General features: G+C 44.9%; 10 protein-coding genes across 18 annotated transcripts; 1 reads left to right on the forward strand and 9 right to left on the reverse strand.

The window, feature by feature from the left end:
- Positions 1-10408: 10408 nt before the first annotated feature.
- hyal1 (hyaluronidase 1) lies at positions 10409-13890 on the reverse strand. Its single transcript, XM_056274620.1, has 4 exons — positions 13849-13890; positions 12586-13493; positions 11288-11377; positions 10409-11169 (listed from the first exon to the last, which is right to left on the reverse strand). Exons 2-4 carry the CDS (start codon positions 13489-13491, stop codon positions 10843-10845), a joined length of 1323 nt encoding a protein of 440 aa, XP_056130595.1. The 5' UTR covers positions 13492-13493; positions 13849-13890; the 3' UTR covers positions 10409-10842.
- Positions 13891-15841: 1951 nt separating this feature from the next.
- hyal2a (hyaluronidase 2a) lies at positions 15842-23150 on the reverse strand. The gene is given in 5 exon segments (XM_056273578.1): positions 15842-17513; positions 19796-19846; positions 19849-19893; positions 21269-22244; positions 22746-23150. Coding segments are annotated over 4 exon segments (1422 nt in total). The 5' UTR covers positions 22199-22244; positions 22746-23150; the 3' UTR covers positions 15842-17117.
- A 3061-nt stretch (positions 23151-26211) lies between these two features.
- tusc2a (tumor suppressor 2, mitochondrial calcium regulator a) lies at positions 26212-31016 on the reverse strand. Of its 4 annotated transcripts, none has more exons than XR_008809780.1 (5): positions 29600-29735; positions 28710-28950; positions 28498-28618; positions 27290-28379; positions 26212-27176 (listed from the first exon to the last, which is right to left on the reverse strand). XR_008809780.1 is itself a non-coding variant. In XM_056273224.1 (5 exons), the coding sequence occupies exons 2-4, from the start codon at positions 28856-28858 to the stop codon at positions 28314-28316; spliced, it is 336 nt and encodes a 111-aa protein (XP_056129199.1). In that variant the 5' UTR covers positions 28859-28950; positions 29600-29735; the 3' UTR covers positions 26212-27632; positions 28275-28313. The 4 variants fall into 4 exon arrangements, 3 of the variants coding, with proteins under 3 accessions (XP_056129199.1, XP_056129200.1, XP_056129198.1); XM_056273224.1 differs by having other exon boundaries at positions 26212-27632; positions 28275-28379; XM_056273225.1 differs by lacking the exon at positions 29600-29735 and adding an exon at positions 30888-31016 and having other exon boundaries at positions 26212-28379.
- On the reverse strand, positions 29307-57500 carry LOC130106908 (ras association domain-containing protein 1-like). 3 transcript variants are annotated; one of them, XM_056273219.1, is made up of 7 exons: positions 57184-57500; positions 55110-55466; positions 41307-41431; positions 31998-32102; positions 31609-31900; positions 31366-31481; positions 31065-31218 (listed from the first exon to the last, which is right to left on the reverse strand). In XM_056273219.1, the coding sequence occupies exons 2-7, from the start codon at positions 55423-55425 to the stop codon at positions 31072-31074; spliced, it is 1101 nt and encodes a 366-aa protein (XP_056129194.1). In that variant the 5' UTR covers positions 55426-55466; positions 57184-57500; the 3' UTR covers positions 31065-31071. The 3 variants fall into 3 exon arrangements, with proteins under 3 accessions (XP_056129196.1, XP_056129195.1, XP_056129194.1); XM_056273221.1 differs by lacking the exons at positions 41307-41431; positions 55110-55466; positions 57184-57500 and adding an exon at positions 34734-34822 and having other exon boundaries at positions 29307-31218; XM_056273220.1 differs by lacking the exons at positions 41307-41431; positions 55110-55466; positions 57184-57500 and adding an exon at positions 34373-34867 and having other exon boundaries at positions 29886-31218.
- Positions 57501-58111: 611 nt separating this feature from the next.
- On the reverse strand, positions 58112-64338 carry zmynd10 (zinc finger, MYND-type containing 10). The gene is made up of 12 exons (XM_056274867.1): positions 64201-64338; positions 61431-61539; positions 61128-61244; positions 60985-61038; positions 60658-60810; positions 60454-60542; positions 60055-60149; positions 59746-59909; positions 59078-59203; positions 58861-58982; positions 58624-58749; positions 58112-58443 (listed from the first exon to the last, which is right to left on the reverse strand). The coding sequence occupies exons 1-12, from the start codon at positions 64287-64289 to the stop codon at positions 58323-58325; spliced, it is 1365 nt and encodes a 454-aa protein (XP_056130842.1). The 5' UTR covers positions 64290-64338; the 3' UTR covers positions 58112-58322.
- Positions 64339-64589: 251 nt separating this feature from the next.
- Positions 64590-84201, reverse strand: nprl2 (NPR2 like, GATOR1 complex subunit). 4 transcript variants are annotated; one of them, XM_056274304.1, is made up of 12 exons: positions 84145-84201; positions 83673-83796; positions 83486-83577; positions 83196-83364; positions 82972-83080; positions 66675-66811; positions 66004-66101; positions 65879-65915; positions 65678-65771; positions 65474-65591; positions 65191-65333; positions 64590-65023 (listed from the first exon to the last, which is right to left on the reverse strand). In XM_056274304.1, exons 2-12 carry the CDS (start codon positions 83757-83759, stop codon positions 64956-64958), a joined length of 1152 nt encoding a protein of 383 aa, XP_056130279.1. In that variant the 5' UTR covers positions 83760-83796; positions 84145-84201; the 3' UTR covers positions 64590-64955. The 4 variants fall into 4 exon arrangements, with proteins under 4 accessions (XP_056130279.1, XP_056130282.1, XP_056130280.1 ...); XM_056274307.1 differs by lacking the exon at positions 83486-83577; XM_056274305.1 differs by lacking the exon at positions 84145-84201 and having other exon boundaries at positions 83673-84135.
- A 728-nt stretch (positions 84202-84929) lies between these two features.
- Positions 84930-88047, forward strand: hemk1 (HemK methyltransferase family member 1). Its single transcript, XM_056300874.1, has 10 exons — positions 84930-85099; positions 85210-85301; positions 85476-85569; positions 85666-85803; positions 86487-86551; positions 86653-86702; positions 86805-86910; positions 87182-87277; positions 87542-87652; positions 88014-88047. Exons 1-10 carry the CDS (start codon positions 84947-84949, stop codon positions 88045-88047), a joined length of 939 nt encoding a protein of 312 aa, XP_056156849.1. The 5' UTR covers positions 84930-84946.
- Positions 88048-88675: 628 nt separating this feature from the next.
- cish (cytokine inducible SH2-containing protein) lies at positions 88676-91444 on the reverse strand. Its single transcript, XM_056273511.1, has 3 exons — positions 90757-91444; positions 90035-90198; positions 88676-89790 (listed from the first exon to the last, which is right to left on the reverse strand). Exons 1-3 carry the CDS (start codon positions 90876-90878, stop codon positions 89297-89299), a joined length of 780 nt encoding a protein of 259 aa, XP_056129486.1. The 5' UTR covers positions 90879-91444; the 3' UTR covers positions 88676-89296.
- Positions 91445-94191: 2747 nt separating this feature from the next.
- LOC130107551 (twinfilin-2) lies at positions 94192-100633 on the reverse strand. The gene is made up of 9 exons (XM_056274204.1): positions 100291-100633; positions 97784-97962; positions 97593-97688; positions 97280-97384; positions 97098-97112; positions 96724-96849; positions 96482-96632; positions 96057-96178; positions 94192-94937 (listed from the first exon to the last, which is right to left on the reverse strand). Exons 1-9 carry the CDS (start codon positions 100385-100387, stop codon positions 94779-94781), a joined length of 1050 nt encoding a protein of 349 aa, XP_056130179.1. The 5' UTR covers positions 100388-100633; the 3' UTR covers positions 94192-94778.
- An 807-nt stretch (positions 100634-101440) lies between these two features.
- On the reverse strand, positions 101441-106151 carry wdr82 (WD repeat domain 82). The gene is made up of 9 exons (XM_056273470.1): positions 105675-106151; positions 105089-105186; positions 104003-104069; positions 103528-103627; positions 102976-103092; positions 102686-102841; positions 102424-102493; positions 102019-102161; positions 101441-101935 (listed from the first exon to the last, which is right to left on the reverse strand). Exons 1-9 carry the CDS (start codon positions 105833-105835, stop codon positions 101906-101908), a joined length of 942 nt encoding a protein of 313 aa, XP_056129445.1. The 5' UTR covers positions 105836-106151; the 3' UTR covers positions 101441-101905.
- Positions 106152-124806: the final 18655 nt, after the last annotated feature.

Consider the following 124806-nt stretch of genomic DNA (forward strand, 5'->3'; position numbering starts at 1 on the left):
TTTACACCAAAGATGAAATGGCCGTTGCAAATTAAATGGAAACAGCACGCGTGAAAATCTGTCTTTTACGCGCACCGGGGGGTTTTGTAGAAGGATCCGGTCTCCCCCTTCTGTGTAGTGCCTCTTCACATCTCTGGACTCTGGTCCTTCCCTCTGTAAGACACTCGGCCGTTGATTAATTTGGGGGGGGGGGCGGGGAGATGCCGATACATTGGGAATGGTCAGATCTGTAAAACTCTGCTGTGCGGACGGCATGCTGCGGTGCTGGTGTTAGTGACTGAACTACGGAGGCGAGATAGCCCCCGGGCAGGCCTTGGACCACGGGGACCTTTCAAATCCAATCGCATCGCCTTGGTCTACCCCCCCACCACCACCACCACCTCCCACCCCCCGTCCCCCCTGTCCCAGCCCAGCCGCACTATCAGAGCAGATAACGTGCTCCAGTAAAGGTTGCGACTCACCGTGACATTTCTATTGAGACCCAAGCATTCCCTGATTTCTGGACTAATCAAGAATTCATATAGGTGTGTGTGTGGGGGGGGGGCGTGGGGGGTGCGTGTGCTAGTCAGCAGGAAGGTTTTCTATAGGCCTTAATGGTAATTCATGATAGAAACTTCTGAGGCGCGGAAAAGAGTGAGTCATTAAGCTGGGAGGAATTTTAGAATAATGGAACAGGGATAATGATAAATCCAATTATGGTACATTTTGCACTTTATCAATTTCAGGTTTAAGTAAGTGTGCTGGGTTTATAATGGACCAGAACCTGTTTTTTCCAGACAGTAAATAACTATTGCCCTTATTAATAAACGTACTTTATGGAGGTGGAATAGGCCATGAAACATCACAGCTGTGCTCCTTTCAATTACAGAGACCACTTCATTCATCGCACTTTAAACGAGAATTCTCCCCAGCAGTCACTTTTGGAGGGGCTAAGAGTCAATTGGAAATGCAAGGTGTAGTGAATCTTCGAGAATGAAGTCAGAAACATGATAAGAAAACAACAGTGCTCCATAGAATTAAAAAAAAACCCTCCTGCTAATATTACATATTTTTGATATTTTTTTCCCTCAGTTTCTAATTGAGTTCCTTAATCTTAAACCTTCTTCTCACTCACGTGAAGAGCAGAACATTTTTTATTCATCTGTATGCATGCATGCATATGTGTGTGCCTGCGTGCATGCATATGTGTGTGCCTGCGTGCAAGCATATGTGTGTGTCTGTGTGCATGCACGTGTGTGTATGAGGTGTTGTTTAGGCCATATATCAAGAAAGCTTGCACATACACCACTTTTTCCTCACACATACACGTAAAAAACTTGGACACAGACTATTTTTACCATGAGCTCACACACATACCATTGTTTCCTTGCATATACACAACTTTCTTCATTCACACGTCACATTAACAGCTTATGAGAAAAAGCAGTGTGTGTGCAAGCTTTTTATGTGCATGTGCAGGTAAAAGTAGTGTATGTGTGAACTTTATAATATGTCATGTGTGAGAAAATGTAGTTTATGTGCAAGGTATAGTGTATGGGTGAACTTTTTTTACATGTTATATGTGAGAAATGTAGTTTATGTGTGAGGTAAAAGTATTGTATATGAGAGCATTTTATGTGTATGTGCAAGGTAAAAATAACGTGTGCAAGTTTTTGTGTATGTGTGAGCAAAAGCAGTGTATGGGCAAGCTTTTTATGTGTATGTGTGAGGAAAGAGCAGCATATGTGCAAGCTGTCTTGATATAAGGCCTAAACGGCACCTCATATATGTGCACACACAGACACACCCACACACGTCCATGCATTCCTGTGGGACAAATAGGTGTCAGGATATTGTTCAGGCCACACACTCTAGTGGCAGCCCTCAAACATTTACAGTCATTTTCATTCTAAATGCTGGTGGCCAATTATCTGTTTGCTTGATATTAACACCCAAGGACTGTTTAACAAGGGCAAACGAACATTTGCGACAGTCATCTTTTGGTCGCCGGTTGGCCGTGACAGCTCTCACATAAACATACAGTACTATATGCAAACAGTGGAGCTGACACTATCAGAGATGGCATATATAATGACAAGGCCTCTACATGACCTGCCTGCATATTAACAGGCCTCTGCAGTACAAAGAGCATACGCCAGATAAAAGCCCCAGCCCTCCCAGCCCAATCTCTCTTCATCATGCTACAAATTCGAACTGTTGTAAAGCAAAATTGCATCTCATTATTCGTATTTTGCTTTAGATTACATACGCTGTGCAATCTGCACTCCCCCCGCCGAGGTGACCCGTGTCTCTCCTCTCTCCCTTTGTGCCGCCGCAGAGAGCCCCCTCGCTCGCAGCAAAAGCACTCCCCTTTTGAGATCCACTTCATTACCCAGACTAATATGGAGTAAAATGTTTATTCAAATGAGCTTTGATCAAATCCAGTAAAATTAACGCCACAAAACAAAAAAACTTGCAAAGGGAAAACTTGGATTATCATAAAACGAAGGGTCCATGATGTCCAAAAGAACGATTATTCTTATTCAATTTCCTTATTTTTGATCCGTTTGTTTATTACAACCTTCCATTACCTGCCGCGTGTCATCCATGCGTATCCATGGAAACAACGAATAATGATGACATTTAACCAGGATCTACATGATAATGAGAACCTTTGTGAGCAATTGATTGGCCGTTGCTTGGAGGGGATGGCACGCTGTGACCATTTAATTGGCCACGACGAGAGGAAAGACTTTCTATTACCAATTGATTGGGCAGTGTAATTTTCCACCTGAATGCGTGCTAGGCACACAACATTATCGTGTGACATTGTGGGGGGGGGGCGACGTTTTTTTCCGCAAGCGTGTGTAGGTGTGAGAAAGTGTGTTGCGCGAATGCGAGTGTGCGCCTGCGTTCCCAATGCTGCAGAAGAGTATCCTCTGCGGTCTAATGGGGTCTGGCGGGCTGGGGGGGGGGCGGAGATGGGGTTGAGAGTAGAGCTGCCCGTCGCAGGATAAGTCCCATGTGACAGTCTGTCAGGTCACCTCTCATCAGGATGCATACAGCGAAGGAAGCAAATCCTCAACAGAGATGGATGGACATAACCCCCACCCCACCCCCAACCCCCCCAATACACACACACACACACACACACACACACACACACACACACACACATTGCACTTGTAAGATTTTGCACAAGAAATTGAATATTGTCATATCGTCTGCATCCAGCCGCTGCATTGATATGACATGTAGTACTGCCAGATATGGTCTGTCGGCCATTCTCACGGTGACTCTGCCGGTTGAGAATCAACCCTTTGGTGAAGAGTTGCAATCACAGCTCCATCTCCGAGAAACAGGACGGCGCGACCCTCTCTCTCACACACGTACTCTTTTTTTCCTTTTCACTTCTCTCTCTCTCTCTCTCTCTCTCTCTCTCTCTCTCTCTCTCTCTCTCTCTCTCTCTCTCTCTCTCTGTCTCTCTCTGCCTCCGGCCATTGATTTCATTTACTTACATTTCATGGAGACATGATAAAAGCGCTGTCAGACACTTCGCATTGGTTTTTTTGTGTGCAAACACTTCGCTCGCCATTGGTTGTCATTTTAGGGGCATGTGTGTGTCTTGTCGACGCACGTAGAAACAGCGGCTGTTGAACGTTTGCCACATCCATATTGTAGCGAATTCGGGGGACAACGCAACAACAGGAACCTCCGCGGCCGGGAAGCGAACCCCCGTCGCCCGCACCGCAGGAGACATCGCTAACCGCTCGACTAAAGGATCAGATCCGCGAGCCAGCGGCCAGCGTGTCTTCTTATCCATGCACGTTACAATATGATCAAATAAAGCTTGAAAGTGTGCTAAACAATAATATAAATATCAGGAATCGGGAACAATGTATTTGTCCTTTCGTCTCATTTACCAGTACGTACACAAGAGAAAGGAAATTCCGTTGCCCCCAGCCCACAGCAGCGCAACACAAAAGACAAAAACACACACCCAAAAACCTCCGAAAACACAGAGAACAAAGCAAAAACAGCCAACAACACCGTCCACCCACCCGGTGTGGTCCAAAAACTCCACCGCCCAGAGAACGAACGCCGGCCAGGACGACTCGGAACTGCCGGTCTGCATAGGCTAGCAGTTAGCTTAGCCTGCCCCGCTCCCGCGTCCTGTCGGACCGCCCTCGGTGTTTCCTCTTCGGGCGCAGCTCCATGCAGGGCCGTGGTCCTTGGGCCCATCGGATGTAGCAGACCGGGCTCCCTCAGCCGATCTAATGCTAGCTCTCTAGCCAGACACCTTCGATACCCCCCCTCCCCCACACTCCAGTCGCCAGACCGCCACGGTGTTTCCTCTCGGGCAGGGCCGTGGGCCAGCACTTAGCTATGTATGCTAAATTTAGCTATGTTAGCTAAATATGTAATGAGGTTAAGCTTATACACTGCGCCATTGTTTCTGTGCATGAAAGGCACCTCACAGTAAATGGCCTAATCGATGAACGACGTCATAACTTTTAAAATGAGATGAAGGTTGTGAATCTTCGTAGCAAAATTGTGGGACTTGTAAAAAAAAAAACTGGCTGCAAATTTGGTAACATCCATCCATCCATTATCCGAACCGCTTATCCTGCTCTCAGGGTCACGGGGATGCTGGAGCCTATCCCAGTAGCAGTCATTGGGCAGCAGGCGGGGAGACACCCTGGACAGGCTGCCAGGCCGTCACACAAGGCCCACACACACACACACACACATGCAAACTCCACAGAGGACGACCCAGGATGACACCCCCCGAGGTTAGACTACCATGGGGCTCGAACCCAGGACCTTTTTGCTGTGAGGTGACCGCGCTAACCACTGCACCACCGTGTCAACCTTCAGAGGAATAAAAAGAAAAAAAGAAAAATGTTGTAACATATACACCTAAATCGTTTACACATGGATCACATCGCTTTGATACTCATTCAGAGGGCTTGACATTTTTTGAAGGACATGGACAGCGAGTGTGACAAACCATCTACTAAACCAACGGCGAGACCATCTCCAGTCTGGGCTGCAGGGGAGGAGGCGGCAGGGCCATGTACAGCTGACAGAGCAAGACACCAGAATGAAGAAATGTGAAGATGAGGGGACAGAGCAAGGGAGAGAGAGGCCGCGACACTTTACAGGGATTAAGAGAAAAGATGGGACCACTTTCTTTGGGGAGCAGTGTTTCAAAACACACACACACGTGTGTCAACAGATCAGAATGAACTCTTATCATCCTGTGAAGGTCAAAGTGTATGAACAAATGACCAACCGAGAGAATATACTTAACACAGCAACTTAACAGTTGTTAGACATTTGTCTTGAAGGGCGTCCGGGTACACAGTAAAATCCTGAGTGTTGATTTAACTTCCTGAGGGTTAATTTCACTCCGAGAGTGTACAAATGGATCCATTTGTACACTCTCAGAGTTAAATTAACACTCACTTTTTTACTGTATAGTGTAGCAGTCTATTCCATTTTCTAGCAATATGGAGATCGCCGGTTTGAATCCCTGAGATGGCGGCGCAAATTCACGTTTACAGCGGCCTAACCCAGTAGCAGTGTGGAAAGGTGGTGGTGCGAACTTACGTTTGTGGTGGCCTCCCCCAGTACCGTTCATGCAGTGTCTTTGTCCACGTCTAAGTTTTTGTCTCCATTTGATGGCTTGGTGAGCTGGCGCTGGATCGGCTGGGAGAGCTTGGTCTGCTGCATCCCGTGGGCCCAGGGACCATGGCCCTGCTTGGAGCTGCACCCGAAGAGGAAAACTGAGGGCGGTCTGACAGGATGCAGAAGCGGGGCAGGCTAAGCTAACTGCTAGCCCATGCAGACCAGCAGTTCCGATAACACCAAGGGCAGTCTGGCGGCAGCCTCACCTAGCATTGACTGCGTTTTTGGTGTCGTCGTGTGGAGTGCGGGGAGGTGTGTCGAAGATGTCTGGCTAGGAGAGCTGGCGTTGGATTGGCCAGGAGAGCGTGGTCTGCTGCGTCCGGTGAGCCCTGGGATCATGGCCCTGCCTGGAGCTGTGTCCAAGGAGGAAACACTGAGGGTAGTCTGACAGGATGTGGAAGCGGGGCAGGCTAAGCTAACTGCTAGCCCATGCAGACCGACAGTCATCCTGGCGTTCGCTCAGTGAATTTTTTTTATATGTTGGATATATGAGTTTTGTAGTTGTTGTAGGGTCTTTTTATAGTTTGGATATATGTATATCAGAGTTATTGTGAAACTGGTCCTACGAATAGAGGACCACTTTCACAATAACTCCGATCCCCTGCAAATGTGGCAAGGCATACCGTCTATCACAGACTACAAAAGCTCCAATAGCAGTCCTACTGTCCATGATGCCTCCCTGCCAGACGAGCTAAATAATTTCTACGCCCGCTTCAACAAGGACAATACTGACCACAAAAATCCACAGCCATCCAGAAAACCAGGTGCTCACTCTATCAATCACAGAGGTCAGAAAATCACTGCGCAGAGTGAACACATGGAAGGCCGCCGAACCAGACAGCATATGTGGTCGGGTCCTCCGAGAATGCTCCGACCAGCTGGCTGAGGTCTTAACTATTTTTAACCTCTCACTGCCCCAATCCATAGTCCCGGCATGCTTTAAGACCACCTCTATCATTCCTGTCCCCAAGAAATCAACACCCACATATCTGAATGACTATCGACCCATAACACACACACCCATTGCCATGAAGTGCTTTGAGAGAGACTGGTTCTGGCTCACATCAAAAACACTACCCCCCCCCCACATTCGACCCACATCAGTTCGCCTACCGTCCCAAAGGGTCTATGGCGGATGCCACTGCCGTGCACTTTGCTCTGATCCACCTTGAACCTAACAACACATACATCCGGATGTTGTTCATAGATTACAGCTCTGCCTTCAACACTATCATCCCCGCCAAACTAACCATCAAACTCCTCTTCCTTGGCCTCACCCCCTCTATCTGTAACTGGATCCTGGACTTCCTGACCAACAGACCTCAGTCTGTTAGGTTAGATGACCACACCTCCTCCACCTTGATCCTCAGCACAGGTGCCCCTCAAGGCTGTGTTCTGAGCCCCCTCCTTTTCGCCCTCTTTACCCACGACTGCCTGCCAACTCATCTTTCAAATGTAATCGTTAAGTTTGGGGATGACACCAGAGTCATTGGCCGTATCACCAACAATGACGAGATGGCCTACAGGGACAAGATTCAGCACCTCACATCATGGTGTACTACCAACAATCTTGTCCTCAATGTACAGAAGACGAAGGAGCTGATTGTGGACTTCAGGAGGTCTAGAAGATGCAGCCACTCCCCCATACACATCAATGGGGTGGAAGTGGAGCATGTCTCCAGCTTTAAATGCCTTGGAGTCCACATCAGCGAGAAACTCTCCTGGATATCAAACACCGAGGCCCTTGTGGAAAAGGCCCAACAACGTCTGCATTTCCTGAGGAGCACCCATCTACCCCCCAAAATTCTCACCAACTTCTACTACTGCACCATAGAGAGCATCCTGACCAGCTGCATTTCAGTGTGGTATGGCAACTGCACCTCAGTAGACCATAAAGCTCTGCAGCGGGTCGTCAAGGCAGCCCAGCATATCACCGGTACCCAGCTCCCAGCCATAAAAGACATTTATCACAAACGCTGCCTTTGAAGGGGTCTCAGCATCAGCAGAGATCCCACCCACCCCAACCATGGACTGTTCTCCCCACTGCGCTCTGAGAGGCGCTACAGGAGCCTCAGAGTCCGCACTACCAGGCACAAAAACAGCTTCTTTCCACAAGCTGTTGCCCACCTGAACCTGGCTACCCATTGAATGTCTGTGAATATTTTTGTACTCTTGCTCTTTTTTAACTTATTTTTAGCTTTTGGTCTTCATGTGTGTATATCTTATACTTTGTTTGCTGCGTTTGTCTATGTCTGTCTTGCACTGTTTGGCGAAGCCGCAGCCCTTATTTCATTTTTAGCATGTGCCTGCACATCGTTTTTGATGACAATAAATTGAACTGAATCGAATGTGTTCTTGTAGTTTGGATGTGTTTTTGTCTTTGTGTTGCACTGCTGTGGGCTGAGGGAAACGATATTTCATTTAATTTCATGTACACAAGTGCATGAAGAGAAATGACAAATAAATGTTCCTGATTCTGTGTTGCCTCCGGCTTGGTTGGGCGTCCCTACAGACACAATTGGCCGTGTTTGCGGGTGGGAAGCCAGATGTGGGTATGTGTTCTGGTCGCTACACTAGTGCCTCCTCTGGTCAGTTGGGACGCCTGTTCCGGGGGGGGGGGGAATAGCGTGATCCTCCCATGCGCTACGTCTTCCTGGCGAAACTCCTCACTGTCAGGTGAAAAGAAGCGGCTGGTGACTCCACATGTATCGGAGGAGGGATGTGGTAGTCTGCAGCCCTCCCCGGATCAGCAGAGGGGGTGGAGCATCCCAGCGACTGGGATGGCTAGGAAGAGTGGGGTAATTGGATGGGTACAAGTGGGGGGGGGGGAAAGGGAAGGGGTGAAAAAAATTGTCTTGAACTGTTGAGAAGTTGCCCTGTGATGGCCTGGCGACCTGTCCAGGGTGATTCCCCACTTGCCGCCCAATGACTGCTGGGATAGGCTCCCGCATCCCTGCAACCCTGAGAACAGGATAAGCGGTTTGGATAACGGATTGATGGATGTTGACATGTTTCTGGATTTGCTTTTGTTTTGAGTTCGTTTGGTATCCGATTGCCTGTACCGGCCACCTCACCAAAGGCCGTAAGACATGCAAAACAAGACATTAACCACAGTGAGATGAGAACCCTTCCTCAGTAGGATGAACGCACACAACAAAGATCAATATCGCACTACAACATTTACAGCTGTACCCGTGCAGTGCAGGGACCGTGTGTTACGGGGAGCTGCGGTGGAGTAGTGGAGTCTGGTGCATGCTTTTGAGGCCGGAAATTACCAAAATGAAAAGTGATGTGATGAAAAGTGAAAGTTCAGCATGTGCAGTTACGACAGGATATGTACTGCTGGTGAACCCTGACGTTCTGTACAGTGGGGCCAGTAAGCACAAACAGGGGTTAGGCTGTAAGGACGGAACAAAGGGCTGGGCATGTATGTATGTAGGACTGGAAAGGACAAATAATCACTGTGACAGTGGTATCGATAATCGACTTTGAATAGAGTAAAAAATCTTTTACGATGATATGGATTGGAAACACCAGCGTTACAAGAGCTATGTGGACGTTTCACAATCAGAAGCATAGAGCAGAGCACAAAAACAAAAACCACTTCGCCATCCAATCTATTCTAAGATGCAAAGGTTTACATTTCAGAACGTCGTCCAATCCTATTTCGTGCCCTTTAAAGGGACGACAGCATACATGCGTCCTGCTTTTACTTAGGGAGTAAAAGAATAGATGATTTTACGCTCCTGTGGGAAAGAAAATAGTCAGGCCGGCGTAAAAAGTGATGTTGAACGTCAAACAGTATGAGAGGCTGCTATTAGTCAGAATCTACTTCCTGACGATTAGACAAGCTAGTTTTGACCCTGCTGGGTTTTCTCCTTCTGTTCTTTGCTATTATCAAGTAATTACAAACATCTTGAACGCCGGCATTGACTCTGACAGTTTGTCTTGCAGAGTACCAACAGCCTACAGAGAACAAAATTACGTGAAGGCAACAGTCTTAAAATATCTTTGGGAAAGAGAAAAAAAAGCTCCTATCTGTTCTTCATTTCCTCTCAATCCAGCGAGTAATGATAAAGGAGGAAGTGAGAGGCAGCGAGCCCTCTGAGAGCCTCTGCTCTTGCACGCTCCTCATCCTCAGGAGAGAGAGAGACGAGTGAAATTACAATCACCTACACCCGTTTGGAGCAGCAGTGGCTATCAGATAAGGAAGTCTTGTACCTGCTGCTCAGAAATCAGTCAAGGTCACCTTACGCTCTTTTACCCCACTTGGCTGTGTTGTTAGACGGCCTATTTCACGACACCGAAGACAGTCTCGCGTCTGCCAAGTCACCGTGACATCAGCATAGCTGAATTATTCAGCCAGTCCGCCATAGTTTTCCTCCTTATTATGACTTACCTATCAGACCCGTCCTCTGACTCCAAACAACTACGGTCAAACCCTTCGAGGCGTTAACGCCCACTCCTTTGGGGAGTTGCTCCACAGCACCATCTGCTGGTCAGATTGTTGGGCCGTTTACCATTAAATAGTTTATATCAATATTTCAATGGCATTCTCTCGACAAATAACAGATTTTTTTTTTACCTCCCCGAGCATTAATCCAATACTTAATGGCCATTTGTCATTAAAAATGCACAATTTAATCTGTTATTCTGTCACCATAATTAACATTTCCCCCCACTCAAAACAACAGAGAGGTTAATATCAGGTTGGATTTTGAGTCACAGCGCACCGGGATTTAATTAATTTTGTTCATTAACTTTTTTTAATTAATTACAATAAATTGGAAGAGCACGTGAAAATTATGCAACACATTGACTTTATATTTCTATGTATGACCTATTAGAAGATTTCACAACACTGTCTCTGAACACCTGAGCTCACACGAAGAAACCATTTGCCACATCAAACAAGGCTTCATATTTATCTCCACATGCAGGAGATTACTATAATACAAATTAATTAGGAGCCGACTATAACATAATTAATCCAACCTTAATAACTCAGGCAGATAAGTAGCTCGACGCTCACCTAGCAATACATCGCAGATGTTAAATGGTATATTTTTACAACAAAGCGGAGTATTTTACACATCTTTGACCAACACTGTTCTTTTGGTTGAAAAACGATCATCTCATTTCTTTCACGTGTCCACATTGTAGAGAGGCGTTTCATTGGTGCATTGGTTTGTCACAGCTCTTACCCTCCCATCCAGGGTAGCACGCACATCGAAACTGGGACCTCAGGTCTGAAACCTGATGATGCGTTATCTGCCCTTTCACTCGGTAGTTTTGCCCTCCTTCTGCCCTCTTCTCAGACATCACGTCCCAGAAGGCAGGGTCGAGGTGGAGGTAGACCCGGGAGCTTGGATTTCCCCTCTGGCATCTCCCCCTTGAGGAACATATCGCCTGGCTGCAAAGACTGGCTGCCGATGTTACGTTCACCAGGTAACGACCCAGAGTCTCATCGATGTAGTTTTTGATGGCATAACAGGTAGCCTAAGGAGGAGTAGGCAGAGACATACAAGAGGGAAAAAAATCAATCAATCAATCAAAACTTAGGTTTTACACTGAAAAAATTACAAAGGACAGAGAGGTGATGAAAAACTAAACATACCTGAGATTTGGCAAAGGCGTGATCCCCCCAGAGTACAAACCCTGCTGATCCTAAAGCAGCACTCTCTCCTATCGTATAGACCAAGTGCTCCTATTAGCCACAAAAGAAGATAACAGATAATTCAGCCACTCATATAAGCGGTTTACATAATGGATGGATGGATAACAACACTTCATCTACACATGCATGGCACCAAAGCTCGAACTGCACCAAAATGACCCAAAAAAAAAAATGGACTGATACGAATACGCTGCATTTTTCCCCATTCATTTCTAAATTCATTCCGTTGTTTGGATTAAAGGCATTTCTCCTTGGATTTATGCTTTTGATGAAAATCCAGTTAGTTTGCTAGTAGGATGAAAGAAACCTTTACTGGCACCACTGATCATTTAGTCCTTTCCATGGGACATTAGTCCACAAAATGTCTTTGCATAAAAGACTGCTTTAAAAGACTGCAGCCACAGATGGGAGTTGGACGGTTGGTGGGGAGAGGTTTTAGGTGACACTGCCTTGCTGTACCTAGCATGCTGATCGAGGTGGCATGTTTGCAGGTGGTAAATTTGTAGTGGAGCAGTTCTTTGGCAAGGTACCCACACTTGATATTTCAGCAGAACCACTTTTACAAGCTGCTACTTTTCTGTCCTCATAGGAAAATGTGAAATACTCCATACTTGCTGGACTGTTCACTACCACTGGAAACTTCAACCAAACACTCATGCACACGGTCAGAGATGCATTGTGTGACCTACGCTAAGCAGGGCACAGAAAGAAAAAAGGAGAGTGGCAAATGTGTTCAACCAAATTGTGCAAAGAAAAAAAAGTTGCCCTCAGATTTATCAGCAAGAATATTGTCATCACACTATACGAGCACTTTCAGCTCATATTAGCCAAAATTTCGATTACGGATGCACCAACATCACTTTTTCACGGCTGAAACTTTAAATATCATCTGATACCGAGTATCAATCCCATCCATTACTTGTGCTGAACAGTGCAGACTCAGACTGTTAGTTTGGAATCCTTTGGTAAAATATTCGAGATTGAATCAGTTTTTGTTCCACCATTAAAGAGATACAGGCTTCCATGTGCCAAGAATGTAGTAAATAAAGCCGTTGTGCTTTGATTTATGACGTGTTACTCATAGCTTTCAGTATCGGATTTTAGTCTTTGGTAAAATCTTCGATACCGATTCTCAATTTTCGCCTGGCATCAGCCTGATCGCTGATACCAGTACCGATATCAGTGCATCCCTCATTTCGATTCACCTTCAACCAAAACTAAAAACAATGACCTCTTACCTGCGACAGGAACTCTAAAGAGTAGGTGTAGGCGATACGAGCATATGGGAACACCGGGGGAGCTGATGGAGTCACCTGGGCCCCGACTCTCATGGCCTCTAAGATACGGTGATGAGTGTACAAGAGGACTTGGTTGCCATGCCAGCGCTGGTCAAGGCTGAGGTAGATGTCGGGATAAAGTGCAGAGGAGACATTCCAAAGCCAGGACAACTCATCGTTCCTCCTTTTTTCTACAAGTGGACACTCCCCTGTGTAATTAATACTTTTATCACTGTAGTAATTGTAGCAGTTGGGAAAACCGTAGTATCCCCACAACCCCGCTGGTCTATCCCTCTTCCCCAGTCTTAGTGTCTCCTCCATGTATTTTCTCCCAGCTTCTTCAAATTCCTTATGGGCAACCACCTCTACTTGGGCAGGGGTCCAGTCTGGGTGTTTGTGCCTCACCAGTGCCCTGGACGCTTCCCAGTACACATTCTTTCTATCCCAGTTTCTCTCCCACACTGGCCTCCAGCTTTCCCAGTCCACCACGGCCAGTCCCTGGAAGTTCCTGTCAGGAATATTGGTACGGATGTCTTCAGCAGCAGCTTTGAGGTGCTTATCAAGGCTGCCGTTCTGTGGGACTCCGCCATTGATAGGCACTCCTTGGATGTAACTGGGATACAGCCCAAGTTTATCAGCGTAAAAGATGGTTATGTTTTCACCGATGAAGCTTTGCATCTGGTTCTGGACAATGTTGAACACCCCCAGGTCCAGGTCCACACCATACATAGAACGGCAATGGGCCGTAGGGGCATTCCACACTGTGAGGAAAGGCACTTGGGAAAAGGATGACGTTGCATGCTGCTGACTGAACACAAAAGAGTTCAAATTTAGGCACAGCAGCACTAAATGGTAAATAGTGCTCATACCTGCAACAAAGGAAGGAAATCATTAACGAGTGTCTGAAAGGGAAGTACACTTTTAAGGGGACCTTGCTCAACACCTTCAAAGACTGAGAACAAACTGGCATCCAGCACATAACTCCATAACACACAGGGATTAAGTGCCTGACCCAAAGTGTCGATTTCCTGGTGTGGTATTTTTGTCTGAACGCATTATGCTGCTTTATTTTATTTTATTTTATTTTTTGCTTGATAATCAGAGACATGGTTGTGATAGACTGGGATAAATCTGGTAGAATCTGAATCTGATAGATAAGGCAATTGCAAACTGCCGGCAAATATAGTACTCCAAAATACAACACAGTCAAGTCACATTACTTACCTATGGAACTGATGGACACGGGAGACCGCTTGGGTTCCTTCAGACCAGCTGAACGAACACACAACAATCTCGTGACCGGAATACGCAGAACCTCCGTAGACATTCTCTCGGAAACCACATGTACCAACGACACCGGTCGAGCCCTTATGTGGCTAGCCTCACTAAACACAACCTCACCACTACGTAACGTCACCTATAAGCCTAACCACTCAACCCCTAAACTTAACCACCGCTACTGCCGCTACTGCACGAAAGTCGACTTTTAGATTTGCTTTTCACGACATTTCTGAGCCGCTCGCCCGGCAGCCAGACTCGGCAGGCTTCGCCGATCACGTGGTTTCCGAGATAATGTCCGCAGCAAGGGAGCGATGGAAAAAGAAGGCGCGGTAGGTTTCCAACAAGCAGTCAAGGGAAGCAAGTCGGAGACTTCGTGGACTCGTCAGCACTTCAACTCTTCCGTGTTTTCGCGTCATCGTGGGACCGTCTCATCATCCCGTCCATACCAGCAACTTACTCCGAAACGGACCTTCCAATTAACCTGGAAAGTCTGTTCCTTATACAGTGAGGGGGGTCCGGGGTCTCTGTTATGCTGGGGGGGGGGGGGGGCATTTTCCTGGCATGGCTTGGGTCCCCTTGTCCCCTTGCAGGGGTGGGTAATCTTATCCAGAAAGGGCCGGTGTGGGTGCAGGTCTTTGTTTCAAGCAAGCAGTTACACACCTGTGTCTCCTAATCAAGTTCCTCAGCAAAGACTCTGCTGGTTGGTTAGTGGGATCAGGTGTGCAACTGCTTGGTTGGAACAAAAACCTGCACCCACACCGGCCCTTTCTGGATTAGATTGCCCACCCCTGCCTTAGAGGGAGGGGGTCACTGCAAATCAATACAAAGTCACTCTGAGTGATCACCTTCATCCTATGATGAAGCATTTCTATCCTGATGGGAGTGGTCTCTTCCGGGAGGACAATGCCCCCCATCCACAGGGCACGAGGGGTCACCGAATAGTTTGATGAGTATGAAAATGATGTAAATCATATGCTATGGCCTTCACAGTCACCCGATCTCAACCCAACTTAACACCTATGGGAGGTTTTGGACCGAGGTTTTGGACCAACGTGTTAGACAGCGCTCTCCACCTCCATCATCAAAACACCAAATGAGGGAATATCTTTTGGAAGAATGGTGTCCATCCCTCCAGTAGAGTTCAGAGACTTGTGGACTCTATGACAAGGAGCACTGAAGCGGTTCTGGAGGCTCGTAGTGGACCAACACCTTATGCTAAGACACTTTATGTTGGTTTACTTTCATTTGTCACCCGTCTGTAAAATACAATCAATAAACGTTACGAAACTAACAGTCTTAAAATTCAAACTCACCCAAAACTTACAAAAATGTATTTCATTAACGTCTGATAAACTGTCACTGGAAATTAGTTTTGAGAACCTTGTAAACTTGCTGAGTGAGGACCCCCAATGTCTCCCACCCCCAACATATTATTGAATACATTGCTATAGCATTGCTTCATATAGTGAATACAGTGCTACTTAAAATAATTGTCAAGAAAGCTATAATGAGTCTTCCTCCTTGAAATTCAAATTTATGTTGAGGTCAAGTCTTAAAAGCAGTCAAAAATAACTCATGGCTTAACGGTACCCTTCAATTACCGGGGGAGGGGGTATGAGGCCGACGCATGCAAAATGTGCCCTTCCTCGTGGACTAGCATGGCTTGCTTACCCACAGCGACATCAGTAACACACTTTTTCCGAAAGAGATTAAGAAGAAATTGTGGGTTTTTTTCTGCAGCAACAACACCTATTCTGTTTACGATTCTTCACCACTTGCTGTACAAAGTAAACCATGAAGTCCTGTAGTTCCTTTACAAATTCAACATTACAAAGGCGTACCGTCCTGACGGCTCAGCAGGGTAGGCTGGGGATAATGTATTTCCAAAGAGACTTTTTTGACAAAAAAAACAAAATAAAACAAAAACCGATGTTGTCATTTTTCATCCGGTACACCGCCTCATTTTTTTTTCTGTATAGTTCCTGTCCATTGCCAAGTTGTCAAGACAAAAGCAGATTTCAAAACAACTGAAAAGCAGAGGCTGAACAAATAAAATATCTATTTATTTTACCTAAAATCATGATGACACTTGATTATAGGATACCAAGAATAAAATGTCTATACATTTACAAAAAAAAAAAGTGCTGCCAAAATAGGTGACAGGTGTCTGTGGCATAAATGAAGCTGGGTATAAAAAGTAGTAGTAGTCATTGTCTGGAAACTTGTAGAAACAAAAGAAACTTTTGGAAAGAAAAATTAAAACATAAAAGTACATTCAAATAAATACTGACACTGCATATGTCTCTGATGTCAGAGAGAGGTCGTGGATGAGAGGTCAGGCACTGGAACTATACTTTGCAACTTCCAGAATTAGAAGAAGAAAGACAGCCACTTTATTTTGACATTGTAGGTTACAATGAAATTGTAGGTTACAATGAAATTCGTTCTCTGCATTTAAGCCATCCTATTGTATAGGAGCAGCGGGCAGCTGCGACACCCGGGGGACCAACTCCAGTTCTGCTTTCCATTGCCTTGCTCAGGGGCACAGACAGGAGTATTAACCCTAACGTGCATGTCTTTTTGATAGGGGAGGAAACCTGAGCACCCGGAGGAAACCCACGCAGACACGGGGAGAACATGCAAACTCCACACAGAAAGGGCCTGGGACAGCCTGGGGTTCGAACCCAGGGCCTTCTTGCTGCGAGGCAATAGTGCTAACCACTGGACCACTTCCAGAATTAAGTGCATCTTTTCCATTTCAACAGTTATTAAATAACTGGCTATGCATTTAATAACATAGTTAACAACATAGTTATTAGACGCACAACTGGTGTATGCCCAAAATCATCATAACATTCCCATCAAACTTTCCCCCGAGGCATATCATGGGAATATGACACTTTGAGAAACAGTGACTGATAGTGGGAGAGACAGGAAATAGAGAGCAAAATGTAAACAAAGTAATTTCCAGCAAGCCCTCCATTGTATGAAAAAAATAAAATGACATAAAAGCTCTGCAACATCAACAGTGTTCCTCCTGAAGAACAAAACAAAAAAAAACCATTTCTTGTCATCCTTAGACTCACCAACCTCTACAGCAATCAAAAGACAAAAAGGAAAGAAAAAAAAAAACCTCTCCCATTCCCAAAATGAAAATGCGGAGCCTTTTAACGGCTCTATGCCTGAATGCTGCTTTGTCTTCGTCTTGCACTTTAGCAGAGGAGGAGGGCGATGAGCAGCAAAATGGCACACTGCATGCCAGATGCCACGGCTCGCAGAGCCGCTGCCCCCTTCTGCTGTAGGGGGTCTCTCTTAGTGCAGCCCCCTCCCTGGTAGCCACTGTAACACTGGCACTGAAAGTCATGCTGGAAGGCCATCCTTTCCTCCTCACCAAGTTCACCGGTGACTCTCAGCTTGCCGTTCTGACTGATGATACTGTGAGCGGCGGGGTCCAGGTGCAAGTAAACGTCGCTGTCTGCATGTTTGCGCAGACAGCGACCGTGAGAACTACACAAGGTCTTGCTGCACAGCTCGGCTGCCGTGGAGACGTTGAGCAGGTATTTACCCAGCGGACCCCGTAAATACTCATCCAGGCTGGAGCAGCTAGCCTAGAGACAGAGAGAGAGAGAGAGAGAGAGAGAGAGAGAGAGAGAGAGAGAGAGAGAGAGAGAGAGAGAGAGAGAGAGAGAGAGAGAGAGAGAGAGAGAGAGAGAGCTAAACACACAGTCATTACACAACGAGGCCAGGATTCAGAATAAAGAAAGCTGAGCAGAGATTTAAAAGCAAAACTGCCCCTGACATTATTTGTGCTTGCTCGTGCTTGGTATTTGATCAGGTAGTGCAATGCACGAGGTAAGGGGTCGGGGTTTCTCTTTAACATGGCCATACCAACATGATGGGGATTCAGACTTGTGACTTCTTTGCTATCTTTCATGCGTGACATCTTTAGTTGGCATGGGTGTGACAAAAGCTAGCAGTATACTGATGAAACACACAATACCTGTGTGTTATTATGTTATAAGATGTTATAAGAGATGAAGTTTGTATTGGATTTACACCTGGACAAAGAGTTTTTCCAATTTGATGTCTCTATGTGACCGACATGAGAAACGAGGCCATCAGTGGGAAGATCAAATATTGCTATATAACAATCCCAAATGTTTGCCTCCGGGTCGGATTCCCAGAAAATCTGATGAAATGATTTACGGCACACAGACACAATACAATAAGAAATGCATTACTCCATCACTGCGTATCTTGCAAACAGCGGTTTCCCAAAACACTCCTCACTTCCCCCTCACTCTCACTCCTCTCCTCAAAACATATGCATGAGCTAACCAGAGGGGCAATGGAGACTTTTGCCCCAAGAGGTAATGTTTATGCAAAATGAAGTCATTATTCTGAGAAACACTACCACTCTGGTCCCCCGGGCCACGCAAAATCAACAAGCATTCAAAACCATCATGGCACCTTTAAAGTTCATTTCCAGTTAACCTTAATCTTTCGAAAGGAGCCAGTTGAGGTGGTTCGGGATTAGGATGCCTCCTGGACGCCTTCCTTTGGAGGTTTACCGGGCACAGCCAACTGGGGAGAGACCCCGGGGTAGACCCAGAACTCGCTAGAGGGGCTACATGTCCAATCTGGCCTGGGAACGCCTTGGGACCCCCCAGGAGGAGCTGGAGGGCATTGCTGGAGAGAGGGACGTCTGGAGTGCCCTACTTAGCTTGCTGCCACCGTGACCCCACCCCGGAGAAGCGGCTGATGATGAATGAATGAATGAAATATTTCAACTTACTGGCACCTATGGCAAATACATGGTAACTGTAGTGGTGTTTGAGCAATGAAATGTAAGAGTCACCAGCGGTACTACGGAAGCACCTTCCCAATCACCAAGCAAATGAAACATGCTTGAGCCTAGGCTTTATTTGCAGGTAAAGGCCTTTTACAAGCTTGATCTGACTTACTATCTGTTTGCTAGCCACAACAGGGCCGGGCTCCAGGTCTTCTGTCAGGGCTGTAGACCTGATTACTTCATTTAAGAAAAGCCTAAATCATTTTCCAGGCCTACATTAATCCAGATATGGCCAAAAGCACAACTGTGATGCTGACTGGTGGCATTGTCCTGCTAATGTGCTATTTCGAATCCGCTATAACTCATGTCACTGTCGATGATCTGGGCTACCCACTGCACACTTACTGTGGAGTCGCTGCACCTGACTTGACATGTGCTCTTACTATATGATACGATTGCTATTAAGTGATCAAAGATGGCTGTGGGTTGACACAAATGTATCTGCTAATTTGCCATCTCTCTTGTAAGTCTCTTTGGATAAAAGCGTCTGCTAAACGAGAAAATTTTAAATGTAGGCTGAATATCATCCTTCATAATTGCTTATAAAAGCTGTCATGTTACGAGGGGGCAATCAACCTGAAACTAATGTCTTGTCATTGAAATCAAGCAGCGTGTGAGGGGATGGACACGCTGCAAGGAAAACATCATCCCCCCCCCCCCCCCCGAAAAAAAACTTCTCAGATGAAATTAAAACATCTCCATGGGTCAGGTGATAGACAATTTTTGGAGTCTACTGCCCAAAGTAAGCGCTAAAAGAACCTCCATGCCAACTATCTTCTGACCCTTCAGGAGAATTAACATGCAAGACTGAAGGAAGTAAACCACACAGTGAATCAGAGCCCTAAGAAATAAACACTTCTACGAGTCAACTGAGGATCAAGTGATTTGCACCAAAACGTGAATCATCATCAACAACAACAGCGGGTCAGAAACTCACATGAGGTGAGAACGTTTGTGGTAACTTGACAAACGTTTCTGAGTTGAGACAGAAAGAATACTGTACATCACTTTCACAATTCAGTTGTTGCAGATACTTACAATGCTGCTTGCATAAGCTGCTTCTCCCCATAGGATAATTCCAGCTACACCCCTACACCCAAAGCAACACTCTCCCCGATGGTGGAAACCAAGTCCGTCTGTAAAGACATATAACAATACATCAATCTTTCACATTAGTGCAACAGGTCATTCATTCATACATACATACATACATACATAAATATACATAAAGAAGGGGAATATAATTGGAGAGGGAAATTAAACCAAGAAATTATGTGTTCGTGCAGCTTTGAAGGGCATGGGCATTTCCATCTATGGGGTGAAATTGTGGAACAGTCTGAGCACGGAACTCGAACAAAGTACAAATATTACGCAGTTCAAGAAGAAGTACAAAGGACTGATTATCAAGCAATATAGGGATGATGAAGAGTTAACTGTCCAAGTTTTATTTATCTCTAAAAATTTATTACTTTTTTTGTTTCTTTCCATGACAGCGAGTGGATGTCTGGATTGTATGTAGCACTGAGATCTGTATATTCTTGGCACATGACATTAGGATGCGTTTTTCTTTCTTTTCTCTCTCTTTCTCTTGTGTGTTTTTGATAGGGGTTTTTTTGTAAACTTTTTTCTCTTATTGTTCACAGTAGTCGAGTTTGTATTGTGCGTCACAACTTGCATTGGATTTGAGTTTGAAATGTACAGTAGCTGAAATAATTTAAGATAAGGTGAGAAAGGGTGGGGAAAAAAATAAGTGTATACTTCCTCCTACTCCCTTTCCAACATGTAACAAATAATCTTGATGCATACAGAGATCTGTTCGCTGAGTCTGATGTGTGGATTTGTTGATCACTTCAGATTATTGACAATGGCTTATCTGTATGGTATATCCTGCTTATTTACATGTTCGACATAAATCATCATACATACATACATAAGCTTAGGCTATGTAAAGGTCATTTAGAAGAGGTCAAAAAGTCAGAGGGACAAAGGCTACGTTAAGTTATCAGCTCTTGTATTCCATTCTTCTTTGAGGAAACCCTCTATAGGGTGTTAGCGAGGACTGAAACCTAACCAACACCCATCCTGCCCATCTACACACAAACGCGCATTGCTGGGGTGTCTCCCCTGCTCACAGAACAGGAAAGCACTGTGGCTGCAGATAAGGGAAAGAAGTGAGCCGTCATTCCAGACAGCCGGTATTAGACAAGGAGAGAGCAAGGCAGGGGGAAACAGAAAGAAAAACAGAGAGCTGTGATTATTTGACCAGGATGTCAAATAATCAAGCTGAGCTAAGTAAATCTCAACCCAAACAGAAAAAAAAGAAAAAAAGATTCGAGTTTGGGAAAAAAAAAATGTCTGATTTCGCTCCAGACACTATCATTACCATCAAGGCTTTATCAAATAACATTTTTGAAGCATAGTTTGATTTAAAATAATAGAGGGTTCAGAGGAGAGACGAAACAATGCCTAACAGGCTTGTTTGTCCACTGTAAAGTTGGAGGGACCCCTCACCTCAGTCAGCAGTTCCTGGGAGTTGGCGTAGGTGGGCCGGGTATACACAAAGACAGGACGTGCCAGCCCATCTCCTATAGACGTGAGGCGCATCCCCTCTTTGACACGGTTCCGGACAAACTGGCGTCCAGAAGTGGATGAACGCAGCACCGTGCCCATATAGATTGAAGGGAAGAGGGCCGTGCTCTCAGTCCACAGCCATTTTAGATGCTCATTGCGGGCCACCTCCACATCAGGGCAGCGGCCAGTATAACTCTCCAGAGTTCGCGTGTAGTCATGATTGTAGCAGTCTGGGAACAGGTAGAAACCCCACAACTGGTTGGGTCTCAGGTCTTTGGCGAGTTTCAGTGTCTCAAGCAGGAACTTTCGAGCAGACATCTCAAACTCCTGCTGAGCAACTTTTCCTACACGCTCCGGGGGCCAGGTTGGGTTCTTCTGGCTAACCAGCAGGCGTGACTGGCTGCGGTACACGTCCTTGGTGTCCCAATTGCGAATCCATAGTGGGCGCCACTCCTCCCAGTCAATAACAGCCAGACCCTTGGCCTCTGGTTCACGTATATACTTGTGCACACCATCTGGCATCTTCTCGAGGTGCTGTGCAAGACTGGCCAACTGCGGCAGCCCACCGTTCACTGCGGTGCCATCTTGTTCATAGTAAGGATACAGGCCTAAGCGGTCCTTATAAAAGATGGTGAGATTCTGTCTAACAAAGCCCTCATTGGGTGAGGCCACAATCTGGAACTGCTCCAACTGAAAATGAATACGATGACGTGGGGCACAGTCCTCGGTTGGGGCATTCCAGGCAAGGACCAGAGGCTTTTGGGAATAAAGTGGCCATCTCGTGGGCTTCAGTTCCAAAGCACACAGGCTATCCCACAGAAGTATAATCGGTAGCAACACTTTCCAATCAGACTGACCCCAATGCAACATGTCTTCGGGTATGAATTCACAGAAAGGACCGTCACTCTCTGCTCTCCTGACACAATGCAAAGGAGACATGGAAATTCAGTTTAGCACAAACAGTACAATAGTAACTTGTATTCCAAGCATTTCACAGGGTAACAACATCTTCGTAGAGATAACTACACACTCTGAAGATACTCACTCAGGGGTAACAGAATGGGACAAATATCAGATACGATCCATTAGGATGTAAGCTTGGTTTGGGAGAGCAGCAAATATTAGTATTACACCAAAATCAGGCTAATTGATTGACAGCTTCCATTTCATTTTTCCGAGCGTATCGATTTCCATCGTGGATAACCACCCCCCCAGTGACACCCCCCCTCCTCCCCTCAAGGAAACTGAACACCTAACCCCGACCGTGCCAGACCCATGCCCCTTTGGGTTAACATAGAATGAACACACCCTCACATGTCTTTCAATCGTAAATCCACATTTCAATTCAAACGTTAAGACCATAACACCAAGGGACGTCAAGTTTCCTCGCACCATCGTCTCTGTGGGGCAAACTTACCTTTACTGGCAGGCTGGAGAAGCATTCCCAAAAGTAGGATGATGGTTCTAGTCACTTTTTTTGAGTTTCCTCAAACCAGACGGGATGATTGACACAAAATGAACATGTCTGCGTGTGAAAATGAAGAAAAAGACGGGGGGGGGGGGGGGAGAGAGAGAGAGAGAGAGAGAGAGAGAGAGAGAGAGAGAGAGAGAGAGAGAGAGAGAGAGAGAGAGAGAGAGAGAGAGAGAGAGAGAGAGAGAGAGAGAGAGAGAGAGAGAGAGAGAGAGAGAGAGAGAGAGAGAGAGAGAGAGAGAGAGAGAGAGAGAGAGAGAGAGAGAGAGAGAGCTGGCAGTTAACTTAATCTCGCAACTTTCCAACTTGGGTCTCTTGTGCGCTCCGGAGCGTTACCCCCCGTGATGTTGTCACAGGGGGCGATTCGCCAATCACGACAGCCAACCCGGGCCGGGATGTTCCATTCCCACCGAGGAGGAGGGGGGGGAGAGAGGAGGAGCGGACGCATGAACCCAACCGCTAAACTCCGGAGGCGTGTCACGCTTCTTCCACTGATTTGCATACGCACCTCGAAACCTTGCGAAATTCGGGTGAACTTCTCGGGTCGCTTTGAGTTGCGCTTTCCGGACGGTTCCCTCGTCCTGTTCCGGCGGCGAATGAAGCGGTCAAAGAGGTTTTAGCCCCGGCCGTGAAAATAGACGCACACGGCGATGTCCAAATTGGTAGGAGGTCATTTACCGTTGAGCCACCGCCCTAAATAAGGTTGAGCAAACCCGGGAGGGATCATGAACTATTATGGTGACACTTCAAATACATTTTAATCCGGTATGTATGACGAACTGTGTGTAACACACAACGTCGTTCACAGTGAAGATAAAACACCACGCCTCCGTAATTGTGTCCCAAGACTCCCCCGGTGGACATGTGAGTAAATCTTTACTCAGGCCGCTGCTCAGAGGTGGGACACGCTGCCCAAGACAAACGGCGTGTAAGGAGCACACATAGCAGACACGCTATAAACAAGAGTCGGTAGCATTAATGAAAACCCAGCGTTAAAAGATGGGTATTTGAGATGACCTTTTAACACTTTCCCTTGTGTTGATGGCCGCGATGTGACGCTCAAAAGGAAAACATTTAACGGGGTGGGCGCCATAATGGGAAACTCACTATCCCGTTTACGACTTCGAGAAGCCAGTGATTTCAAGACCTGCGTGACCTTGTAGAAATGAGGGGTCAAGATGTCACGGATGGAGCTAGGAACGAGGCTTTATTGAGTGATCATAGTACATATCAATTATATCTCCCATGAAAAGCCTTGCACTATGTATTCTCTGGCACAGCAGCAGCAGACTTTTTGACATACTTGGTACATGGCACAGACATCTGGCATGCAGATGTCACTCCTTTGGGCATGTGATGATGGCAGTTGGCAATGGCTCAGTAAATTAAGCAAGTAGGTACATGCTGAAATGTTGCCAAGTAAAGAATTTAACACAGTGCAGATTGGGCTTTCAGCATGAGTAATGACAAGTGAGATGGTCATAGTGTGTGTAGAGGAAAGGTCATGCACATGTTTATGTGCATTTATGTTTATGTGCAAACTTTAAAATTTTGCAGTTTTTTTTTTAAACTTCACTGCTCAGAGAAAATGTGTTGAATAACTGAAACTGGACACCGGCTCTGAGCTTTCCACCAAGTCCACAGATGTGTTTTCTAAGGGAAAATGGTGTTATCGCCCCCAAAAAATAGACTTCGTCACTGAAGGATGTCCAAGCACGTGCTGGAGGGGTTATAGCTTGGGTATGGAAGTGAGAGGTTTTCCGGTGTCAGTGGCTGTTCCGTTGTTTAACAAACTATGCTGACTCACCTGCTCATGACATCCATTTCTCTCCCTCTCGCTCTGTGTAGTAGGAAAATTTAGGAGATAATTACCAGTGTGAATGAGAGGGCGGATAGAGAATAAAGGAATGGCCAGCTTCCCTCTGGCCTCCACTTCCCTTTGCCCTTTGACACTTGAACATTACATCAGCGGCAGTCAGGCAGTGTCGGGAAGTGAAAACAATGGCAGGGAAACTGGAGACACAACCTGCCACCTTTGCACAGAACCGCTCCAGTAGCTACGGCGCATTCATGTTATCGACCGGGACGCTGGGAATCTCACTAAGCTAAACGTTTCACCATGACACCTCCAAGGAAATGTCATCTAAACAACAGGGGGGGGGGCAAATAGACACACTTTTTACCTCATAAATGTAAGGTTCTTTACTATGCTGCACAATGACACGTAATTTTTACGAGGTCCCTAAACTCACATGGCTTTACTAGAAATTCTCTGCGCTTTTTACAACAGACGGGAATTGTGAATGAAACATCAAAGGCTTTTTGAGGAGGAAATACATCAAAGTGAACGACCTCTGGCCTCGAAACACACCCAACCACATTCCACAACATCACAGAGAGCCGGAGAATGCCTGCATACTGCGGCCCGACCAATTTCCTATGGAGCTAATGCTGTTTATACTTTAGCTGACTGTAGAGCCCTGGAGCACTGGTTACTACACTAACGTCAACATGTAATTTATAGCAGTGGTTCTTAACTGTTCCTTGGGACCCCCAGTGCTGTTGGTTTTCAAGTTTAATAGGGGAGTTAGTTTTGAGATTTGGGGGAGAAAAAAAACAAGTGAACATAATCAACTATGTTGAATGGAAAAATAGCAGCGTTGGGGTCCCAAAGAATTCCACTGTGATATTGGGCTATGCAAATAAAATTGACTTGACTTGACTCACCACTGCTTTACAAATTTTCACCACATAACATTTCTTTACAAGCATTGTGGCCTTGCCCTTTTAAAGCAATCTTATTTGTGTCGAGGATCAGTCATTTGAAGAAATGGTTTACATTTGTGATTAATACGCAAACAAACATTACTGAAGGGATAGGCCAGCTAACCTTTTCTCATGACCTCAGTACAAAGTACAGTTCACTGCTGCCACCTAGAGCAGAGGAGTTGCACCGCGGGGAGGTCATCCGGAGAAACGAGTCATGCGGATTTTCTGTTACGATTCCCCGAGTTCATTATCAAAGCCAGCAGGGGGGGGGGGGTGCTCAAGTTGTCCACCTCAACTTTAAAACTTAACGCTAAACTCAAAAAATCATCAGAAAGAACCTGGTAGTGGCTTATGATGTGATGATCCTAGGTTAACAGACTTGGAGTAGTCATGGAACTGCGGAAATTGCTGACTAAGTGACTTAATAACATTTTGATTCTGTCCAAAAGTTTTTGGTAACCTGGACTGGGGCACTTTTTATGCAAAAGATTGCAGTTAAAGCTTTTCCCTTACAAATTGGGAAAAGCTTGGGATAATAACAGTTGACGTGTCTCCTTGCCTGCCGCCCAATGACTGCTGGGATAGGCTCCAGCATCCCCACGACCCTGAGAGCAGGATAAGCAGTTTGAATAATGGATGGATATTGCCCTTTAATATCAGACAACATGACATTATTCCACATACTAGGTACAGTCCTGAACTGAGAATGTAACCGTCCAAATAACAACGGAGCCTCCTCTGGGGGTGTACAAGCATGATCCTAACATTATAATAAACCTTCTATGAACAAAGTAATAATTATTGATTTTATTTTTTAAGTAATGTTGACACAATATTTATCTCAGTAAAGCATTTATTTAAGTATTTTCAACTCATTGAAATTATTTACATCATATGTTCACTAGTGCAGGTCTGAGCTCTAATGAGACAGACAAACATGACGATACAATGATGAGCCAAAACATTATGACCACTCAGGTGAACCAAATAAACTTGATCATCTCCAAACAAGGGCACATGTCAAAGTCTGGGTAGATTAGATGGTAAGGGAACAATCAGTTCTCATAGTCCATGTGTTGGATGCAGGAGAAATGGGCAGGAGTAAAGACCTGAGCAATTTTGACAAGGGCCAAATTGTTATGGCCAGATGACTGGTTCAGAGCATCTCTGAAACGGCAAGGCTTGTGGGGTGCTCCCAGTCAGTAGTGGTACCTACTGACAGTGGTCCGAGGAGGGACAAACCGGCGACAGGGTGTTGGAACACCCAAGGCTCATCGATGCGCCTGGGCAACGAAGGCTATCCCATCTGGTCCGAACTGGCAGGTTCTACTGTGGCACAAGTCACAGAAAATTTTAAAGATGGTTACTGGAGGAATGTGTCACAACACACAATGCATCGCACCCTGCTGTGTAGCCAGACTGGTCAGAGTACCCATGTTAACCCGTCCACCACTGATAGCGCCTACAATAAGGTACACAAAAGTCGTAACTGGACCTTGGAGCAGTGGAAGGTCACCTGATCTGATGAGTCCCGTTTTCTTTTAGATCACATGGATGGCCATGTACATGTGCGCTGTTTACCCGGGGAAGTGATGGCAGCAGGATGCACTGTGGGAAGACGACAAGCCGGTGGAGAGAGTGTGATGTTCTGGGCAATGTTCTGCTGGGAAACCTTGGGTCCCAGCATTCATGTGGATGTTACTTTGACATGTGCCACCTACCTAAACATTGTTGCAGACCAGGTACACCCCTTCAAGGCAATGGTATTCCCTGATGACAGTGGCCTCTTTCAGCACGATAATGTGCCCTACCACACTGCACATTGTTCGGAAATGGTTTGAGAAACATGATGAAGTGTTCAAGGTGTTGCCCTAACCTCCAAATTCTCAGGATCTCAATCCGATTGAGCATCTGTGGAATGAACTGGACTGACAAGTTTGATCCCCCGGCGGCTCCACCTCGCAACTTACAGGACTTTTAAGGATCTGCTGCTAATATTTTGGTGCCAGATACCACAGGACACCATCAGGGGTCTTGTAGAGTCCATGCCTCGGCAGGTCGGTGCTGTTTTGGCGGCACACAGAGGACCAACAGCATATTAGGCAGGTGGTCATAATGTCTTGGCTCATCGGTGTATATTACAGAACATGAATGTATTTACACTGATTTCCACAATCCTTCATTATACTATAACTTCACCACCCTTCCATCTCCCACATGCACTCTCATACAAGTCAACATGCACACACACACACACACACACACACACACACACACACACACACACACACACACACACACACACACACACGTTAACACTCTGCTACATTTTACAAAAGGCAGAACTTTTAAAGCCTTCTCACATCAAGGATGTGTTTCCCTGTGAGAAGATTGTCATTAGATATCACTTAACTTGACATATGCTATTCTTGTCAAATATTGTAAAATGCCAAATACTGACTTAAGCGGCATCTTCTGATTAATGCCTTTTTCAGATACAGAAACATTGTTTTGTGATGCCTATGTATTTTTCTAATTCTTCTTCCAACTTTTCATTTTGACATTTCAATTTCCTCACTCTTCCTCGCCACATTAAAAACTTCAGCATTCGTCAAAATGCATGACCTTGACACAGGGAAATCGTTCTGTCCGTCTCCCCAGCAGAATGCAAGAATTCAGAGTGGAAACGTAAGATGACTGGCAGACCTGTGGCCATACATGGTTGACAAATACCGCTGCAACTCCTCACACCTCACAGAGGATGACAGGAAAGTCTACATGAATACAGGGGTGGTCCAGCTTCACAATTCCCTGAAAAAGAACAACAATTGCATTTGTTGGGTGACAACATTTTCTCAAAGCACCTTCAACTCACTGTCAAACACATCAGCAGAACATGGAGAAACTGTGCTGGAGTCCATCAGCTCACCTGAGGAATTAAATTTTTTTGGATCCTTTTCAGTTTGGACTTCTTCCTGCCATTTTTAGTGACAACCATCTCCTCATAGAATTCATGGGCAAGATCGCCATCCTCATCGTAGTACAAGGAACTACGGGCAAAACACTACAAATTAGTTTGAAATTGCATGAGTGGGGAGCGGCACCAGATCTTCACTAAGACAACAAGTATCTTCTCCTAACCTCCTTCGTGTGAAAACAAATGGTGTTGCGTTTCTGCCCCCTTTTAGTCGAGCCAAAGCCTGCTCGTTCCCCTCAGTGGCTGAATCTCCTCCTGATCCAGAACTGGAAAAAGGCCAGCCACCTTTGGCTTTTGATCCACTTCCTCCCATCTTTACAGATGAGTCATCTTCACTAATTGAATCTTTGGATTTCGGTGGTGAACTGGCCGGGTAGTGTCTAAATTCTTTGCAAAAGCCAGGACCTGGAACATATATGGAGTAGGTGCAGAAAAGGGAAAGAGGTTATCAAGCAGCCTCTCGGTGGCTGGCTAGAGCGCACGCACACACACATCTGTGATTTGGCGACACACAGGTGAGGCCACCCAAAGAAAGGCACAGCCATTTCCTATGTTAACTTCCCCCATACCCGTTAACCCTGCTCCATTCAACCGACCAACCAGACTTTATGGTAAATAAACTCGGTACGCCCACATAATTACATTTGGCAGTACACATCTGCAAATCAGGTGACGTTAATCTTGCGCATGTTTTATTAAATGGACACCGACGATCACTTTCACAAAGACGACGTTCCTCCTGCTTTCATACGAAGACGTTCACGTCACATTCACTAACGTTAGGCGATGATTAAATCGACCGGGCCGTACTCGATAAAACAAACTCGTCCTGGTTCGTCGGTGGAGGTTAACTAACGTTAGCTACCTAACGTTGCGAAAAAAAACAAAAAACCCAAAATAAATAACGACCACACTATAGATAGCAAGGTTATCTATTATCTCGCAGTCCCTCTTTATTGAGTTGCCATCACGCCAAGGTAGAACCAGATAATTATTCGTTAAGCTGATTCTCTCTAAATAGCAAAATCACCGCTAATGCTAGTTAGTTAGCTACCTAGCCGGTTAGCTTCTCATCCGAGGCTGGCCATGTTGACGCTGGGCTAGATGAGGCGCACTCGGCAGCGGGACGCGTCCAGAACCATGTCGATCTCCGCCTACGGAAATAGTGGGCTTATCTTGGAGCAGGTCGTCCGCTGAGATGTATCGTTTCCTCACACCATTACCACTTCGTGCCTTGGCTAGCCGGCTTCCAGATACATCACGTTATTACTCGAACACCTTGCAGCCACCTGGGGCGATGCTAAGAGGTCAGCTGACTAGACCGGGATGAGACGGCAGCTGGACAGTCAGGTGGCAGATGGAGCAACCAGGAGGTCTTGCCCAAATATGCAACATGTCACAGGATTACATTGAAACAGTGCTTGTTTATTACAAAATGTACAGTTTTCCAAAACGAGCAATATGGTCCATACTGTTATAAATCAAGAGACACTTAAAAAAGGAATTTCAGCACGGACTCGTCCTTTGAAGAACAGACAAGAGACAAGACAAACAGACACTAACCCTAATGGCTAGGAGTGAAGTAACAGCTTCCAGCTGGACATATTAATCAGGTTTTATGTAAGTTCCATAGTCAACCGAAGTGAACTCTACGTTCCTTTTCATCCTGACATTCATAACTGCATACAAATGTCCATTCATCAGTCATACTCACAAAGAGACACTATTTAAGTGACACCCATAAACGTGTGGGCGTATTGAAAGAAAGTGGCAGACTTCGGGCCTGGGTGAAACGAAAATCCAAATACCTTGCAGCTGGAAAAAATGCTTAACTTTCCACCATGACAGAACAGCGAAAGATTATTTTTGAGTTAGGGATTATAATTTGCACGATTAGTTGCTTTAAGATGATGGCTCGTCTTTTTCTGAAATTGCCAAAAAAAAAAGAAAAGAAAAAAAGACATGCCCAGATTCTTCCTGCAACTGCGTGGTTTGAATTTTAAGCATGTCAGCATTCTTGCAAATAACAATGCAGCTGACAGATTTAACCAATTTTTACACATTTTTTTAACACGGTGCTCGATAATGTTGCAACAAGTGTTAAATCAATAAAGGGATTGATTATCTAACCCTATCTGGCAAAAAAAAGACCGCTATCCTTTTGAAAGTTAAGACACAGCTGAGGTAAACAGGATAGTCAAATGACACCCAATGACAAAAGGCACAAGTTGATAAAAATCAATGTCCAAATCACCCAAAGTTTCACACACTATCAATTCTCAATTTCTCAGGCACATCAGACTCTCTCGGGGTGTAAGGCACTTCTCATTTCTCTCTCTCACCATCTCACACGCACGTTCGCGCTAGCTCTCTCTGTTTTGTGCCCTCTCATTCTCTCGTTCACTCTCCTCCATGGAGGGAGGTGCTGAGTTATTTACTCTGGGATCTTGGTTGCTGAGATGACCGGTTATCTTCAGAAGAGTTTCCAGTCATATGGTGCACGCTATCCCTTGGGGCAGAGTCGTCTCAGCCAGGGGTGGAGCCAGCCAAAGCCTCCTGCATCCTAGTGCGGGCTAAAGCATAGCGCTGAACTATCTGTTTGACATGCTCCTCCTCTTCACGCTGCAGGATACGCAGGAAGTTTTTCAACTCCGGCATGGAGAAAGCATGCCACTGCAGAGGGTGAGGAGAGAGATATTGTTTATTCATTTGTACAGAGTGAACAAAAGAAACATTTGTGCATCAGCCATAATGTGATTTGGATATTAGGATCTACCACAAATTCCATAAATTTAGTGCACATCATGGAAACATACTCACATTGACCTCTCCAGTTTCATTCTCTTTTAGCACAAAACTGAGGACTTTCTCATTGGGCCCAGCACACAGACGCAAGTTGAGTGGACGCTCATCATCAGGTAGCTTACGAAGGTAGACTGAGGGAGATCGAGGCAAGAAGAAACAGTTTTCAGAGCTATGAACAACTGGTGAAACAAGGAAAAAAGACAACTTTGACTAAAATACTGTTTTAACAAAAGACCATAACTTATCCGGTTGACTCACCCTGGTCATGACGCTCACTGCGCTCAAAGAGAGCAAACTTGCCGGGATTGTCTACCACAGTGAATTTCTTCAGCAACGCCACAATGACCTCATGAGCAGAAGTGCGGGAGCTTATGTGCAGGTGTTTGGAGGTGTCCTTGGGCAGGTAGAAGGAGGTGCGACGCTTCATTCCGCCAGCCCTTTTCACTCCAGTATCTTGTCCCACATTCGCTTTCTTTGGTGGGGGAACTGACACAGGGCGCACAAGCTTGAATTGAACCTTAATGAACCCAGTGTAGGACCCATCTTTGTTCTGTTGAAGAGGACAAAAACATTGCAAGGAGTGAAGATAAATCTCACATTGAAATGCTTTAGTTAAATGAGGGCAGCCCTGCATTATCAGTTCTCACCATGTTCATGAACAGATTGCTGTTGATTTGAGCATTGTACTCCTTCACCTTCTGCTGGATCTCTGAAACGGTTAACTCCTGCTTCCCCTTTTCAACTGGTTCATCCTGGTGAGGACAGTGACCGTATGTTAGTGGACACAAGAGAAAAAAAGCAACCCACCTTCAACCCCCCCCCTTTTTTTTGATACTTTAATCTTATTTTGTCAACTTGATCATCCTAACTTTGAATAAGAAGCTCTGGATAAACTGCTAAACTCAGACAATTGTAATAACACAACAACAACAACAATAATAATAATAATAGGGCCAATGACAAGAGTTCCAGCATTGTGCCACCAGGTGTCAGCCTGGTGCTTTTACCCAATTGCATATGGTACTTAAAATAGCCTTTATAGACTCATCGTTAGTTCATAGGAAACATGAATTTTCCATTTTGACGACTGAGTGGAAATGATTTACAGAATTGTGCATATGATGTAATATTGATCCCATTCTTAATAAGAAAAAATATCGTTGCAGATGGAAAGGTGACCCTCAAGTCACAGGGGCCAAATGAGATTTCATTACTGGTGTGTAATGGAGTTCAGAGGCCAGCAGGCTATCGTCAGAAAAAAGCCCTTTAGTGCATACCACTTGTGTTGCATAAAAACAATCACGTTCAAAACTAAGCTTTTAAACATTTTAGAAAACAATGTTTCCTATTCCAATGTTTTAAATGAAATTAGAGAATGTGGTTTAAATGGGTTGCACAGACCTGATGCAATTAATTTCATTATAAACAGACACACACACACACACACATGATACAAGGAGCTTTCATGGGCTCATAATATAGTTTAGAAAAAAATATTTATAGAATCTCTGTGTGACCCAATAGTAACACGTCACTAAGCTCCAATTGTTCTTACACAAAGTTAAAATGAGTTGCATCAGACACTGAACAATGATGTCAGCTCTACCCAATCCTGTTCTTCAACTCCTCCTATTTCACAATGGGAGGGAGTGCCATGTGGAACTTGCAGCTGTTTGCCATGTCTGTAGGCAGCGGCTTTGCATTGCATTCCTCAATTCTTCATTCATGTAAAAATAGCCCCCCTGCCCATCCCTGACTGCTCCTACCCCCTTTATTTCACGAGTGGGAGAGATAATGCCTTCTTCTGTTCAACAGGCATTTCCTGTGAAGTCAGCTGCCCCATCACCCATGTACTCCTAGTCATCTTTTAGTCACGCACTTTTGGCCTGTAGCATCTACAAGATGGTTACAGTTACAAACCATGAAAAAGCAACCCCAATTATGCTCTTCCTGTGTCATCCTGCCAATCGTTATTTTCTACGTGAAAGGAGTTCTAGAACTATGTGGCAGCACAAGTTACCTCTGTATCATGTGAATTATCCAGTTGGACAAACGATAACACTGGTAGATTTTCCTGATCTGTTGATTGATAGTCTAGAATCTGTCTGGATGCTGCTAACATCAGTACTTTATCTCCATTAGCATATACTGAACAAACAGTTCAAGTCATATTTCTACCAGTTACTATACAGTGCTATGATCATTATCAAAACTGGTTGAAAACCGACTGATCCCATAAAAGCACCATATGGTTCAGCAGCCTACATAAATCAATGCCAAGCTGTACAAGATCGATACTAGTAATCCTGCTGTTAACTGGTCCAGATGTCATGACATGTGGGGGGCCATGTCCTACTCCCCTAGACGGACGCGGTGTTTATATAGACACGCACGGGGCTGTGTGTTTTCTAAAGCCATCCCAAAATAAGTTGAGTTATTTAAATCACTGGTCATTCTACAGAGAAGTTCAGCAAAATGGCTCCAGCATAGAGGGGGTAGAGGGGGGGGACGAAGCACAACAGGAAATCACAGCTGTTGCTCGGGTGGGTAGCTGACTATACAGTAAAACATGTTTGTTTTTTTTTACGGAATATGATACCTTCTAGGCGGCGACCAAATTGAAAAACACTTTTCATGAGTAATTGGGCCCAGACCGACAAGTTTGAGGGGGAGAACTAAACATGAGCAAACGGCGCACGAACAGTGGGCGGGGAGAAACCCGAGCAGCCCGAGCGCGTCACCGCGGCTTCTCCCCGACCTGTCCTCCCACGCGCCTTCCTATTTCTATTACAGCAGCGCAGCGATACAATGAAACACGATTTCACTTGCCGATTGGTTTAAATTGTGTAAGTCTGGCAAGCACAACCCCACACTTCACCTTTCATTCGCGGGACGGTGTTTAACAACGCTTTAATAACAACTGACAGATGAACGAAACGTCTGTTTGTTCATTTGTTTTGTTACTTCCAAGTTACCACACAGCTCCATGTATTGTAAGCGACGTCTACACCTTTACCCCCACCTGTTTCTCTGTCCGCGGCTTGCGGATGAACGACGTCCGCGCCGTGAAGTACTGTTCAAACTCCGGGTCGGAGTCCTCCTCGCTGCAGTAGCCGCTGCTGGCCGAGCTGCCCCACGTCATCTCGAAGGACGGGGTCTTATCCGAGCTACTCGCCGCGTCTTTCATACTCGCTAAAAAGTTATGGGTTTTTTTTTATCACCAAAACAACTGGTAACGAAAGCAAAAAAGGGGGGGGAAGACCCCAAACTAATTTCTATCCCTTGACTGTGCGACAAGTTCAGCAAAGCTTTCCGCGAGTTTTGTTGTCGGTAATCGAAACTAAGGTTTAAAAGGAGGGGGGGGAGTCGCGGTAAAATCTCACTTTATCTCGGGCAGTGGACTCGGAGAAACGACCGTCTTCTGTATGCTCTGACCCAGCAGCGCTCTACTGCCGACCACGTTTCCGACCAGGGCTACAGTTTGTACCGAGGGACCGTGAGAACAGGATGCGATGGATGCCACGCCCGACACCCCCCCCCCCGCGCGTCAGCCCCACCCAGGCCGTTACAGCAGTTTGGAAAATACGCCGCCTCCGCTGCGAGCCGCGATTGGACGCCAACAGGAAATACCAAGTCCGTCGCCAAATCAGCGCCCCCCACCCCACCCCACCCCGCCATCTTTCCTGTAGGACAACGATACGCGTAACGTGTGTGTGTGGGGGGGGGGGCACAACGTTCAATAATAATTATGCCTAAAGACAGTATTACTAAATTTGAATTGTGAAAATAAATCTTAAAGTTACAGGACGGATCTCATCCTTGCATTTGGTAAATTTCACATGCAAGGTTCTCTATGTACATAGACACATACACATTGAACTCAACCTAAGCACATAGACAAATTGGCCCTTATGACGAATAAAAAAAGTGAACGCGCACTGTCATATTGTAAGGAACTACTTTCTGTAGCCCCACATTAAGTTTCGTTGACTTTATTTAATTGTTTGTTTATCATGTTTAGATACTGTAGCGAATTCGGGGGACAACGCGACCACGGGAACTGCCGCGGCCGGGAAGCGATCCCGTATCGCCCGCACCGTGTGGTGTATTGGATCGAGCACTCGGTGCTCGATTGTGTTGGACTGTCACCACTACTGAGTTCTGTAATACACTGGTCGAGCCTAGTAGTGTGTGATGTCTCCGTCAGTAAAGATCAGACTTGTGCCGCATCCTCGTCTCCGTGTACTTATATATAATAGTGATTAAGTTAGTAACCCACGAATAGTAACACTACAATAGTGTACACAAGAGAAGTCACAACATGGTGTCAGAAGACGGAGTTACGGTATAATTCGAGGGCGGTACTTCAACGATGTCAGCAGGAATATCGGTGGACAGATTCATCACAGAGCTGCGCCAGAAGAGCAAAGACTGTGAGTTTGGCAGACATGAAGATGACATGATAAGGGATAAATTAGTGTTCAGCATAAATGATGCCCGTTTGAAAGAAAGACTGTTACGTGATAATGAGCTTACTTTGCGTAGGGCCGTAGAGATATGTAGATCAGCCGAGCTCGCTAAGTCACAAATACAAGCGATGCAGACGTCACATGTTGTCCAAGACGCCTCACTGGATGCACTGAAGAAAGCAACAGGGCAAACGCGCACGGGCAGCTGGAACAAGAACAAAACGAGCAGCAAGAGGCATGTAGCAACAACTCTCTGCCACAAGTGTGGAAATAAACATGAGCCCCGTCAATGCCCAGCTTATGGTGCAGTGTGCCACAAATGTGGTAAGAACAATCATTTTTCCAAGGTGTGTTAATCAAGCACTGAAAAAAGCGGCAATTACAAGACAAAGACAGTGCATAATCTAGAAAGAGAAATTGATTCCTTATATATAGGCATGATTGGAAAATACAAAAAAAGCAGCCCACCAAGCTAAAGGCACTGTATGGCGTGAAACAGCCATGGTCAGAGGTGTAGCAATTAACTTCAAGTTGGACACAGGCGCCGATGCAAATGTGCTTCCTATGCGCGTATTCCGGCAGCTACCAGGTCCCGTTCAGTTACGGCCCACAAAGACTGTGCTGATTGCTTTTGGTGGTGCACGACTACCCTCAGATGGTGTTGCATCTCTAGATTGCCGCACGTCTAAGCATACGGCTATATTGGACTTCCATGTGTCTAGCCGAGCTGACAAGCCAATCCTGGGTGGAGATGCGTGTGAAGAGCTGCAGCTGGTGAGAAGAGTCGAGGCGCTTGCAGTGGAGTCCCCACAACCAGCAAAACCTCCAGCCACCAAAGAGGAGCTGCTGCAGAGGTATGCGGAGGTCTTCACAGGATTAGGCGAATTTCCTGGAGTTAATCACATACACATTGACCCCAGCGTCACGCCTGTGATTCACGCGTGCAGGAACGTACCACTCTCCATCATGGACTCACTAAGAGAGACACTCACAGACTTGCAGAAAAGGAAAGTCATAACTCCTGTCAATGAACCTACAGAATGGGTGAACAGTCTTGTTGCCACAAAGAAAAAAAATGGTGCGCTAAGGGTATGTTTGGATCCTTGCAACCTGAATGAGGCAGTCAAGCGTCAACACTACTCCATTCCTACACCGGAAGACGTGCGCAGCAGGCTAACAGGAAAATCCATCTTCTCCACCCTAGATGAAAAGGATGGATACTGGCAGATCAAGCTAGATGAGCTGTCGTCTAAGCTATGCACCTTCAACATGCCGTGGGGCCAGTTCCGCTTCCTCAGACTCCCATTCGGGATTAAATCGGCCAGCGAAGTGTTTCAACAAAAGAACTGTGAGACCTTCGGCGATATCACAGGTGTGTACATTATAGCAGACGACATGATCATCGCAGCGTCATCAGAGCGGGAACACGATGAAATCCTGCAGAAAGTAATGGAGAGAGCCAAGACCGCACATGTAAAATTTAACAGGGACAAGATCCAGTTTAAAGTTGATACTGTAAAGTACATGGGACACGTCATCACGGCAGCAGGACAGAGAGCTGACGACACAAAGATCAAAGCGATTGTCGACATGCCAACCCCGGAAGACAAACAAAGTCTCCAACGTCTGCTGGGAATGACAAAATTCCTAGCGCAATACATACCAAACGAAGCCTCACTCACGGCACCCCTCAGACAGCTGCTCAAGAAGGATGTAGCGTGGCAGTGGTGCCCGCACCACAGCTCAGCGCTAAAGGCACTAAAGACCATCCTCACACAAGCCCCTGTGCTGAGATACTACGATCACAAGCAGCCTCTCACTCTACAAGCAGACTCCTCAAAGGATGGACTGGGAGCCTGTCTGATGCAGGACGACCGCCCAGTGTGCTATGCCTCACGAGCGCTCACCGACACAGAAAAGAGGTACGCACAGATAGAGAAAGAGTTGCTCGCTATAGTGTTTGCTGCTAAGAGATTCCACCAGTATGTCTACGGCAGACCAGTAACTGTCCAGTCCGATCATAAGCCTCTGGAGGTCATCATGCGCAAGCCGCTGAGCAAAGCACCTGCGCGGCTGCAAGGTATGCTTTTACAACTGCAGAGGTATGATCTGAGTGTAACATACACACCAGGCAAGCACATGTACATTGCCGACACACTCTCACGCGCTACAGCTAGCAGAGAAGGTGACCATATTGATGAAAACCCTTGTGATGAGAGAGTTGTGTATGCCTTGGATGCCACAGATGCCTTGAGCGAGGAAACATTCAGCCAATTAAAGAAAGCAACGGCAGCAGATAGCGTGCTGCAAGCTGTGTGTGAGAAACACAAGAAAGGCTGGCCCATGAAAAAGAAAAGTTTGGACAGAAAACTACACGCCTACTGGGCAGTAAAGGACATTATAAGCATGGAAGATGACATTGTCTTGGTCGGAGACAAAATCATCATACCCCAGAGCTTCAGGAGCACGATTTTGGAGAAGCTGCATCTTGCACACCAAGGAGTGCAGCGCACAAAAGCCAGAGCAAGAAAGTCTCTCTACTGGCCTGGCATGGCACGAGATATCGAGGCAATGGTGGAAAAGTGCGTGCAATGCCAGCAGCTACAGCCCAAACAGCAGGCTGAGCCACTTATGCCGCATCAGGTCCCAGAACTGCCATGGATGAAAGTCGGAGCTGACATCTTCGAGCTACACGGTCAGTCATACCTGTTGTTAGTTGATTACCTAACCAAATATCCTGAAGTGCTCAACATATCTGACAAAACAGCATACACAGTAATCCAGAAGATGAAGTCTGTGTTTGCCAGACACGGGATTCCTAGGGAGATAGTGAGTGACCATGTCCCATTTGCCAGCTATGAGATGAAGTCAATTGCAGCTTCATGGGAGTTCAAGCTCACACACTCCAGCCCAGGTTTTCCCTCTTCAAATGGCATGGCTGAGAGAGCCATAAAGACAGTGAAACATGCTCTGAAGAAGGCAATGCAGACCGGCACTGACCCACATCTGGTGCTGCTGTCACTGAGGAACACACCGGTGACAGGACTGGACGTATCACCTGCACAAATGTTGATGGGGAGAGTTCTACGAAGCACACTTCCGTACTCCAGTGCTGTGCTGACACAATCAGTCCCACAGCACATTCACAGCAAGATCCGGAAACTGCAGTTCTGCCAAAAACAACGTTACGACCAGTGTGCAAAGCCCCTGCCAGTGTTGACCCCAGGAGACACCGTACACATGCAAACACGGCGCGGCTGGGAGCCTGCCGTTGTCATCCGACAGCGAGATGAACCACGGTCCTACACTGTGCAGACACCGGCTGGGAAGATGCAAAGAAGGAACAGGCGACATCTGAGGAAGATACATCCGAGCCTATTCAGAGACACGGACAGTGAGGAACATTTTGACCCAGAGGTACAACCCTCACCCTCGCAAGCGCCTGTGCCAGTTGACTCACCACCACATGACCTGCCACCACACGACCCTCCTCCGGTGACTACAGGCAGTACACCCACATGCTACACAAAGTGCGGCAGAGCAGTTAGGCGCCCTGCCAGATACAATGACTAACCTCAGGGTTCTTTTGTGTGATCATTCAAGTGTTTATTAAGAAAAAAAAAAGAAAAAAAGAAGGTGAAACAAAGAGTACAAGGTGTGTTTAACCTGAAATGTTGCAAGATTGCTGAATGTTCAAAATTTTTACATGCTAACCACCAGAATGTGAAAAGGAAATGGTTTATGTTGTTTAATGAGAGTCATCTGTCATTTAAAAAAAATGCTGTATTAATCATTGAAGTATGCAAGTAGAAAAGACTTGTTCAGTGTTAATGCCATAGTGTTAATGGTTCGGTAAAGGGTCTACTGTTGAAGCAACTGATGAGTAGGCCACATCTCAGTTGGAAAAGAGGGATGTGGTGTATTGGATCGAGCACTCGGTGCTCGATTGTGTTGGACTGTCACCACTACTGAGTTCTGTAATACACTGGTCGAGCCTAGTAGTGTGTGATGTCTCCGTCAGTAAAGATCAGACTTGTGCCGCATCCTCGTCTCCGTGTACTTATATATAATAGTGATTAAGTTAGTAACCCACGAATAGTAACACTACAATAGTGTACATAAGAGAAGTCACAACACACCGCAGGAGGCATCGCTATCCGCTCGACTAAAGGGCCAGACCCGCCAGCCAGCGGCCAACGTGTCTTCTTATCCATGCACGTTACAATACTTTATATTTGTTAATTTGTTTACTTTGCATATTACATTTGATTATCCGTCTTTTTCCATTTTCACTCGTAGAAATTTAAATTATATAAGAATTATGTTTCACTTAACACCTGAATGTTTGAAAATTGCTGACTGTATGTTCATAAAGTTCAATAAAAAAAAGGGGGGCACAGCAACCATACGCTGCATGTGAGGACACAACATAAGGAAATAACATAATGAAACAGGCACTCGAGACTAACTCTGTACACAAGTAGGGACAAAGTTGTTTTTTGTTTTTTGTGTGTGTAGAAAGCATTGATGTTTGAATGGCTGTAAGCTTTTACTGAATTTCAGGCATCTCTTTGTTGTGGCTTTCAAAGTAAGGGTCGTGACACTAGGTGTGTCGCAGAATGTCATAATAAAGACATTTCGTCTGGAGACCAAAAAACAAAAAAACAAGCCAACTGGATTTCCTCAAAAATATTTTGGGTCAAACAACGCAATGATTAAATTGTATTCCCAAATACCCCAAATAAGATTCAATGATGAAATGCCTAGTCCGTTTTATGTGATCATTAGTAGGCTATTACCCCTTTCACACTGGCCAAAAAAACCGCTAACATCTGCCTTTGGTGGTCAATGATTGGTCAACGATTGACCAAAGGCGAGTTTTTTTGGCCAGTGTGAAAGGGGTATATGATACTGCACTGATGAACAATATATAGAGGATTGTTAATTATCTCGTTTTATGACAAGAAATAATAAATTATTGCTTATGTCAGTGCACAGAATATTTCATGGATCCTTGGACATGATTCTATGTCTTCTGTATGCTGTGGAGAGAACATGGGTGTAGCCATGGGGTGTAGCCACGGGGGCAAGGTAGGTCATTCGACCGAACAAAAGAATGACCTCAAGTGTATTCAACGAAACCAAGCAGCAGTTATACCTTAGGAACAAAATGAGCTCATTGTCACTGCCATATGATAATTTTAAGCCTGAAAAGTCCATTATTTGGAGATCCTGCCATTAAGTTACAAATTTTAGTATACTAAAGTACAATGTGATCGAAGCCATAGTAGGGCAAAGGCCGGCTTGTGTAAGGTATCCTGTGTGTGGAGTAAAAAGGTCAATTTTTTTGGGGGGGGGGCCTTTTCATAGGCTGATTATAGCCCTGAGAGGGGCACAACCACTGGTGGTTATACAAGGCTGCATGATCTGTGGAAGAGAAAACAGTACTTCAGATGTGCTCTTTGTTGAGTGCTAAAGGGTTCTTACCACATTTGTGTCTGTCTCTATGCTAAGTTCCACAACATACGTTTGGTCAGCTGTACAGCCTTGGTCCCATCTGCAGTCTAACTTGATATGAGCACAGCACCGGTAGTGGCATGTGAATTTACAATCTGCAAGAGAAAGGAGGTAACAGTCAGAGGCTGAAAGAACAGTTCACATAATGGGCCTTCATCATGGGTAGTTGGTATGAACTCAAGAGTAAAATAGATGCATGCCTTAAGAAGTATACATAGAAGTCAGTTTTTGTCTACGTATACACTGTTGGCAATACTAAAATCACAGGTCACACACATGTAAAAAGGCATCCATTACTTTGTTTTCTCTAAATGTGAACTGCTCTGGGGCAGTTTGGGATTCTAAATGTTTTTTATTCTCCCTGGCCTGGCCAATGCGTCTCGAGATCCAATCACTCAGGCCACATTCAGAGGTGGCCTGGGATGCATTTGTCCACATTGCATTTGAAATGTGAATGCACATGTCCCAGGCCACATTGGTCACCAAAGCCTCCTCTGGGCTTCTTTTTTTTTTAAACTTCATCTGTAATTTCTGACACACAACTTGATCCACAAGTTGACACACTTGACCCACAACTGTAGGAGAGCCCCCGCCCGTTTACACATTCAAGTTCAACTTCTGGTTCAAGTTCATTGATCCACCGCAGTGCAGAGCCCGGCCCTCTCAAACCCACTGGAATAATTAAATAATCTGAGTCTGAACCGACGTGGTCGGGTTGCGAATTACAAACTCTATAGTGTTCCGACATTTACATTTTCCCGCATAACGAGTTTTACGAATGAGTTTCAACTTAATGCTGTGTATTTTGAGCACAAAATAAAAGAAGGCAAACAATCGGAGCCTGACGTTCCTAATTCACTCAGTTAATTTTCCTCATTAGATTATTTGTCTCTCTCTGGCGTGACATGTATTTGCCGCGTCCATGCCATTGTAATAATGTGAAACAATTTACCCACAATAGACTATTTCTTAAATGCAATATATCAGGTCAGGGTTCTGAAGGCTTTCAGACAGATCTACATCATCATCAGAATAATAACATTTATTTACACAGCACTTTTTAAAAACCTGTTGTGCTTCACAACAAAATGGAAAGGAAATAAAAGTCAAGTCAAGTCAATTTTATTTGTATAGCCCAATATCACAAATTACAAATTTGCCTCAGTGGGCTTTACAGCAACCCAACATCCTGGCCTTAGACCCTCGCATCAGATAAGGAACAACTCCCTAAAAAAAAAACCTTTAACAGGGAGAAAACTCACGGAGAGCAACAGAGACGGGATCTCCCTCCCAAGATAGACAACATGCAATGGATGTTGTGTTTACACAATTTACAGAATATAACATTCAAAGAGGATAACAGAATTATAATGGAATTATAAAATGTATGAAGAATATGATGAGCAGGATGCCAAGCAGTGTCCAGACACCACCGGAACAGCCCAGGACCTAAGCCATGTGACGAGCATCAATCACCATGTAAAAAAATAATTTTAAAAAAGAAATTAGTCACACATCTTAGTGAGAGAAGGACATAACATTGAAACAGCATAACAAAATTATATGGATTTATAAGTGTATTAAAAAAAAATATGATGAGGGGGATGCCAAGCAGCTTCCAGGTGGCGGCCATCATTACCACGGAGACCTGGAAGGAAGACTGACTGCACATGCACACAAAGGAGACTCAAATGACACTATTCACAAACAGAAAAAGAAAAAGGAGAAGACATCCTTCAGAGAGATTTAAAAAAAAAAGATGTGAGAGAAGAGAACAGTTTGCAATAGTCAATAATCTAAACGCTATAATCTCGTCAGCAGAACAGTGCTTGGTAAAGTCGTTGAGAAAGAAACCGACCTGCCATGCAGTACAGGTTGTGAAGCACTCAACTTAAAGGCACCAAATACACTGCTCAAAAAAATAAAGGGAACACCTAAAAACACAATATAGACCTCGATGAATGAAATATTTCAGCTGAAAATCTTTATTTATTAGACAGAGGAATGTGTTTAGAGCAAAATAACCTAAGAATGATCAATGGAAATCAAAATCATTAGCCCATTAAGGTCTGGATTCAGAATCATACTCAAAATCAAAGTGGAAAATGAGAACATAGGCTGATCCAACTTCTGTGGAAATTCTTCAAGACGATTCAAAATGAGGCTCAGTAGTGTGTGTGGCCTCCACGTGCCTGTATGCATTCCCTACAACGTCTGGGCATGCTCCTGATGAGACGACGGATGGTCTCCTGAGGGATCTCCTCCCAGACCTGGATCAGGGCATCGGTCAACTCCTGGACAGTCTGTGGTGCGACATCGCGTTGGCGGATGGTACGAGACATGATGTCCCAGAGGTGCTCGATTGGATTCAGGTCTGGGGAACGTGCAGGCCAGTCCATAGCATCAATGCCCTCGACATACAGGAACTGCTGACACACTCTGGCCACATGAGGACGAGCATTGTCATGCATGAGCAGGAACCCAGGGCCCACTGCACCAGCATATGGTCTGACAATGGGTCTGAGGATCTCATCCCGGTACCTAATGGCAGTCATGGTACCTCTGGCTAGCACGTAGAGGTCTGTGCGGCCCTCCAAGGATATGCCTCCCCAGACCATCACTGACCCACTGCCAAACCGGTCATGCTGGAGGATGTTGCAGGCAGCAGAACGTTCTCCACAGCGTCTCCAGACTCTCTCACGTCTTTCACATGTGTTCAGTGTGAACCTGCTCTCATCTGTGAAGAGCACAGGGCACCAATGGCGAATCTGCCAACCAAGATGTTCTCTGGCAAAGGTCAATCGGGCTGCACTGTGTTGGGCTGTGAGCACAGGCCCCAATTGTGGACGTCGGGCCCTCATACCATCCTCATGCATTCTGTTTCTCACTGTTTGAGCAGAAACCTGCACATTAGTGGCCTGTTGAAGGTCGTTTTGTAGGGCTCCGGCAGTGCTCCTCCTGTTCCTCCTTGCACAAAGGACCAGATAGCGGTCCTGCTGCGGGGTTGTTGTCCTCCTGCGGCCCCCTCCACGTCTCCTGGTGTACTGGCCTGTCTCCTGGTACCTCCTCCATGCTCTGGACACTGTGCTGGGAGACACATCAAATCTTCTTGCCACAGCACGCATTGATGTGCCATCCTGGATGAGCTGCACTACCTGAGCAACTTCTGTAGGTTGCAGATACCGCCTCATGCCACCTCTAGTGGTGAGGGCACTAGCAAAAATTAAAAACTAACCAAAGATCGGCCAGAAAAGATGAGGACAGGCAAATGGTCTGTGGCCACCACCTGCAAATCCATTCCTTTTATAGGGGTTGTCTTGCAAATTGTCTAATTTCCACCTGGTGGAAATTAGACAATTTACCAACAGGTGAAATTGATTCACAAATCAGTGTTGCTTCCTAACTGGACAGGTTGATATCTCAAAAGTGTGATTGACTTGGAGCTACATTGCATTGCTTATGTGTTCCTTTTATTTTTTTGAGCAGTGTAGTAGGCTTAGGCAAAAAGATGAGTTTTAAGTTTGGATGTAAAGGACTCAACAGACTCTGATTGTCTGATGGCAGCAGGCAGGTCATTCCACAAGAACGGGGCCCGATAGGAAAAGGCCCTGCCACCAGCTGACTTCTTTTTAACTTTGGATACAGACAGGAGCCCTGTATTTTAAGAGTGAAGAGCTCGAGATGGAATGTACGGTTTAAGGAGATCAGACAGGTAAGATGGGGCAAGCCCATTTAGGATTTTGTAAGTCAGCAGAAGCACGTTACATTCTGATCTAACATGGATAGGAAGTCAATGAAGGGAGGCAAGAATTGGTGTAATATGGTCAAATTTCCTAGATTTAGGTAGGATTCTAGCTGCAGCATTCTGAACCATCTCACAACTTTTAGTACTACAATATGGCAAATCCTGAAAACAGAACATTACAGTAATCAAGTATGGATGAAACAAATGCATGTATTAGAGTCTCTGCATCAGCCATGGACAGAAAAAACCGAATTTTAGCTATGTTACGTAAGTGAAAAAAGGCAGTCTTGGAGATTTATTTAATGTGCTTATCAAAGGAAAGAATGGGATCAAACGTAACACCAAGATTTTTGGCTGCTACACTTTGTGAAATCACGGAGTTGTCAATTGTTATCCTTACTTGATCAAATTGGTGTCTGTGTCTAGCAGGGCCAAGGACCAGCATCTCAGTTTTATCCAAATTTAAAAGCAGAAAGTTTAGACATCCACTTTTTCACAGCATCTAAGCAGGCCTCTAAATTAGTCATTTGAGTATGATCATCAGCCCTTATAGGCACATAAAGTTGAGTATCATCAGCATAGCAATGGAAATTTAATCTGTAACTGCGTACAATTTGGCCAACAGGTGAAATATAAAGAGAGAAAAGTAGAGGGCTAAGAACTGAGCCCTGAGGTACGCCGTATTTAACATCAGAGAATTTTGATGTAATATTACTATAGCAGACCCAATGTGCTCTTCTAGATAAGTAGGACTTAAGCCAAGCCAGAGACACCAAAATTACAATTTAATCTGTCTAATAGTATACAGTAATCAATGGTGTCAAAGGCTGCACTGAGGTCCAGTAGTAGAAGCACAGAAGTGGAATCAGAGTCGAGTAAGCGATCGTTCACCACTCTGGTCAGAATAGTTTCAGTGGAGTGACAGGCCCTGAAAGCCAATTGAAAAGGTTCATATAGATGGTTTTCTTCTATATGGGTCGAAAGTTGTTGATACACAACTCTCTCTAGTACTTTAGAAAAGAATGGAAGACTAGAGACTGGTTGATAGTTATTAAGAGATCCTGGATCAAGGTGCAGCTTTTCTAAATAGAGGTTTAACCACAGCTGTCTTAAAACTGCTGGGAACAATGTCAGTAGTAAGTGATAAATTAACAATGTCTAGCACTGTAGGTCCCAGAAAAGGCCAGAGATCTTTAAAAAGTTTTGCTGGTAACAGGTCAAGTAGGCAAGTAGTTGGTTTAGAAGCTGACACAAGCTTAGTCAAAGTATCAAGAGAGACAGCCTCAAAAGCTGCAATAACAGTGACTCATTGTATACTAGATATGAATTTGGTAAGACAGGATCTGCAGAAGTAGCTGGAGTTGAAAAACTAATTTTGTTTATGATCTCATCACCCTTATAGCAGAAGAAGTCTAGAAACTCACGGGCCGTGAATGGTGAGCAGCTAATAGATGGACGCTTTTTAGTAAGTTAAGATACAGTGTCAAAGAGAAATCTGGGGTTATCCATCCATCCATCATCCGAACCGTTTATCCTGCTCAATAAACACTCATGCACTAGGAGTCAGGGGGCAGGCCCACAGGAGAGTGATCAAAGAGCTAGCCAACACTGCTGAAAGGACTAGCCACTGGATCTGGATCAAAAGGAGAGACGCCGTCTGGGCTGCCAGGGTGAACAGCTAACCACAGGTCACACACCCAGGACCGATCAACCTGTGGTGGGCCTGCCTCAGCGGAGGGTGTCTTGTGATAAAAGGCCGAAACACCCTGTGATGCTGAGGTACACAACTGATGATGTGTCCTGGTGGTGGCAATGTCACCTTGGCAGACATCTCCAGTTTAATTCCCACCGAAACTGTTGCAGTGCAAACACTAGGGATTTTAACAACCAGTCCTTTTTTGAATCTTGAATATCTGGAGTAAACCAGTGACCGCTGCGAAAGGGCAGCTGATGATCAGGGAAAGACCAGATGACAGCCTGGAAAGACTGCTGACAGGAGGGAATAGACCCCAACGGGGCTGGTATGGGCTAGCGACTCGTACTAGCAGGACCCAGCGCTAGGTAGCGTTCCTGGATCCACCCAATATTGCTACGAAAACTTTAAAGAGAAGAATACCCCCAGAGTCTGCAAGAGCGGGGGCACAAGATGACTCACAGGTGGATCACACGGTAACGGAACAAGGAAAGGATTTGACAATGAGTCGGACGACTAGCACTGCAACCGATGGATCATCAACACTGGCAGGACAAAAGCTGCACAGCTGCATCTGTGACTGGTCAAAGGTTACATCAGTGAAGGGTCTCAAGATCCATCAAGGCAAAAAGAAGTGCCTTAGTGAGCTCGGTAAGGGGCCTCGCATTGACCAATACTTTTTAAGAAGTAGGCCAAATCAGTAGAGTGAAGCCAGGAGGCAGGAGAACCCCCACAGTCCTCAGGGTACCAGCACCCCAGACGAAGTTCAGCTTTGCATAGACCCTCCAGTGGACTCCGGTCTGGAGCCCGGCCAGCCACAGCCAGCAGCAGAGAGGAAGATGGAAGGAAGAAAACCTCAAATCCTGTGGCCCAAGTCCAGCCAGAAGATTGAGTGGGAGACCATCAACTCTGACCTTGTCCTCTTGCTAGAAGGTCAAAAGGGAACAGTTGAAAGAAAACTGAAGAACATGGGAGCCATAATTTACAGCTATGGTGCAGAGAGATTTGGGGTAAAGGAGAAGATACCCAGTAGGCAGAAAGACCCTTCAACCCAGCCCAAATCCAGGAGGCAGCGGGAAATTGACAGGTTGGTGAAGGAGAGAAGACAACTGAGGAAGCAGTGGAGGAAGGCCACAGAGGGAGAGAGGGTTGGGCTTGACGCACTGCAGACTGAAATAAAGCAGCATTTGACAAAGCTGCAAAGAGCAGAACACCTCAGACGACAGCATAAGAGGAAAGAACGGGCTAGGACTCGCTTCTACAGCAACCCTTACAGCTTTGTCAAGAGCCTTTTTGACAGCGAGAAGAATGGGAGCCTCAGAGTCCCCATACGAGATCTGGAAGAGCACCTAAAGAAGACCTACTCTGATGTCCGGAGACATGAGCCAGTCACTATCCCGGATGACATGCCACCAATTCACCCACCTGTCCACCATATGGACACAAGACCCCCCACATGGAGCGAGGTGGAGAGGATGGTAAAGCAGGCAAGATCGATGTCAGCTCCTGGGCCCAATGGTATTCAGTACAGACTCTATAAGAACACTCAAGTAGTCCTGAAATACCTCTGGAAGCTGATGAAAGTGGCATGGCAGAAAAGAGTCATACCCAAGGCATGGCGAAGAGCAGGAGGCATTCTGATCCCCAAGGGGAAGAACTCTTCCTGCATCAGCCAGTTTCGCCAGATCAGCCTTCTAAATGTAGAGGGAAAGATCTTCTTTAGTGTGATTGCCCAAAGGCTCTCCACATTCCTGCAAAGAAACAACTTTGTCGACACATCAGTGCAGAAAGCCGGGATCCATTGCTTCTCAGGATGTCTGGAGCATGCTAATATCATCTGGCACCAGATACAAGCTGCCAAGAAAGAACGGAGAGACCTGCACGTGGTTTTCTTAGACCTCGCCAACGCTTTTGGATCAGTTCCTCACAAGATCCTGTGGACAGCGTTTGATTTTTTCCATGTCCCCAAAAACATCAAAGAGTTGGTCAAGACCTATTTTCAGGATCTCCAGTTCTGTGTCACAACACAGAACACCACCACCACTTGGCAACATCTGTAAATTGGCATCATGGCGGGCTCCACTATTTCCCCTCTGGCATTCACCATGGCAATGGAGCTTGTCATCCGTGCATCTCGATGGGTGGTGGGAGGCGAAAGGTCCAGGAATGGCATGCGACTTCCACCAATCCAGGCGTATATGGATGACTTGACCACCATAGCAACAACAAAACCATGCACCAGGCGCCTGCTGCAGAAACTCCAGCAAAACATCAAGTGGGCACGAATGGAGGTTAAACCAAATAAATCTCGCAGCATCTCCTTTGTTAAAGGCCAACTAACAGATGAACGGTTCTGCATCAGTGATCAACCAATCCCCACAGTCCGGGAGAAACCCATCAAGAGCCTCGGATGGTTGTACAATGGAGACCTCAAAGACACCCAGCAACTGGAGCAACTTCGTCAAATTACAATCAGTGGCCTCAGGCAAATCAACAACACCGCACTGCCCGGGAAATTGAAGCTCTGGTGCTTTCAGTTTGGACTGCAACCCCGACTCATGTGGCCAATAACCATGTACGAGGTCTCACTATCTCATGCCAATCGCTTGGAGAGGCTAGTGAACTCCCAGGTGAGGAAGTGGCTTGGACTGCCAAAGTGCCTCAGCAGTGTTGGACTCTACGGCAATGGAGCCCTCGCACAGCCAATTTCCAGCCTGGTTGAGGAATTCAAATGTGTCAAAGTGGGGCTGGACATGTCCCTCACAGAATCCCGAGACCCGGTAGTGAGAGGAGGTGCTCCAACCCTAGCAACAGGGAAGAAATGGACCCCAGCTGCAGCTGTACCGGAGGCGAAATCTGCCCTCCGCCACCGAGACGTACTAGGCCATGTTCAACAAGGCAGAGGCGGCCTTGGCCTGGGAATAAAAACACCTACCTGGCAAAAGGTGACTACTACCGAACGGCGAACTATGCTGGTTGAGGAGGTTCACCGACAGGAAGAAGCACCCAGATGTTCTAAAGCCGTAGCACAAGCCAAACAGGGCCACTGAATGAGGTGAGAGGTTGTTGAAAAGAGGAAACTCACATGGAGTGAGCTCTGGAGCATGGAATCGAACAGGCTTAGTTTCATCATCAAAGTCACATATGATGTCCTGCCCTCTCCCACAAATCTAAATCTCTGGTTTGGAGAGAATCCATCTTGCTCCCTGTGTACAGCCCCAGCAACCCTCAAGCACATCTTGGTTGTCTGCAAGACCAGCCTTACCCAAGGCAGATACACCTGGCGACACAATCAGGTGCTCAGGTGCTTGGCAGCTGAACTCGATCACAAGAGGATTTCCATCAATGCCCAACCCTTCAACAACCAGGAAGGACCCCGGTGTTTTCCAGCTTTTGTTCAGGAGGGGGATAAACTGAAGGCCAACCCTTCACTTCCCAACTTAGGCTCACTAAACTCAGCCAGGGATTGGGAAATGCGAGTGGACTTAGGCCAGAACCTCATCTTCCTGACAGAGATCGCAACAACCACCTTGCGACCAGACCTCGTCCTCTGGCCCAATTCTTGCCAGCTCGCCTACATCATTGAGCTGACAGTCCCCTGGGAGGATGCAGTCGATGAAGCGTGTGAGTGTAAGAAGCTGCGGTACGCCAACCTAGCAGCCGAAGCAGAGGACAGAGGCTGGAAGGTGAAGGTGCATCGTGTGGAGGTGGGTTGTAGGGGCTTTGTTGCCAGCTCCACAGCAAAACTCCTGAGGGAACTAGGAGTCAGGGGGCAGGCCCATAGGAGAGTGATCAAAGAGCTAGCCAACACTGCTGAAAGGACTAGCCACTGGATCTGGATCAAAAGGAGAGACACCGTCTGGGCTGCCAGGGTGAACAGCTAACCACAGGTCACACACCCAGGACCGATCAACCTGTGGTGGGCCTGCCTCAGCGGAGGGTGTCTTGTGATAAAAGGCCGAAACACCCTGTGATGCTGTGGTACACAACTGATGATGTGTCCTGGTGGTGGCAATGTCACCTTGGCAGACATCTCCAGTTTAATTCCCGCCGAAACTGTTGCAGTGCAAACACTAGGGATTTTAACAACCAGTCCTTTTTTGAATCATGCCACGATAAGTAAAAAACTTCCAATTTTGATTTTCGCTATTTACATTCCAGTCTCCTGCAGGCCCGCTTAAGAGTCAAGTCATGTCCATTTTATTTGTGTAGCCCAATATCACAAATTACAAATTTGCCTCGGGGGCTTTACAGCAACACAACATCCTGTCATTAGACCCTTGCATCAGATAAGGAACAACTCCTTAAAAAAAAAAAGAGCTTTAATGGGGAGAAAAAAATCATTAAACCAGGGTGTAGGCCTCTTTAGTCACCTAGCTCTGGTAGTGAGAGGTGCAACTGAATTGAGGAGACTAGAGAGGGCCACATTTAAGTCACTAGTGAAATTTTCAACAGTCAGTTACCGCAGTGAAAGGAGCCAAGACTTCAGGCAGCTGCTGGCCAAATGCAGCTACAGTGGAGGGACCAGTGTGGCTAATGGCAATTACACCTGTGCTGACATTAACTGGACAGGCCATATAATGCTTCAAATTTGATGAGAAAATGATCTGACACAGCACATGTGGTTGGCAAGACATTCAGATCAGAAACAGCTGTCCCTTTAGATAAAACCAAATCAAGGGTGTTACCACTGCAATGAGTTGACTCTTGAACAAACTGAGAGAACCCAAAAGTATCAAGCTAGTGCCAGAAAGGCTTTACTTAGATGATCAGCAGCCTTATTCAGATGAATATTTAAATCACCAAGAATTAGAATCTCATCAGAGTGAGTAACAAGGCTTGAGACAAATTCTTCAAGAAATAGTGAGCAACAGCCAGGAGACCGATAGAGTATCACGATTTGGACTGAGACAGTCTATTCATGGCTGAGGGAGATGGACCAAGAACAAGAGCCTCAAAAGACTGGAATTTATATTCAAGTCTAGAAGTCAGATTTAAAATAGATTTATATATTAAGGCAACACTCCCACCTTGTTTATTTGCCTGAGCTACATGGACATAAGTACAGTCAGGTGGGGAAGCTTCATTTAAGGGAAGGAAAACATTTGGTTTCAGCCATGTTTCACATAACCCAATCATATCAAAACTATGTTCAAGAATCATTTATTCGTAAGGCTTTGGTAGACAATGATCTGATATTTATGAAACCAAATTTAAGCATCTTGTAGAAGTGATCAGTAGTAGGCAGAACTTCAGAGCTACTAATAGGTGAAAGATTAATTGGAATTAGACATCTTGTTGACAATTTTGACAACCAATGCTTTGGACGATATGTGGTCACATTTTTGATAACATTAGATGTTTGGTTCTGTAGATTATTAGGTACTTCGTTGCACATTTACCCACCACCAGTGGTAGGAATAATTATTAGCTTATTGTGATTCACACATTTAGGAGAGGATAGCTTGGGAGCAATACAGCAGGGTAGAGAGATGGTCTCAATGCTATAGACCAAGCTGTCAGTCTGATAAGCTACACTATGAGAAATTCCCTGGCTAATCATATTAATTAAACTACTTGACTCCACATCCGCACTAGATTTAAACCTAGCAGGCTCTCTAATCACCTGCAACCTACTGAATGATAAGTCCCTAGTGTCAAACTAAACGTAAACAGCTATCTATATTGCTAGACAAAAGAGCGGCACCGTCCCCAGTAGGGTGAATGCCGTCCGCTTTCAGCAGGTACGGGCGGCCCCAGAAAGAAGGCCAGTTATCAACAAAGCCGAATCCCTGCTCATTACAGTAACCAGCCAGCCAGTGGTTCATTGAGGTGAGCCTACTCTACATCTCATCATTACCCCTGACGGGTAAGGGACCAGAGACAATTAATTGATGCCAACACATCTTTCTGGCAAACTCAAGCATTCTGAGTAGGCTGGCTTTTATGATCTCTGATTGCTTCATCCTAGCATTATTGGTGCCGACATGATTGTTGCTGGAAGTAGTGGTGCTGTGTGCCCGGGTTCCCTAACTCTCCCTCTGTGATGCCAGCACCCTAAAATTATCCTCTATGTCAGAGAAAAGAAAAAAGTGCAGTTGGGCTATGGGATGATTTATTTTATTTCTTTAAGAACATTTCAAATTTTGTATGACAACATAATTTGGTGGAATCATTGATAGTGGTCTCTTAAAGATGTGAAATACGTCAAACTAATTGAGGGCCCATTAAAATGAGGAGTGAACAAGGATGTCTCATTTTGTTAAACGCCTATTGCTTCGACTCCTCTTTCCTTGCGTTTCTATATGTGTTTAGCCCCCCAACACTGCCCCCCCACCATACTCAACCATATGGTGTCTACGGTCAAAACCTACAGATTTCTGGGTTCCACAATCCCCCTGGACCTAAGGTGGGCATCCAACATAGATACAATCATCAAAAAGGTCCAGCAGAGGATGTATTTTCTCTACCAGCTCAAGAAATTCAGCCTGCCTCATCAAATGTTGATTCAGTTCTACACTCCAATAATCCAGTCTGTCCTCTGCACATCCATCACTGTCTGGTTTGGTTCGGTTCAGCCACCAAACAGGACAGGGACAGACTACAATGGACAGTTAGATCTGCAGAGAAAATCACTGGTGCCAACCTGCCCTCCATTTAGGACTTATACACCTCCAGACTCAGGAAACGGGTAGGCAACATCACTGCAGATCCATCACACCGTGGTCACAACCTGTTCCAACTCCTCCCCTCTGGTAGGTGCTACAGAGCACTGTACCCCAAAACAACCAGATATAAAAACAGTTTCTTTCCGCGGGCTGTCATTCAAATGAACGCTTAACACTATCAGTAAATCCAACCATTTTTTATATACTGTACTGTACTGTACATTGTACGTATACTGGTATGCTCTGTCATGTCCATCTACCTCAGGGATGCAAGTAACCTGCATCTATTTCAGCATCTCTGGTATATTCTCCACACCATTCCACCTTATTATCTCTTATGTTGCCTGTATATAGTCAATCCTTGTGTATATATCTGAAGATTGTTGTTGTAGTGTTGTTATTCTATGTTAAGTACACCAAGAGAGCCATGAAACCAGATTCAAATTCCATGTAGTGCAAACCTACATGGCCATTAAACATGATTCTGATTGTGATTCTGATTTATTTACGTGATTGTGACACGTGCCACAGGGAGGGTTCGAGATGAAGGCGGACATAGTTTTAGGCAATTAACACAGGCTAATATCTTCCATTTGTTCACTCACATGGGCCGGCGTGCTACTCTCCCGTGAGCCACACCTCTCTCTCCGTTTGCAGCCGTGGCTAAACCACACCCCCTACGTACGTGTTTATTTGCATATAGAGCGGGAAGTTTGATCCAGTCACAAGTGAGCCCTGGAGACGCATGTGGAGACGCATTTTAATACCAGGTGTGAACTGATCTACTTAAAGCTGTCCACTTGTGATTGGATCACCCAAGATGCATGTTAATGCCAGGTGTAAACAGCCTCACTGCAGTTAGATTCGTTATCTTATGTCAGCCTCTAAACATGAAAAAAATACACAGGTGCAATTAAGGTTGCGTGTCCCTCGTTAAGTGTGGCTTGAAATAATACTAAGGACTATGTCATTCCGGGGCCATGCTAAACAGTTATGAGTCCCATGAGAGCTATGAACGATTTATATGCATCCCAATCTGCATTGTTTTTATTGAGTGTTCAAGTTTTTGACAAGGCAAACCGGTTGCTCAAATCACCACGAGATATGTGTCGGTGAGTCATGCGGTTGGTTGTACTAGGTTGTACTTTTTAGTTCAAAATATTTCTGCAGAAAATCTAATCTCATTGCACATCATACACACTGAATTTAAACTGCAGTCATGTATGGGAACGTTTCAGTTTATGAGAAGGAAGTTCCAGTTTATTGCAACTGTGGCATGATAACGCAAGGAACAAACGTAGTTCCCTAGAACTCAGAACCTAGACAATGACAGAACAACCTTTACCACCTACATTACTGCATATTATTGACATACTGGTGAAAACCGCCTACAGATACCCTGTGATCTGTACTCAAATGGCTCTCGACCAAACAATCCATTTACTTCTGATGAAACACAATGAGCTGAAACCGAAAGGTGTGACAAATACATGCAGATTAACCGGTATGCTCGCGCTAAATGCAGAGGCCTATATGACGACAATGTTGAAGTTACTTTTGCTTATTTTTGAAATCACAAACCCATCTTCTCTTACATGAATAGGACTAGCCCCACCATCACAATGACACGCACATAGGCTACATACTCCTTACACTGAGAAACTCACTAGTGCAGCGCAGGCTCTGCTTGTAAAGTCCCCAGATGAAATCCCCACACAGGTCACACCAGGTGGGCTGAGCATGGCTGCAAGGTTGGAAGTCATGCCCTTCTCCCTTCTCCTCTGTAAGATGGGGATCCTTGGTGTCACTCAGTCTGATAATGCCCACTCGGCTCAGCAGCTCTGGGACCTTAGTCGGGCTGATCCGCAAGGCATTGGTCCTCTCCAAGCGAGGAGGAGAGCAGGGCGCCCGTGGGCTGGTCAGCTCTATCTGATCTCTGTCCAGCCTCAGGTCACGCAGCTCAATAAACTCTCCCCAAGACATCTTGTCATTCAGGCCCTGGGACTTTCCATAATCCCTGTCAGCTGAAAGATAATAGACTGTTATGGCATTCTGTCCATCAAACAAACGTTTGGTGACTTGATAGAAGCTTGTGGTTGTTAACTGCTGACTTTTTCAGTTGCAACTCAACTCATTTACACGAACTGTCTCACGTTCAGCTGTACCATCTACAAGGATTTGAGTGTGTGTGTGTTGGGGGGGGGGGTCGAACCATATAAAAAGTTTTTGTGAGTGCATGTAAAAATATATGCTGTTCTAAGATTTAAAGATATTTTTTTCCTGCACCCCCACCACGCTCTCTTAGCCTGACGTCTTTTATCACATGCTATTTACTGCCCATGTGGTTTCATTTGCGGTAGCATTTCACAGAAGCGCCATCAAAGGAGGTGTACTAAGTGAGACATCCTCCATTACCCATAGCGTGCTTGAACAAATCTTTAAATGAACATTTTCAAGTATATCCGATGTGTTAGCTTGTATTTCTGGGTTAACTAGCCAAATACATGATTCAGAGGAGCCGAGCCCCTGCAAAAGCATTTATATTATAGTGTCGTATCACAATATGATGTCAGTAATATGTGATGTTACATACTCATCGGAAAATGTGCAGTCAGTACTCGGCCTGCTTCATATTATAAACAGAAGACAATGACTTCTTATTGTTATGTTCATAATAAAGTCATACATCAGTTGTGCTTAGCAGCTATGACACTGCGTCCTTATTTTAAGTCATTACATGAAGTACACATACAGTATACATACAGTATACATGTAGTACACATACAGTACACATGCAGCATATATACAGTATACATCCAGTACACATGCAGTATACATGCAGTACGCATGCAGTATTAATACAGTACACATGCAGCATATATACAGTATACATCCAGTACACATGCAGTACACATGCAGTATACATGCAGTACACATGCAGTATTAATACAGTACACATGCAACATATATACAGTATACATACAGTATACATGCAGTACACATGCAGTATACATGCAGTATCAATACAGTACACATGCAGCAAATATACAGTATACATGCAGTACACATGCAGCATACAGTACTCATGCAGTATACATGCAGTACACATGCAGTATACATGCAGTACACATGCAGTATTAATACAGTACACATGCAGCATATATACAGTATACATCCAGTACACATGCAGTATACATGCAGTACACATTCAGTATTAATGCAGTACACATGCAGCATATATACAGTATACATGCAGCATACATACAGTACATATACAGTATTAACACAGTACACATGCAGCATATATACAGTATACATCCAGTACACATCCAGTACACATGCAGTATACATACAGTGCACATGCAGTACACATGCAGCATCCATACAGTATACATGCAGTGCACATTAAGTATTATATGCAGTACACATGCAGTATACAGTACACATACAGTATACATGCAGTACACATACAGTACACATGCAGTTACGCGGTTGTTGGCAACTCCTAACGGAACCCGTTCCCACCGATGGAGAAAACGTAGTTTAAAAACCGAGCCAAGCTTCAAATCTACTGTGGGTTTAACTCACTTTAACCGCCTGCGGTCTTGCTCCGGTTTGACCCGCGACAGATGGGTTTCGGGCCGTTCTCGGATCACAAGACCTCGAGATCGTCTCCAAGCGGGCGATTTTCGCTCGAAGATGATCGAAAAGCAGCGCGATTTCCATCCCGCGGGAACTTACCGAAACAGGGGAGCGCCTTGAACTCTTCCGCTCGCCCTTACAAGTTGTTGGCGGGGGAGAGTGAAATAAATCCGCCGCCGTTGCTGGCTGGGGAATAACGGAGGTGTGCAGACGCATCTCTGGAAACAACCAGTCACCGGCTGACTGCGTTCACCGAGTCCATACTCTCGGAGACCCGCCGCATTTTTCCGCTGCAAAAGCGAGCCGCGATGGGGGTTTTCTCTTCTTTCTTTTCTCTTCTTTTTTTTTGCTTGCTCTGTGTTTCCTTTAGTTTATCATCGCAGTCGTGAGACGAGACCGACCCGACATCCGGACTGCTTGCACGCACAGGCGTCCACCGAGCACGCACTCCGGCGGAGTGGGCGTGTAAAGTCCCTTCGCCCCCACCAGACGCGAACTCAACGTGCGGGACTTGGGTGCGACTCGAGCGCGGCGCCTATCCGAAATCAGCCGTCCCGTTCGAGGTCGATTGATTAGTTTTGAGTGTTTAGTGGCGCGTCAGACCCCGTGTAAAAAAAAAAAAATCAAACGAGCCGAGAAAAGGGCAAAGTCCGAACAAACAAAAATGACAAACAAACAAACATCAGCTTGGCAATAAAACCGGCTGGTTATTTGTGAATCTACAGCCTGCCTAAGTTGCTGAGAAGCGGCCTGCATATGCGGCGTTGTGCAGCGAGAGCGTGCGAGTCCTCCTCCTCTGCGTGGGGGCGGATGGAAACATGCTGCGGCGGCCACAATGGCTCGTTAAAACAATTTCACTTGCTGCAGGAGTTGAGTGGCGCTAATCTCCACGGCGTCCAACGCGACATCAGAGCGGATGGAAAAATCTGTTTGACAGCGAAGGAATTCACACAGCCCCGAACACACAGCCTCGCATCTTACACTTCATCCTTCATGAAAGGGAGCCCTCGCTTAAATAGGTGTGCATATAAGTTTATTGTACGGTAACAAATAGTTTAACAAACATATTGTGTGTTATCAAATTACACTTCTGAAGCATTACAAACTCGAGAGGGTGTTTATTTTTGCAAAACTCTTGAAATGAAGCCATGTTAAACATTTCTGTTGAAATTCATAGGAATGGCAGTTTCGGTGATGCGCGGGTGTTGATCTGTTCTCGTGCAGACGAACTTCCTGTCTCATATGGCGTTTACTCCCAAGTGTTTGCTTTCTCCAGCTTTCTCATGAACCCTCTCTGTAGCCTCAGCCATCAGCTGGCAGGCGGTCTTGTGTTTGGGCCAGTGCTTCACCTGGCACTCTCTGAATAGAACAGGGCGTCAAATAAAACTCCAGATCCTCATTTACGTCAGCAAGTAAAGTGAACTTTTCAGAAGGCGATATAAATAAGGAAATCAAAGGCCTTTATTCATGCAATTCCCAAGAAGTGTGTTGTTTGGTAATCCTGAATGAACAAATAAATAATATAATTCCATGTGTCACCTGTGACAATACCATTCCATCTGGCACCGAGAACATCTCTTTGTGGCCTCTTTCCCACAGGATCCGCATTTGGGCCTCTCAGGGATTAAACTCTCCATTACATCCAAGCTGTAAGTCTGGGCCAACCTGAGGGGAAACATTTACCAAATATTAATAGATTATACAATCATAATACTTATATAAAGGCGGTGTCTGGGTCCATCCAGTCCTCGGCTGCTCTTAAACGTTCAGGATTACCTCTGCGCTTGTTGTCTCAGGTCGTTCTCAGAGGGGTTGAAAGTCTCTTTAACTTGGTACTTAGCAATGGCCCTCCACTTGCCAGAATTCTCATGCATAATGTTGTTCCACATCTCTGGAATCTAAAGAAAAGCATTTATATATCGTTCAGTGGTCAGTACAGTGGGACAGTTTTATTTAGATACGATCGGGAGTTTTGTGTGTGTATGAGAACTACCTGTTCCAGAATGAGTTCTTTTTTGGGAGGGGCAGGGTCTTTAATAGCAAGATGAGCAAGGAAACGCTGAAGCTCCACTAGGTTTGGCAGCTGATCCACCAAAACGTCTGTTAGGAAGCCCCTGAGCTACAGCACACAAATAACAGGCCCAAAATGCATTATAAAAGCCTAAAGTTGGACTGTTTCAAAGGTTATTAAGAAACAACATTACCCTCTTGTCTAAGACAGCGTGAAAAATAAATACATTGTACTTATAGGATGATACACACGTCAAACAATTACTGTTCCAGGAAAAGGGGGGGAGGGGTGATAATTGGAGGAAACGGCTCAGTCAAAACAATCTCAGGAAACTTTGTCTGTTTTCTAGTGAGAGAAAATATTTAATACAATGTTAAGATAACAATGATCTGGCACTTGCATACTCCCGGAGTTTCATTTTAAAGCTAATATCCAATAGCTTCTTGGACAGAGGAATTAATCAGTATGGATTATCAACAATAGAGTATCTGCAGATTATTAAAATAAGATGCTATACCATGTGATCAACCAGTGACATAGCATCCATGTAAAAAATAAACTATGAAAATGTGTGACATGTTCAACAGTTTGCGATTTCAAACTACCATCACAGATGAGATGAGGAAACATCAGCACTATTCACAAAGTACCTTCAGAAGCTGGTTCTTGTTGAAATTATTAAAGTTATATTTCCTTTGACAGTCTTCCTTTAGCAGCAGGTTGTACAGAGCAATCCAGACCTGGCCATCCAGCTTTGTCATCTTCAAGTGGTCTTCTGAGGGGATTTTTTCCCATTTGCCATTTATGAACTTTTCTACTTCACCTGCAGTCAGAGGCAAAGCAAAATCAAGAAATGGACGATCCCTTACTTGACAAAAAGTTGCCCATTGCTTTACCATACATGAAAATGTAAGATCACATTTTCATTCAAATATGGATGTGTTTGATGCTAGACTCACCTGAGCTGTAGCGACTCCAAGGGCAGCAGTCAATCAGCTGAACCAACACACAAGGCATGTTATGGGTGCAAAGCATCCGACTGATCACACTGATGCTGCGGGGGGAAGCAAATACACCCCAAAAACTCACAGTACTGTATGCAAAAAGAAACCGCTTGGCAAGAGAAAGTCCAGAAGTTTAAGACCCCTTTCCCTGGAACCATACCCATGCCCTGCAACTCCATCGCTCATGCTTCTTACCCACTGTCTAAATAAACAATAAAAACACCAAGGAGTGCCCACAATCCATAAAATGCTCTCCTTGGAACTGCCTAAAGATCAGTGTGATGAAATTTTTCAGGTTTGATCATGAAAGCCACCAAAACTTAAACCTGGCTAACAGCCGAGAGGGTCTCGCACCTGTCAGCATGGTCAGTGATGTAGCGCAGCACAGAGAGGGCCTTGAGGGAGATCTCATACTCCAGTGCAGCACTCTGAATCTGCAATTCCTATAACCGAATTAAAGATAGATTTGATCCGTCCCGCACTTTACTTTAAGAAAGGTAACTGCAATAATCTGGGCTATACATCAGACTTCTCAGTGATCACACAGCCTCCCTCTACCTGTATTGAGGATGCATCAGCTTTGCCTGATAGGCTGTGTCTATCCTGAACCGGGGCACCCTCCCTGGAGGTTTTGCTCACCAGCAGCGTCAGTTTGCGGTGGCAGTAATCCATCAAGTCGAGAAGGGAGTCGTCAGCTGCGTCGCACGAATCCTACAACACACAGAGTGGCTGTCATCAAGGTATCACACAAAGTTAAGCTTCAATCAAAGCTAAGTGAAATAAAAACCTTTATAATAAAAGTAAATAAGGCTGTATGAAATAACTGTGAGGTAATATACATGCTCTGAAATATTGTTAATAGACTTGATCTGTGTAAATACCTACCTTATGAAACAAAACTGTTTCAAGAAGGTTTATGACTGTGGCCTCATGGTGAATCTGTGGAGGAGACAGAAAAAGCAGGGGAGAGACTGCAACAATCTAGCTGTGACCAATGATAACTCTTCATTTAGACTAATCCTACTCACCGCCATGTAAAGTGGAAATGTACTCTTGGGATTAAAATCTTGTAATTGACAAAGAACAGGGAACACTTTCTGTTTCCACAGCTCAACAACAATCATCTCGCGAACCAGGGTAGAAATCTGGCGAGGGAGCGAAAAGGCCGAATTGTCAGTTTTTTAACATGTCCATCCTGCTTCCATCTTGGTATTCTGAGTACTAGTAATTATTAGTGTTAATAACAATACCAACAACCCCTAATTAGCAGGTTGAACTCAGGGCTGTCAGCATATAAGATCATAGGGCTGTGAAACACTATTAGTAAATACCTTTCCGTGAGATACAAGCAGCTCCTTTATGAATTCATCATGTGTGGCAGATGCATCCAGTATTGCTTGCATGTTGAGTTTTTCTATGTACTCATGCTGTTTGAACCACCTGTCAGCACAGAAAAAAAGGATTTATTATTGAGTTATGATAGGCCAACTACCAGATAAAAACTGATGCATATCATGCATTTGGGACAGAAAACAAACTTTGTCAATAGGCCACAATTGTTAATAAGCCTGAAATTCACAAGTGACTTGCAGATATTACCATTTGACTACATTGTTTGGAATATAAAGTTATGAAACTAAAACTGTTCATTGGGTAGCGTGCCAGAGTTGCTACTAGACTTATGTATACTAACAGCTGTAGCTATACTGGGGAAAAAAATCAATAATTGTCATTCCCCTGTATGTTTATGAGGCGTCATCAAGCATTATCTCAGTCCAGTATCATCTGAAGCTTTGAATTGGGGAATTGGGGTGGGGTTGCGGTGGTCCAGGACCCTGACCACAACCCCATTATTGACATCCATAAGAGGGATGATATTTTCTTTTGAATTTTCCCCCCTTTTTCTCCCGAACTGTGCCCAGCCAATTACCCCACTACTCCGAGCCATCCCGGTCGCTGCTCCACCCCCTCTGCCGATCCGGGGAGGGCTGCAGACTACCACGTCTCCTCCGATAAACATGGAGTCGCCAGCCGCTTCTTTTCACCTGACAGTGAGGCGTTTCCCCAGGGGGGCGTAGCACGTGGGAGGATCACGCTATTCCCCCCAGTTCCCCCTTCCCCTGAACAGTCACCCTGACCAACCAGAGGAGGCGCTACTGCAGTGACCAGGACACATACCCACATCCGGCTTCCCACCCGCAGACACGGCCAATTGTGCCTGTAGCTCGACCAAGCCGGAGGTAACAAGGGGATTTGAACCAGCGATCCCCGTGTTGATAGACAACGGAATAGACTGCTACGCTACCCGGACGCCCCCAAGAGATGAATTTAAACCTGGGGGTCCCATGACACTTTATGCATAAAACTTGAACATTTGGGCCAACAAGATTACAACTCTTTGTAATCTTGGTAAAATGTCTGTGCTAACTAAATCGGTACTGATCGAAGCAGTGCTCTGTCAAATACTGCGGTAAAGCTAACTGTCACTTGCAACTCCGTGGTCAAAGCAGCTACACCTAAATTTGGAGGACGTGCATAGTACCTTTATATCAAATGGCCCAGAGCAAGCTGACAGGTGGACTTCTGTCAGATTTCTCACTTTCCAAAGACTAGGGTTGCAGTATGACACTCTTACTGCATACTAACTCAAAATCAAGCATTTTTACTGTACCTATCATTTTAGAGAATTTCAGAGTTACAGTCCCACATTTTTACTTTGAAATGACTTTATGTCTGAAAGTTGGGGTGCTGTAAAAACACATTGCTCCATAAATTTTGACAGTGAACAATATATGGCCACTGAGAACTACTCAAATTACATGCATAGACAAAATTACGGGTTTTTACGGAGTCAATTGTGAGAAATTCCAAAGTCTCACATTTTTTTTTACATTATTATGGCTTTGTTGGTGAAGACTGAGGCGCTCTGAAAATGCAATGGGGAATATATTCTTAATCTAAGTAATACTACATTCATATTTTGGAGTAATAACCCAACATGCACACACACAATTCTGCATTTTTCTTGAGTGATTTTGGAGAATCCTGAATACAACCGTATCAGTCACTGTCAAAACGTATGGAGCAATGTGTTTTTGAAGAACCCCCAAGTTTTAGAAAGGAAGGCATTTGAAGTTACAAATGTGGGACTTTAACTTTGAAATCCTCTAAATGATACAGTAAAATGCTTGATTTTGGGTTATCGTGTAGTCAGGGTTATCCTGAATACAAACATATCAGTCATTGTCAGAAATTATGGAGCAACGTGTTTTTAACAGTGCCCCAAGTTTTAGAAAGGAAGCCATTTGAAGTTACAAATGTGGGACTTTAACTTTGAAATTCTCGAAAACGATCATAGACTGTATGAAATAGAAAATGATACACTAAAAATGCTTGATTTTGAGTTAGTAGGCAGTGAGGTTTATCCTGAACTCAAATATATCAGTCATTGTCTGGTTTTGGGTTGCAAGAAAAAACATCCTAAGAATCAAGTGACGCACTCACAATTTAGTGGGCTGTTTTAATTCATAAGGGGCACAAATAACATGCTTTATGCTTTCTATGACTATAATCCATGTTTTTTTGTACTGTTAGAACCTTATTTCGAAAACCGGACGTAGTCACATGTGTATCCTTTCGCCAAGTGCAACGCAAATTGATAAATTGTATTGTATTTCGGGTGCTCGGGTAGAATTAAAAAAACAAAAACAAAAAGACATGTCATAGCCTCTCTTCAGGTAAGAGTTTCATACTGCAATGGCAGAGTAAAGTCGTGAACTCTCCCCTTCGGCTCGCTCTTGCCATAAAGGTGAGAATACGAGCGCACTCCAAATTCAGGGGTGGGCGGTTTGACCAGGGAGATGCAAGTGACGGCCAGCTTGACCGCAGTAATCACAAGAAGTACCTCCGACTTGTCACTGAACGGCCTCCTTCCTTATCTCCGCCACAATAGCTGCACCTGTTTTAACGGTTCGGTTAGATGTCCGAGATACTTCTTGTGACTGTGGCGCCTCTCGGCTCGTTCATAAGGCTCCATGACGGCGCTAGCTAAACTGCTAACGTTACATGATCCATTACAGAACTATCTTATCCGTCCCTTACCTCTGAGAGCCAACCTCCCTGACGGAGAGGTTCTCTAGACTTCTAACATATCCCTCTGCCTCACCGTGGAGTATCACTGACGTGTCCATTTAGGAGACGAGTTGAAGATTTATCAAAAATAAAAGAAAGAAAAACGAGTAAGAGTCATCCAAGTCCAGTTCTTGGAACTTTTGGACGGCGGTTACTTTAGCTCCCAGCTGCAGTTTCCATAGTTACTGTACACAAAACATGAGCTACTTACCACCACACGGGGGCGGTAGAGCAGCGGCACGGTGCTGACTGGGCCGCTCCGTCGTTGTTGGCTGTAGTTCCCATCACGCCCGATAGAGGGCAACGCTGCTGCAGCCACCGATGGCGCAGGATTTAAGAATTAATAAACAAAATCACTGTGATGACTTTTTATTGATCACATATGTCAACAAAAAACAATAGTGGTACATAAATGACCTTCCTTGTGTTAGTATCATTCACACTTTTGTCCATTTAATCAGGGACAAAAAAAAAAAATGAATGACACCCCTCCAAAAAAGGGAGGGAATAAAAAAAAATACTACGGACAACTACGATGAACTGCTTCCTTCACCGTTTAAACATCATCTCTAACAACTTTATCCCCATCAATGGTTTGGGACACCAGGGGCAGGGAAAACAGGCATCTTTGGTTGCATATCAATGTCGTCTAAGAGACAGAAATTTAAGCATCTGTACTGTATGACTCCAACTCCGTTTTCCTTATTTTGAAATGGCTTTCTCCCTCACTTCCAGCACACAATAATGTTTGGGTCGTTCTCAAGTCTCTCATCCAGTTCTTTGTAGCTCATTCCTGTGGAAAAACCAATGCAAGTCAACAAGAGGGCATTTTTGTATATGCAAATTAAGTTCCTACTTTCAAATCAATTATCATGGGACAGCAAGAGGCCTGGAGGTTTATCATAGGATCATCTGAAACTATTTATATGCTAAGCCATTAGAGAAACTTCTTGAACCTGCCTGTTTTGCAGCAGATTTCATCATAACTATGGCAACCAGTGTAGAGGCGAGGTGGCCGACTCCTCTCGTCGCGGATCACCTTTACGGGATACTTCTGTAGTCTTCGGATCAGACGTTTCATCAAACCAAACTGGATGAGCCTCCTGAAAATGGTGATAAATTTCACAGCACACAGTCAATATTATGGCTTTAACACAGCAGTGATAATAAGAGGAAGACATCCTGACCTCGTTTCTCCATAATCATAAAGTCTTTTCAGGAATTGATGAGGAGTTACGCTGACCTCTCGTCAATCCTCTGAAGCTGCTGGGAGTAGCGGGAACAAAGGTCCCGAACAGTGGTTCCTGGAGTCAGACCACAGTACAGCTGAAACACATCTCTCAGACTGGCCCGCTTCTGACCTGATCAACAAAAACACAAAAGATGAAAAAGAAATATAAACAACCATGTGGAACATCTTATATTTACCTTGCGCTGATGTGTTTACCTTGCTTAGTGACATAGCTGAGGCACTCCTCCTGAATGGACTTGTCATCTATGAGGCTCTGGACTTTGGGGGTTGTACAGTACACATTAGAATACTAGAGAAAAAGTTAAAAAAAATCAAATAAAGACCAAGAAGAATAAAAAAAAAGTGTAGTAGAGTAGAGACAATGTCTGAGCTGCAGGAATTTTTTTTTTTTGGTACCTGAAATATAGACACCAAGGTTACAACACTGTAATACCTGTTGAGGAAAATGGAAGCTGTTAAAGGTGCCTCACTGGCTTCATTTTTGATAAATTACAGACACATATTCACTTTAATGTACTCACAGCAAATTCTGCACAGCAATACGGACGAGATTCAGCTCAACATCCGCCTCAGCAGAAATTTTCTGGACATGCCTAAACCCATCGATATAAGGCAAGATCTAGAGTTGGATATACAACATTATCTGTTTATGTGAGCCATGCATTTGGTGTATACTATAATCAGTCAGACTGATGAGCCAAGGCACTATGTGTCATGAGATTGAAAATCCTACATAAACCTAGTTTATTATAACTGAGATTACACTGACAAACAGTTCATTGTGTAATCTTCCATCGATATTAATATCCTTCAACCAAAAGAACAATTAAAGTGTTTAAGGTTTAGATTACATCATATCATGTATAATTGTCCCTTAAATGTTTACCTTTACATATCCTATTTTACCTTAATCTGACATTTCCTACTTTTCTGCATTTTTAGGCCTTTCCTTACTTTAAATTTTGGATGTTTGAAAGCATCAAAAACTAAGCATTTCATTGCACTGGCTGCACTGCATGCAACTGCTGCACATGACAATAAACTTGGAAGTTTGAAACTAATGTAGGGCTAATGAGATGGTCTTAACCACCAACCCTACTCCTGGTGCGGTGCATATTTTGGTACATAGTTAAACAATACATCACACAGAAATGTCACACTGAGGCACAAGCAGTGAACAGAAGAAGCATGCCTGTTGCGTGGTGAGATCCCATTGGGATTTGATGAAGTGGTCTTTGCACTGAGTGAAGACAGGCACATCATACTCCTGAACAATCATGGGATCCTTGCGCTGCTCAATCAGCTTCAAGTGAATAGTGTTAGAGTCGTCTAAAACAGAGGTGAGGGGAAAGAGACAGCAAAGCTGGTTAACACTAGAACGACCGGGATTTCACTCCTACCTAAAACGACCATGGCCGGTCAAAATGACCGGTGGCTTTTAAACTCTATAGTCTGTCGAGATAAATACCCAATTGAAATATTAATGTATTAAATAACATACATAACAATGCATACATATGATGCATGTCTGTTAAGAAGCGACTGACACCAAAATTAACATTTTAACAACTTTAATACTATTTTTCAGTTTCAAACAATTTAAAATCGCTGCTGTCCAACGCTTGTAAATACTGCAACGCCTCTGTGGTAGTCATGGTGTGTCTGAAACAGATTTTTTATTATTTTTTTAAATTGGAAAGGGTACAAACAATACAAGAACATTGTACATATATGTCATCAGACTAATCAGCTATAAACAACCTTACACCTTCACATTTGATGGTCATAACAAAAATAAAGAAAATTAATATGGTCATAACAAAAATAAAGAAAATTAATAAACTAGTATTAACACCAAAAATTATAATAATAATAATGCTGAACAAAAATAAAGCACTTTTGCCAGGGGTACATTTAAAGTGCACATTAAGTGAAAATGTTATAATATAACCAAGCTGCTTTTTGACTGCTTTTCTGTTTGTGCTTCTGGAAATGGTAGAGATATATTTCTCAATGTCTATAATTAAAGCAGAAAAGAATGTTTTTTTTTATTTCAAAATTTACTTTTATGGATGTGAAATTTTTGAAAAAAATTAACAAGATTTATTAAGTAAAACTTAGTGTTACTTTCACCATTTGTGTCATGGAAACCAAACAATACATATTCCCATTTAAGGGGAAAATATTACAGACTTAGACATAATAAAAGCATTTAGTTCCTTCCAAAGTTTTCTGGAAAAGGTGCAGTCTCAAAATTAATGTGATTGTCTCAATTTGAGTTTTGCACAAAGAACAACGGGGGTTCATTGTTTTCACAAATCTTCTCAGGTACTGACTTGGCGGGTAAAACCTGTGTAATAATTTAAAGGAAACCTCTTTTATTTTGTTATTTATCAAAAATGTATGTGGTAGCATTCAAACCTTTTTCCAACAGATATTAGTAATAAATTTACTCCAGTGAAAAATGACATATGGTACAGAGACTACATCTTGTTGGAACAACACACTGATAGCTCTTATTTTTATGAGATACAGCAAAACAGATTTTGTCAACTGGAGTGTTAGCTGCCTTCAACAATGGAGAGTCCTCCAAATCCACAGAGGATGAATTTTTAAGGAGCATACAAACTTCAGCAGAAACAGCATCAAAAACGACAGCGTATTCTTCAGGTGAGACAGCAAGGTTAAATTTAATGTTGAACTCTTCATATTTCAGTAAAAGACCCTCTTTGTTGAAGAGCTGACCCACCAACATTATTTTGTTGTCATACCAGTTCTGCAAAAACAAAGATTTGTTTTTATAAAGTACATATTTGTTCTTCCAAATGAAAAATTTGTGGGGTGAAAAATTGTTTGTAGATTAATGCCCATGAGAGAAGTATCCGTTTATGGAATGCCGAAAGTTTCACAGGGATTTTATCAACATTATAATTACAAAGAAGAATAAAATGAAGACCACCAAGTTTTGAAAAGATATGAGGAAGATACTCCAGATAGAGGTAGGATTGTTTTTAAATAGGACTTGAGCCAATTTATTTTGAATGTGTGATTTAGGGTTGTAAAATCTATCCAAAAAAAATTAAGACTCCCTTTTCAAAAGAATTCATCACTACTGATTTCCTTAGGTAGTGTGTTCAATTCCTCCAAACAAAGTTAAATAGCCATTGGTCAGTGGATTTGAGTGTCTGTCTATCTAAATAGGAAGATAGGGCAGTATATCTTAGTTGAGATATTCCTTCTGCCTTTGATAGCAAAACTGTACCCTTCAAGCTCAGGTCCCTTTGGAGCCACTGATTGAGTTGTTTTTTTTAGTTTTGTCAATTATGGGGTCAAAGTTCAGTGGGCATCTTGCCATTTGATCTTTTGCAATAATTATGCCTAAATATGTCACTGTTTTTGACAGGAATGTCACAAATAGATACCACTGAACAGACAGGTAGGAGTTCACATTTATTAATATTAAGGTAAAGTCCTGAAGCTTTGGAGAAGAACTGCATTAGGTGAAGAGCATAGAATATTTGACTGCTGTCTTTCAGAAAAATAGTAGTGTCATTTTCTAGCTGGCCAGCTAAAAGAAACAAATAAGGCGAGATTGGACAACCTTGTTTAAGACCTCTCTTGAGGTCAAACCTTGGGGAAGTACCATTTCTGAGTTTAATAGAACAGTAGAGTTACAATGCAATGTTTTGATTGCACAACAAAAGAAAGTGCCAACACCAAATTTCTCAAGGCAGCTAAAGATAGAATTATGATTTATGGAGTCAAAGGCTTTATAAAAGTCTAGAAAAAGGATAAAGCTGTTATCAGATATTAAATACGAGTAATCCAAGATATCTAAGATTAATCGTATATTGTTTGAGACATGTCTGTTTTGCATGAATCCGAATTGTATCTCTCCGATTAGAGTCCAAGACACATTTAATTCTCTTGGAAAATACTGAGGCAAGGACTTTATAATCATTGTTAAGGAGGCATATTAGACGCCAATTTTCAATGTGGAGTAAGTCCTTTTTGGTTCAGGTATTAGGGTAAGTATGCCTTGACTCAGACTAGGGGGGAGAGTGCCTTGATTAATACTTTTTGTGAAGACTTTAAGTAAAAATGGGGAAATTTCATTGGGTAAGTTTATAGAATTCCCCAGTTAGACAGTCTGTCCCCTGTTTTTCAAGTGATTTATGGAAAAAGTTACCTCATTAATAGCAAGGGGAGTATCCCATATTTTACTATCTGCAGGATATATGCGTTGGGTGTTAATTGGACTTAAAAATTGCCCTGTGATTTGTGCAGAATAATTACATGTATAGAGTTTGCTATAGAAAGAACAGCAGTGGTTAGAAATAGTTTTTGAATCTGTCATTATAATATCTATTTTTAGTTGGTGAATAGTATTTGGCTTGGCACGACGTTTTTCTAATTTGAAGAAGAAAGAAGAATTGCTTTCACCCTCCTCAAGCCATTTCAGTCTGGATCTCACAAAGGCTCCCTCTGCCCTATTTTTTTAAATGTCACCTAGCTTAATTTGTAGATTTGCCATAGTTAAGCTGTCTTCTATTGTGTAGTTAGCTGGATTCTTTTTTGAAAGTATCATAATATCATTGGTAACTCAATTTTCTTCTGCCTTTTTAAGTTTAGCCAAATTAGAACTGTAGTTTCTCAACAAACTTGCAGCCTCAAATTTAAATAATTCCCAAATTTTCCCATAACAGTTTTCATTTTTGGCTTTGTTAAAAAAATTAATGAATTAATTTTATGCTGTCTATTCTAAGCAAGGAGTTGCTCAAAATCCAATAGGTTTTCCTATTGAAAGATTTATTATTTTCACCAGACAACTGTAATGTAAATAGCCTTATGGTCTGTATAAGGGTGGGAAGAATATACACTACCGTTCAAAAGTTTGGGATCACCCAAACAATTTCGTGTTTTCCATGAAAAGTCACACTTATTCACCACCATATGTTGTGAAATGAATAGAAAATAGAGTCAAGACATTGACAAGGTTAGAAATAATGATTTTTATTTGAAATAAGATTTTTTTTACATCAAACTTTGCTTTCGTTAAAGAATCCTCCATTTGCAGCAATTACAGCATTGCAGACCTTTGGCATTCTAGCTGTTAATTTGTTGAGGTAATCTGGAGAAATTGCACCCCACGCTTCCAGAAGCAGCTCCCACAAGTTGGATTGGTTGGATGGGCACTTCTTTGAGCAGATTGAGTTTCTGGAGCATCACATTTGTGGGGTCAATTAAACGCTCAAAATGGCCAGAAAAAGAGAACTTTCATCTGAAACTCGACAGTCTATTCTTGTTCTTAGAAATGAAGGCTATTCCATGCGAGAAATTGCTAAGAAATTGAAGATTTCCTACACCGGTGTGTACTACTCCCTTCAGAGGACAGCACAAACAGGCTCTAACAGGTACTATTTAATGAAGATGCCAGTTGGGGACCTGTGAGGCGTCTGTTTCTCAAACTAGAGACTCTAATGTACTTATCTTCTTGCTCAGTTGTGCAACGCGGCCTCCCACTTCTTTTTCTACTCTGGTTAGAGCCTGTTTGTGCTGTCCTCTGAAGGGAGTAGTACACACCGGTGTAGGAAATCTTCAATTTCTTAGCAATTTCTCGCATGGAATAGCCTTCATTTCTAAGAACAAAAATAGACTGTCGAGTTTCAGATGAAAGTTCTCTTTTTCTGGCCATTTTGAGCGTTTAATTGACCCCACAAATGTGATGCTCCAGAAACTCAATCTGCTCAAAGAAGTGCCCATCCAACCAATCCAACTTGTGGGAGCTGCTTCTGGAAGCGTGGGGTGCAATTTCTCCAGATTACCTCAACAAATTAACAGCTAGAATGCCAAAGGTCTGCAATGCTGTAATTGCTGCAAATGGAGGATTCTTTGACGAAAGCAAAGTTTGATGTAAAAAAAATCTTATTTCAAATACAAATCATTATTTCTAACCTTGTCAATGTCTTGACTCTATTTTCTATTCATTTCACAACATATGGTGGTGAATAAGTGTGACTTTTCATGGAAAACACAAAATTGTTTGGGTGATCCCAAACTTTTGAACGGTAGTGTGTATATATATATATATATATATATATATATATATATATATATATAAATACGACACTGTTTAGAATCATCGTTATTTCTCTAGGTATAAAGTTTATTAATGGGAAATTTCTCTCTCTAAACATCAATCAAATTATATCTTTACATCAGTAGCTTTAGGTCATTTTTTGAGTAAATAGTTCATAGTGGCCATCTATCAATTTGGCCATCTATAACCATACTGAAATCACCTCCAATTATAATAACTGCGTTGGGAAACTTAGTTAGCCTTTGATTAATATTATTCTCCAAAGAAGATAGCAACTGAGAGTTTTCAGTTTTTCTGTTGTAACTGTAAATGTTAATAATGAAAATCATCATATTGGAACAAGAAATAATCATGAAAGTAAAATGTCCCCCTGGGTCACATTTGGTTAAAAGGACGTCACCTTCAAATCTCTTCTTCAGAGTAAGTGTTCCAGCTGAGTGTTCAGTGCCATGTGAAAACCATACATCATCTCCCTATTGAGATTTCCAGAAATTGGTATCATTAAGAGTAAAATGGGATTCTTGAAAGAAAAATAAATCTGTATTTAATTGCTTAGCAAATAAAAATAACGCTTTATGCTTAGTAATGTTTTTTAGCCCCCTGGCATTAAGGGAACCTAAAGATAAAAACAAATTATTTAGATAGAATGAATTCACTTCAGGTAAGTGTTTGTGTGTGTGTGTGTGTGTGTGTGTGTGTGTGTGTGTGTGTGTGTGTGTGTGTGTGTGTGTGTGTGTATATACTGTATTTTTCCCAAGCTCTGCACCAAGTTTGCAATACTAAATGAGGGAAAAGAAATAATCAGATATATAAATTATCTCCAGAAGCTACTTATGTGGAACATGTGTAGTAAACAAAATATATTATATAGGCCTATACATATAACAATTAACTAGCTCCGTAATATTTTACGAAGAAAACAGTCCCTTAACAAGAAAATAACACTTTCCCGTACCAGACAGACCAAAATAGCGGTGTTCACAGCCTTAGGGTCAGTCTTTCAGGACGTTTATTTCTTTGCCATTCACAAAGGCTCGAGCACCAACGTAGTAAGCAATCTTTCTCTCTGTCCTCACCTTTTGGATTACCGGCCCGAGAGCAGCTTGGGTCTCCCTGTCAGTTTGACACAGGTCTTCTGCGAAGCAGAGATGATGATCTTTAAGGAAGGGATGATCCTTCATTGCTTTCCATACAGCATCTCTGTAGGATCTTGAGATTAACTGAAGAATGATGCCTCTTGGGTTCTGATATTTTTCTCACATCTTCCCTGAACGATGCATGATATCAATGTTCTCTGGCAACTTATGTTTCTCATCTGGAAGGATTGTTTGACATATTTTGATGGTTTCTTTCTTTACATCTTCCTTGGACACAGACTCTGGTACTCCATAAAGCTTCAAGTTCCATCTTCTTAAGTATTGTTCAGATTCCTATATTCTTTCCTGCATCCTGGAAGAAAGCAAATCATCTTTGTTGGTTTTGTTTTCAATTATGTCAACCCTCTTCTTTATGTCTTGTATCTCCTGAAAGGCAAAATCAATGGTTTTCTTTAGGCCTTCAATTTTCAGCGAATTATCGAAATCATCTTTTCCATGGCGTCAAAGCGTGTGTTGATAAGTTGAGAGAGAGTTCCAATAATATCTTGAGTTTGATCAGTATCATTCCTCTTCTAATTGTATTCAAATAGAGGTTGTTTTTTTTTTTTGGAAGCTGGTGATTTACAGAGTCCCCTCAGTAGCTAGCAGCAAAGCCGGAAAATCTTCTTCAGTTGGTGCTGCTATCCCATCATCGGCATTAGCCATTTTAGCATAATTGGTGCCTGCTAGTGCAGTGGTGCCTAACCCTGCTCCAGGAGAACTACCATCCTGCCGTTTTTCACTCCAACCCTAATTTAACACACCTGATTCTACTAATTACCCACTGACCAAGACCTTTATTAATTGAATCAGATGTGTTAAATCAGGGTTGGAGTGAAAACCGGCAGGAGGGTAGCTCTCCAGGAGCAGGGCTGGGCACCACTATGCTAGTAGGTCGTTGAGCGCTGCAGGTAGTTTAGTCTCGTTTGTCTCTTTAGAGGATCCTTTTCGGTCATGAGAGAATATTGGTCTCTTTGTTAAGGTTTCTGAATCTTGTGTGAACTTAAGATAACATTTATCAGGCGTGGGCAATTTTGTCCAGAAAGGGCCGGTGTGGGTGCAGGTTTTTGTCCCAACCAAGCAGTTACACACCTGGTCCCACTAATCAACGAGTAGAATCTTTGCTGAGGAACTTCATTAGGACACAGGTATGTAACTGCTTGGTTGGAACAAAGACCTGCACCCACACTGGCCCTTTCTGGATAAGATTGCCCACCTGTTTTCCTATTATTTGTAAAGGTTTGGTGCAGCGGTGGCTAACCATGTGCCATGGAGAGCCATGTGTATGCAGGTTTTCATTCCAGCCGTATTCCACACCAGGTGATTTCACTGATACAATCTTCCTCTTTGGTTGAAGGGTTGCTAATCAGTGAAATCACCTGGTGTGGAGTCCGGCTGGAGTGAAAATCTGCATACACGTGGCTCTCCATGGCACATGGTTTGCTACCCCTGGTTTGGTGCGAGAGCTTGAAAAAGGACATCCGATCAAGCCGCCATCTTGGAAGGCCCCACCACATGTTTGAAATTATACATGGAAAACAAAAACGGAAAACACATATCGCTAATCTAACAATCGTAACAGGGCCTATAAAATGTGATATAGTGGTGATAAACAAATGAGGGTAGATTCACCAGGGGCTGCTGCTCCTTTAAGGCGGACATTCAGAGTGCTGACATAGGAACTGCTTAGGGTTTCCGGGCTGTGCCATGTTTGCAGCAGCCTAGCGGTTAGCTGATTGCCACGAGGGATTGTGCTGTATCGGTGTTGTTTTGTGTGGCGAGTAAACGGAATTGACTCGACTCGATCTCTTCGTCTCCTCATTCCTGCACTCCCACATTGGTGACCCCGCACGTTGACAACGAACATGTCGACCCAAAGGGATGACGACACCGCTCCATCTCCGAGTGATGCAAACAGAATGGCTCATGTTAGCGCTAGAATCTCAGCAGCAACGGTGAAGTTGCCCGAGTTTTGGCAGCACAGTCCCCGGCCTTGGATTCAGCACACTGAAGCCCAGTTCGAGCTGGGAGGAATAACGCAGGATGTTACGAGGTATTTCCATGTGGTGGCGGCGTTGGATGCCCGGACGACGGCCTGAGCTATGGGGCTGCTGGAAGCCCCCCTGGCTGTGGGAAAATACGGCGCACTCAAGGCATTCCTTTTACAACTCTACGAGCTATTGGAGATGGAGAAGCCGGATCGCCTGTTGTCACTCAATGGACTCGGCGACAGCAAACCTTCTGAGCTGCTGGAGAAGATGTTGGCCGTTTTGGGCTCAGCGGACACCTCCTTCATTTTCACCCATATTTTTCTACGGCAGCTCCCAGCACCTGTGCGCACAGTGCTACCCAGCTCCCCCCTCTCCTCCATGAAAGACTACCACACTCTGGGTGCGGCAGTGGACAGGATTTTCATCGCCAACCGGCAGCAGTTCGTTCATGCGATGCCCCCCACCCAGACCTCACCCCGGCCTCTGGAGGACGCAGCGGACACCGCGGCTGCCCGCCGCCAGCGTGACAGCGGGCTGTGTTATTACCACAACAGGTTTGGTGCCGGGTCCAAGCAGTGTTGCCCACCATGCAGCTTCAGCGTCCAGGGAAATGCCAGGGCCGGCGCTCAAAAGGAGCTATGAGTGCCGGCGAGAACAGCAGGCTGTTGTTTATCAAGGACGCCTTATCTGGCCGGCAGCTGCTGGTTGATTCGGGTGCTCAGCGTAGCATCCTGCCTGCATCGGCCGCGGACACCATGGCCGGCGGACAAGGCCCCCCGATGGATGCCGTGAACGGCACGCCCATACGTACCTACGACACCAGGTATGTGGAGGTGTGTTTCGGCGGTCGGCGTTTCGGCTGGGACTTCGTTATGGCCGCGTCGTCGGTTCCCCTCCTGGGCGTGGACTTCCTGTGCGCCTTCAGGCTGCTGGTGGATGTTACGAACTGTCGCTTGATCGATGCTGTCTCTTTCGCTACATACCCGTGCACACTGGGAGGTGCAGGGACGCTCGGCCTGTCAAACATGCTCGCTGCCGGAGACACGTATCAACGACTGCTCGCAGAGTTCCCTGACCTCACCACACCTACGTTCTCGTCAGCGGTGGCCAAGCACGGCGTGGAGCACCATATTGCCACCGACGGCCCCCCGGTCTACGCACGTGCTTGGCGCCTCGACTCTGCTAAGCTTGCGATCGCCAGGGAGGAGTTTGCCACCATGTAACGCCTCGGCATTGTGCGCCGCTCGGACAGCCCGTAGGCCTCCCCCCTGCACATGGTTTCTAAGGCTGACAGCAGTTGGCGCCCCTGCGGCAATTTTTGTCGCCTGAACAACGCCACAAACCCTGACCAGTACCCCGTTCCGCACATACAGGGCTTCTCCGCCCACCTGGCGGGGGCCACCATCTTTTCCAAAGTAGATTTGGTGCGGGGCTACCACCAGGTACTGGTCCACCCTCGGGACGTGCCCAAGACAGTGGTCATCATGCCATTTGGACTCTTCGAGTTCCTGAGAATGCCCCTCGGTCTCAAGGGGGCAGCGCAGACGTTCAAGCGGCTGATGGACTCTGTGCTACGGTATATGCCGTTCTTGTTTGTTTACTTGTATGACATTTTCGTGGCCAGCGCATCCGCGGAGGAGCACCTGACGCAGCTCCGGCAGTTGTTCGAGCGGCTGAGTGCGCATGGACTAATAGTCAACCCAGCCAAGTGCCAGTTTGGCCTGTCGTCCATCGACTTCCTTGGCCACCGCATCTCCCCGCAAGGAGCCGTTCCGCTTCCTGCCAGAGTGGACGCCGTTGCCAGTTTTCCACGCCCCCGCACTGTGAAGTCCCTGCAGGAGTTCTTGGGCATGGTGAACTTTTATAACAGGTTCATTCCCCACGCAGCTCACCGCATGCAGCCCTTGTAGAGGCCCTGCGGGGCAAGGAAGCCAAGGGCGAGGTAGACTGGTCCCCGGGAATGGACGAAGCTTTCGACGACGCCAAGGCTGCGCTGGCCAATGCCGCTTTGCTGGCGCACCCGTCCCCACTGCCCCGACTGCCCTCACGACCGACGCCTCTGACTATGCGGTCGGGGCGGTGTGCGAGCAGTGGGTGGGCGGCGCCTGGCAGCCCCTTGCCTTCTTTAGCAAACAGTTTAAGGACAACGAGCGGAAGTACAGCACCTTCCTCCAAGCTGTGGTCCGGGCGCCAACAGCATCAGCTCTCTGCCATCTCGGAGTTTACCACGGATATCTGGCAAGTGGCCAGCAAGGACAACTTGGTCGCTCTCCCGGGCGTTGGCAGGGTCCGTTCACTTGGGACTCGATTACACTGCCATGGCTGCAGACCAAGCCACTGACGCGGACATCTAGGCCTATCAGATGGCTGCTACGGGGCTGCGGTTGGAGGATATGGTGTTTGACAGTGCCAATGCCACGCTCCTCTGCGACGTTTCTACGGGCCAGCCCCGGCCCATGGTGCCCACCTTCTGGCGGCGCCGTGTTTTTGACATTATCCATGGCCTTTCCCACCCAGGTGTGAAGGCGTCCACTAAGCTGGTGGGGGCCAAGTTCATCTGGCCCGGCCTCAGGAAGGACGTCAAGGCCTGGGCTGACTACTGCTTGGCATGCCAGCGTTCCAAAGTACACCGTCATACCAAAGCCCCCTTGGCGCCATTCCTGGTGCCCGAGAGGCGATTTGACCAAGTGAATGTGGACCTGGTGGGCCCCCTGCCCCCCTCCCACGGGTTCACTCACCTTCTCACCATGGTGGACAGGACCACCAGGTGGCCGGAATCTGTTCCCCTGTCATCGACCACGTCTACTGAGGTGGCCCGGGCGTTCATCGGGTCCTGGGTGGCCCGTTTTGGCACGCTGGCTGACCTCACCTACAGTTCATGTCAGAGCTCTGGACTGCAGTCGCGGGGGGGCTGGGGGTGAAGCTCCACCGCACCACAGCATACAACCCGCAGGGCAACGGACTTTGTGAGCAATTTCATCGGTCTATGAAGGCCGCTCTTCGTACCAGCCTCAAGGACAGCAACTGGGTTGATCGCCTCCCGTGGGTCATGCTCGGCCTTCGCTCTTCCCCCAAGGAAGACCTCCAGTCCTCGTCTGCCGAGCTGGTTTACGGCCAGCTGCTGCGTGTCCCGGGTGAGTTTATCCCAGACGCTGTGGCCCCCAGGTCAGCAGTTTCTCATCGGGCTGTGGCCCGGGACAGTACCAAGGCTTTCGCTCCGATCCCTACATCTCACCACTGCCTCCCTCAGTCCTACGTCCCCAAGGATCTGCTGTAGGCCAGGTACGTCTTCATCCGCCACGACAGCCACCGTACCCCCCTGCAGCCCCCCTACGACGGGCCCTTCCACGTCCTGGAAGCGGGGCCTAAGAACTTTGTGGTGGACATGGGGGGCAAGCCGGAGCGGGTCTCGGTGGACCGTCTCAAGCCTGCCCATTTGGACCTGGGTGGGCCGGTCGAACTGGCGCTGCCCTCACAGCGTGGACGCCCCCCTTCTCAGGCCGCTGGCCCAGCCTCGGCCCCTGCCAGGGCTATGGCTCTGTCCCCTGCCCCTGCCCCCCATACCCATTCAGCGCAGCCGTTTTGGCCGCCTGGTCCGCCCCCCGAGACGTTGACTGTTTCACCGAGGACTGTTCGCCTGTTGGCTATTTGTGTTTCGCTGAGTACTGTTGTGTTGCATTTTTTCGTGATGGTGAATTCTGGGGGGGCCTGTGTGGTGATACACAAATGAGGGTAGATTCACCAGGGGCTGCTGCTCCTTTAAGGCGGACATTCAGAGTGCTGACGTAGGCACTGCTTAGGGTTTCCGGGGGGAGCCATGTTTGCAGCAGCCTAGCGGTTAGCTGGTTGCCACGAGAGATTGTGCTGTATCGGTGTTGTTTTGTGTAGCGAGTAAACGGAATTGACTGGACTCGATCTCTTCGTCTCCTCATTCCTGCACTCCCACAATATGTTAAAGAAGAACTGAACGTTTTGACGGAAATGACGCGAACGACACATGTAACATGACGCACAAATTACGCGCGGTCATTTTGACCGCTCATGGATGTTTTAGGGTAGAACTTATCACAACTTCTTTTTTTGTGCAATTGATCTAAAACTAATTTTAATGCAAATATATGCAGTTTTAGGAGCATTCAGGGAGCATCAGGTCTGTATCTTTTTTCACCCACAAAGTTATTAAACTTTGAAAATCCTAAACGGTCAAAATGACCCCCATGGTCTTTCTAGTAGTTTTTTTAAAGTTCCAGTCGTTGTTTAGGACTGTTTAAATGGTGATTTTTCAGGGTTTTTGTTTTTCTGTTTTTTTTACATTTCACGTTTTATAAGCCTTGTTACATTTGTTAGATTAGCAATAGCCATGTGTTTGCCATTTTGTTTTTCAGGTAATATTTTCCCTTTTTCAATTTTGCTATTCAAGTTCGACCATGTCTCTCTGGAGTTTAAATTGCTTAAAAATGGTATTATAGTTGTTAAAATGTTAATTTCGGTGTCAGCCATTTCCTAACAGACATACGAACATATGCAATCCATTTATATATCAATTGGGTATTTATCTTGAACTCAGAATATAGAGTTTAAAAACCACTGGTCATTTTGACCGGTCATGGTTGTTTTAGGTAGAACTTATAACTTTTTATTTATCTATTTTGGTGCAATTGATCTAAAACTAATTTTAATGCAAATATATGCAATTTTAGCCCCATTCAGTGAGCGGCACGTCTGCATCTTTTTCTTTTTTTTCCCACAACTTATTAAACTTGTTTATTAGCTAAACAAGATTTAGACAAATTTAATTCTGTTAATAATGATTTCCATGGGGCAGGGGAGTCCACAACAGCCCTTAGCATGGGGATAGTGCGTGGCAGAATACCCGGGGTAGTGGCCATTCTCTGGCACAAGAAATATGATCCACTGATCAGTGTCATTTGATTAGAGGTGGACTGGTGCATAGCAATCCAAATTGTACATAATGGGGCATCCGGGTGGCATGGGGGTCCGGGTGGCACGGGGGACTCCGCATGTATCGGAGGAGGCATGTCTGCAGCCCTCCCCGGATCGGCAGAGGGGATGGTGCAGAGACCGGGACGGCTTGGAATAGTGGGGTGATTGGCAAAGTACAATTGGGGAGAAAAGGCGGGGGGGGGGGGGGGAGTTGTACATTTATAATTTTAAATGTTTACACTCCTTGTGAATGTTACCAAAATGAGGATGAATACCTTAATAGGCTCGCTTTTATTAGTTCATTTATTAAAGACAGTGCATATACGTGTATACTTGTTGTGGGAGACATGAATGCTGATCTCTCAGATAATAATTCCTTATTTGGTCAACACCTAATCCAATGTTGTGAAGACTGCAAGTTGTTTCTTTCCAGTAAAGTGCTGCTGCCAGTAGATAGCTACACATATACCAGTGAAGCATTGGCATACAACATCTTGGCCGGATCACTGTACATGTACAGCTGATGCTCATGAATGTTTAGAGAAAGTGGAGATCGTGTATGGTCTGGCCACAACAGATCACATACCTGTGTCTATGTTGTTAAATGTGGAGAGTCTACCTGAGTTGACCAGTTATGATAAACATGAACAAAGTGGGAAAGTAGATTGGTCTAGGCTTACAGAAGACGACTTAAAGCATTATAATTCACTGACTGATAAGAGCCTAAGTAATACTGATATACTATTTGATGCTATTCTGTGTGGCAACATTAACTGTAAGAACCAAACCACAAGTGTAATCTATGTATAATGTATGGTAAAATTGTGAATTGTCTAAATAATGGCAGTAAATCATTCTGCCAAAAAAGGGCTAAACAACACAACGTCAGGCCAGGATGGAATGAATATGTAGCTGAACTGCATGTAGAGGCCAAAGAAGCTTTTAGAAACTGGGTCTTATCGGGAAAAGCTAGGCATGGCACAGAGTGTGAACACAAGAAACAGGCTAACGCTAGACTTAAATATGCTGTATGTTTTATTAAAAGAAATGAGCAGGCCATGAGGGCAAACTTCATGGCCAACAAGCTTCAACAGAATAATGTCTATGACTTCTGGAAATAAGTTAAGGTTATTAATAATAGTAAGATGCCCTTGCCATCCAGCATTGATGGGATTACTGGGCCTGAAAATGTTGCTGAATGGTATTGAAAACACTATGTGATGAATTGAATGTTGGCGATGTCTCTAACAATGATGGTGTGGTTATTAGACCTGATGAAGTGTGCCATGCCATTGAGAAATGGTCACTGAACAAAGCATGTGGCCTTGACCAAATAACAGCAGCAAATCTGAAGCATAATAACCATAGAATCTCAGTGTTATTTGCTATGTGTTTTTCTGGATTGTTAATGCATGGTATACTACCCGACTCTACTTTGTCTGTCTGTTTAGTGGCAGTAATCAAAGACAAAATCGGTAAAATATCCAGCATAGAAAATGATAGGCCAATTTCACTGGCTAGTATGCGTTCCAGAGTATTAGAATAGATTCTCTTGGATAGGCTTCAAGAATACATATCAACTACTGACAATCAATTGGGTTTTAAAAATAAACACGTCACAGATTTCTGCATATATGCACTGAAGGGAGTTGTTAATAAGTATAGAAGACATAATACTACAGTATTTATGTGTTTTCTGGATGCGTCAAAAGCTTTTGACCGAGTTAATCATGGTAAATTGTTTGTTAAACTATGAGAGCCAGGGTCCTCTCTTATTTGATAAGGATCCTGCACTTTTGGTATTCATATCAAACCATGCAAGTTAGATGAGGTAACAGTATATCTGCACCCTTCCCAGTGACCAATGAAGTCCGACAAGGTGGAATACTGTTGCCTGTTCTCTTCAATTTGTATATGGATCCATCCATCCATCCATTCATTATCTGAACCACTCCTGCTCTCAGGGTCGCGGGAATGCTGGAGCCTATCCCAGCAGTCATTGGGCGGCAGGCAGGGAGACACCCTGGACAGGTCGCCAGGCCATCACAGGGCCGACACACACACACATAGGGACACCTAGGGACAATTTAGTACAGCCGATACACCTGACCTACATGTCTTTGGACTGTGGGAGGAAACCGGAGCACCCGGAAGAAACCCGTGCAGACACGGGGAGAACATGCAAACTCCACACAGAGGACGACCCGGGACGACCCCTTTCTTGCGCCTCCTCCACAAATAATTCTCAGTTGAGTGTATATCACAAGTGTGGATTGTAGTTTTGGCGGCACAGAGGTTAGCGCGGTTGCCTTGAAGCAAGAAGGTCCTAGGTTCGAGCCCCGGGTAGTCCAACCTTGGGGGGGTTGTATATGGATGATCTTTCTAAAAAGTTAAAAGAGTGTAAGACTGGCTGTATGGTGTCGGTTAGTCATCATGTTTCCTTATAGTACTGGCTTACAGCAACTGCTCAGAGTCTGCTCAAGTTATGGTACGCAGCATGACATTAAATTTAACAATAAAAACAGTGTTGTCATGATTGCTAAAACCAAGGGGGATCAAAAGCAAAATGTTCCTTCATTCTTCATGGCAGACCAAGCACTAAGTGTGGTGAACAAACTAAAATATTTGGGTCACATCATCGGGAATGAGTTATGTGATGACGATGATGTGCAGCGCCAGTGTTGCAAACTGTATGCACAAGCCAATATGCTGGCATGCAAATTTCGTATGTGTGCAGATGATGTTAAACTGCTCTTTTTAGGGCCTACTGTACTCCACTCTATACAGCCTTTTTGTGGTACAATTATAGCAAAGCAAAAATGAAAAAGCTGCAGATATCATATAATGATGCATTCAGAATCTTGCTCAAGCTTCCAAGATGGACAAGTGTAAGTCATTTGTTTGTGACTAGTAATGTTCCCACGTTTCATGCTGTGTTGAGGAATTTTATGTACAAGTTTATGTGGCAATTAATTGATTCAAAGAATCTAATTATCATGGTTTTAACTGAGCCTGCACAAAGTGACACAAGGTACTCTTCTTGTTTCAGGAAACATTGGAATAAATGTCTGTATAGGTTTTAAATCATTGTGGACTTGTTAATTGCTGTTTTAGCTTTGTTTTATGTTGTCGTCCTGTGTTGTATTTCTGTTGTTGTTTTTTTAATATGGACCTATGTGTCTGAATAAAGTAAGATTTGAGATTTGAAAATCCAAACGGTCAAAACGATTGGCTTGGTTAAAGGTTTAATTATCTCATTGGATATCATCTCATGTCTCATATCTTACTGTGTTACGTGTATGTTGTAAAAATCCATACCTATGGGTAAGGTGCAAGCTCCTGTGGCGTTGAGCTCCTCTAACAAGGTTGACATTATGGGTAAAAGTTTTTGCTTACTCTCCTCGTTGGATATGAAGCCACTCTCCAGCTGTAATGCAATGAGGAGGCTGACTTAGGTTAGACAGAGGAATGTGTAAATTGTAAAAAACAAAACAATATAAAGCTCATAATGACAACAGGATGACCACATTTACTTGTCTTACCTCCAGAGTTGTGAGGTACCCGGCTAGCTTCTTCACAATTGGTTCAAGGGCACAGGTCTTCATTTGAGCATCACATACAAAGCCAAGGTTAAAGAGCAAGGCATTGCGACTGTATTTTTTATGCTCAATGCACACTGGACATCCAGTTAGTTTCTTTCCCATCGCAGTTCTGAAACAATCAAAAGTAGAACCCAAGATTTGAATCGAGCATGGCAAGAAAACACTAAACAAACGCACAGCAAACCTATAACATAAAAGACTGCTGGAAAACGGGCCTTCGGTGTACATACACAGTAATAAGTTTGTTTTGCAGCTCTGGCTTGGTGATAATGTAAACCTGCACCGTGTCAAAGAGCTCACGAGAAATGTACTCCTCTGGAACCTGTTACAGAGAAATGGACGCAAGTAAAGGAAAAACACCGGGACAGAATGATGGCCATGAAACACAACAGGCTTACATTACGTATGTGCACTCACCTGGTAAGTGATCTTTGGGCCCAAGGTGGGATGAAACTCACTGAAGAATATACACTCAATCTGACTGGCCATGCCCATTATAATCATCTGACACACCGCGACGTTACGTCAATGAATTTCCAACCTTAACGAGAGAGGAGAGACTATTCGTCTTATAAGGCCCACTCCGATTAGAATAACGCTATTCAGACGGCAGCATACCGTGCCTCAAAGTCCACCGCTAGTTCAACGCGAGTCTTGTAAAATAACACACATCTCCGCCTTCCTTGTTGGTCATGTTAGCGCAGGTTAACGTTACGCTGTTCGCCAGACAGCTAAAGTAAAGTAAGGCTTAGCTAACCAAGTCGTTAGCGACAGTCCTACAGGACAGGCAGCTCAGCTCTTACGTGTTATAAACAAATAAATAATGTCGTCGAGCACATTAACTTTCATTGCTCCGGCAGATCTGACAAGTCGTCGCTCGTTTACTTACTTTACATGCCCCAGTCCGCGGACTATACAAAGGTTTGTTCACCACAGCCAACGCTGCGTCCGCTTTACGCAGCGGATGCGGGAACGTTCGCAAACCCGTCGTCCGAGAACCGTTCGGCTGGACCTGATTTCTGTGACCAAATAGTCAAGCCGTGCTTGGATATTTTTAACTAATTGTGCGATCAAGATAGCAAGTCAAGCACCAACGGCACGGTTAATACGTTATATATGGATCGGTTGAAGAGAGATTAAACGTTTACAGAGCACGTTTGTCAATCCAATCGCGCGGGTACGCACAGACGAACCGGAAAACGGTATAGTTTGGCAGCAAGCCTGTTTAGCTTGTTTGAAATCCCAACGCCTTTACCCACTCTTAATTTGTATATAGATTACATTATTAATACAGGGCAGCATATCTCTTAACACTAGCGACCCTGGGCTGGGTAACACGTGTCGACATGTGGAGGCGACCATTGACTGCGTGCCGCAGAGCCTCTGGCGTCCCCAGTGGGAGTGCTGGACTGAAGGTGGGCTGCCGTAAAGATCTTGATGGGGATTTTCGTTTTCCACAATCACTTTTGGCGGTTTAGTTTAATTGGCTCCAATTAACCGCATATCCTCTAGCGTAGATGTTTTCGACCAAGGGGGAAGAGAAATCAAACACGATGGTCGTCTTTAAGTTTATCCGGGGGAAAGTGTGCTCATTTTCATCTGTATACTAATGGGCTGTGTGGTGTCTATGATTTGTTGTTGATTTTTTTTAATCCAAGTTCTGTCTTTAGGGTATGTGTGGCTCCCATGCAATGCATATGTGCAATGTCCCAGCCTTGCCTATAGTGGGCATCACAGCATGTCAGGCAATGGCTGTGTGGAAGAGACACTTTGAGGAGAAAGGAGTGACGGAGCCGGACCACTCTATTCAGTACATCATTGCACATCTGTTTGGGGCTAAAACGGTGAGTTGAGAAACGTCTCCGAGAGTGCTCTACAATGCACACGGTGCAAATCTCAACAACCACTTCCACATTAAACATAACCTATGACAGCAAGCCCTCTGTCCTTACAGATAGATGGCCTTGAGCAGGAAAGGTTGACTGAGCCTCTGAGTCACCAAAAAGCAGAACAGATATGGAAACTCTGCTTTCAGCGCCTCTCCAGGTTTGTAACATTATGTCATACTCAAGTAGAAGTATATATGAAACAGTTTTCTTTTAAACTGTCAGTGCCGACATGTCAAGAGTGTATATAAAAGTGGACGTTTTTGGTCATTGACGTGTGTGTTTGCACATGCAAGCAGTTTAACTTGATGTGATGCTTCTGCGTTGGGCTCAGGATGCCAGTGCAGTATGTTATAGAGGAGTGGGACTTCCGAGATTTGACACTTAAGATGAGACCGCCTGTGTTCATACCGAGACCTGAAACAGAGGTCAGAGAGAAGACTAGGTCTTTACAAACACAGCACATCAGGAAATCCCAATGATTACATTTACTTGGAACACTGACCTATTTGTTGTTTGTGCAGGAATTGGTCGAACTGGTGCTTGCAGACCTCAAGGTTAAGCCGGGGAATGGAGTGGGTGCAGAGGGCCGACGTACATGCTTAGAGGTGGGCTGTGGTTCTGGCGCCATTTCCCTCAGCCTGCTGAAGAGCCTTCCGTGGGTGAGGTGTCTGTTTCTTTGTATACAGTACATACATCTAGCCAAGCCAGGGATGGGTGGTGGGGGTTGGGTTGCCGGTAAATAAACAAGGAAAAAAATGCAATGGGATACACCCATGCCCTCAGTTTTAGACTCCCATCAAAACCAACATTTTTTTTCAATTGCTAACGAACCACAGTCAGACAACTTGATTGATTGATGTTGCCATAATAGCAGAGAGGGAGTCCGATTTATTGACCAAGTAAATATCATGACAAGAAGATAATTAGAACTATAAAATAGCTACGAGTAAACAAGTAAGATAGATGGAGGATTAAGTACTATGTAGGAGGGTGTCTCTTCTATACAATAGTCAAATGTTCTGTGTAAGAGCCTGACTGATCGCTCTGACAGGATGGATGTCATGGATGCTAGCCACCAAAAACATAAAGAAGGACTCTATGTGGATTCAAACAGATTTTGAACTGTACTGGAAAATCTGCAGACAACTACGTCGACTTATACATATGTGTCTGTCTTCGCTGTCCAAAGACTGTAAATTGATCAGAAGTGTTAAATCGGTGACGCTAACGGGAATAAGAGTGACCGGCAGCATCATAAAGAAGTTTGATGAACTCTTGACATAGCCAGGGGGGTTTTGTCTGTCTCCTCAACATCTGTACATAATTGTATTTTCTGTCTCAGCTCAGAGTAATTGCCTTGGATCAAAGCAAGGATGCAGTGAATCTAACAAGAGAAAATGCATTAAGGTAATCACATTATGTCAAATGTAAAAATGAAATTCCAGTAAGAGCGTATATTTCATAGAGACTGCACCTTTTCATGATGATGATGTAGCTCTATTCTACAGTTTAGGTCTTAAGGACAGACTGCAGATCCATCATATGGATATCGTAAAAGGTAAGGCAAATAAAAAATAACATCTGGCTAAGGAAAGGCAACATGTGTTTATTCTTTATCCTGGTGCACATCAATAACTACAATTTGTCATTTATTTTTAAGATTCGGACACTGTTTTGAGCCTATGCAACCAGGTCTCAACTTTGGTCAGCAACCCTCCGTACCTGTTCTCAGAGGACATGACATCTTTGGAACCTGAAGTCCTCAGGTCAGGATCAAAAGATGATCCAAAATACGTACTTGTCCCCTGTCGTTTTCAGTTGCTTCTTCTTTTTTTTTTTTTTTTACAACTGCTTGCTTCCCCTCATGGGAAATGTTTCGTACACAGGGACCAAGTCAAACCTTCTGAGAATGCATAAAAATGAATTTGCATGAGCGGGGAAATCGATTGCCTTCCCTCCGATCCTTCTGCATTTGCTCTTTGAACATTTGTCATGCAGTGGCGATGCTTTAGTGTGGGAACTCTCTGTTGTCCTCAGGTTTGAGGACCACGCCGCTCTAGATGGAGGCTCAGATGGCCTGAGGGTGATCAGACAGATTTTGACCCTGGCCCCAAAGATTCTGTTAAACTCTGGGTAAATCGTGGTGTGAATTGATATCAAGGATATCAAACCGCATGCATGCAAATGAGCACACACAAACTACATCACTCCTGGGGTCAAATTAACAAAAACTGTCGAAAATGACGTATCGCCTTCCCTCTTCAGTGAGTTACGCTTCTGCACGGACATGAAGACGATACAGTTCAGACATGTGCCGCTAATTCCATCACAAGGTACTTTGGGATTTTCCGGTACGCCAGTAATTTAAGAGTTAATCTATTCTGTGCATTTTAACAGCCGTGTTTACCTGGAAGTGGATCCGAGACACCCCCCGCTTATCCGACGCTGGGCGCAGGAGCATGTGGAAGAGCTACAATACGTCGAGACACGGGTCGACTTCACCAACAGGTCTGCCTTTAGACAATCGCAGTTTTGTCTTTGCAGCACAGTCCTGATTAAATCATAATTAAGTCATTTGACCTGCCGCTATCTCCTCACACAGACATTGAACTTCAGTCGTTTTAGGCACATCATTGTTGGTTTGCATTCACCCTCGAGCGGGAAAGGCTGTGACAGTGAAACATTCATTAACATAAAAAAAAAAGAAGAAAAAAAGATGAAATGATATAGATAGCTGGGTTCATTGTCCCCAATGTCCTCATGTCACACGTCCAGATGCTCTCCCCTCCGAGTTCATGGTGTTTGCTTTTGTAATTCAAATACCACGGCGCAAAACAAGTTTCCCATACTGATTCTCTATTTCTTATAGGCCGCGGTTCTGCATCCTTCAGAAAGGGAGGTGAAATGCGGTATACAAGAAGGGTCTGGATTGAGAAACTGTGAGATCCTATTACGCTGGCTTGGGGCCAGGTGGTCACAGCCCCGGCTCTCCTACCCCCAATGAGCTTTTAAGATCCCACTGACGTTAGCGTTTAAAATTCTCTTCACATATGCTCACATAATTTTTCCTGGTGGATTTTAATGTATAACTTTTTTTTTTCCTTTAAGACCTGTGTCATTGTAAAAGAAAAAAAATATGAGGGACGGCAAAAACGCAGGCTGAAGGTAATTACCACAGCTTTTCTCAGAACCCTCCCTCCCCGAATCTCACCCTCCCAGAAAGCATTCAGTAGTTCTGCGAATCTGCTGATGAATGGTCCTCCCCTTCGCTTATCCACTCGCTGACTCAGATGCAGGCCGTACACATTGTTAAGCAAAACGCATGCAATTTGGCCTTCGCTCCCACTCAATCTACTGCTCATATACTTAAAGCTCAAAGGACACAAAAGGCCTTTGTGTTCCAAATGTACTGACCGCTCCAGTATTTGTTAACAGGTGTTAACAGTGTAAGTGGCCACGCCGTCTTTGTTATTATTACCCCGCTCATAATCATAATGGCATTTTTTTTTCTTCAATTTTTACAAGACAAAATGACTTGGAAGACTGCAATTAGATTACATCAGATTCTTTTTAATAGAAAATTGAACAGACGTGAAAGGTAGAAAAATTCAAATATTCACTGTGACAAGGATAAAAGGGTGAAAAGATGTCACTGACTGAAAATGGTATACTGCTCAGAAAACAGTACATTCGATACACACCCAGAACCGACGAGGGCGAGGAGGACACGGACAGCCTCCACATCCGTCGTATCCGTAGAATAACATACAGTACAGTACTGAACTTTGTTTGCACTTCATCTTCTGCCGGTGTGTGTGTGTGTGTGCGCATGTGTGTGTGCGTGCGTGTGCGTGTGTGTCTCAACCCAGCCTCGATGAATTAAGTCTCAAACCAGACACGTTAGTCATTGCTGCTTTTGGACAAATTCTGTTTTTTTTTTCCTTCTTTCTTTCTTTTCTTTTGACCAAAAACATGACCTTGTGTCCAGTGACATTTTGTGACTGGCCTGTCACTGCTACTGCTTGAGCAGCAATGTCTATTATTTGGCACCGTGGACCGATTTGCACAGTTTTTTGTTGTTGTTGTTTTTGTTATTTCCCTCGAGGTCCACTGAGATTCTGCTTGCGCCCAGCAGAAGCCGGGGGGTTGATCTCATACCTTGAAAGGGTAGTCCTTCAAGTAACGCAGCAGCGGCCTGGGGAGTGGTAGCTGGTCAGGGCAGTCCGAGTGTCTGTTGATGACGAGGCGTGTGAGGTGCTGCAGGGAGGGGGCGCCTTGGGGCTTGTACATGGCCTTGGTGAGCTTTAACACCACAGAGGTCTCCTGATTGGTCTGCTGGGAGGGTTTCGAAGGCGCGTCCTCCACCTTCCCCTCCTCCACCTTTCTCCCTGGTCCCATGTAGTGCTGCACCAGGCTGGGCACATCCGCGAAAGACAAAAGACTGGGGCGGGCCGGGGAGCTGGAGTCTAGTAAAAATTGGGCACCGCTGTATTGGATCCGTATGCTGGTGGGGCCTCGTGCAGTCCTGACTGAAAGGGTCAGCATGTACAGAGGGTGGCTGCTGTCCCGGACCAAGAAAGCCCCTTCGGTTGCCTCTTGAAGAGTGGCGTGGGCCTGAGCTGCCGTTATGGCTCCCCAGTACCACCCTGCAACACAGAGCCCCGAGATGCCTATTAACTCACATCGCCTCAATACTGTTCTTTTCACTGAAAATCTACAGCATGTACTTTGTTCGTAGCATTTATCATCTCAATAAAGTTCCTATTTCACAAAAAAAAGCAAATGGGTCATTGTATTTTAACACCACAGTATTTTAACATATTAAGGGGGTGTCCACTTTCCCAACTCTGACTGCGGCTGGCTTGCTGTGACAGCAACGTGATACCGTACCTGAATTTTCCAGATAGCAGAAGTTGCTGGCGATGGCCCTCAGGTCCTTTGTGGGGTCCCATAGCGGAGGGGTGCTCTGAAGGCAGTGGGATGGGGACACATTTCCCGTCCGCATGCCCAGCCGGGCGTCACTGGGTGGGCCGGTGGGCAGAAGAGACGTAGGACTGCGAAAGACAAATAGCTGTGATTTCATTGGCTTCAAATGAAAAGAGAAAGGGTCACATTTGCTGTTAATCTCCATGCGTAATTTTGTTAACCCGGCGTGTTGCGGTAGAGGAAAGAGCCAAATTTGCGTTAATAATAACGAGAAAATCACGAATTAACAGGAATCGTGATAATTTAAACTTTCGTCTCCTGAGATGGGGGGGGGGGGGTTGGGGAGACTGGCGCGCGGGTCGATTCGCCATCTCATGTTTTATTTTGCCCAGCTGGAAAACCAGTGTTTGATTTTATCCAACACCAAAAAAAAAATAAAATGTGTATTTATAAGCTGTTTTCAATTTATCGACCATTATTCATTTTCAATGGCATGAAAGTCGAGTTGTCGCCTATACTGGTTCCAGAAGAGACCTGTAATCTTAAAAGCCTATAAACGAGGGTAAATATGTGTGTGGTTTTTTTTACACTAATTTTACAAGTAAATGTGCTGCTGTAAAGCCGTCATATGATTTGAGCATGAGGCACAAAGGTGTACACACCGGAACAAAAGAAGGCCAACTTACCCTTGAACACAAAGAATCATGCTTTGTATTAAATCCTTGTGGGCCAAATCCGGCTGCTGTTTGTTCCCCGTACAGTAAACGCGACGGGATGAAATGTGGTCTAAACAGCGGCTGAGTTTCATTAAAAAAAAAAATGTGTAAATTTCACAACGCCGCGCGCGTCGGACGAGGCTCGGGTCTGGTCTGCGTGACCGAAACGCCAGATTTACCTACAGATAGTCTAGAGCGATGCATGTAAAAAAAAAAAATTAAAATAAAAAAAACAAACTACGTCGTTTTAAAAAAAAAGACAACACAACAACAACAACAAAAAAACAAAACCCCCAAAATAAAGGAGACAGTAGTGCGGAGTGTGTAGCCTCCAGTATGGGAGCCCAACGTGTGAAGGACACAGTGTGTAGGCTCGGCTTTTAAAATTCACCATTTCCTAGAATTCTATTCTGAGAACTCCTCAGAACACCAGCGGCTCTGACGTCACCGCCGCCGCCGCACCGACTCCCGTTCAAACCGCTGTGCGGCTTCATCGGCGCTCGGGGACCGTCGGCAAAATAAACGGGAAAGCAAAACACAACCATTAAATGATAAAGGAACAATGTCGCCGATATGGAGCAGGGCGGAAACCGCCAGTCGTTCTGGCTTTTGTGCGTTACGGGCGGGAGAGTCAGCTGTGTTGTGCTTATACCTTCGCCGAACAGCCGCTCCCGGGAATCGCGCTTCAACCTACCGACCCCCCCCTCCTCCTCCCTCCCTTCCTCCCTCCCTCCCTCCCTCTCTCCCTCCTCCCCTCCGCCCCTCATCCACTTTCCAAGAATAATTGCGAGTTGATCTCCGCCCACCGGCTCGCTTTGGCCGAGCCTACTTTCTGAGAAACCCGCGCCTCGCCATTAAGATAACAGGAATGCGCACAGGCTATTTCCAGTAATATAGATTTTCCCCGGGATGGAAAACACAAGATTTCTCGGAGATGCGTCGACCAAATTACACGCAGGGAAAATAAAGAAGAAGAAGAAGGGGAAGAAAAAAAAACAATACGAAGGCATAAATAAACTCCAACCCAATCAAGTAGTTCATGGGGAATAGGTTATTTTGTCGACGTAGCGTTATTCCAGTCTTATCTTTGTTTTCCCGGGATTATACTGTTGTATAGTTTGACTGTACGCGAGGGCCCGAACCACGAGAGATGACTGTTCGCTCGCATGCCACCTCACTTAGCCTTCATTTTAGCTAGGTCCTCCTCTCTTGTCCTTTCTCCACAGAATCTCCTTTCATTTACGTTTTTACAAGGTAGGAATCTGGATATGACACACAAAAAAAACATTTTGTTTCTTGTCGTCCTTTCTCTCCCTGACAGAACCATCTTGTAAGTCTGCCTCCACATAAACCATTTGTGTTTACTTTTACGTTTTATATTCTCTCCTTGCATGCCCTTATACAAAAGCAGCGGATAAGAGTTGGCCATTAGTAGATTCATTTGTGTGCCCCCACCCCACAGGCATGTTAGAGAGCACTGCATATTATTATCATTATTATTATTATTATTATAGACGTGCATGTCATGTCAGGGGACATTATTGTAAATGCACAACAGTTCACCGGTCATGGTGCAAGTAACAGGGGGATTGCTGGACAACGCTTTAAACCGGTGCCTGATTGCTCACATGTCCAGAAATGTGTTTTCCTCTTATAACCATTACCAAAGTAAACCTAACACAAAGTCCTGCCCTTTTAGGGATGGGGTGAGAGTTACTGTGGGAAATGTTGATGCAATTTCACCCTGAATTCCTCAAGTTTTGTCTGACAGCTCAGTCAGGGCTACATCTTCAACGATGCTTATATTATAAACCATGCTGTGGAAGGTGGGACTACGTGAAGCTATGCTGTAACGCAGTGTTAAGTACCATTAACATTTGAGTATGGTTAAATATTCGTTTGCATATCCCAGACCCTGTTTCTGCACAAAAGATGAATTGGGGTTATTGCATGTTCAAAACATCTTGCAGTGTTTATTCCTCCTCACAGGAAGCTGGTCAATTGTCGGCAGCAGAGGAAAATGATTCATGTGTTCTTCTATGATGAAAGTGGGATCATTGGCGTGCCAGAGATTATTCCAATCCATTGGTTCCTGTTGTGAGCAGTGAGCATAACTCAAAACAAATATCATTACACCTATTGCCAATAGGCACCAAATGAGTGATCCTTGTTTAAAGGCAGGAGACCTCAAGTGACTTGCAGCAATGGAGCTTTTCCAGCTTCTCATCGTGATAATCAGTTTACAGGGATGCCATCTGCTACATCCCCAGGTTAGGTTAGATTACAGCAAACACAGCAAAGTGGACCACTGCAGTTCAGCTCACAGCATTGACTTGACTTGGAGCAAACCATAATCACACCAGTGCTTTGACAAGTCACTTTGTAAAAGCCCACGTTCTCCGTGCTCAGACACAGTAACATAACACTCGGACTCATCCCATTAGGATGCAACGGTATAATTTCCAAAGGTTGATCACCTTTGGTGCTGTAACTGCAATTATTGGCACAGTGGCAGCAAATAAGCATAAGATATCAAATTTTACATGCAAAGTGAGAGGACTCTTGTGCATCAAGTTGGCTTTTGCACATGGAAGACAAGTCAGATCCTACTGAGAAGTTCCATCTTGCAGCAGCCATGGTTGGCTAGAATATGGAGTAAAACTGAAAAGATTTAATCCAACAGTTTACACGGACATAATACCTGACCTGGTGTTGTGGATTCAACTCTTAGTGGGCTGTCTACTTTGCATATAGCGATAAATGGAAGGCATGATGGATGAGACATATGAAAGGACTGACCTGAACTAGCAGCCCGGGTAATTTTGGAGGCCAGCGGGATGGAGATATCTCTCTTTCTGTGTGCCGTGTATGGGAACCTATGTCACAACTAAGCTAAGAGCCTTATTCTATCACCACATAGTAATAATTGCGTGATTGGGTGAACTGATTATGTGTGTTTCATGTAGGTGTAGTTCAGTCTAAGAAAATGGCCCCAACATGAAACTGCTCACAACGAGGTCTGTGGATTATCTTGAGTAACCAGGTCATGATATCTGGAAAGAGGCATTGCTGTTGAGTTTTTCAAATGTATTTTTTTGGCGCTTTGAGCAACACGAGCCGAGTGCCATCCAGTTCCATTGTATTCGAGGGAAAGCGGACATCTCTACAGCCGATATCTCCAAAATTCAACAACTCAGACCAAAACGATCTGGATGGATAAATAGCATTACAGGTAAGAGGGAAGACATGTCTTTTGGGTGGGAACTGTCCCTTTAAGAACCATCATGCTCTGCATCTGTGCATATTAATAAACATTAGACGTACACTAATGTATGTTCGGTAAAATTAAAAATGTATTCTGTACTGACAAATGTAAATAAAAACATGCACGGTTACTCAACAGTGTATAAACAAGGTTTAATTTGGAATTTCCTGTCATATCATTTGTTCATATAAACACAGTTGATACAAAATATTGGTGGAGGCAAGACATAAGCAACAAAAGGAGAACTTTAAACATTGGTTTATATAATACAGTTTCAGTAGAAGTCTATATGGTAAAAAGGTCAAAACAACACATGAGAGAAACGAGCAGTTCAGCCAATAGTGCTGTGCATATTTTATGTATTTATTTATTTATTTTTGTTTTTTGAAAACTGAAACTGAATACTATTGTGTTCGGATGTATTTGTTCTCTTGGAGCCGGTTACAAATTGACTTAAACAGAATGAAAATGAGAAAATCTCGAATTCACATCTAATTTACTCTTTTGAGTGTTAGCGAAAGGCACCCATGCTAAAAATGTTAAAATCACAAGTGTGTGTGGGGGGGGGGTCGTCAATGTACAAATGACAAAAAGAAATCCAGAGATGTGCCCCCCCCCCCTCAAGACCTGCCGGGGTGCCCATTGGCATGGTAAAACTCTGGGGCGGGGGGGGGGCTGAAACTGGGATGGGCTTGATCCTATAGGAGGAGAAATTCTTCGATTAGCCCTAGCTTTCCTGTTTTGTGCCCTTGATAAGACGCTTGTGTCCCCTCTTTCCTGCTGGGCCGCGGGGCTTAGCGAAGGCTTGTTTGTGGGCATGCTGCCTGGGATGGACCTCGTCGTACAGGAATTCCTCTGTCAGTTCATCTCCGTTTTCGATCTCCAGCTGCGTGCAGGCACAAGGATTGAGAGTGGGCTTGTCAACTTTTACACAAGTGCACCAAACAGTGAACAAAAGGACCCACAGTTCTCATGGACGATTTGATATTATTGCAGTGTTGGCGTTGTTCCCAAGACATCATAATTAGTGTTGCTCCAGGACCATCATTGCAACTGACCAGTCATGTTGTTGTGAAGTGCGCTGGTGATACGGTGAAAGGCCGGAAAAATACCAAATCTAACCTAATATAACCTCAGCCTAACACTTAGTTTACCCTAACCTTAACCGATAGCTAACATTAGTCGAACCCACAGCTAACCTCAACCTAACACTTAGCTTACCCCCACCAGAACTGATAGAAAAGAGAGTCACTTTATTTTGTCATTATACAGTTGTACAGTTACAATGAAAGTTGTCTTCAGCATTTAACCCATCCTATTGTATAGGAGCAGTGGGCAGCTGCAGCACCCGGGGACCAACTCCAGTTCTTCGTTCCATTGCCTTGGTCAGTGGCACAAACAGGAGTACTGACCCTAACATGCATGTCTTTTGGGTGGTGGGAGGAAACCGGAGCACCTGGAGGAAACCCACGCAGACACGGGGAGAACATGCAAACTCCACACAGAAAGGACCTGGGACGGCCTGGGGTTTCGAACCCAGGACCTTCTTGCTGTGAGGCAACAGTGCTAACCACTGGGCCACCAGGCTGCCTGGCATAGCTAACCTTAACCTAACCGATAGCTCGCCTTAACCTAACCGATAGCTAGCCTTAACCTAACCGATAGCTCGCCTTAACCTAACCGATAGCTCGCCTTAACCTAACCGATAGCTAACCTCAACCTAACCGATAGTTAACCCACGCTAACCCACAACGCAATCCCACAACTGTCTTTTCCCCCGAGTCGCAAAGGCATGACAGCACAGCGACGTGATTGGTCAGTTGCAATGATGGTCCTGGAGCAACATTAATCATATCGTGGGAACAACATCAGTATGGCGATATCAGATACAGCCAGTTCTCACCGCCAGCCGGCCTAAAACAAAAAAAGGCATAGCGTCCGAGTTCCTCAAAACATCTGTGAATGAAGCTATATCCAGCCGTCCTGCCATCCAACTATGTCTTACCTTTTTAGTGACCTCTAAGTGGTAATCTTTTTCCACTTCTTCAAGCAGTCGGCTCTTGCAGCTGGAGTACAACATCCGCTCCTTGATGCTACAGCTGTAACCCGGCATGGAGTATATGAATACTAAAGATAGGCAAATGGAAAATAGGGTGAGCTCATTACATACCCACTGGAACAAATTTAGATTTGATGCTGATGTGCGTGACGATAAAAGGGGGAAAAAATATAGCCAAGTTTTATTTTCCATAAATGTCTTCAGAGATCTCAGTGTTTGCAATCCATTTTTCCCCCTTTCGACGGTCGCCCTTGCAACGGACTGTACATTGATCACCGTGTAATGTTAACCCGTTTGGAGTAGGGGAGCGACACTGAGCGATGCGTTAGCAGGGTGGCTGTCCGAAGCACCAGACGGGATCAACATCTCACCCACAGATTCCAGGTAGTCTCCCTCGTGGGAGTGCTTGTAGAGGAAGAAGTGATATCTGGGTGTGTCAGTTGGGACTCTGTGGGACAAGTCGCGAGTTTCTGTTGGATTGGAGTGGACCAGCTCAATTGTCTCTCTCTCTGTGTCCAACCTCTGAGACACAAACACACAAAGAAACGAATGTATTTCAGACACATTCATGTTTGAGACTGACTGACAGTTGATGTCTGTTCTTTAGGCTCACCAGTTGTATGTAGTTGATGCGCTTCTGAGCCAGTTGTTGGAGAGCACCCTTGGCTGCATCCTGAAGTGGGAAAGCGAGGCCCTGCAGAGTCTGGTGTTTGCTCTCCACACTGATCTCTGTCTTAACCTGCGGGGGGCAGCATGCACACACACACAAACCTACTGACACCTCAGTCCACAAATCCCAAACGAGTTTGTCCAATGGTGTACCTGTACACACCGTGCGATCAATATTACCAACTTCTTATTGCATAAATGCCGTGTGTTTTCCCCCCCTCCATCTTCCTTTACCCTATGAGTTCTGAGTGTACAGGGACTTCAACTGAACATGTATGAAATATACAATGGGGTGTAACTGTGTGTGTTTACACTTACCTGCTTAACCCTACCCTGGAGAAGCAGCAAAAGGAAAAAAGGAAAAAGGGAAAAAAAGTTAATTTCAAGAGCAACACACTGACACACTGAGAGATAGGGTGAACAACCGCAGGTGCCCTCACATGCAGCAGAAAGCAAAGTGCAGTGTTGGCCGTACTGCAGTGGGAACCGTGACCTCTCACCTCTGTGATTTTGATCCTCTGCAGCTCCTGCTCGGCCAGCGTGAGCGGGGCCGGAGCCGAGCAGGATGACACATGACGCTGGTAGCCCAGCAGACAGACGTCCTCCTAATGTTGCAGGCAGAAACAAGAGGCCAATTATGGAACGAAGGCGGTGGGGTTGTGTGTGTGTGGGGGGGGGGGGCAAACTCGCTTAAAACAAACATCACCACAAAATAGAAAATCTTGTCACAGCATCATAATGACTGAGCTCATACTGACGAGCACACAAAGCTGTCTCGACGCGTGAGTCCGAGTTTATTTTACCGGTGCTGACCTCAGCTGTGCCGAATAGTTCATCTTTCACGTGGCCCCCGCCAAACTCTTTCTTCACTGTGGCCCGGGTGGCAGCGTACAGCATCTTTTGTCTCACCTGTGGCCCAAACAGAAGGCAGTTGATGCAAGAGGTGTGTGTTTTGCATGAATCAATAGGAGACGGCAGGCCCATCGTGAAGCGGCTCTACATACCGGGGACTCATCAGGGGACCATGAGATGAAGATCCACTCGAAGCCTTGTGCGTTCTGGGAGTCGAGGCGGTACAGGATGTAGCAGGGCTCCTGGTCATCCAGGAGGGGTAGAAGGAAGCGATCGTAATCCTGGTCCCAGCTCTTTTCTGGCTCTCTGTAGGCCCCGAGCACCAGCTGCTCTGAAAATCACACCACTACTCATCACACACCTTATCCTCTATATGTTAGCAAGCGTCAGTACAGCTAATCGACGCACAAATCATCTCACGCTGCAAAAAGTGGCAGTATAGGAGTACCCGTCAACACTGTAAAAAAAACAAAACTATCACATAAAATCAATTGCGCTTGAACAAAACAGCAACTGTAATGTGTCATTGTTGTATTAACAATTGATAGATTGTGTGTAGATCTAGAAAAAATATGAATGATAACATGTTGATTTAGTATTTGAGATGAAGGTATCTCGCAATTACAACTACTGAAATTAAAGGTTTTCAAGCAGTATAATATAACCTCTGAATTGTTACCTTAATGGTGGAACAGGCAAGCTAACACTATTATAAATTAACTTGCAAAAAATAGGCACCGTCAGATAGTCAATATTCTTTGAAAGAACCGGTGAGAAATTAAAATGTCATTGCACATAAATCTCCCAGACAGGCTCCACACACACACCGTGGTGCTTGTAATGCAAAATCCTTCGCAAGGTGACATCATCCCTTACTCTTTACGCCATTCAATTATGGCCCGAGTCTCCTCTTTCCCTTCCCTCTCGTGTTTGGCAGCAGCACTCGGATCAGTCTCGACACCTCAGCTAACAAACTTTGCAGATTAAAAAGAAAAAAAATAAATAAAAATGCAACAGTCACTCTGAGTATTGCGGATGACAAACCCAGAGAAACCTAAAGTTCAATGTCCCTGTCGTGTGTGGGGGGGATTTCCTGACCATTCCTTGGGGCAGTTGCTATTCTCAGCCACATCACATTCCTTCTCTCTGCACACACTCATATTTTCCAGAGGCCATTCTCCCTTAGCCCCTCTCTCCGTGGTCCCTGTTTACTAATACTCCATGTCTAAATAAAAAAAAATTTAAAAAAACAACGCTCGTGCACCCAGCCGCTCGTCTATTGTCTTTCCTTTCCTTTTAAGAACGCAAGTCCGTTTAGAAAACCCAACAGTTTCCGGTGAATCTGATGTTTACGAAAATACTTTCGAGCACGTGTGCAGAGGCCAAAGGGGGGGGGGGAGACAACAGGGGGCACGAAATCACGAGCGGTGATGAAACAGGGCAGAATGATCTTGTTTCTCCTCTAAGAGGGGAATGCACACATGTGTCACAAGGCAGCGGCACTCAACCATGTCAAGTCACATGCTGCTCCAAATAGCCCAGCGACAGGCCCCAAAAAAACTCAAAGAGTACCTCAGCTAGCATGCAGAACGGACCTGATGCCCTCTGCTTTCAGACATTCTGTCTCAGTCCTCCCATCCTCGTCTGCTTGTTTGACCCATAAACGAACCTGATCGAGGCGCAAATACCAAAGGATAGAGGCGGTCAACATTTTAAGTAACAAACCCCCCCCCCCCCAAAGTGTGAGACAGTGCATCTCAAAATCCGCCATATCACAAAATGACGAAACGGTCTAGGCATGGATTTGGTCAGGATAGCGCAGGACAAAAAAGATGTAAACAACACTCGAGGCTTTCTCCAGGGAAAACAAGCCATTGCAACATCAACTATTTCACTGTTTCAGCTGGCACTTGGCCCACTAAGTGCATGGCGCCGCATAGCTGAAACAGCTGCCCGTCACGACTATTCTCTCCCCCCCAATGTAGGCCATGTAGTCTGCAGCGTTAGACTGGAGGGCCTTCAGACGACGTGGATTTATAGAAAGACGGAACTTGTGGATTTTGGCCGCCGGCCCACAGCGTATAGTTACTCTGGTCAGTGTGTCAGGCTGTGTGTGCTGAGGGCGCGGCTCACGCTCTAGTTGTCCGGGTTAAATTAACTTGTTTTGAGGGCCGCCACTTTGTGTGAATACACACACAGTCGAGCAGCCCACAAATCTCACTCATCGGTACCCAAGTGTCCCTGACCGGTGATGAGCTACGCTTCTTGTCATCAGTCACCAGGAAACAGCGCTGGGCATGAACATGTGACAAGTGTAGAGATGTTGCCAAACACACTACAAAAGTGTTTTGATTTGAGTTATTGTGATCTCTGGAGACTTGACCACATTACAATACATCAGTTAAACTAATGTCAAAAATGATGTTGCTTCAATGTATTAAGAAAGGGCCGGGGTGAGTGACGGCTTTTGTTCCAACCAAACGGTTACACACCCAAGTCTAACAAATCAATCAGTGAAACTGCTCGGTTGGAGCAAAAAACCTGCACCGACACCAGCACCGCTTTCTGGATAAGATTTCCTGCCCCTGATCCAACCTGCCATCATGGCCCAACAGATTCCCCCCCACCTCAACAGCGGCCACAGCCCCAGGTCACTCACCGTCTTGGATGCGCACCTGGATGAGGCGCACGGCTCCACCTCTCGCCCTGGCCAAGAACTCCCTCAGCTCCGGCGTCACCACTAGCACCAGAAACATGGCGGGTCAGAAAGAGGGGGGAAGAAAAAAAAACGTCTGTTCTGTCCCGCCAGTCGCTTTGCCGGTGGGGGGGAGATTCAATAAACAGAAGGTGTAAGAAGCCCTAAAGAGGACTGGAGCTCCACTGGGCCCTGAGATTCAGCCAAGGTAAAGAAAGGATGAGATGCTATGGTACAACTAAAGGTTACAAAGTGCTGGTGTATGACCTGTTGGAAGAAAAAAAAACCCTCTTTACAAGAGACTAAGTGCTGGTCTGAGTGTGTGAGAGTGGGAACGCTGAGTGAGTGTGGGGCTCTTTGAAAGATTGGGAGTGTGAGAAGGGACACGGCTCATGTAACTAGGGCAGTATCATGTGCACACAGTGGGGGAACCTGATCACTGCTCTCCCAAATTTAGCTTCCAGACCATCCAGCCCTGGGTATTGGCCTACCAACCCCCCCCCACACACACACACACAGGAACTTCTCAAGAGGTTGTAACCTGGAAATCTAACAACCAACTTCTGAAGGTAGACCTGGCGACAACTGTGACAAGGTCCTCACCAACTTGATCAATATGCCCCACATCTGTACATATACATATATATAACCCTGTTGTGATATTGGGCTATACAAATAAAATTGACTTGACTTGAGGTTTCACATCTACGAGACTTGATGTGTGAATGTCGTAGGATAGAATTTAGACTTGCTTTCTGCAGATTTCTGAAGTTCAATATTTTGCACTTTTGGGTAGAGTGGATTTTTGCAAATACCCGAGTCTTTTATTTCCTACCTTACAAAATGTGTTGTCTTCTACGGTGTTCGGGTGAAGAAGTCACCATGTTAAATTTGGTTACTTAAGAAAACAGACTTATTGGCCATTGACCCAATTTCTATTATATGACAAGAGCAGGTCCATTACTGCTGATGTAAAAACATTCAAACAAGAATTTCAAGTCGGATATGTTAGATTATTTCAATACTTTTCTGATACCCTCAATCCTTTACAAAGAACCTTGCTCGAGATTAATATCAAACCGATGCTTATGATTCAAGGACTTGAGACAAATGACCAAAAAAAGAGACGATAGTTTTCTCACAAATTAAACATTTATGTTAAATAATAGTATAAAAGTTGAGAATAGAGACAATTCATTTCAGCAACACACTTATTTACAATTATTTTTTTCTTTTTTTTCCAATAAAGTATACACATATATAGGCGTATCTTCTTCTTTCACTTGCTCCCTGTCACCCAGGGGTCACCACAGTGGACCGGACAGCCTCCATCGGTACCCTGTGAGGGCACAGCACCGATGGCGGTCTTGTCGATTTGCGTAAGGATTTGGCAAAATTTTTACGTCGGATGCCCTTCCTGAAACAACCACTAATGTGTATACTTTAATGGGGGGGGGGGGGGGGGGGACAAAAACAAAACAAAAAAATATACAAGAAGATGGGTCTGCTGACCCCTGCTGGTCCCTGGTGGTGTCTGCTTCACTGTTGACCTCAGTTGGCAGCATTCTAGCACTTTTTTTCAGTCATCAATGGTGGGGAGCCAGAATGCCTGAAACAACGAAACGTGCTTTTAGCAATTCAAGTCAAGATCCCCGTCTTTGTTTTTGTCCCGAGTGTTATTTGTATTCTCACCATGTTCGAACAGGCACTGGCAAATGTCATGAACTTGGGGTTGAACTGCAGGCAGGTGACTGGTCCTGTGTGCTTCCCGTCTAGCAAAGCCACTTTCATACCGCTCTCGGCATTCCACACATGGATCTTTCCATCCTCGGAGCCTGTAAAAGCACATGCAAAAATTAAGCAACCACCTCTTGCATCAATGATTCTTCTTAAGTGAACCTAGTTTAAGATGTTTGTGGTTGTTTATTAAAAACTAATGATTCTTAGGAATTTCTAAGGATTGGTCCTTCGAGCAACATATTTTAAATCATATCATTTTACCTTATGTCACACAAACACTCCTCTACATGCACACACACACACACACACACACACACACACAACTGCACACAAAATGAAGACTCGGCTTTGACTTACCAATCATAACGAATTGAGAGTCAGGGGTGAATGATGCTTCTAGTGTCACACCTTTGCCGTTGTTGTAACCCTTTGAGGGAACAGAAAACCAATAGGCAAAATGCTGTAATTTCTAGCAATACCAACATTCATTTATAATGACAGACTGTCTAGACCACATGATTTAGTTTGGCAGGGTATGAGTCCTTATGTCTTTGCCTCAAATAACGTTTCCGCTGCCTGTCCAGGTTTTAAATGTCAATGAATGCGAATGATCCCTTACCCCAAAGGAATGTAGCACTGCGCCCTTAAAGGCATCTAAAAGGCGAAGGGCTCCTCCATTCGTAGAGACAAGAATGAGTTTCCCGTCATTGCTGAACTTGAGCCCTGTCCATTCACAAGTGCGATCATACTGCAGCTTAAAGGTTGCAAAGGGACCCTGCAAACAAGTGAGATCATTACAGATCTGGTCAACCTATTAAGTGAAACAATTTAATTCTCCTTATAACAAGCCACCACCAATTCATCCTTTATACCCTTTGACTCCCTCGGTCTCGCTCACTCGCATCTTACCTTGTCAAAAGACCGGAGGTCATAGAGTTTAACCATTTCTGAATTAATTCCAGCAGCAAAAATGAGACCCTCTGGATCAAAGGAACACACTGGCTTTCCCTGCAGATGCATCAGACCCTAAGAGTGATGACAAGTACATCTTTAGACAGAAGGTAACAACCAAAACCTTAATTTAAATTTACAACTTAAAGCTACAATCCTCACAATCTTATTTTGTTCAACTGACTGACATCTATTGCGCAATCCACACAGCCATTCAAGTGAAACAAAGTCACCCGTTTTTTGTCGGCACCTTCTCCATCGTTAATTGAAATAAAACACAATGCACAGCATCATTTTCCCCAGAGAAGGCCCTACCTGACAGTAACCACTACAATTAGCAATGACAAAAGCATTCATGATTTGGATATTTGGTATTAACTATTGTTTTAAATGCCACTAATAGAAAGCATCAAAAACGACCTTTGTTTGCAAGTTAATCTTCAGGATTGTAATTTTAGTAATGTACAATACCACTGCAAATTTGGTAAAGGGCATACAAAGTAGACTTGCCTGGCAATTGGGGGACCGCAAGTCCCAGAGTCTGATGGTTTTATCTAATGAGCCGGAGATGAACGTGTCATCCACAGGAGACATTGACAGTGATGTCACTCTGAGGGAAAATAAAGAAGACAAAGTGACACCCTTACAGCCACTCAAAAGGCTTAAGTACGCTGTTGTAGCTCTTGCAAAGAGTGTCACGTTTATTAATAGCCTAAAATGTAAATATGAAGTTTTATCCATCGCGTGGCTCCATAAGTGGTTAACTGCATTTGTTGCCCTATAGCGATCCTGTCTAGAAAGCAGAATAGATTAAATTGAGCTTTTCCATTCCAAAAAGAAGGGCTACTAAAAGCATACTCCTGTTGTAGGCCAAGAGTAAAGTGCTATGGTAACACCCCTCCTGTCCATGTTGTCTCTAGGAAAATTAACAACAACAAAATCAAGAATGTCAAAACAGGAACATTTACAGGACTCTAATCCTCACCTTTTGTTGTGGCCGGGGAAGTAGCGGATGTACTTGTTATCATGGAGGGACAGGTACCGGATTGTGTCTTCAAGAATCATAATGACAGAATGGAGGTCAGGGGAAAATGAAAATCATACATCAGAGGTTACAGTTACACCCACTGTTAGCACATAATCTGAGAGAGCTACTTCTTAAGAGTACCATTTTTCAATTTTCACTTGCTCTTAATAATGCACACCTCACTGTAATTGGACACGTAAATGTGCAATATAATCAAACTTTCATTAATGAACTGACTGCTACGTTTCAATGAAAAACGATGTCGGGAATTGTAGTCACAGTGTAACAATATTTTATGTGACTTCAACGAACACCACTCGGTGGAAATTCCCTCATGCAGCGTTAAAACTAAGGTATATGGATTCTGCCACAGCCTGTGGAACTAACCTCTCAAAAAGCATATGATCAACCAAATCCAATAAGGAAATGGGGCACATCAACATGCTTGAGCCTGACTGTACTCACTGACCTCTCACTGAAGTTGACATTTTCTTTTTATTTATGGATGTTGTTAGTTTATGCATTTAAGCATTCCCTAATGTTTATGTTTTAATGTTAGCCGCTGAGGTTGTCTTTTGGGCAAAATCCCTTTCTTTGTCAATATAAGGAGCATCTTGGCATGAACTAGCTTTGTGTATGAAATGGTTTTATGGTTGGTGTTGATGTGACATCCAGTGGTAACCAAAGCAAAGCTGGCCCCCAATTCCTCTTGTGGGTAAGGGCAGATCAGATGAGTGGACTCAACCCTGGGCAAGGCAGTCACTTGTACAGTTAGCTCCTGTATTGGGCAGAATCACAGACCCTCAAACTGTACAAACAACTACCTCAGACCAGAGTGAGCAATATGCCCCACAACAGAGGTCCAAAGTGGTATGACAGCTCGTATGAAACATCCCGTCCATCACCTTAGTCACCATTGGGACATATTTTTACACTCTTAGCAGTAATTGGTAACTCTTAGCACTAACACACCCAGCTTGGAGGCAAAGCTTGAGTATCACGCCGTCATTCATTTAAAACAATAGCGAATTTCAATCTACGTACCATCAATTTTGTTGGAACTGTAGACCACAGTGTTGGCTGCATGAGTGTATCTGATCAGATCCACGCCATATTTCTTACTGTACAGGGTCCGTTTAGGTCTTCCAGTGAACAGATATGAGAGCACACGACATGGAGAGAACATCAGGATATTTCTTTTTGCTAATAACGTCATCAAACATTAACTTAATCACACTGAATACACATTTAGGCCAGCAGATGCGTGACCAATTCAAAGCTGTCTATTGAGCAATGCAGTTGAATAGCTTAACACAACCACAACTTAAGACGATTGACCGTTTCTGTTGAAATAAACGGAACGGGTCCCTCGCTCTACGCAAAATAAAACCAAAAGTCGAATTTGTGTTATTCTCAAAGCCCCCTTTGTTAACGAGGAGCGTATACCCAGGCATTGCCCCCGAAGCCTGCGACCTACGCCATCACAATAACGGCGTGAAGACACAGGCGAGCCCGGGGCCTCCGCAATGCAGCAGGCCTCGGTGCTGCCGGACAGCGGGCAAACCTCCACTGCGACGCGACGGCTAGCACAAATTAGCAGCGACGAAGCACGAACAGAAGACGCTCTTACTTTCCCTCCTGGCAGTCGTACAAGACGAGAGAGTCGTCGTCGCTGCTGGAGATAATCGTTTCCCCGTTCGAGCTAAAATCGAAACAGTTTATTTTGTCCGAGTTTTCTCGGAAAACCTTCGCCACCCTGAAGCTCCGCAGCACATTGTCCGTCAGCTTCATGATGGCCTCTGTATTCGTTGGGCGCACAGACCCTCGTTTGTTTGTTGTTGTTGTTGTTGTTTTACACCTTGCACTAGTTTACAAGACTTGGTTGTAAAGATATAAATTTTCAAAAAAAATAGACGTATTCAATACGGTTTCCCTAAACCTATCTTGTTTTGTCGGATAGTTCAAAAACTGTGAAGAAAGCCCGCCCGCCCGCGATACTTGCGCTCCACGGTGTAAATGGGTACCGCCTTCTCTGCGTCAGCAAGGCGCAAATAAGGCGCATTCAAAAAAAAGGAAAGGAAAAAAAGAAAAACCGTGATGAAAGACGCATCAAACGTCATACTTCTTTTTCGATTGAATTATCTTTACTCGACTTGGATTTTTATGACCGATTCATGTCGACTTCGATTGTGAGGACGCAACTTCTGCATTTCGCCCATTGATAATGTTCTGAAACTTCTACGTAGAATCCTTAGCGTACAGTGGGGCGTCAGTTAGCCCTCCCCCTATACACACGCATGCACACACGCACGCAAACACGCGCAATTTTCTCATATGAATCAGAATCGTGTTTATTGGCCATGTAGGTTTGCACAAACATGGAATTGGACTCCGGTTTCGTGGCTCTCTCTGTGCTTAACATAGAATAACAATACTACAACACAACAATCTTATTTATATCTATATCTATATATCTATATATATATACACACACACACACACACACACACACACGTATGGACAAAACTACTGGGACAAACCCCTTAATCATTGAATTCAGGTGTTTCATTCAGGCCCATTGCCACAGGCGTATAAAATCAAGCAGCTAGTACTGATAGATACTGGCCTGATGGGAAGGCTATAAATTAAGGACTCTTTAATGTAACAGTAGGTGGCGATAATGCTCCAACTGGTTGCAATTCGCCAATAAAACAGTAGAAGACGAAGAAGAAGCAGGAGACGAAGAAGACGAAGAAGAAGAATGCAGTCTGAATTTACAGACGTTTGTGAAAGAATGGGTCGTTCTTAAGAGCTCAGTGAATTCAAGCGTGGTTACTGTCATAAGATGCCACCTTTGCAATAAGTCAGTTCGTGAAATTTCTTCCCCGCTAGATAGTCCACGGTTAACTGTATGGAGGACTGAAACTGCCATAATAATAAAATAAATACACACTGTAAGTGGTATTACTGAAAAGTGGAAGCGTTTAGGAACAACAGCGACTCAGACAACGTAATGTCACACAGCGGGGTCAACGAGTGCTGAGGCGCATAAGTGTGTAAAAGTCGCCGTACTGGCCACAAGCTGACTGGGCTCTAGTTTAAGGACGCCCCCTGCTGATAGGAGGATATGATAGCCAGCTAGGTAGTCGGGCACTTATGCTCAGCCAGGAAGCCACTTGCCATGTGTAACTATATCCTGTGAGACTTCACTAAAATCATCGTTCACGCCAGTCATTGTCTGTCCATTTATTGATGTTACGAGAAGCACAAAATATCACACTGGCGACAAGGATCAAAACTTGTGCGACGAAGAAAAATTCAGTCGAAAGAAAAAAAAAGAAACGACGAAATCACCGAGTGAGTCGCTAAACTAAGCTAATGTAAACTACTAATAAGACACGTTAGGCCCCAGCTAACGGGTCTGACCCTTTAGCCGAGCGGTTAATGATGTCGCCTTGTGGTGCAGTACACTTCGTATCGAATCCCGCACCGGGCAAGAAAATAATCGGTTACACTAACAAGGACACAAGCTAACTCCCAAAATAACGTTACCATGTCGCTCGCAGGCAACGTCGCTCTCCTCCCCTTTGATAGTGAAAGCGATCCCAGTTCTACTGAACCACGATGGACAAAATGGATACAAAGGTTTGAATATAATACCATAGCTATGAACATTACTGGCGATTCTATGCTAAAAGCATTGCTGTTGCACTAGCAGGAGAACGAGTGCGTGATATCTATGATTCTATGGCAGTCGAGGCAGACAAGTATGCAGATACGAAACAGATGCTTAATGGATATTTTTCCACCCAAAAAGAATGTCCAGTATCAAGTCTACATATTCAGAAAAGCAGTGCAGCAACCAGGAGAAAATCTGGATAACTACCACCAGGCTACGCATGCCCGCAAAGAACTGAGTCTATAAACATAGATTCTGAAACAAAAGCACGACTAATACAGAGTTGCACATAACCCAGGCTTTGCAGGAAGGCGCCGAGATAGCCCGACATAACACTAAATGGACTTCTGGACCACGGTAGAACTCTAGAACAGTCTGAAATGCAGGCTGCAGACATAGAACAGGGTACAGCTGCTACAATGAAACAAAACAAGCCTTCAGCTGGAAATGTACGCCCAGTGAGAGGTAAACCAAACAACTAGTGTAGGAATTGTCGAGGCAAATACCCACACGAAGAGGACTGCCCAGCTAAAGGCAAGCTATGCAGAGCATGTGGTAAACAAAACCACTTTGCAAGACAGTGCCGCTCAAAACTCAGAGGTAAGGACACAAAATAATATGAAGACAACAATAAACAACAGAATGCACGTCAGAGAGTACACCGTGTGACCAGCACTACACCCAGTGAAAGTAACAAGCCAGGCTCATCTGGCAGCGATGATGAATATGTGTTCGTAGTAAACACAGAGACTGCAAAACTACCACAGACCAACATTAAGATAAACAACCTCAGTGTGCCAATCTTGATAGACTCGGGGGGCCACAGCGAACATCATCAGTTGAGCAACACTCAACAAACTAAAGCCACGCCCACAACTCAGGCCAACTGATGAAAATCTACCCCTATCACTCCAAAATCCCTCTCCCTGTGTTTGGTGCGTTCAAATGAAATGCGGAAAGAGGAAACAAACAGTCTCAAGGCATGTTCTGTGTGATTCAAGGGGACAGTTTCTCCATACTAAGCTATGACACATCTACGGAGCTAGGACTGATCAACATAGGGACCTTCGTGTCACCCACACCAACTAGCAGAACAGTTGCAGACGAGCTTGTCGACAGCTACCCAGAGCTGTTTGATGGAATTGGCAAGCTGAAAGACTTCGAGGTTAAGCTCCATATCAACCCCAATGTCCAACCCACATGTCAACCACACAGGCATGTGTCATTCCACATAAGGCAGAAAGTGGAAGATGAACTGCAAAAACTGGAAGCAGATGACATTATTGAGATAGTGTCAGGTTCCACGCCATGGGTGTCTCCCGTCATCACACCCCTGAAACCAAAAGACCCAGACAAAGTGAGACTCTGCGTGGACATGCATCAAGCAAACACTGCCATCGAATGTGAACGTCACATCACATCTACCATGGATGATGTTATTCATGAACTGACTCGATCCACTGTGTTTCTAAACTGGATCTGACAGCAGGGTACCACCAGCTAGAGCTCCACCCTGACAGCAAGTATATAACCACGTTCACCACCCACCTTGTTTTGAGGCGTTATAAACGCCTGAACTCCGGTATCTCATCAGCTGCAGAGGTGTTTCAGAACACAATCTGCCAGACTCTCCAAGGCCTCAAAGGAGTGAAAAATCTGAGTGACGACATCATCGTTTATGGTACCTCCCAGTCTGAGCATGACAGCAACCTCGGAGCAGTGTTCCAGTGGCTCAAAGAAAGCGGCCTCACACTCAACCGAAAGAAATGTGAATTCAACAAGTCCAGGCTCGAATTTGTTGGCCTCATCTTTTCTGTTGATGGCATCTTGGCAGACCTCAAAAAGGTTGCAGCTGTACAGCAGGCCAGCAACCCAAAGGATCCAGGTGAAATCAGGAGTCTATTTGGGATGACCAATTACTGTTCTCAATTCATCAAAGGCTTTGCCTCTATATCTCTGCACCACTGCACAAGCTCACAAGGAAAGATACGCCATGGGAGTGGGGCCCAGAACAAGAAGCAGCACTAAATGCCATCAAAAACAGTCTCACCAGTGATACCATCATGTCATACTTTGATCCAAACAAAGAAACAGAGCTGATCATCGATGCCAGCCCTGTAGGCCTCGGCGCCATCCTTTATCAAAGGTGAAAGACGCACCATAGCATATGCAAACCGGGCTCTCAGTGATGTGGAAAAGCACTACTCACAGACAGAGTGAGAAGCACTGGCTGTTGTCTAGAGCTGCGAGCATTTCCACTTATACATCTACGGACATCCATCCACACTAGTGACTGATCACAAGGCCCTTGAGATTATCTGGAACAATCCCAGATCAAAACCACCTGGTACAAGGTCACACATGACACACATCACACTGCCATTCTGAAGCAATTCAAACAAATTAGCAATGAACTAACAGTGTCACCCACGGACAATATCATATTAAGAAACACGAGAATCGTCAGCCTTACAGAACAGAGTCCTACAGCTTGCCCATGAGGGACACCAGAGCATTAAGACAAAAACACTCCTCGGGACAAAAGTTTGGTTTCCAAACATGGACCAGCAAGCAGAAGCTACAGTCAAAAACTGTATAGCATGCCAGGCAAACACACCAGTCAAACACTCAGAGCCACTGCAGATGTCGGAGTTACCAGAAACCCCCTGGCATAGCACAAGTGCAGACTTGTATGGACCTCTCCCTACTGCAGAGTATCTACTTCAAGATTCTTTATTTGTTACGTCTCATTATAAAAGCATAAGGAAGTAAAATTCTTGAGTTTCGGCTCCTCAACACTTCAGCAACAATAGTAACGGAACAACAACAAAACAGAACAAAAGAGCAGCAACAATACTAGTGTGTGACGTATGTAAGGTGCTGTGTGTGTGTGTACTTGTCATTGTGGATGAATACACACGGTACCCAGTAGTTGAGGCTTTTAAGTCAACTTCAAATATAACAGTTTAAAGATGTTACATTCTTTAAACGGTTGTTTCTAAAGCTACACATAATATCGTCCCACAACACAAGAATCATGAACATATCAATGACTCTGTAAACTACTAATAAGACACGTATAACCGGTTATTTTCTTGCCCGGTGCGGGATTCGATATGGGGTATACTGCACTACAAGGCGACATCACTAACCGCTCGACTAAAGAGTCAGACCCGTTAACTAGGGACTAATGTGTCTTATTAGTAGTTTACACACGTTAGCCCCAAGCTAACGGGTCTGGCCCTTTAGCCGATCGGTTAGTGATGTCGCCTTGTGGTGCAGTACACCTCGTATCGAATCCCGCACCAGGCAAGAAAATATCTGGTTACAACACCTTCATCACAATCGGTCTCCCCCAACTGCAACTGCCGTGTAAACGACTCATGCCCCCTCGAAAGAAAATGCCAGACGAAAGGAGTTATCTGCCAAGCTACGGTGACGAGAAATGACAACGGCAAAATAAAGACATACGACGGTCTGACAGAGGGAACATTCAAAAAGAGGACTAATGCACACGTGTAGTTTTAGAAAAAAAAACGTTTAAAGAACGTAACATCTGTAAACCGTTATATTTGGTCATTGGCGGACAGAAACACTAATTATTCAACCCCCTGGAAAATCCTCTCAAAGAACAAAACATATTCAACCACTAGTAAAATGTGCAATCTATGTCTGACTGAAAAATATTTTATCACTTGCAAACCAGAAACATTGAATAACAGGAATGAATTGGCCAGCAGCTGCAGACATAGATATAAGCACCTAATTTGTAATTATAAATAAATCATGCCGATAGACAAAAAAACCCCACCCCCCATTGGACCGTGACTGTTGTTGTCTGTTCTGGCCGGTGTGAAAATAAAAGAGCTCTACCGGGGTCGTGCGGTGTATGGGGCACGGAAGTTGCGAATGAAGAGATATTCTTCTTATCATTTTATTATCAATTATCATTTTGTGACCATTTTCCATGCAGTAGTTTGCTTGTTTTGTTTTTGCTGTATCTGTTGTAGAGTATGGAGTGCTATGTTGCAAGCAAACAATTCTATGTATTTTTGTGTTATCAATATTTAATTTTGCAATTAAAAAAAAAGAGAAGAGATCTCTGCTTCTCGACTCATTCCTCCACGCCGGCTCGCCACAATATTGTAACATGCATGGATAAGAAGACACGCTGGCCTTTGGCTCGCATATCTGATCCTTTAGTCGAGCGGTTAGCGATGCCTCCTGCGGTGCGGGCGATACGGGTTCGCTTCCCGGCCGCGGCAGTTCCTGTGGTTGCGTTGTCCCCCGAATCCGCTACAATATCAAATATTTACTGCAGCTGAAGAATAAATGATACTGCATTTAAATGGCTTATTTGAAAAAAGCATACCAATGTTGATTTATTTTGGATATTTTAGCAAGTATAGTAAAAATGCGTTTCGGGATTGTGTTCGATATCTGGAGGGTGGTGCTAGAAAAAAAATGTTGGGGGGGCGCAATTTACCTTGGCGCAACCCCCCCTGACAGCTGCTTTAATGCCCACACAGTCCGAGTTATCAAGAACGACAATGTAGCCTATAGATTTTATCAGGGTTCGTGGACGGTGGGTGATTGACAGTCGAGACTGTAACAAATAGGATTGTTATTCCTAGTTTGTGGTTCCGGGGAGCAATTAGAGTGTGACACAGACCGCGAGTGACGCTGACTAGAGATGAAAGTAACGGAACTGTATAACCTAAGGATTCCTGTTAATAAACCGATAAGTAAGCAAGTAAAGCTTTAACCATCCATTCTGTAGGGTTGAGTAAAGAACGGAACAGAAAGAAACAGAGACGAGGCGTCGTGGTGGGTGTGAATATGCTCGACAGCCACGAGAATTGTCCAATCACATTAGATCAAAAAACATTAAAACAATACCAATTCGCTGCCAATAAAAGTGGGCGTGTCTGGTGCGCACTTGGAAAATCTGAAGAAACCAATCAGACAGCAGCCTCAGGTCACCTGCTCGCCAGAAGTTTGAGGACTTACATAAGGCATGGTTTGGCTGCCGCCCCTCACCCAGGAAGTACAGCGCATCCGGAAAGTATTCACACCCCTTCACTTTCCCCACGTTTTGTTATGTTACAGTCTTATTCCAAAATTGATTTAATTTCCTTTTCCCTCATCAATCTACACACAATACCCCATAATGACAAAGCGAAAAAGGTTTTGTAGAATTTTTTCAAAATTTATTAAAAATAAAAAAGTGAAATATTGCATGTACATAAGTATTCACACCCTTTACTCAGTACTTGGTTGAGGCACCCTTGGCAGCGATTACAGCCTCAAGTCTTATTGGGTATGAAGCTACAAGCTTGGCACACCTATATTTGGGGTATTTCTCCCATTCTTCTCTGCAGATCCTCTCGAGCTCTGTAAGGTTAGATGGGGAGCGTCGCTGCACAGCTATTTTCAGGTCTTTCCAGAGATGTTCAATGGGGTTCAAGTCTGGGTTCTGGCTGGGCCACTCGAGGACATTCACAGACTTGTCCTGAAGCCACTCCTTCGTTGTCTTGGCTGTGTGCTTAGGGTAGTTGTCGTGTTGAAAGGTAAACCTTCGCCCCAGTCTGAGGTCCTAAGCGCTCTGGAGCAGGTTTTTGTTATGATCTGTGCCCTCTGGCTATGTTAACTTATAACATTAATAAAGCAAGGACGACTTCTCTCGTGCTGGGTGTTTATTCACCGACCGGATTCCGACTGACGTTGTTACGTACATCACGTGACTTTGTTGTGGCGCTACGGAAAGCCGTAAGGGACATTAGCAAATCAAATGTTACTAGCAAATATTACATCTCCCTTTTTCTGAAAAGTGCTGCTTTCTCTGCAGAGATACAGACCACGTTGAGCACGTTTATAAGCGAATACAATCTTAATAAGAAAGAATATGAAAGTGGAACTCTTATATAACTGGACTGCAAACAAAGTAGTGTAAAACATTTCCTTCACTGTCTAAATGTGACACCGTAATAACATTTCATCTTTTTTTTTCATTTCATTACTGGTAACTGCAAACAGCAGGTAGGTACACAAGGTAAGTGAACGCTGTAAATATTTATTTTCAAAACATAGCACGTATAGTACAGGTTGGTGTAAAATTCTCTCTTTTTTTAACATTCATAAGTCAAGGATTTGTCTTCGTTTGATCATGCGACCTGACCTCGTGGTGTAACCAGGCTGTGTGTCTGGTTGTCGCTGATTGTTCGTGTCTGGAGGTTCAGCATGCTCTTGCTGATGGGTTTGTGTGTTGTTGTTAGCGCTGGTAACAGTCTGCTGTGAAGTGTGTGTGTGTGTAGTGTGAGTGTTCACTCTGCTTTGTCGCAGGTGTTGACGGTTGCGTCGGTAGATCTGACCTTCTTTGGTTTGGATGTGGTAGCTCCTGTCTGTGTTCGCTGGTCTTTCCACAGTTGCAGGTCTCCAGGATCCATCCTCCTGCCGGAAGCGGATTGGTGTGCCTGCGGGCAGGTGGGGCAGAGGTTTGGCTGTTCGGTTGTAGTATGCCTGCTGGCGCTGTTGACATACCTCTCTCCTTTTGTGAACATCCTCCTGACTGGCGATCTGTGGCTGCAGGTGTTTTGCTGTTGATGGGAGAATGGACCGCAGCCTCCGACTCATCAGTAGCTGTGCCGGTGATTTCAGGTTGTCCACCGGTGTGTTGCGATACTCCAGTAAGCTCATGTAGGGGTCTTTGTTCTCAGCTTTGGCTTTGTCCAGGATGCGTTTGGCCGTCTGGACAGTCTTCTCGGAGAGGCCGTTGCTCTGTGGGTAGTGGGGGCTTGTGGTGGTGTGTGAGAAACCCCATGTCTGTGAGAAGTTGCAGAACTCACCAGAGCTGTAGCACGGACCGTTGTCGCTGACGATAGTCTCGGGGATTCCGTGTCGAGCCATTGCTGCTTTCAGCTTCATGATGACGGCAGATGAGGTGCAGCTGTAAAGTCTCTCTAGCTCGAAGAATCTGGAGTAGTAGTCCACAGTGACTATGAAGTCCTGTGAGTTCCACGTGAATAGGTCTGTGCCTATCACTTGCCACGGCCGCTCGGGTATGGCGTGTGACATTATTGGTTCCTTTGCATTTGCGCTGCGCCGTTCTTGGCATATGCTGCAGTCTGCTACCGCATCCTCGATCTGTTTCCCCATGCCAGGCCAGAACAGTAAGTCTCTTGCTCGGCATTTGCTTTTTTCCACGCCAAGGTGGCTGGCATGGACGCGCTGTATCATGTCCTTGCGAAGCTTTTGGGGGACAATGATTCTCGCACCTTTGAACAGGATACCGTCAATTTCTGAGATTTCTGCTCTGTGGTTCCAGTATTCCTGGATGCTGGGCGGGCACTTTTTCTTTGTGTCTGGCCAGCCAGTGAGTGTGGCTCGTCTGAGTGCGGTGAGCTGTGGATCTTGCGCTGTTTCCTGCTTGATTTCTGTGAGTCTTGTGTCGCTCACAGGGATGTTGCTGAGGACTGTGTGCACTTGGGCCTCCATCCCTTCCTGTAGGTCACTGTCGTGGTGTTCTATTGACTTGCGTGACAGTGTGTCGGCCACTGGTATGTCCTTACCGGGGCGGTGGATGATTTGGATGTCGTATTTTTGGAGCGCCAGGATCATCCGTTGCAGCCGGGGTGGTGCTGCTGCCAGTGGCTTTTTTAGTATTGCCTCCAGAGGCTTGTGGTCTGACTCCACAATCACTTTTCGTCCGTACATGTACTCGTGGAACCTCTTGCAGCCGAAGACCACAGCGTAGAGCTCCTTCTCTATCTGTGTGTAGTTTTCTTCAGTGCTGTTGAGTGACTTGGACGCATAGGCAATTGGTTTGCCATCTTGGAGCATGACACCCCCAAGGCCACTTTTGGATGCATCCACTTGGAGTCGCAGCTCTTTCTGCGGGTCGAAATATGAGAGTACTGGACCTGGGTGCTGTGTAATGAGATTCTTCATCTCTTGGAACGCCTTGTCGTGGACTGCATCCCACACAAACTCACTGTCCTGTTTCAGAAGCTGTCTGAGGGGTGAGTTTATCTGTGAGAGGTGTGGAGCGAATCTGGCAAGGTAGTTGATCATGCCGAGGACTGTCTCCAGCTCTGCTTTGTTCTGTGGGGGTTGCATGTCCTTGACCGCCTTCACCTTGTGTGGGTCTGGTTTGATGCCTTCGTGTGAGAGCGTGTGGCCGAAGTAGCTTACCTCGGACATGCATATGTGACACTTGTCGGGGTTGAGCCTCACCCCTCGCTCCCTTGTGCGCTTCAGCATCGCTCTGAGACGCTGGTCATGTTCCTCTTTAGTCTTGCCGAACACTAGTATGTCGTCCACTATGGCCGTCACACCGTCCAATCCTTCATATGTTTCATCCACGCGTCTCTGGAACTCGTCTTGAGCGGACACGATTCCGAATGGCAGTCTGAGGAAACGATACCTGCCAAACACTGTGTTAAATGTCGTCAACATTGAGGATTCAGTGCTCAGTTTGATGGCCCAATAGCCTGACCGCGCGTCTAACACGCTAAAGTACTCAGCTCCAGCGAGCTTTGTGGTGGCGTCCTCCAGCGTGGGGAGGGGGTAGTGAGGTCGTTGTATCACTTTGTTAAGAGCTCTGGGGTCTAAACACACTCTAAGTTTGCCTGTCTTTGGCTTCTCAACAATGACGAGTGCGTTCACCCATTCTGTGGGTTCTGTTACCTTACAGATTATGCCGCCTTTCTCCATGCTGTCAAGCTCGTCCCTCAGTTTGCTGCGTAGGGCGATGGGGATTCTGCGTGGCGGGCAGACGACCGGCGTTGCATCTGGTGTGACGCGGAAAGTGCACTCGCCTGGGAACTCTCCTATTCCCTGGAAAACATCTGCATAATCATCCATTATGCTCTGTGATGGGACATTGTTTTCCTCGCTCACAGCCATCACTATTTTTACCAAGTTTAGGTCACGGCATGTTTTCATTGCCATGACTGGTGGGGCGTTTGTGTCAATGACGTAAAAGTCCAGCATCATTGCATTGTCTCTGTACTTACATTTGAGTTTGCATGTGCCTTTCACGCTCAGCGCGCCTCCTCCATATTCAGTGAGTCTGTGTATTGCTGGTTTCAGTGTCACATTTTTGAACAGCGCCTGGAACAGGTTGGTGGGAATAGTATTGGCCTGTGCCCCAGTGTCTAGTTTAAACTTTACCTTCTGTGGAGGTGTGCCAATTCCAACCTCTACGTAAGCCTGCTCGTTGCTTTTTCCGTTGTTCTCTATTGAGATGCAGTCTATATATATATACAGCTCTGTCTGTTCTCCCACAGCGGTGCTCTCCACTGTAATGTTGTCGAAGTACAGTTCTTCCTGCTCTCTGTCAGTGGTGTACTCTTCTGGGTTCTCTCCGACGGCATGTACTGTGCCGCGGTAGTACTTTGTCTGTCCCTGGGAGCTAGACTTGCATACTTTAGCAAAATGATTGAGCTTCTTGCATTTAATGCATTGTTTACCCTTAGCTGGGCAAGTGGCTTTAGCGCCGCGTAGCCCTCCACAATAGCTACACGCCCTAGCGGCGGTGCTAACGTTACCCTCCCTTTGTCTGAAGTTAGCGTTAGCTGCTTTGGGTGCGTTCGGTTTGTAAGTCTTTCTGCCTATTGCGTGCACCGTTTCATGCGTGCTGCCCTGGCCCATAGACTTTAGCTGTTGCTTTGCTAGCTCGTGTGAGCGGGCTACATCTATGGCTTTTTCTAGCGTTTGCTCAGCTCCCTGGCTAAGTAGCTTTTCTCTCACTCTGGGTGAGTTGGTGGCAAACACGATGCGGTCCCTGACCATCTCGTCGGCATTTGGGTAGCCACAGTCTTTGACTAGGAGCTTTAGCTCAGTTACAAATTGTTCGAAGGATTCACTCTCTCCCTGCATCTTTTCATGAAATTTATATCTGGCATAAATCGGGTTTGCTTTGGGGGTGATGTACTCAGTGTACTTATCGTAGTACGTTTCTAGCTTCTTGGCTTGTTCTCCGCTGAGTGTCCAAGTGTTGCGCACATCGCGCCCTTTTTCCCCTATCCAGAGCAGGAGGTAGCTGCATTTCTCCTCTTCGTTCTTCCCGCGCAGGGGGCCCTTGAACATTAGCTCCGTTGTTTGTCGAAATCGTCTCCATGCTTCAGGTAAGTTCGCCGATTCCCAGTCCATCCGTGGAGCTGGAACGCCGTACGAATTCATATTGGGTATTTAAACTCCGCTACTCTGACACCATGTAATGTTCTGTGCCCTCTGGCTATGTTAACTTATAACATTAATAAAGCAAGGACGACTTCTCTCGTGCTGGGTGTTTATTCACCGACCGGATTCCGACTGACGTTGTTACGTACATCACGTGACTTTGTTGTGGCGCTACGGAAAGCCGTAAGGGACATTAGCAAATCAAATGTTACTAGCAAATATTACAGTTTTCATCAAGGATCTCTCTGTACTTTGCTCCATTCATCTTTCCCTCGATCCTGACTAGTCTCCCAGTTCCTGCCGCTGAAAAGCATCCCCACAGCATATGCTGCCACCACCATGCTTCACTGTAGGGATGGTATTAGCAAGGTGATGAGAGGTGCCTGGTTTCCTCCAGACGTGACGTTTGGTATTCAGGCCAAAGAGTTCAATCGTGGTTTCATCAGACCAGAGAATCTTGTTTCTCATGGTCTGAGAGTCCTTTAGGTGCTTTCTGGCAAACTCCAAGCGGGCTGTCATGTGCCTTTTACTGAGCAGAGGCTTCCGTCTGGCCACTCTACCATAAAGGCCTGATTTGTGGAGTGCTGCAGAAATGGTTGTCTTTCTAGAAGGTTCTCCGATCTCCACAGAGGAACACTGGCGCTCTGTCAGTGACCATCGGGTTCTTGGTCACCACCCTGACCAAGGCCCTTCTCCCCCGATTGCTCAGTTTGGCTGGGTGGCCAGCTCTAGGAAGAGTCCTGGTAGATCCAAACTTCTTCCATTTATGAAGGATGGAGACCACTGTGCTCTTCGGGACCGTCAAAGCTGTAGATTTTTTTTTTGTACCCTTCCCCAGATCTGTGCCTCGATACAATCCTGTCACAGACAATTCCTTTGACTTCATGGCTTGGTTTCTGCGCTGACATGCACGGTCAACAATGGGACCTTATATAGACAGGTGTGTGCCTTTCCAAATCATGTCCAATCAATTGAATTTACTAAAGGTGGACTCCAATCAAGATGTAGAAACATCTCAAGGATGATCAGTGGAAACAGGATGAACCTGAGCTCAATTTTGAGTGTCATAGCAAAGGGTGTGAATACCTATGTACATGCAATATCTCAGTTTTTTATTTTTAATAAATTTGTAAACATTTCTACAAAACCTTTTTCACTTTGTCATTATGGGGTATTGTGTGTAGATTGATGACAAAAAAAGGAATTTAATCCATTTTGGAATAAGGCTGTAACATAACAAAATGTGAGGAAAGTGAAGGGGTGTGAATACTTTCCGGATGCACTGTATAAGTATTCAGACAGAACTCAACCGAATACCATTTGGAACCAATATATAATGGCTGCTAGGCACCCACATACTGAAAAACACCTTTATTTCATATTTCTTTGCATTATACAACTAAATTATATTTAACATGTTTAAATAGATTTTCATCTCTTGATGTTTGAAGGGGACGCCACACCAGCGCCCTGTACTGGCCAGCTGTCACTGTGGAAACATTGCATTCCAACAATTTTCTGATGAGATCTGAAAGAATCTTTGTACAAACTAAAAATCATGTACATTCACTTAAAGAAGATTATGAAAATAAGATCCACATTTTTCACTAGAAATGTTATCAAAACACAATTTAATGCCAAAACTATCTTAAAATATTGCATTTTCCACTGAGAATAGAAGGAATGCAAGCAATTTTTTTGCAGACAGAATCTTGACAGTCATGTAATGTGACGCAGGCTACACCAACATGGGCTATGAGTTGAAATGTTGATATGAAACCTTTTTTTTTTAAATTTGGCTCTATCTGTGGTTTGGAGAAATATAAAAAGCAAACATTTTATTCTGGTGACTGGTTTGGTTTTTCACCATTGTTTTCGCGTCCCCTCTTCGCTGCATGTGATGCACACCCCCTTTTCACACTTCTGCTGAGTGCATGCTTTGTTCGGCTGAACTAATTGTTGCCGAATAATGCATCCCCTATTATTTCATCTTAGGTCATTATTAAATGTATGAAATTCATATTTTCGAGACAAAATGGCCCAGAATATGTGCTGGTAAAACCATTTGATTCATATGAATCAGTTCATCTGGATAAAACGTTTACTGACAGAAACATCTCATCACTTAACTAAGTGACCTCTTCAGTCTAAACTGACTGCAGGTATCCCCACCCTTATAAACAATACGGCTGCATAACGGTTGAAACCAACGACCAGTTTCATATGCAAATATGGGTGTGGCCATTAACTAGAGTTACAATGGCCATGTGTACTATGCATAGAGGATTGGAGAATGGTTGCAATCACAGTATTGTAAAATGGCGACAGATAGTACTCTTAGCCCCCAACCCCCACTGGCCTGTAGATGGGTGTAGACTACGGAGTCCTGGCCTGACACGTTAGTTCTGACTTCTGTGTTGCGCCATCCTCTTGGCCAGCATCCAAGTAGTCCAGCCCCCGCCCCCCCCCCTTCTCCCAGCGTCTGTTTTGTTTCCTCGATGTACAAATCACGGCAATCCTCCCGACACATATAGTGTATAATAAATCACGGAATGTCCAGTCAAACGGAGCGGGATAAGTGTCTACTTTATTCAGCTAACAGGTCAGCTCACATGTATGCAATATGACCTTCACGCTTAGTCTACTGTCATAAAACCCCTTTCATGTACAGCCACATCTCACAGTTTCCGTCACTGTCATGCACATTACCGTATTAACTGTAATACTATGACATCTCCCCCTTTAGTTTTTCCTTTCGCCTTTTAAAGTAAACAGATATAACATTATTTTATTTAAAAATTTTGTAAACAGTGCTATTCCTCTGTAGCATCAATACAACTCTTACCACACTGACAGCAACAATAAGGCTTCAACATTCAGTTTAACATTTCACAACCTATTACACTCTGGAACTCTTTTGACATTTCTAAATAACTCCTTAGTTATATAGTTTACCATCTGGAACTTTTTTTCTTCTTTTGTTCACCCTTTTCTTCCCCCCTATTTTCATAAATGTATATCCCCCCAAAGGCCATGAGATATGAGAACACAGTCACTCACAAGTCCAGTCTAACAACTGGTTTAATGACCCGTCCAGACCTGGTCTGTGACAGTTTCTCTGTACAAGCATGTATGCTGACACTGGGGGTGTGTGGACCAGTCCCCTGTCTAACTGTGTCATAAGGCTCTTGACTGGAATCCTTGCAAACAGGTGAGACAGGTGCTATGCTCCCAGCTGACTCTGGAGCAGGCATCACCTGGAGATGGTGACGGTTACGCCGGAACGTTCCACCCTGCTGTGTCTCGATGAGGTAAGAGCGTGGAGTGACACTCTCACTGGTCACTACTGCAGGAGTTGTACAGGATTTCTGGTGGTCCAGCTTGGTGAGAACATGACCACCTGGCTGCAGTGGAGTTCGGGATCTCATCCCGTGACGTTTGTTATAATAGATGGCTTGCTTCTTCTTTTCGGCCTTGTCATTCTGCTTGATCCGTTGCAAATTAGGCCATCTAGGTTGCAGGTTTCTCTCGAGGGTGGGAAGCATTGTCCTGATCTTCCGGCCCATTAGGAGCTCAGCTGGGCTGGCTCCCATGGTGCTGCACAGAGTCGAACTGTAGCACATGAGTGCAATGAGAGGGTCATTCTGTTTCAGGATTCTCTTTGCAATCTGCATGGCCCTTTCAGCGTGACCATTTCCTTGTGCGTTGTGGCTCGAGGTGATATGTTTAAAATCGAGCTCACGGGCTAGGTCTTGAAACTCGGTGCTCGAAAACTGTGGCCCATTGTCACTCACGACCACATCCGGTATGCCGTACCGGGCACATGTTGCTTTTAGCTTCAGAGTGACTTGAGCACTGGTTGTTGTTGTCATGTGTAGAATCTCTATGTATCTAGAGTAGTAGTCTGAGATAACTAAATAGTTCTGTTTGTTGTACTAACACAGGTCCAGAGCTATACGCTTCCATGGCCTGTCAAGGAGTGGAGTAGAGATCAATGGCTCCTTTTTCTGTGCTCTTCTTGACTCACAGCAAAACTGACATGACGAGACCTTGTGTTTTATCTGTGAGGAAATGCCCGGCCACCAGACAGAGGCATTTGCCCTCTCCCGACATTTTGTGAGGCCCTGATGTCCATCATGAATCCTATCAAGAATGTCTGTTCTCAATGTCTCAGGTATCACTATTCGACATCCCTTACTAACCATTCCCTTATACTCTGAAAGTTCACTTTTCATTGGAAAATACTGTTTTATGTTACCTGGGACTTTACTCACGTGTTCCAGGCCACCCTAACCTGATGTGTCTGATCACCGTCTGTAGCATCTCATCCGCTGCTGTGGCTGCTCTGATGCTGGCCAGCTTCTGTGGCGTAGCAGGCATGTTCTCAATGACAGCTGCGATGTAGCACTCCACATCTGAGCGTGTGTCCCTCTCGTTCTCCATGTGGCGCACAGGGCTCCTTGACAGTGTGTCTGTCACAACCAGTGTCTTTCCAGGTGCATACTCAGCTATGGGTTTAAACCTCATGAGCCGCATAAGAAGTCTCTGGCACCGTAATGGAACATTCTCCAAGTCCTTGCTGTTAATTAGTGGGACCAACGGCTTGTGGTCTGTCACTAGTTTGAAACTCTCAAAGCCATAGAGGTATTTTTCAAACCGCTCGCAGGCCCAGACACACGCCAAACACTCTTTTTTGATCTGCGCATATCTGGTTTCTGCGTCAGTCAATCTCCTGGAGCAGTATGCTACTGGCTTCCAGTCTTCCCCATGGAGCTGCAGTAGCACGCCACCGATACCATAGCTACTTGCATCAGCTGAGAGTGCGTTGGGTTTGTTGATGTCGTAGAATGTCAACACAGGCGATGTCATCAGGAGCTCTTTAAGCCTCTGAAACGCTGTCTGTTGTGCTGGCCCCCAGGTCCATGCTGTCTTGGACCTTAGCAGCTCATATAGTGGCTGGCCCACTGTGGATAGGTTTGGCACGTATTTACCGAGATAGTTCACCATGCCAAGGACTCGTTTCAGGTCCTGCACATTCTCTGGTGTGGTAAGCTCTCGGATAGCCTCCACTTTGGCTGGATCTGATCGCACGCCAGCGGCATCGATCACATGTCCCAGGAAGTGAAGTTGTTTCTGCCTAAGCATACACTTTTCCTTGTTGAGCTTATGTCCAGCGGACTCGACTCTCTCCAGGACTTTCTGAAGCCGAAGGTCGTGTTCTTCCATGTCCCTTCCGTACACGACTATGTCGTCCATGTACACAGCTGCCCCCTGTAGGCCATGCAGTGTCTCTGTCATTTTTCTTTGAAATATCTCTGGTGCGCTCGTTATTCCAAACGGTAAGCGTCGGAAACAGTACCTGGCGAATGGAGTGATGAACGTCGTCAGCCTGGCACTGTCACTGTGCAAAGGGATCTGGAAACATCCCGAGGCTGTGTCGAGGCTGGAGAACACCATTGCTTCGCTCAGCTTGGCTATGATCTCCTCCGGTGTAGGTAAGATGAATCTCTCTCTCTTGACCTGTTCATTCAGTTTCTTAGATCCATGCACATTTGCACTTTTCCAGACCTTTTCAGGACGGGCACCATAGGGGCACACCAATCTGTCGGCTGTTACCTCCTCTATAATGCTGTTCTCCTCCATCCGGCGCAGCTCCTCTCTAACCTTGTGCATTAGCGGTATTGGGACTCTGCGCGCTGTGTGCACTGCATATGGTGTGGCATTGTCCTTTAACTGTATCTTTACAGGCTCCGTCTTGAGAGTGCCATGCTCTCCAAATGCATTATGGCCCTCCTCGACTCGCTTCACAAGGCCCATCTCTGCTGCAGTGGAACGGCTGAGTAAGTTATTGACACTCTGCCCTCTGATACACTGGGAATGAGTATGACTTGCCCTTGTACATGGTGCATGCTTGAAATTGCCCTTGACAATTCAATTGACCCCCTGGACTGCATAGTGCATAGTGGTCTGCTTTAATTCTCTCTCTGGAATTAGCATATTGAAAGTCTCTTCACACATAACACTAGCGTCTGCTCCAGTATCAATCTTAAACTCCACTGGTGTTGCACCAATGAGAAGCTGCACTGTCTATTTTTCATCCCTCAAGTTTGCATTCACTGATCCCCAAAAGTATGCATTCTGCTCATCAGTCTTTGTAACTCCACTCACCAATTTGCTCTTACACATTCTCTCCCAATGTCCTTTTTTTTGCACTCGTTGCATGCTGATTTGAACGCTGGGCCTCTTTCCTGGTTTTTGTGTTGCATTTTTCTACATCTGCCGCACTTTCCTCCGCGCTCCGTGTTTCTGGAGTCTTTGCCTCCTTTCTGTTTAGCGTTACGTTGCCGTTTCGGGTTTTTCTCCCACGCGCCCTGTAGACCATGGGCCAGACGATATTTCGGTACACTCAAGGTGGCAAAACTTACTTATAATTTTTGAAAGGATCCATGTCTGTACATGATATTTTGGTATGATAACCATTCCTGAGTGGCAGCTGTATCACAGTTATCAGCTCATGAAGTTAACCACCCGCTAAACTAAATTGCATTTTAGACGCTGGTGCATATCCTGGTTTAGCCTCATGGTCAGGACATTTTTCAATGTTCTATAATATTGTCTTTGGTATCATTTTAAAGGGGACCTTCTTAGCTTTCATTCAAGCCCTGTTGTGGATATTTCTCACAAATATAGAGGTCACTTGAGCTCTTCAACCCGTCAATAACACACATCTTTCTGCAATGTTCGCCTAAACTATATACTTTCTTTTAGCCCTGTGGCATCTAGGAATATCAGGGACACAAAACACAAAAACTGGAATACTCACAGGACTGTAAAGATTCAGGAAATGTATAATATACCCATACTATTTCATTGTGTGAGGTGATTGTGAGCCTTAAATGAG

This window comes from Lampris incognitus, chromosome 2 (genome assembly GCF_029633865.1).
Source record: "Lampris incognitus isolate fLamInc1 chromosome 2, fLamInc1.hap2, whole genome shotgun sequence".
NCBI classification, from domain to species: Eukaryota; Metazoa; Chordata; class Actinopteri; order Lampriformes; family Lampridae; genus Lampris; species Lampris incognitus.

Bases quoted from the DNA above. Each gene is read 5' to 3' on its own strand.
- zmynd10 (XM_056274867.1), bottom strand. From the start codon at position 64,289: ATGGACACGTCAGTGATACTCCACGGTGAGGCAGAGGGATATGTTAGA. The intron at 61,245-61,430 runs GTATTTACTAAT...CTCCCTCGCCAG, and splicing joins TGCTTGTATCTCACGGAAAG to ATTTCTACCCTGGTTCGCGA. The intron at 60,150-60,453 runs GTGCGAGACCCT...TTCCCCCCGCAG, and splicing joins ATCACTGACCATGCTGACAG to CATCAGTGTGATCAGTCGGA.
- hemk1 (XM_056300874.1), top strand. From the start codon at position 84,947: ATGCATATGTGCAATGTCCCAGCCTTGCCTATAGTGGGCATCACAGCA. The intron at 85,570-85,665 runs GTCAGAGAGAAG...TTGTTTGTGCAG, and splicing joins TACCGAGACCTGAAACAGAG to GAATTGGTCGAACTGGTGCT. The intron at 86,703-86,804 runs GTAAGGCAAATA...TTTATTTTTAAG, and splicing joins TCATATGGATATCGTAAAAG to ATTCGGACACTGTTTTGAGC.
- LOC130107551 (XM_056274204.1), bottom strand. From the start codon at position 100,387: ATGTTTCTGGTGCTAGTGGTGACGCCGGAGCTGAGGGAGTTCTTGGCC. The intron at 96,179-96,481 runs GTGAGATGTTGA...GCCTATCTTTAG, and splicing joins AGACTACCTGGAATCTGTGG to TATTCATATACTCCATGCCG. The intron at 94,938-96,056 runs GTAAGACATAGT...GCCTGCACGCAG, and splicing joins ACTTAGAGGTCACTAAAAAG to CTGGAGATCGAAAACGGAGA.
- tusc2a (XM_056273225.1), bottom strand. From the start codon at position 28,858: ATGGGAGGAAGTGGATCAAAAGCCAAAGGTGGCTGGCCTTTTTCCAGT. The intron at 28,619-28,709 runs GTTAGGAGAAGA...TTTTGCCCGTAG, and splicing joins TTTGTTTTCACACGAAGGAG to TTCCTTGTACTACGATGAGG. The intron at 28,380-28,497 runs GTGAGCTGATGG...GTTCTTTTTCAG, and splicing joins AAAAAAATTTAATTCCTCAG to GGAATTGTGAAGCTGGACCA.
- cish (XM_056273511.1), bottom strand. From the start codon at position 90,878: ATGAAACTCAGCCGCTGTTTAGACCACATTTCATCCCGTCGCGTTTAC. The intron at 90,199-90,756 runs GTAAGTTGGCCT...TGTCTTTCGCAG, and splicing joins ATGATTCTTTGTGTTCAAGG to TCCTACGTCTCTTCTGCCCA. The intron at 89,791-90,034 runs GTACGGTATCAC...TCTGTGTTGCAG, and splicing joins CTGCTATCTGGAAAATTCAG to GGTGGTACTGGGGAGCCATA.
- hyal1 (XM_056274620.1), bottom strand. From the start codon at position 13,491: ATGAGCACTATTTACCATTTAGTGCTGCTGTGCCTAAATTTGAACTCT. The intron at 11,378-12,585 runs GTAAGAGGTCAT...TGTGGCTAATAG, and splicing joins CTTTAGAGTTCCTGTCGCAG to GAGCACTTGGTCTATACGAT. The intron at 11,170-11,287 runs GTATGTTTAGTT...ACTCCTCCTTAG, and splicing joins ACGCCTTTGCCAAATCTCAG to GCTACCTGTTATGCCATCAA.
- nprl2 (XM_056274304.1), bottom strand. From the start codon at position 83,759: ATGATTATAATGGGCATGGCCAGTCAGATTGAGTGTATATTCTTCAGT. The intron at 66,812-82,971 runs GTATGGATTTTT...CCTCTGTTTTAG, and splicing joins AGCTTGCACCTTACCCATAG to ACGACTCTAACACTATTCAC. The intron at 65,772-65,878 runs GTACCAAAAAAA...CTTTTTCTCTAG, and splicing joins CCTTGGTGTCTATATTTCAG to TATTCTAATGTGTACTGTAC.
- LOC130106908 (XM_056273219.1), bottom strand. From the start codon at position 55,425: ATGTCTTGGGGAGAGTTTATTGAGCTGCGTGACCTGAGGCTGGACAGA. The intron at 31,901-31,997 runs GTGAGAACTGAT...CCTCTTCAACAG, and splicing joins GCAATCTGTTCATGAACATG to AACAAAGATGGGTCCTACAC. The intron at 31,482-31,608 runs GTGAGTCAACCG...GATCTCCCTCAG, and splicing joins CAGTGAGCGTCATGACCAGG to TCTACCTTCGTAAGCTACCT.
- wdr82 (XM_056273470.1), bottom strand. From the start codon at position 105,835: ATGAAGCTGACGGACAATGTGCTGCGGAGCTTCAGGGTGGCGAAGGTT. The intron at 102,842-102,975 runs GTAAGATGCGAG...ACTTGTTTGCAG, and splicing joins ACCTCCGGTCTTTTGACAAG to GGTCCCTTTGCAACCTTTAA. The intron at 102,494-102,685 runs GTAAGGGATCAT...GTTCCCTCAAAG, and splicing joins CAGTGCTACATTCCTTTGGG to GGTTACAACAACGGCAAAGG.